At 40.5% G+C, this 144,179-nt stretch overlaps 3 protein-coding genes across 3 annotated transcripts; 1 reads left to right on the plus strand and 2 right to left on the minus strand.

Annotated features, from left to right (window-relative positions):
* Positions 1–2,535: 2,535 nt before the first annotated feature.
* Positions 2,536–57,609, plus strand: SLC2A12 (solute carrier family 2 member 12). The gene is made up of 5 exons (XM_078054706.1): positions 2,536–2,847; positions 20,656–21,987; positions 40,927–41,049; positions 45,857–45,989; positions 55,419–57,609. Exons 1-5 carry the CDS (start codon positions 2,733–2,735, stop codon positions 55,570–55,572), a joined length of 1,857 nt encoding a protein of 618 aa, XP_077910832.1. The 5' UTR covers positions 2,536–2,732; the 3' UTR covers positions 55,573–57,609.
* A 1,732-nt stretch (positions 57,610–59,341) lies between these two features.
* Positions 59,342–92,993, minus strand: TBPL1 (TATA-box binding protein like 1). Its single transcript, XM_036097435.2, has 7 exons — positions 92,689–92,993; positions 66,609–66,787; positions 64,110–64,192; positions 63,882–63,945; positions 62,075–62,178; positions 61,881–61,975; positions 59,342–59,875 (listed from the first exon to the last, which is right to left on the minus strand). The coding sequence occupies exons 2-7, from the start codon at positions 66,741–66,743 to the stop codon at positions 59,796–59,798; spliced, it is 561 nt and encodes a 186-aa protein (XP_035953328.1). The 5' UTR covers positions 66,744–66,787; positions 92,689–92,993; the 3' UTR covers positions 59,342–59,795.
* Positions 92,994–137,728: 44,735 nt separating this feature from the next.
* TCF21 (transcription factor 21) lies at positions 137,729–140,552 on the minus strand. Its single transcript, XM_036097434.2, has 2 exons — positions 139,867–140,552; positions 137,729–138,114 (listed from the first exon to the last, which is right to left on the minus strand). Exons 1-2 carry the CDS (start codon positions 140,314–140,316, stop codon positions 138,025–138,027), a joined length of 540 nt encoding a protein of 179 aa, XP_035953327.1. The 5' UTR covers positions 140,317–140,552; the 3' UTR covers positions 137,729–138,024.
* Between the last annotated feature and the right edge of the window lie 3,627 nt (positions 140,553–144,179).

Genomic DNA, 144,179 nt, shown 5'->3' on the forward strand with positions numbered 1-144,179 from the left:
CATGCCTGGTATTGTGCCAGGAGCTGGGGCTGCAGAGATGGACGAGACACACAGACATGGTGCCTGTCCTCTTGGAGTTTACATTCTAGCAGTGCTAAAGTTGGTTGGACTTCCAGGAATCCATCTGTTAGCCAGCAAATATTTCCTGAGTATTCACTCAGTGCCAGCACTTGGAATGCCATACTGAACCAAACATGCTCCACACTCTCATAGAGCTTACTGTCTAACAGAAAAGCCAAATTTGATCAATCCACACCAATAAATCCACTATAAATTAGAAACATGCAAAATACTATGAAGGAGAAGTACAGGTTACTTCAGGAAATTCAGGCAGAAAACTATTCCCCTGTCGCCTGGGTGAAAAGAATTTCCCCCACTAAAGTTTGCTTAGAGTTAGGAGAGTAAGGTGAGCCCAGAACGGACTGGAAGAGCCATGGCTCATGCCAGGTCGGCAATGGAATGAAGAACAGAATTAGTTATCCCAGGAGGCAATGTAGTCAGTCACACTGTTTGCTCATTCCTTTTGATTTCTTGTTGGTTTATGCCTTAGGAGTCCCAGTATAGTTCAGCTACAGAAATCAAAGTGAGAATGGCCTTTAGCCATACTGAGGAATTCTAGAATTAAGTTTGTCTTCTGTCCCATCCAAGACTACAGCAAACACCCCGACACTTGGATGGTGCCAACAAGCTGCTGGAGAATACACAGGGTCTGGGATCATTAAACGAAGCAATTATAAACGAAGCAATTACACGATCCACCTACTGCAAGAACATGCCCCTCCCCACCCCCCCCCCACCCCCAGTTGCGGTCACTGGCTCTGAGCAGAAAAGGTAGCAGCAAAGAGAACATGGAGAACTGATGAGAGGTGTGTGTGTGTCACAGACAAAAACCGCTGCCCCTACAATCATAACACATTCTGGGAACAAATAAACACTAAAGCATCACCGCACTACACATTCTTCAGTGGGGATGAGCTGATCTGGGGGATTCCGAACTTCTCACCTCTGAACCAGGAGGGAGCTGGGCTATGTTTGGAGAACTTCCCTTTCCAGCACTAGCAGCAGACATACAACAGGTGCACAATCAATACTGGTTGAATTACTACAGGTTTCTTTCCATTTGCTCCCCGATTTCCTGGACGGAGAAGAAAAATTTAGAAATATCTAGTGATGAGCAAAGGAAATATACAAATGATAAGTTCATTTACAGCTGTGTTCTCATCCAGCCAAGAAGTAGAACTAAGTCCTGAGTAGTTCGGCTTCTGCTTACGGCACAAATCTGCCTCTCTGTCTGGGGAAGTGACTAGGACGAAAGGGCATATTTCATGGCATCCTCTTAAAATCAAGAAGGGCTGAAAGGGAAGGAAGCCAAGAAAATCAGAGAGGGACAAGGCTGGGAAATTAGGCTGTAGGAGAGCTACAGCATTAGACTGCCTAGCTTCACAGTCTCAGCCCCTCCACTAACTGTCAAGCTATGAAACTTCAGGCAAGTTACTCAGCCTCCACTGTCTCTTCTGTAATATGGGGACCTGTTCACAAGTGGGTTTTTTTTCCTTGAAAGAATCATCTCAAAAAAAAAAATCATCTGAGTTAAGGTCCTTAGCACAATTTCTGACACATAATAAGTTCTCCATAAATTTTAGTTTTTACTCTTAATAATTTTCTAAAATGATCCCAATTTCCTCTCTAAGATTTTTCACTAAATGTGATTTGCTAACTATATAACTGGAGGTAATATATCACAAGTCCGAAAGACCTTCTGTATAAATATTTCACAAATCAGGGGGAAAAAAATCCTTCTTACTCCCTGATTTTTGCCTCAGCTCTCTGTGGCCGCTAACGCGCACACAATGGGGCATTAGTCTGGTCTCTCTGAATTGGAATTACCCTCCTCCCAAAGCAGGCTATGGTCACACATCACACAACCTGACAGAAGATTCAGGGTTGGTTCCTCTCTTAAAGACAACTACGCTTAGATAAACGGGATTACTTTGCTATAATCTCAGGGTGTAAAAAGTCCAAAGAATCTCTGCAGTCTGGGTCGGTGCGCGCTTGGTCTCTGGCCTGGATTTGTCTGCCAGGCCTTGCAGAGAAAGAGGACAGACCGCATTCACCTAGAGCAAAATCAGGCTGACACAGTAAAGATGTTTTATGCTTTGTTTACATGGTAAGTGTCCCGACTCTTGGAAGAACAGTCGTGCTGAAAAACTGACACACTTTTCCTTCTGGTATGTCTTTGCATGAATTGCTCCCCTCTCTGCAAGAGTAACTGATACCATCTGTGAGCATTCTGGGCCCTTCTCTCTCCTCATTCCCTTTCAAGCTGCATGTTTCTCTTCTCTGCCTCTTTTCAAAGGTGCAGGCACACAAGCTCCCCCTCCCGCACCCCCCCCCCCCAAGCTAATTGCCAAAAACACTAGGTCTGAGCTCTGTCCCCAAGCCTTTTAACCCCTCGCTTCCAGCCCCGCGTCTGAAGGCGAAAACAATCCTGGGAGCCCGGCCCTCCCACTGCCTGTGATAGGCTGCCTGGAATAGCAACAGCCTGTGTCACCGAAAAGGGCAAAGCCTTCGGAAATAGAAACAAAGTTGGTTACAAATCACACTGGGTTGTTTTTTTTTTTTTTTTTCCGCCCTTCTTTAGCAGGCGACCATGGGGAAAGTGACCACTGCTGTCAGAGCGGGCAGCCGGGGCGGCGCGCTGCCGCGGGGGCGCCTGTAACTCCTACGCGACCATGGTACCTGTTGAAAACCGCGAGGGCCCCGGGCTGCTGAGCCCCAAGGGGAGAGCGGCCGAGAGCGAGGGCGGCGGCGCAGCCGGCGGCGGCCAGCATCCTCCCCGGGCCAGAGGTAAAGTGAGGCACGGGCCGGCCGGGGCGGCGAGCTGTACTCGGCTCTCGCTCCTGTGTGTGCGCGCGTGTGTGCGTGTGTGTGGGTGGGTGCGCGCGCGCGTGTGTGTGTGTGTACACGTGAGCGGGCGAGGGGCGTGGAGAGAAGGGGACAGGATCCGGTGGGAGCAGGAATGACAAGGAGCTGTAATGTGAAGATCCAAGTCCCACTACTGGCAGGATGGGTCCATTGATTGTGTTGGCAGAATGTAGAACTCGTTCATTTGGGGACGAGTGACCGGCAAGAGAGTCCCATGTGTAAACATACACACACACACACACTTTTTCATTTATTGTCACAAATGGGCAATCTGTAACAAGTGGACATTTACAACCATGTTTTAAATCAGTATTTTCAGTAGGCTTCAGGAAAGTATTAGTTATGTAATCACGCAACACAACTTTCTTTTTTAAGTTCCCAGCCTCCGTGTGTAATGAATTTGTAAAGAATTCAAGCCTAAAACATCTGCTTGATTTGCTCCTGCTCTCTTTCCAACTGGCCTTTCAAACTGAGGTTCCTTTAATACTTTTTCCTTTCGGTGGTGAAATCTGAAAAAGTTTTAATTCATTTCAGTGATCTTTGTTCTGCCGAATGCTGTTCTTCACTTCCACATTCACAATTCCCACAAACATGGTGCAAGCTTTTGGCCATCCTTTCCTACTCTTTTAGCTGGTTCTCAAAGGAATAGAAACTAATCGTAATAGGAAATTAAATCAAACACAAATAATTCTCTAATTCTCTCTCTCAGCTCTGCTCCCCTTCACCATACCATAGATTCCCAGGCCATAGATTGGAATTTCATGAATAGTCCAGAACACTAAATGATACAAAAGGCATGTACCTTTCACCTTGCGATGGATATATAAAGTTATGTTTGTGTCCTGGGTTTGTCTGATCTTGGACTTGAATCCACAACCCCTCTGTCGGAGGCTTGGATTGGCTCCTAGGCAATGAGAAGCTGTCAGCCTTCCCTTACCCTGCACCCTGCTCAGCTTTTCTCCCGCTTTCCCACTTCTACTCAAGAATGAACGTCTGGGGCCATCCTTCAGGATGGCTGAGTCCCTCTCTTAAGCAGAGCTGCCCCTTCCTCCCAGGTGCTCTCTGGCTCAGTCTCAGAGCAGCCCAGGGAACCTTGTATTTGAGGGTTCATGGAAAGAATCGCAGCGTTCTCTCCGAGTTCTGAAAGAAAGAGCCGCAGAGCTTGCTGAGGTGGCCAAATCAACAAAAGGTTCACTAAACAGTCGGTGATAATGTCACAAAGAAGAAAAGAAACTTTGTCCTGAGGGGGCTCTACAGCAACAATTAAAAATGGACTATTTAATTTTGATACAGCCTTGAAAGCATGGTGTACTCTTAATAGGTTAAATTGTGCAAGTGCACAATTATCCTGAAGTAAGGTCACAAGTATTTGTGTTTGGAAAGATTGAATATACGCACAAAATGCAATTTAAAGTGCAACTGTTTGTGTTCTGAAGAAATGACAAATGGATAAATACTGTAAGTTATTTTTTAAATTTAATTCTAAATGAACCTTTATTATATACAAAAGGAAGCCGAAATTTTCCCTAAAATCTTAAGTGAATAAAACTTTGATCTGTGCTATAGTTTACATTTAGATGAATATAAACATTTTAACATTACTTGTGTAAATTTTCCTAAATTTTCTGAGACATCTCTTGGTACCCAAAGGCAATTATATATATCTACCAAATGCATAGTGCAAGCTCGCTCTTCGTTTTGGGATTATACTTTAGTCTGTTTTATAAAGATGTTGAGGCTTAATGAAATAATGCTTGTCAAATACTTCTTTTGACTTCTTTGTATTTTAAACTTTCATAGTTTCATCCAGGAAATTCAGAGTATTTAAATATGCTCAATAATTATCATTCTATTCCTACATTTGAAGATACAAGTTTTTCTATATTCCTAGATGGGAAAATTAAAGCACAAAGAGGAACAAGTCATACAACCCAGGGGAAGATAATTAAATCATTCGAGATACTGAAAACCAAATCAAAACAAAAATTCCTAAACTTCATGATTGCACCCTCAAATACTTTTATGCACAATAAAAAGTGCTGGCAGATCTTGCTCGGCCATCCCTTCTTCAGCTGGAGAGAATGCTTTGTTGCAATGACTAGAAGCTAATGAACTTAAATTCATTTTCAAGAAGCTATGACTCAAAGTGTATATATTTTCAGTAAATATTTTAGTGTTCACAGACATATTATAATTGACGTCATAGGCAGGGTTGAGCTCAATCCAGGTGCCTGGAGCCGACCACGGTATAGGTGATATTAGAAAAGTACGCCGCTAGAACATCTCACACAAGGGAGAGATGTGTGGTTGGCCCAAGTTCACTCAATGCTGGTGCAAACTGACCGTGGTGTCTCTGGCCTGGGAGGCTGGATGCCTCCTCCTCTATCTCAGGAGATGGGTCTCCTAGGCTCTTCTAATTTCATGTTTCAAATGACTGGCTAAGGGGAGGGTTTCCTTAAGGCCCCCTCTACCCTACCAGCACCCACCCAAATGTTCCGAAACCAAGAACAGTATTCATTGTATGAATGCAGGTTCTCAGCACGGCAGATCCCGCTGCCGAATGTACTGGAACCCAGGTCACTAGGACTGAACTCACTGACCCAGTTGGGAAGACTGGGCTTCATCCCCGCCAAGACCCTTCCCAATCCAAGATGCCACAGCCTGAGACTTAAGAAATGCACACTTGTGATAATCAGATGAGTAGCTAAAGGCAGTTCTCAAACTTGTTTAAATCTGTGAAACTCCTTTTGACAAAGGAAAAGCTGAATAGGTGATCAATATGTAAGAGAAGTCATCGTGGCACCTCTCTAGGGAGAAGAGGGGAGGTAGAGAAAGGAAAAACCTGAGGCAGGTGTCTCCCTGCTCCGTTCCTATCCCTTGTATCCCTGAGCAGACTCCTGGGTGGGGACACAGTAGTAAACCACAAGTCCATCACTGCTCTGCTTACGCAGGCCGCGTTATTGAGGTCAGGGCATTTTTACTATGCTCTTACTGAGTCTTGGAGTCCCAGGGTTAGCCTTGTCAGAGAGCTGAGGAGACTTTTAGAAACAAGCTTATCCCCAGAGAAAAGTAAGTCAGGCCAACCAACCTGACCTCATAACAGAGCCTTGGTTGTGAGAGGAACAGTTCTAACAACGAACCAGTCATTTTGGGAAGACCCAGGGCCTTAGCCATTACCATTTCTCCAGGCTTTCCATATATCAAAGAGTGACTGTGTTTGATTGTGTTTTAAAAACACGCATATTTAATAAATTAATGGCTGATAACAGCAAAAAGTGATGGTATGCAGCTTGATGTTGCCAAGAGAGTGACAGGATTTATAGACATGTGAATCTATGAGGGGCTGTAGACTCTTGTCTGGAGATAAGACTAGATTTAAAGGTAACCACCTCTCTTCACTTCAGTCAGCTTATCTCTATGATTGTGCATTTCACGTCACTTGGAAATCACATCAAAAGTCTAAATTTGAGGCTTTTTGTGACTGTGAGGCTCCTTATATTAGCTTGTAAAACAAACAAACAAACAAACACCCTCAAAATACAATGAATCCACCCTGGAGCCACCTAAGGAAACTCTGATTTACATGTGTAAATTAAAGGTGATTCGGCCAATTTTAAAATGCTGTTTTTAATTGCTGTAGATATGTGGGAATCTATTTTTCATTCAAGAATAGTTAGTTCTTGAATATGGTTTTGTAGGTAGCATTTTCTCAATAGTAGGAATCTAAGTAGTATTTAGCCTAAGGGTGTGAGATGTTCTGAGAGCTCCCAGTGGCCCTCCATTAGTGCGCAATTAGCTCGTGCCTCTAAGCGTTGAAACAATTATTTACTCAGATTGTGTGAGCGAGCACTGGTTGTCTGTGATTCTTTTTTTTTTTTTTAAGATTTTATTTATTTATTTGACAGAGAGAGACACAGCGAGAGAGGGAACACAAGCAGGGAGAATGGGAGAGGGAGAAGCAGGCTTCCCGCTGAGCAGGGAGCCCGATGTGGGGCTTGATCCCAGGACCCTGGGATCATGACCTGAGCCGAAGGCAGACGCTTAACAACTGAGCCACCCAGGTGTCCCTGTCTGTGATTCTTGAATGGAGCAGAGTTGGGGCTCCCTAGTTCAATTTTTCTCATGCACAGTCATCCCCAAAAAGATGAGTTATTGAATAAAATAGGGGATGAAAGCCATGTAAAAAGACACTGAGTTATGGTGGTGAGTAAGGGGGAAAGTTGGAATGGGCTTCTTCCCAAGGGGCTGTTTGACCAAATACCAAATAAGGATAACTTCTAATCCATCTTCCTTCAGAAAGTACCCGATCGCTGTTAAAGGCAAAAGACTGGAAATTGCCCCAGATATTTCCCAGCTGAAACTTTGAGTCAAATATATAATCTTTGTAGTAAATCATAAATTCATAGCGTTCTTTGAAATTTAAGTTTGGTTTGCTTTGGCTCATTGGTATCATTTTACTTCCTATGTCACAGCAGAGTCATTTATGCATTTGCTAAATGGCTCTGCCTCGGTGATATACTTATTTTTCTATACAATTTAGGTAGAAGTAATAATAAGACTAGAATAAATGATCACATCATTTTATTTTTAGTAGCTTTCATTCTTTTTTGAACAATTACTCACTTTATACTGTTCTGCCAAAATATCGGGGAGAAAAATGCAGTCCTTTGTTTGACTTAGAGGAGTATTTTTTTTCTTTGAGTAAATCAAGTGTCATTCACCTTTAAGCTGCTACCTGGTGCTTTCCTTGGAAGTAATTGTTTCTCAGGAACACTCATGACTCAGGTCTGCTGGGCATAGTGAGGCTCTGGGGGCTGTTGGTTACATCCATGTTATTGATTCCAAAACGTTGTGCTCCTGCTAAGTTAGAAACCAGCCCGAAATGGCATCTCAGCCTCAGGTGTGCAAGACTTCTACAGAGAGAAAAGCTGTGATTAAGATCAGTTTGTAAGGTGAGAGAGCATTCCCAAGCTCATGAAATGTTTCAATTCCATTGGGCAACGAAATTGTTGAAATCCCAAGGCAAAATCACAGGAAGAATTTTTCATGATGTAAACCCAATTATGTAGGTACTGCCCAAAACAAAGGAATTCAAGAATTTATGAAAAGGCATAATTGTTATGCTGGAAACAAGGTATCGTTTTACTTCCTGCGCTATCAGGAAGGGAGACTGTTTCAAAGTTTTATTTTCTTGTTACGGGGATTTTACCTCACGGATTCAGACTAAACAAATCTTTGTTGAATGATTATTGTGGGTCAAATGCTTCTATTACTATTATCCCTTCTTATCTTTAAAACAACCCAATGAAGTAATATTATGTCCAGTTCACAGATAAGCAAACTGAGGCTAAGAGAATAACAGCAAACATCACCATGCCCAGTGCAGTTTTCTATCTCATGGATTTTCGTAGCAACTTTATGAAGTAGGTAATGTTATTATCTATATCTTGGGAATGAGGACACAGAGGAACAGAAAGGTTCAGAGACATGTCACAAGCTGGCTGGTAACTGATCAGGCACTCTGATTCCTGACCGTACCTTCACCATTCAGCCCAGGCACTTCCTAGAGAGAAGCGAAGGGACACGCTCCAGGAAGCATGGGTAATGTGGGGCAGAGTCTCAGTATCCTAAGATCCAATCCAGGGTCTTGCCCACTTGACCGATAATACCATCCAGTACTGATGTCTCTACTTCCTGCTCTGTTCTGTGATCTGATCTGGGATTTGGGGTCCCTGTTTCACTAGTTTCAGAACTTTATTGCTTTTTATTTTAGCTGGTTCCCTAATTTTCTATGCAACATGTCTTTGGCTATCAGGTTATACGTTTCTGGATAAAATATATATTCTGGTACCTATCAGAGTTCTGAGCTGACTGCAAGTACCGTGTGCAAGAAATACTGGGCAGCTCATAAGAAGTAGGAACTCCACCTTTCCTCTGTGTTTCCATCAGGGATCACATGCATGTGGGACAAGTAACCACTGTCTTGAGCCATCAAATCCAGATGTAAGCCAGGAAATCTCTCAACGCAGTGCTCACGGTGACCACCCGCACTGTTTATGCAGAGGAACCTGTCACCCAACACAGAGTGCCGGTGCATGGTACATGCTTCATTGTTAAATGGGTAAATGAATTAAGTGTTTGTTCAGCTAAACTAAAGAACATTTTACTTCAGTAATACTTATTGAGCTGGATGCTTCGGAGTGAAAAAAGACATAAGACATTATCCATGGCTACAGATTTTACCAACTCATCAGAAAGATAAGAATCTAAGTAATTACAAGATGATCGTTTAGCCAATGTTGACTCTACTAAGACTGGACCCCGGGTCCAGTGGTGAATAAGAGACATCCCTGCGATGCAGACGCTTATTACCAACTGGTGGAGAAGGACAAGAGATCAGGGAACCCACGATGGAGAAGGTAGCCGGATGAATGATGCTCTGCTAGGGCCCAGGGGTACCTCCACCAGCTTTTAATGGATTCTGGGAGATAGTAGAGCGAAGCTGAGTCAAGAAGGTATAACTGAGGTCAATGTGTTTACAGAGAGCATTATAAGCAGAGAAAATAGCTTGTGTGCCAGTTTTGAGAATGGCGCATTCAGGGATCTACAGATATTTCTGTATGACGAGAGCACAGAGTTCATCCAGGGGCCAGAGGATGGCAAAGGAATCTGAAGATGTAAGCAGGGACCATATCAGGAAACCTTTGTGCTAAGTACCATGAGAGGGAGAATTCTTAGGAAGAGACCATATCAGTTTAGAGAAACCAAGCCAGTCTCTGCAAGTGATCACAGTGCGGACAGAATTAGGGAGCCCTAGAGAGCCTCACCTGCATGTTGAAATCCTGCAGCTTCCTGGGGTCACCATTCTTTTAATATTTCAATAAACAGAGCTCCAGCCCCTATAAGGTTAAATCCACATGCCTCCTTACACTCCACCCGTTTCTGCCCATCCTTAAACACACACTGTGTCCCTTAGGAGTCTTGTGATTCTTCTGATCACTTTTTGTGCCAACTTCCTGTCTCCACTGATTGTTAACTTTCACCTCGTGCAACTAGTCTTTTCTCTTATTCTTGCTCCAATCCATGTGTGGATCACGGCCCTTTTTCCTTCCCATTCTCAAATCCCATTCATACAAGCTGTCTGTGGATCATTACTACGATTGGAAGAGAGCTATTGGGCAATTAAATATCCGATGGGCCCATTCTTAAAAGTCTCCTGTCAAATCCGCCATAGGGAATTTCTTGTAAATCAATTTATATAAAACCCATAGGCTGTGGCCCTGTTGTTTCCTTATGTGGCTCCCCAGCCCCAGCCCCACCCCTCCCCCGCAACTTGACAACCTATCTGGACCTTTTCTTCCATTTCTCCTCTTTCTGGGCATTCTTAGCCATTCTTTCTTTCTTTTTTTTTTTTTTTAAAGATTTTATTCATTTATTTGACAGAGAGAGACCCAGCAAGAGAGGGAACACAAGCAGGGGGAGTGGGAGAGAGAGGAGCAGGCTTCCCGCCGAGCAGGGAGCCCGACGCGGGGCTCGATCCCAGGACCCTGGAACCATGACATGAGCCGAAGGCAGACGCTTAACAACTGAGCCACCCAGGCGCCCGTTAGCCATTCTTTCTTGAACTCTCTTTCTCTTGCTCTCTATGTCTCTCTGTTTCTGTCTGTCTGTCTGTCTCTCTCTCACACACACACACGCACCAAAATTTGTCCTTTGTATTATATGAAACATCTTGGCTTTTTTTCTTCTCTCTCTTTCCCATAGTCCACCTGTATATTATCAACATGCTCCATGCACCTCTCCCTTAACACCCAGGGGACCATCCAGGTATTTATGTTTAGTAAATAAAGTGCCCTTCCTAAGAGTTTTGCATCCACAGGCTTTGCAATATTACTTGTTTCTTCCCATTGTGTTTCCCTAATTTAAAAATTGTAAATGCACTAAGGATGATTCACAGTCATTTTCAAGTATGTAGACTCCTTTAGCAATTCCTTCAACAACTTTAAATCCTCACATCATAGTCTTCGAAGTTTTATATTTTGATTGGAAAATATAGGCTGACGGAAACCTACTGTGCAATCACTGGCACTTTGAATTTTTTAAAAATGTTTTCATCACGTCTGCATACGTTTGAAAGCTTAAAGTACAAATATGTTACTATTTTTTTCCAACATTCACTAATCATTGATGGGATGAGGATCCTTTTTAAAGGTTTTGTTAATTCTCAAATGTCCATAGCTCACCACAGCTTGCACACATTGAGAGCCCCATCCAGGAAACCTCAGAGATCTCTAGGTGAGAGGGCTGCTGGTTTGTTCTGCACATTCACTGCCCGCCCCCCTTAACTGTCTATTTAAAATATCCATAAAAACATGCAAAGAGATGCAAAATCACAAAAGCATGAAAGCCAGATATATTCATCGGTGCGTTAGGATTTAACCCTAAATAAGATGCAAACATAGGCCTAATGCATAAAAGGCAGTGAAATTTTAGCTTTGCACAAACTCCCACGGGACATCCCTAATTGAGAGAATTTTCAGGAGCCGGCTAAAGGGAAGTCATCCCCACGACCCCTGGAGCTGCACTGGCAGAGGGTCACAGTTTTGCTCCACAGTCAGATCTTCCCCGCCATCCTGTTACCGTTACTTCTCTTTCTCTCTCAGGGGCTACAATTTCCAGGATGTCAGCAACTCTGGGCAGGTAGGAAAGACAGCGGCTCGTTGCATTCCGGAACATGAAATCAGTATTAAGAAAGGACAAAGCCCAGATGAGCCACTGGAATGGTGCCTTCCAGAAGTTTTAGTTTGGCAGGTAGTGGTTTTGACAAGCAAAGAACTACGGGCCCCTTTAAATCATGCAGGAATGATATCTCTTATTCCTAGTCAGGGGACCAAAAAATGGAAGCAAAAAAAATTCCTTCCTTCGTCCAATGAAGTCACACCAGAAAAATAACTTCCAGACATCAGAAATTTGGCCAGCAGCTGTAATGCAGTTTTGAATGTTGGTGAGGTCCGGAGCCAACAAGAAAGAATTCTTGAGACATCTTTGGTGCAAAAAGGTGGTTTTATTAAAGCACAGGGACAGGACCCGTGGGCAGAAAGAGGGGCTGCACTGGGTTTGTGAGGGGTGACCGATTATGTACTTGGGTGTTGGGGGATGCAAAGAAAAGGGAGGTTTTCTAAAGAACTTTTGTATGCTGAAGAGGACAAGACACTGGAAGCCTTGCCATTGTCAAGATTATTTTTCCCTCTAGTAAAGCATTAACATGAAAATAGTTGGGAGTTTCCTTCTGGAATTTAGGTTATGGATAAGAACGCATTTTTCTTCTAAATCACTAAGACATTTTGTAAACTGATAGAAGCTCTTGTCTTTTTGGACTGTGATCTCTATTAGTTAACCATTTGGTTTTTGTTTTGTTTTTTTCCTTCTCTTAGTCTTAGGGCAGCCAGGAGTGCCTGAGGAGTGTCACCCAGATCCCACCTGGGGGTGGTGATTGTGGGGTGTCAGCTTGTGCTTTGTCCTCAGCTGGCCTTCCTCTGCCTCATCAGCTGCTCCCCCCAGCCTAGCTACGAGGGATTCCCAACTGCAACTGGTGGCTAGAATGAGGTGTGTCAGACACTGAAAACCCAACAGCTTCGCTAACTCCCTCCTCATTTTCTGCAGAACTAAAATATTCGACACTCACGTCTCAGTCACTCTTGCCAAGATGGACCATGGAACCCACTGGTTCTGGCCAATGAGACGTTAGGGTGAGTCTTCAGCTGGGTCTGAGAATTAAACTGGCAAAGCCAGATTAGAGGAGAAAAGCATCCAAACGTATTTAATGTAGGTTCTACATGACACGGGAGCCTTCGCCAGGAAATAAAGACTATAAGAAAAGGCTAAGCCTGAGTGGTTGTAAACTCGGTTTGATGAAGAGTGGACAGCCATGGAGTAATATGGCAGGTCAAGCTGTATGAGGCAAGGCCTGTGTGTTTGGATCCTTCATGGCCTCTCTGTGTCTTCAGAGATAAGATTGCTCCCTTCCTCTGGGTGTAGGGAAGGCATCTCTCATGTGACGGTTTGTTACCTGCTTCAGGGGAGAAGGGCAGGGGGAAGGTCAGAGGGACCCTCCTGCTTCTGCCATTTTCTCAAACTCCTTCAGATTAAAATACCCAATTAGCCAAGGTATCACGTTTTAGGGGTAGCATATCCTGAAACCCATCATCTTCCACGGTGCTTCTGGAAAGTTCCCTCCCCGATAAAAGGAAAAAGGCCTGCCCCAAGCCTTCTTCCATTGTCACCTGCCTTTGAATTTGGTTGTGAGGGAATTTTATGCCTGGAGCTGCGGCAGCCACCTTGCACATATGGTGACAAATCAGGGACAAAAGCCAACCCTCTGAGGAGTCAGGAACAGAAGGATGGAAAGAGTGTGAATCCTTGGAGATACCAAACTCAACTTGGTCTTCTCGCTAATTAAACAGTAAATGCCACAATATTTTAAACCCTTGTTTTTTAGGTTTTGGTTTCTTACAGTCAAAAATATCATAACTGATCTGGGGGCTGGGTAAAGAGAAGGCAGCAAATCTGGCCATTGGCAAGGCCATTTTAAAAACAAAGGCAAGGGCTGCATTTTAAGATTTCTTTTTAAGGGAACATACATCAGTTGTGGAAAGCATCTGATTTCTGTTCTCTGTAATTTTTGTAAAAGTGGACTCTGAAAAAAGAGACTAGGACGACGTGTGACAGTGGGAATAAATCGAGGTGGAGATGGGGCCGAGGACGGAGGTGCAGACAGACCTGTGTGAAACTGTAATGAATGTGAGGACGCGAAAGCCACAGGCGCAGAATTATGATCTGAAATCTGTGACATGGAGGATAAATGGGAGACGCTGTTCTAGGTGCACATAGAAAGGACAAGACAGAGATAGGAAATGAGATGAATATATATATAGCAAACACATAAATAATTATTACTAAACAAATAGGGGGAAAACCCCAAACACTAGGAGTCTTTTCTCAGTAGAAGAAGTCAAGTAGTAGCAGCGGAATTTGGAAGAAGCAAGCGCCCAGATTCATCCTGGTGAAAGTCCCACACTGAAGGAGGAAAAGAGGGGAGGAAGGAAAGACAAATGAGTGGAAGGAAAGAAAGAAAAGAAGGAAAGTCCTACATGTCATCAGCAGAAGAAGAGAGTTAACAGAGCAAGAACCAGCGAAGGGTGAATAAACCCGTGTAAGCGATGTTCCCTCTGTGTACCTGCCCAGCCCCCGGAAGTCAGAGAAGATTGGTTTCAGGAACGTGTGTCCATACAAGTACTACTGAATCAAACCTGAGATTTGAAAAATGAAAAAGAAAACAAAGTTCCTATCCTTTTGTTTTAGAAAGGTCAAACGCTAGCAGGTGTAGAGGGAGGCCAAATTTTCCACCGGGCTGAGTTTCATTGTATGCTAAAGAGGATTAGGGGGCCGAGGAGGGGGAGAGTGGTTAGATGAAGGCTGGTGCCCAGTATTTACCACTGCAGGGGGCCTCACACGTGGTCTAGGGCCAAGAGGCAGCATCTGGGACCCTTGGCTGCTGGTGGGACAGCACCCCTCAACTCTCATGGGTCTGGGGGAGCTCTCTGGCTGAGCCAGTACTCCTCCTTCACGTGACATCCAGTAGTCTACTGAGCTCTCGCGTCAGGGCCTGTGTGGGTCCCTTAATGGTGACACGTCTACTCTCAAAGAGCTCCCGATCTAAGGCAGGTGACTGGCATAACTAAATATAATCCAGGGTGCTGTGAGGCCACGGAAGGAAAGGCAAGGAGAGAAGAGAGATCAGTGCTAACCAAAGAGAGGTCGTCTGGAAAGGTTTTGTAGAGAAGGGGAGATTCAAACTGTATCTTCAGAGATGACTCAGATTTCCCTAGGCTCTGAAGTTCAGGGAGAGACATGCCATGAGGGGGAACAGCTTGAAGAGAAGCACAAGTCTGGGACAGTGCATGGCATTTTCCAGAAACAGCAAGTGGTGGGGATGGGCTGCTGAAGAGCTGGTGCCTGGAGCCTCCTGGGGGGCCTGCAAACCAGAGTCCCCGATGGGGCTGCTACATACAGTCTGAACGTCTAGAGAATAAGTCTGTGCACGGGGCTGCCATTTCGTAAAGTATAAATATATAAGTGATAATGAAACAATTTATGGTCTCTACAGTGGTGCTATATTAACAAGCTAATAATAGTGCTGAAAGCTTTATAGAAACGCTAATACTGTGCTGCTCAAATGCTGAGCATTTACGTAAATATAAAGTTGTATAGGGGGACTGTTCCATAATACGATGCATTCATTTTCGTCTACTGACAGAACCTTGGGGAGCAGGGGACCAAGGATCCGTATTCTGGAGGGCTGTTATCATTCATTCTTTTATTCAATCACTCAGCAAACATTCATTGAGTATTTACCTTGTGTCAAAGACCAGAGGTGAGAATACAGATATAAAGAAAGCCGAGTTCTTGGCTTTAAGGACTTCTGGTTTAACAGGAGAAAACAAATGGATAAATAAATGAGCACCGTGAAAGATGACAGGTGCCCTAGAAACACATTCTTTGGGCAGGAGGAGCACCAAGGGGTTAAGGGTGAGGCTGCAGAATAAGGCAGAGCAGGGTGGCCGTCCTGGGGGAGGTGGCGCTTGAGATGACTCTTGGAAGATGAGTTGGGATGAAAGATACTCAGGGAGGAGGAGTGGAGAAAGGGGGAGGCCACATCTGCAAGGCCATTTGGGGGCCACTGCAGGTTTTTCTTGAGCAAAACATGAAGTAGGGGGGCTTCTCAATTCCTGAGGCATTCGCACGGGCCAAGCTGTCTAGCCCCCTGGCTGCCAGCCAGAAGGACCTGTGTGCGCACGCTCCGCCGTGTGTTGTAGGATTTAGTGAGCGGGCAAGTGCTCGCTGTGTGTCCATTAGGTACGTAGGCTGTAGTAGGCATATGGGGAAGAAAGGAAAGCAGAGAGCTGGCAGAAACTCAAATATTATGGAAAACTGAGTGTCTCATGTGTGAGCCAGTTACGGCGTGGCTTCTTGTGAGTCACCACGAGCGACAGACAATGCAGCCATTGTGGCCTGGCCGAGCCTGCGGAGGCTCCTGCCCTCTGTGTCCTCTGTGTGGGTCTCAGGGTGTTCACGTGAAGCCCCTTGCTTGCGATTGCATCTCCCATGAGCGGTTTTACTTTCTTACCTTGCTATGGAATCAGCATTGCACCAAAAGGAACACTGCTGGTCTTCTAGCAAAGCAGCAAGACAGAGGGAGGCATGAGCCAAAGGGCCTGCAGTACCAGTTGCAAGTGGTTTCTGTGATGTCTGCAAAAGGCTGAGACGTCTCCGTGGCCCTTTTGGGGAAAAAGAATGTGAAGGAAGGGCCGCTGTGAGGCAAGGCCATGAGCAAAACGGATGGAAATGCTAAATTTCACCAAGAAAGTGAAGTGCAAAGTGTTTGACTTCAGGGCTGGATGTTCTTTGAAAAGGCATTCATCGTAATTCCTCATCCTACCCTCTCCTTTAGCTCAGGCTGCTTCTTCTGGGTCCAGTGAGCTGCCCAAACTCTGCCATCTGTGTTCAGGCAAACATAAACCCCACCTTCCTGCCACTCGCTCTTTCCTCCTGTTCGTGGCCAGATTTCTTGGAAATGTTAGATCTCCTTTCTGGCACCCATAGGATAATGCCTTGCTTTTTTCATCATCAACCAAAAAGTAGACAGAAAAAAAGCCCACTTTTTATGTCTCTCTTCATTTTTTTTTTTTTAAAGATTTTATTTATGTATTTGACAGAGAGAGAGAGATAGCAAGAGCAGGAACACAAGCAGGGGGAGTGGGAGAGGGAGAAGCAGGCTTCCCGCTGAGCAGGGAGCCCAATGTGGGACTCGATCCCAGGACCCTGGGATCATGACCTGAGCCGAAGGCAGACGCTTAACGACTGAGCCACCCAGGCGCCCTCTCTTCATTGTTTTTATATGATAAAATTGCCCCAGGAAATTGTCCGGTGGTAGAAGTCCCACGGTGTCACAGGGCCACAATCCCAGGAGCATTAGGAGCTAACCTTCCACAGGCTGCTGGATTCAAAATCCCAAATGTGCATCGTGAAGACTGTATCGGAACGTCAGCAGTAAAAACTAGCAGTACCGAGATGAGTGAAATTTGTTTTGATCAGTATCCCTTAAAGCACATCACAGGGAAATTAAACCCCTCAAATAAGATACAGATGGTTAAGATCTTGGCCTAATTCTGTGGCATATAACCCATGTTGGTAGGCCCCCCGTGTGGGAATAGGGTCATAGAATGTCTTAGTGCACCTTTTTAAGCTTTTAAAGGCCAACCCCCTAGATAGATGATAGATAGATGGATAGATAGATAGATAGATGATAGATAGATAGATAATTTGATATATAAAATTATTTTAGAACTTGTAATTTTATACAAATAGTTTTTAGTAATTCATAAGGAAATAATTCTATTATATCTCTGACGAATTATACTCTTAGCTGCTGGGTCTCCAGAGGGACATTGACAAACTAGGATGGTTTCCATAACCTTTGCACACATCCCAATTTGTCCATGTCCCGTGATCACTGACAGAAAGAACAAGGCATATGATGCTAAGTCCAGAAAATGGACAAAGGAACTGGATCCCTCTCCTGTCAGGAGCATTTACCACCCCCCCCCAATATAAGAAGCAGGCTTGTGACTTGCCCCACCCCTCACACCCGCTCTTCCTTAACTCACCACCTCAGACTCTGAGCTAAAGGAGAGGGTAGGATGAGGAATTACGATGAATGCCTTTTCAAAGAACATCCAGCCCTGAAGTAGGATGATAGAGCATCAAAGGAAGGGACTCTTGTATCTCAAGGGGTCTTTCTTTTGGTAGGGAAGCCCTATTTCCCACCTAATAAAGGGGGAAAACTAGGAAAGGGAAGGAGAAGGGCAAGGTGGCAAGGACAATCTTCTGCTACTCAAGCAGTTCCGACATCTGTTACGCCATGTCCTTACCTCAGTATCCCCATGCTGCCCAGTATCCCCTCTAAATCCCCTCCTGGGGTGCCTCCCTCAATCTGCCTTATAAGTGTTTCATTCTCCAATGTCACTCATTTCTTTAATCTGAATATCAGAGACCAATTGCCAAAGCACAGAAGCTAATCAATATGTCAAACATAGATAAAATGAATAACGACAGAGATACGAAGTAATACAGTATTCTTATCCAAATGTAAGAATTTGACTTGATTCTCCTTGTGGTAGAGAAATATGTTGCTCTACCACATTTGGGGTGTGTGTGTGTGTATGTGTGTGTGAAATATGAGGATTTTAAGATCACAATGAGGGAAAATATGTGGAAGTTTAGGACATGAATGAACCTCTAAGAGAGTACTTTAAAGTCATTTTGCAAGTAAAAATTAAAGCAGTACATAATAAATGATAGATAATAGAGATATTACTAGAATGTTAAGTTTCTTGGGGGGCAACTATGTAACTACACGTGGTTTCTTTCAATGCTACAGATATGCCTCCCAGTACCTAGGAAAAAGTCTGCCATGTACTGGTACTAAATATTTGTTTTCTGATTAGCTAGATAAATTACTGATTTAATTTCAATTTAATCGTTTATGTCCACATGCTCATAAATTAATTTTATATTATCGTGGATTCTTGCATTTTTATTTGTTTCTCCATTTAAATATTCAGTCCTTTTTAGATTTATTTTTTGAAGTCACCTATGTCCCAGGATCCTGGAGATGTAAAATGCCTTGGATATTTCTGATGGGAAGAGATTCAGACCAACTTTATTTGACCTGCTTCTTTTCCTAGAGCTGAACAGCATTTTTTAACCCCCTGAAATGGCAGGGTTAAATGGCCCTCGCTCAGCCTGTGATAAATGTGTGCCCACACACATTTCTAGTCCATTTTATACACATCTCAGTTCTTTTCTTCTCCATCTCCCTTACTGTTGTCTCCTCTTCTAAATGTTGTCATTCCCTAGGTCCCAGTCCTATTCCTGCTTCTCCTGCTCCTCTGTTTATCTGCCTAAGTGATCTCATTCATTCCCATGATTTTAAATCCCAGATACATGCTGCTGACTCCCAAATACAAATCTCCAGCCTTGACTTAACTCCTAAGCTCCAAATCTGTATATTAGTCTGAATTGACATTTTTAACTGAAAGTCTTATAGATAAAACAATTAAAACATTTCAGTAAATCTAAAACAGAACTTCTGATTTCCACTCCTCCTTTTACCCCCAGTCATAACCAGTTCTCTTCTCAGTCTTCCTTCGGTCAGTATATTGCCTTGAACAATATATAGGCCTGTATACAGGGTATTGAACATTGTAAAATCACCCAACCAATCGCTCAAATCATGGGGCCCTCTTGGGTTCCGACCCACCTCTTTACCTTCTAACTCTAATTCATGAACAAGTGTAGTCATTTTTACCTCCAAATTCCCTTGGATCTGTCTACTTGTCTCAAGGTCTACTCTGAACATCCAAGTCTAAGCTACCATCATCTCTTGTTAACTCTAAGGCAACACACTCCTTTCTGTTATCAGTCTTGCTCCTGGAAGAACCAGTCTGCACCCAACAGGAAGAAACTTGGCATCAGTGCCCCCATACCATTCAGTGTGCATTGCCCCTTTATACTTGAAAAACCATAAAAAGTTATCACTGTGACTTGCAGGACCCTGTTTGAAGTGTCCCCTCTGTCCCTATACAAATTTAGTGGATCCTATTTACCTCTCCAAGCTGCTGTGCCCCACATATGATGTACTGGCTGCCCAACAGTTCCAAAAACATGCTTTCCTGTGTCACGCCTTACAAACTATTGTTTCCTGTGCCTGCAGTGCTCTTCCCTTGGTTAGTTTTTGTTTTGTTTTGTTTCTATTTTTGACAAGTTACAAACATATAATAAGCATCCACATACCTACTTCTGAAAATTAATGACTGCTAACATTTTGCTCTTTTCCCTCAGTTTTTAACATTAAAATAGTAAAACAGTATCAAGTTCCTTTTGTTCTTCTTCCCCCCAAGTTCCATTCCCTTGCCTCCTTACTCAGAGCAAGTAATGGATGTTGTTGGTTCCCTCCCCTGCATCCATTTCTTTCTTCCTTCTTTCTGGTACAATCTTAACTTTGAGACACACACACACACACACACACACACACCCAGTACCCTCTTCTGTTTCAACAAGGGCCAACTGTGGCCGGATGTGGCCAAGGAGACATGAGGGCAGGTTTCCTGGAGGCTGTGCTTCATTTTCTCCCATGTTACACAACTGAAGCCTCTAGCACTTCCTGAGGCTCCTATCCTCTCTACTCTGCCTCAAAGGTTTGCTTTTAGAGAACGGCCTGCAGCAGGACCTGAGGAACCCGGCTGTCTGAATTTCTGATCCAACGCCAAAGCAGGAACGAAACAGTGTTCTTGTTTGTTCAGTCTTCATCATCTGTCATCTGCTTATCTTGCATAGCTGTCTGCTAGTAACTAAAAACATCAGCATCACAAATAGAAGGAAGTGACTTCCTAAATGTCTCCACCCCTCGCCTCCCAAAAATGAAAGAAAAGGATATTTCCTTTTATATCTAATCATTTTTTTGATATATTATTTTACTATATTTAAGTGTGTGGTTATACTCAGTGCTCTGAAAAACTTACTTATACAAGGTTAAGTCTCCATTCAGACATAAAGTTTTGAAAATAACAGCGCAGAACTGACCTCTCTGTCTCTTCTCTCTGCCTGTAGGTTGCGGCATGTTTACTCTCCTGTCATCTGTCACTGCTGCTGTCAGTGGCCTCCTGGTGGGTTATGAACTTGGGCTCATCTCTGGGGCCCTTCTTCAGATAAGAACCTTATTAGCCCTAACCTGCCATGAGCAGGAAATGGTTGTGAGCTCCCTCCTCATTGGCGCCTTGCTGGCCTCCCTCACTGGAGGGGTCCTGATTGACAGGTATGGAAGAAGGGCTGCCATCATCTTGTCATCCTGCCTCCTTGGACTCGGAAGCTTAGTCTTGATACTCAGTTTATCTTATGCGGTTCTCATAGTGGGCCGCATTGCTATAGGGGTTTCCATTTCACTCTCTTCAATTGCCACATGTGTTTACATCGCAGAGATTGCTCCACAACACAGAAGAGGTCTTCTTGTGTCCCTGAATGAGCTGATGATTGTCATCGGCATACTTTTCGCCTACATTTCAAATTATGCATTTGCCAATGTTTCCCATGGCTGGAAATATATGTTTGGCCTTGTTATTCCCTTGGGAGTTTTGCAAGCAATTGCAATGTATTTTCTTCCTCCAAGTCCCCGGTTTCTGGTGATGAAAGGACACGAGGAAGCTGCTAGCAAGGTTCTCAGAAGGTTGAGAGCCATCTCGGATACAACGGAGGAACTCACTGGGATAAAATCTTCCCTGAAAGATGAATATCAGTATAGTTTTTGGGATCTGTTTCGATCAAAGGACAACATGAGGACTCGGATAATGATAGGCCTGACATTGGTATTTTTTGTGCAAGTCACCGGTCAGCCAAACATATTATTCTATGCATCAACTGTTTTGAAGTCTGTTGGCTTCCAAAGCAATGAGGCAGCTAGCCTCGCCTCCACGGGGGTTGGAGTTGTCAAGGTCATCAGCACCATCCCTGCCACTCTTCTTGTAGACCACGTTGGGAGCAAAACCTTCCTCTGTGTTGGCTCCTCTGTGATGGCAGCTTCATTGGTGACCATGGGCATCGTGAATCTCAACATCCCCATGAACTTCACCAATATCTGCAGAAGCCATAGCCCTATCAACCAGTCATTGGATGAGTCTGTGTTTTATGGGCCAGGAAACCTATCAGCCAGTGATGACACTCTTAGAGAGCTCTTTAAGGGGATCACTACCCATAGCAGAAATTCCCTAATGCCCACAAAAAATGATGTGGATAAGAGAGGGGTGACGACCTTACCAAATGCTGGACTGAGCCAAGCTGAATACCAGATAGTCACAGACCCTGCGGACGTCCCAGCTTTCTTGAAATGGCTTTCCTTAGCCAGCTTGCTTGTTTATGTTGCTGCTTTTTCAATTGGTCTAGGACCAAGTAAGTATTTTATTTTTTATTCCTTCCTTCTTTGCCCTTATGAATGTTAACATATTGCTTTTGACCATCAGAGCATCTTATGGCTATGGTACCTTTTACATATAACTACTAGAAGTAAGATGGGGATAATACTGGCCACCTGATGTATCTACTAATGTGGAAAGTATGCTTGGCTCATACCTCCTTTGTGAAATGTGCGGGCCTGGTATTCAACAGAAGGATTAGTTTTCCATTATCTGTCACATGAGGATAATTTAACAGTGATTGATTGGGGATAAACCAGACCTTGAAAGACATGTATTGCCCAAGAGAACATATTGTTTTATGAAAGCAGTTTACTGGGATAACATTTTCTTCCATATCATTCCTGAGTTCTTCATAAATGGAAAAAATCCAAGCATTTAGATTTTCTTAAAGACACGCTAGTGGAGGCATTCAGTAATAATGAAGGACAGGAAATGGTGAGTTGGGAAAGAGGGTGGATTATTCCTTTAAGTACCCTTTGTTTTATCACCAGAGTAACCTCCCTGAGCACTTTACTCATTAAGCAGGAGAATGGGAGTCAAGTTACTCCCATTCAATACAATATAAACAATTTATAGGGAGATAGCTACACGGTTGTCTTATTTTGTATAGCTGGTCTACTGCAGTGATTAAGTTTAAACACTTATCTTGAGCAAACCCTCTAGAGTTTTCTAGAACAGGTTGTTTGTTGCAGTTCCTTGTCTTTCAGCCTCTCACCCAGTCTAAACCTCTCTTAGGGAAGTAAAGTGTAGTCTCTCTACCAGCCTCAACTCCTACACCTCTCTCTCATTCTCTCTCTCTCTCTCAAACCTGTCTCCCCTTCTCCCTTTCTTCCTTCCTCTCTCACACAAAGTCTTGTTTTTCTTGTTGTTGTTGTTTACAAGGATCAAGGACCAAACAAATGTGCTCAAATAAAAGGAAGTAGTGGAGCTTAGGAACACAAGAAGACATAGGTTATGTTGAAGGAGAAGGAATTTCATGGACAAATTTAGGTTTCTGGTGCCAGGAACTGACGGTGTTTCTAGAAAGAAAGTCCCTTTAGGGCTTTCTCTGGTGATCTACTGTTAAGTCATTAACTATTCATTCAGGTGATACATATCAAGTGGCTATTTTTTTTCAATAACAAATAACTATGCTAGATGTTGGGGAAACAGTAACGAACAAGACAGACACTGTCCCTGTCTTCAAGGAGATTATGCCTGAATTGACTGAGCTATATTCCCTGTGTCTGCTTCTTTCTGGTCAGCAACCAGCAGGTTTGGCCTGCTTAATCTCAGTTAATGAATAACTGGATTTGCACATGGCTGATATGGCCTATACTGCAGCTTTGTTTCCTCACCTTGCGTCTACTCCCACTTCTAAGTGAGATCAGTTTCTGGATATTGACTCTTTCAAATTCCAGAATGAGAGAAGGAATCTGACTGACTGCTCTTTGCTATGCAGAGTCATAAATGGTTGTTCAGGGACACCTCTAGGCACATAGTCCAAACTATGGTTGACAAGATTGGCCCTTCCTCTGGCACTAGGAGTAGACAGATTTGCTTATAAGTGACTGAGCATGGGCGGATAAGGTAAATACTATAATACCATCAGCCTCTGATCTCTCTGACTTGTTTCTGAACCCTGGCCCTCCCTGTTAAGACTTAACAATGATAAATATTATTAATGAATAGTTTCCTAGAAACAGGTTTCTACTGTTATTTCAGGATTCAATCATCTTGGGTGTGTACCTGGGAGACATTTGTCTTAGTCAGTTTGGGTTGCTATAATAAATCGCCAAAGACCAGATGGCTTAGACAACAGAGATTTATTTCTCACAGGCTAGAGCCTGGCAAAGTCCAAAATCAAGGTGCTGGCAGACTTGGCTGTTGGTGAGGGCCTCCCTCCTGGTTTGTAGATGGCCACCACTTTCTTAGTGTCTCCTCACAGGGCAGAGGGATGGAGAGAGAGAGAGAACTAGGTAGTTTTATTATGTCTCTTCTCCTAAGGGCACTAATCCCATCATAGGACTCTACCTGATGACCTACCTCCAAATATCACATTGGTAATTAAGAATTCAACGTATGAATTGTAGGGAGGGCACAAACATGCAGTCCAGACAATACTTATGTCTTTACTCTGATACATAAAGCTAATGAAATTTGAGAAAGCATCTTATACTTTTATTTTAAGAAACTCTTTAAAGTCTACCAGAAAGACAAGATACAAGTGAACCTTCTTTTTATATTAATAAGTACAGTCAGTTTTACTCATGTGATAAACATCAGGTGGTATTGTCCTCATTGATTTCCTTTGCCAGCATCTTTTTTTTTCCTATAGATTCATCATAAAACTAAAAATATTTTTTACATCAATTTTTTGATCCAATCTTTTGAAATATCAATAATCAACTAAGAATCTCAGGAAAGTTTAGCAAAAAGAAAAGGATGCTTTCTTTGTTTTAAGTCAGAGAAACTTTCAGGTTAACAGAGATTACAACATGGCGCATATTATATCAGAGACGTTGATCCTAAACTTCCAGAACCCACCTATTCATGGTCAGAGTTTTCCCCAGCTCATACTACCCCTCTCTTTAGTTTTTGGGTGACTTTGAAAAATGCAGCAAATTCTCAGTCACTAGCATATCATTTGATACATTACTGTATTAGAGCAAGAATTTCCCTTTTCAGGAAACTTAGTTTGATTTTGGAAAAAATTATTGGGGGCGCTTGTTATTTGCTTTTTAGGATTCTTTAAATAGTATTCTATACTAATTCTTTTAAAATGTACTTTGGGCTTTAGATTTGACTAATAGTTATTGACACCTATTATGTCAAAGGAAGGCTTTACATACTTTGGAGTATTTCATTTTACCTTCACAACAAGCCTGTGAAGAGAGAGTATTCACCAAATTTTATAAATGGTGGCAGTTTATCTCAGGCTAAGTGACTTTCTCGAATAATTGAAAATACCTCTTGTCTTCTGAAACTCAGTGGTAATGCCTAGTCCAAGACAAGAATAGACAGTCCAGTGTTGGTCTTGTTAATAAATGTTAATTGCTTTAGTTCAGTCTGCCATGAAGATACATTAGAAGTAAGAATGAATGGAAAGAGTGGATCACTGTCCATCACATAAGGCTATTAAATGGGCCAATCTGCATTTTATGCAAGATAGAGACAGTCTCTCTTTTTCTGAAGCTCTGCTTGGTAAGCAAGCATGTCCATTTATGAGACTGAGCTACAGGATAAGAGAGGGAGGATAATGATAAGTTTTGATGTGCCCTTACTTGAATAACTGAACTTGATTAAGATAATGTTTAATGTGTATTTGGTTAGAATTCAAGCTCAGCCATAACAAACACCAAAATAACAGTGGCTGAAATAAGGTAGGAGTTTGTTCCTCTCCCACTTAGCAACTGGGTAGTTCTGGGTGTTGTGGAGGCTTCCAGGGTCAGGTGCCAGAAGCCTATAGATGGTGTCTCCAAATCTCCCTGTTTTTTTTAGAAAAGGGATACAATTAATAGTTATCTCATAGCATTGTGAGGAGTAAGTCAGCTCATAATAAAGTCCTTAAAAACTGGCCCTGAGAAGTGCCATATAAGCACATGTTGAGTAAAACAAACAAGCCTGAAGAACTGGGTATTCACACACAAGACTGGGAGGCATGCAGTCTGACAGAATCCCGAATCTTCCCCTCTAAAGATAACAAGCAGTTATTTCACACCCGTGGTTTGGGGCTGTTGATTCTCCTAGAGTTTTTAGAAGGGATCTGGTCATTGTCCTTGTTTTTCTTGCCAAGAGTCAGTCGTTTATGTCTGTATTGATGTTGTAGTTTTTCTTTGGTAAAGAAAACACATCCTGGGAATTCCAATTCAATCACCAAAATTGTGTTCTAGAGCATTGGTATAAACTGCACAAAGCAGTTAGAGTTTAAAGAAGGTTTTTATTAGAATATTGGTGCTCAGTTCATCATGATGACTATTTAAAAATACTAAGATGTATTTTAAAATTTCATCACCCTTTTCTGGTAGCTAATAGTCCCTTGGGAATAAGTGAAAGGCACAAATTACAGTCAATTAAAGGGAGGCTGGGTATAGAAAGGCCTGGATAATAAGGCAGTGTGAGCAATTCTTTTTTAATTCTTTTTTTTTAAAGATTTTATTTATTATTTATTTGACAGACAGAGACACAGTGAGAGAGGGATCACAAGCAGGGGGAGTGGGAGATGGAGAAGCAGGCTTCCCGCAGAGCAGGGAGCCCAATGGGGGGCTCGATCCCAGGACCCTGGGATCATGACCTGAGCCGAAGGCAGACACTTAACAACTGAGCCACCCAGGTGCCCGGCAGTGTGAAAAATTCTATCAGGGAAGCAGAACCACTGTGAGGAATAGGGGACAAGGAATTTCTTGCAAGGGTTGCACCCCACATAGCTGTGGAAGACACTGAGAAAGCAAAGGTCTGGAAGGGGACGGTGAGAGGAAAAGGAGAAAGTCACTCATCAGGGCCATGACAAAGGGAAGCTGGTGAAGAAGCCTGTGGAAGCCTGTTGCCTCCACATCTGGCTGTCGTCAGAGTCAGCCCTGCAGGTCAGCAGGGCCGGGGGAAGACAAGCCGGACTCCAAGCCAGGACAAACTGGAATCTGTGAGAAGCGACTGGAGCCCGTATCTGTCTCTCACCACATGGACTCTGATGACGCTGGCCACTTTCAGAAAAACAGGTGTCCTTCTCCGTAGAGCCCTGTGTGCCTGGTCTAGTAGTAGGAGAGGCTGAAGGAGGGAACCTGTGCACTGGCTGTTCCCCCAGACCAGCAAGGAGAGGCAGCAGGTCACAGCAACGTGACAAGCTGCAGGGATGTCTAGGACCCAGCACAGGGCTGATGTGTCACTTTGGCCTTCCAAGTCTCCTGCAAATTTATCTTCCAGCCAGCCCTCCCTGAAAAGGACACAGAGGAGGGGACTCTGGGAAACGTAGTTCCAGCTCAGCTAACTGGACACAGTATAGAACCGCCAGAGTAATAAACTCTGGACTCAGAAAGAATAGATGTGAATATGGAAAAAAAATATTCCGGAAGGTCAAGGGCCCTGAATTCTCTCTTCAAATGCTATGATAGGTATTTATTTCTTTTAATTAAAATATTAATTGTTAAAGTGTATGACTAGCTTCCATTCCATCAATTTCTGAAAAGAGATGAGGTCATTAAATTAATGTCTCTTGGCTTTTGTTTCTTTAGCTATAAAACCGAAAAACACTCTTCTGCTAATGCACTGTAAAAGCCTCCACATTTATTTTCTTAGGGGCATTCATGATCTCCCTTGAGCTGATGACTCTCACTTAGTTCTAGTTCTACCGTGTCACACGGCTTCTAGTTCCTTTTCTCCTAATGAGTACTGGATTTTTCCACTTTTATGCTTTACTATCAGCCCAATGCAAGAAGCCCAAATGCTGAATTCTTTTCTCCGTTATGCCAGGGGAATGTCCCATGCTGTCATTCAGTCTGATGCTCTGGGGCCTTTTCTCAATCCAGTCAATGACCAAATGCTCTTGCATTCCCCCTCACAAATGGCTCCTGTATTTATCTTTTCCTTCCTGTTTCTGCCATCCTAGTCTATCCCTTATGAACTCATGCCTAGATTCCTGGAAGACCCTTCCCATGCCCACCCTTCCTCTGTGGGAGGGCACGTTTATTACCATGTTCCTCATGTCAGCATGGCTCACGAATCTTCCATGGCTTCCTACTTTCTACCAAATCAGAGAAGTCAAATATCTTTCAAGATGAAACGACGATGAGAAATGATCTAGCCTAACATATTCCTTTTATAGAAAAGAAAGAAGTCCAAGGGAATGAGGTCACACAGATTTAGGACTAGAACCCCAGGCATCTGGAGCCTCATTCCATTCTCTTTCTACTACTATCTGACCCATCTCTGAGGGAAAGATGGTGTGATTTTCAAGGCCCACCATCATCTTACTCAGCTCTGTCTGGGTGCCTGCACGACTCTGGGGGCACCGTTTACCTTGTAGTTAGTGGTGTTGCGCTTCTTGGCCACCATTCATACACAAGTACATATAGACTCCTCGTGGACTGCATAGTGAGGGACACCCCCTGCCGACGTGCAGTCCTCTCTGTGCCCCTTTATCTCCACTGCTCCACACCCCAGTCAAGGTCAAGAGACACAGGCCCTGGTGGGCCTTCTCCTTCTCCTCTACTCTACCCGAATCCCTCCTATCTTTAAAGCTTAGTGAAAGTCTTAATCTCCTTTATGAATTCACCCTGTTTCTTAGAGGTCTTTATTTGTATGAACTATGAAATATTTCTAGTGTAGAGTAGTTCAGGTCTGGGTAATAAAGAGCCTGAATGTAAAATCAGAAAAGCTGGGTTCTTCCAATTCCAGCTCTTCTGCCTACTGGCTGTGTGATCTTTAAGTTATCTATCGTCTCTGAATCTGTTTCTCATCTATGAATTGTTCATAATAACGCTTGTTCGATCTCACAAGGTATAGGGAGTGTCCCATGAGCTGATGCGCAGGTGAGTGTTTGGGATGCTGTTGCATATGGTGGGAGTGGAAGTCACGGGGGGTGTAATAACACGACTTAGTCCTTAACGATGAAGTGTATTGCTTCTGTATGTTTGTTTTGGTTTACCAAACATACTTATTAGAATAAGCTCTTTGAGGGAAGAAATGGCATCTCATATTTTCTTCCTTCTCTCCCTCCAAGTGAACATTGTATAAGTCTGTTTGAAAACCATGAAGGAATACATTAGTGTTTCTAAGAGGGAGGTTGGGGAAGAAGGAGTTTAAAAATGAGATACAAATATAAGAAAGATCTCGAAGTGTGTTTTTTATGTGTGTCAAGCTGTCCAGGGCAGGCCGAGCACCACGTCAGCTGGAAATGCTAGGCTACCACAGACACTGCTGTCCCTGCTAGTCACCATTGTGAGGCTTTTTGCAGAACAAACTTCACTTGCGCATAGTCCCAAAAATCTCTTTGTGGTTTTGCCTATAATATAAGATGTAGGGAGGTTAGGAGTGCTCAGAAATAGGGCTTTTCTTTGTTAAGTCGTGAAGCGTTATTTCAGACTCAGAGTATCTAAAAGTAGCTCCGGATTTGTCTTGGACACCTCTGCTTTTTCCTTCTGCATGGAGAACAAGGTTCCTTTTGCTAATGAGATGGAGAATCTCATGGTTGAAGGAGGTTTGGGTATGGGAAAAAGAAATGACCCGTCATCTCATGGTTTCTCCAACTTATAATTGCAGTTCCCAGGACTGAGCTGGGTTACATGTAGGTAACAAGGTATGGGTTCAATTTTTTTTAGAAAAGGGAAAGCATGGACTTTGAAGTAGGGCAGCGCCCAGAGTCAAACCTCAACTCTGCCACTTGCCAGCTGTGCAAACTTAGGGAAGTTAGTTAACTTCTCTGTGCCTTATCTTTTATCACTTAGAAATGTGGATACAATTAATAGTTATCTCATAGCATTGTGAGGAGTAAGTCAGCTCATAATAAAGTCCTTAAAAACTGGCCCTGAGAAGTGCCATATAAGCACATGTTGAGTAAAACAAACAAGCCTGAAGAACTGGGTATTCACACACAAGACTGGGAGGCATGCAGTCTGACAGAATCCCGAATCTTCCCCTCTAAAGATAACAAGCAGTTATTTCACACCCGTGGTTTGGGGCTGTTGATTCTCCTAGAGTTTTTAGAAGGGATCTGGTCATTGTCCTTGTTTTTCTTGCCAAGAGTCAGTCGTTTATGTCTGTATTGATGTTGTAGTTTTTCTTTGGTAAAGAAAACACATCCTGGGAATTCCAATTCAATCACCAAAATTGTGTTCTAGAGCATTGGTATAAACTGCACAAAGCAGTTAGAGTTTAAAGAAGGTTTTTATTAGAAGCAAGGTTTTCATATCAGATCTTGAATGCATTGTAAAATTTATTAACCTGATGTGATTTTTGCCCAGGTATTTCATTTAGAGAGTTTATTGCTTGTAACAGATGCAAATCCTTTGCAAAAACGGTGGTATAAAGGGAAAAGTACTTGCTTTTCTAAAGTAAAATTGAAAGCAAGACTAAAACCATTTTTATTAAACCTTCTTAAATACGGGTTGGCTTAGAACAACATTCCTTAATTGTATTAGATCACAACATAGTTTCTCCAGCCAAAAAAAAGTGTTTCTATTTTTAGGTTAAAGCATATGCCCTACATCATTTTACTTTCTGGTCCTCTGTTTTCCTAATTGTAAAATAATAAGGTTGCCCTAGAACCTAAATTCAGGAGGGACCATGAATTTGGTTGGTACAAAGTAATCTCACGTATTTTATTTCATGCATTCAAAAAGTTATTCAAAGGAATCTATAGTCTTCACCAGCTTGCTGAAGGGTCCATGGCCTGAAGGGTTTAGGAGCCTCTGCCCTCCATTTTTCAGTAACTAATACAAAAACTCCTCCATCAAATGAAATCAAGATATAGACTCCATTGCTTTTATTAGAGACCTTTATTAAACATTTAACTTTCCATACCTCATTTTTCACTTTAAAATATGTTCAAAATCTTAATCTTACCCTCCACTGCATTTCTGGGGTGCTCCTGATCATCACTTAGCTCCTTTTAATAGCTGAATATTTGTCCATCATGGTTCAAACTTCAGGGTAGAATCAAAGATTCCTGACATTGTGAGGACACGGAGCCACATGAAGATTTCTCTTCTACTCATGCTTCAAAAGTAAAGCACAGGGGAACCCAAACCCAAGGCATGCAATTACTCTCTTATGAATTCATCTGAGGTGATATTTATATAGAAACCCAGCCCTCCTTAAGTTAGCCACCAAAACGTAGAAAAATGTGTGTGGCTATTCTTTTCACAATAATTAGGACTTTTCAAAATCCAAACATTCCTATGTTCATTAATTAATCAACTTCCTCTTCCATCTCATGACTAGTATCTCTTCAGGAAAGCAGATGGAAGGAATTTGTCCAACGTCACATGTTAAGTTCAGTAATGAGACTGTGACAGTTATTCTTTAACTACCTTTGTATTCACTCATTCAAGCAGAACCTCACACTGCAGGCTGAGTGACAGGTGCCACCAAATCATCTCCCCTGAGCTCTTCTACCAAATAGGCAGGCGTTCCAGCAAGAAAGCAACTTGGGGTGACCAAGAGGTGAGGGGAGGGGGAGAAAGCGGTGGAGATTCATCCATTCACTCACGTATGCAGAGTGTGTGTGTGTGTGTGTGTGTGTGTGTGTATGTGTGTGTGTATTGCTCACCCAGTGCTCAGTGTGGCGATTCGGGGATGGGTGAGCAAGGTCTACAACTTGCCTTCATGGAGCCAGTGGTGGGAACAGGCAAGAAGCAAGAACATGAATACATGTACAATAGTGTCAGGAGGAGAGAAGTGTTCAAATCTAGATGGAGGTAAGAGTGGTAAAGAAACAATGGGAAGGATAAATGAAGGAGCACGTGTGGAGGAGGTCGAATGGTCACAGAAGGCCTTTCTTGGGTCACAGCTTGTATGAAGAAAGCAGAGTGAAGATCTGGGAGTAGGGATGATGGCAGGTGAAGTGGCCTTGAGGGGACACGAACTTGAAGGCACAGTAAGAAAACCTGTTGAGGCCATGGCACAGAGTGCTTGAATTCTGACCAGGCTTTGGTATCTGACTCCCTGGCCTTGAATCCCAGCTCCAGGGTGTAGAACTTTGGGCAAGTCAATTCCTCTCTCAAATTTTCAATTTCCTTATCTAGAAAATGGGGCAGTACTGTCTCCCTCACAGTGTAATTGTGGGGGCAAGTGAGGCAGTCTGTATACGACATTCCTAGTTTGGTGCCTGGTGTGCAGTATGGACTCGATACAGTTAGTTATTAGTGCTAATAAATGTCAGACTGTGGTCTACACATGACATGAACAGTTCTGATAATGCCAACCCTGACATCAGCAGGCATTTTGCTTAAGCCATGTCAGGACACACGGGAAGTGCTCCATGGCCCTAAGTTGAATTATGATCCCATGGTCCTCCTCACCTCCCTCCCACAGATCATTCCAGTTGGGTCAAGACTAAAAAGAATAGATTTGTGCTTTGAAATATAGTTTAATTCTGGATTACCTACAGTCAGGAGATATTCCTAGGAAACCAGACAAGTTTTATAGAAAGTCCTGAGGCATTGGGGAAGGGTGAAAGGTGTGATGTAGCCTGAGAAATACTCAAATGTCCACTCTTCTAAGTTGGTGCAACTAATTTAGACTATATGTCCTATGTACACACAAACTCTGTCTTTTTCACCATTGTTTCCTCCAGCCTAACCTAGGGCCTGGCCCACAACAGGGGCTCAATAAATATTTGTTGGATGAGTCAAAAAATTGTTTCTGGAACTCTCTCAGCTTCTGTGACTAGGGGGAAGCTCTCTCTCTCTCTAGTTTGGAGTTGATGTATCCTGATCCCTCCGGTATGTATCTGAGTCAGTATATAGGGAATTAGAGATGAATGTATGGTGTGGGGAATTCCATGCACATTTGACCAAAAATTGTATCTGAATAAAGCTAGTCAATTGAGGACACAAAGCCATCTCCAATATTTGATGACCTAAGAAGGTTTGTGTTTTAAATTTCCTAAAATTAAGCCATTAAAAAATTTATAGTGTTAAACAAAATATTCATTTCCAGATTTCTATTTTTTTCTTCAAATACAAGACCCAGCCCTTCCCTAGAAAACAAAGATTGAGATGAGCAATATCATGGGATAATTTTTCATACCTTGGTTTAGTAATTAGATGTATTTAAACTTGACTCTTTACCAAAAAGCCTAAAGACAATTCCTTCACAGTTCTCCTAAGAGAAATATGTGAGAATCTGAACCTGGCATTTGGGGTTTGTTTTTGCTTATTTAATTAACATTAGAGTTTATAGAAATATTTCAATGGATTATCTCAGGCTTAACAATCCTATTAAATCCCTCAGATGTAAAAGGGCAGTCCATAGTTGATAACAGTAATAAAAGATCTTTGTAGAAAAATCATACCATAGCCACAAGTAATCACACTCTCAAGAACTGCAAACTGACTAATATTTTAGCCCACTTGCAAGCTAACAAGTTACCCTGTCACAGTTTTATGGATTTTGGAAAACAACATTAAGAGTTCTTGATCAGAGACAAAGGACAATTTATTACCCCCAGCAATAGCAATAGCCAGAATATCAGCACTGCCCCGTTTCCTCAAGCCCCAGTACCCACAGGGCAACATGAAGGGAACCAGATGACACGTGCACACACACTGGGTCATTTTTGAGAAGAGGAGCCCCAGGTATAGGGAACCCAAATCTTTTATAATAGACAGTAAGCCAGCCTGATTTCCTCCGTGGAAGAAGACATTATCTTAATTTACTGGATACAGGAGATACTGTCTCTGTCTTCCAAGACTGTTTGTTATACAAACATCCTTAGAAAAACAGCCAGAACAAAAAAAGTCAGTGCTTTTGCTCCTAAGACATGCAGAACTGCAAGGGATCCATGGAGAATTGTCTGTCAAGTGTCCTAAAAAGGCCACTTTTCGGTTTTAAATAACAAACTAGAATTTTTTTAAGGCTCAAAAACTGTGGAGTCTAACTTTTTGTTTGGTTTAGTTTTATGGAGTTTAGCCAGCTTTTTGGAGGATAGGTATCAGTAGGAAGCATAAGACTCATCTGCCGTAACATTTAAATTTAGATTTCATACCCAAATAACTCTAGCTCTTCAAAAAGAAATTGTTCATGTGATGTTTGCACAGCTAAAGATTTTGAGAATTCCAGGGATGTGAAACAGCAGGTTTTAATTTAGAAGTTTACTTAGCTGCTTTACTCCAAGATATGATGAGTTTAGAACAGAGAAGCTTTTAGACCAGAAGTACATCCAATGTTTCAAAAAAGATTTCGATGTTCCTCATATTTTCTCCTAGACTCTAGGTCTTTAATATTCAGAATCATTGCAGTGAAAGGCATTTTTAGTGATCATCTTTTTTTTTTCCTGCTATTCTTATGGGATAATTACATGCCTTTAGAGAAAAGGCATACTGCATAAATTATTATGCTTTCAATATGAGAGTTTCAGTATCAACTGTAGCCATTAAACAATCATATTCACCCACTTGTTTGTGTTAAGTATAAGTTAAGTGTTAAGTGTATAAGTTTAAGATCTTTCATATTTTTCCTTTTAAATCTTAGGTTTTTTTTATCACCAATATTCCCATCCATACTGTTCCTTTTTTTTCCAATTAATGAAGTTAAAGGCCATTTTGATTGATGAAAGTGATGAGTTATTTGGTCCTCTGATGTTAACCATTAAAATAATGCAAAGTAAATAAAAATTAGTATCTGAATAGTTTTACAGTAAGTTCGCATCCAAGCAAAGGAGGAAAAACTTAAAGACATATGTGCCCTTACCTAATTAAATCCTATTTTCCTCTTTGGAGTCGGATGATGCAGCCGACCAGTACCTAATAGAACCAGTCTAAAAACCGCATTTTTATAGCATGAGCACAACTCAACACAGTGAAATGACACCATCAATTCCGTTACCATGGGCAACTGTTCACATAAAACAACAGTGTTGAACTTTCCTCTCAGTCCTGTGCCCTTGAGAATTGTGAATATCAGACAGTAAAGACATTAAAGACACAGACTAAGGTTTAAACTATCTTAATAAACACAAGCATTCCTTTGTTACTTTATTGTTTTCCAGAACACAATGTTAAGAATTTTTCCAGGGAGCATTTGTAATATTAAAAACTGTAATACCTTTCTGATTAAAGTAAAGCATCAATCATCAAAAAAGTACAACATAACATTACATCTGAAGCATGACATTCCAGTTACAGTTTAAACAAGAAAAGGTTAATTTCTTGGAACTCCTTTTTTTTCCTCCAATTTGAATCCTAGTTCAGTGGTCTGAAAATTGGGATATTCATGCTCCTGGGGGTTCATTTTGCAGAGTACTGCTTCGAGGATACGTCAAAGAAAATCAGTTTCTTGATTTTCCGGAAAAATCTGTTTCCTACAATTTCTTCTTCCTCATCTCCCTAGTGATAATTGTCCTTCCACTTTAAGTGGAAGAAAGCACACCTATTATCCATTAGAAAACTTATTATGATGATACATGTCCCAAATTATAAAAACCTCAGGAGCAGTAATCAAAAAGATAATTGGAAATATTGGTGTAGGTGTGGTATGGAAAAATGATTCTAATGACTAGATAATAATCCTTTCATAGGCCTAGATATTGCCAACAATTTGCTTTCAGCAAAATTAAAGGATGGGGCGCCTGGGTGGCTCAGTTGGTTAGGCGATTGCCTTCGCTCAGGTCATGATCCTGGAGTCCCTGGATTGAGTCCCGCATCGGGCTCCCTGTTCGGCAGGGAGTCTGCTTCTCCCTCTGACCCTCCCCCCTCTCATGTGCTCGCTCTCTCTCATTATCTCTCTCTCAAAATAAATAAATACAATCTTTAAAAAAAAAAAAATTAAAGGATGACCTAACCAAGTGATCAGCTGATATATCATTACAAATTACTTTTTTTGTTAATTCAAAGAACTGAGTGATTCTTGTATTATAAAATTTCTTCAACCCCCCATCTTTTTTCATTATTCTTGAGGACAATAAATTTCATCTAAAGAGTAGAAATATATCCTGTTAGTCTAGAAGTGACATTCACCCACACATACATAATAAAGAAAAAACTCCCTGACTGTTAAGAGAGGTTTCTTTCAATAAATTTCACTTTTCATATCTAATAGTTAATTCTAAAGATTTGTAATATATTTCTATAATTTTGATCCATTTTTTATTAATTATTGTGTTAACAGCTGAGAAAAAAATACCTAAAAATTCTTAGGGGAAATAAAACAACCCTAAAATTTCAGTTTATGGTAATTTTTTCCAGAGCACTTATGATGGAGTGATCAAAAGACTTTTAAGCTTAAAAATGCATTGAAAAAGGATAAAATACTGAGTTCAAGGTGAAAAACAATATAAAATTTACTTTAAGTACCTTATTCCTGTATTTTTTAAATGGATGATGATGAATATCAGATAGGTATGGTATTTCAATTCTACTGGAAATATTTAAAAGCATGAGAAGTGCTCTCTTTTATATGTTAGAGTTTATAATACAATAGAAAGTGCATTCTTTGCTATCATTTAAAGTTACAGCGAGAAGAAAGTTTGATGTTGACTTATAAATGAAAGAAAGTACTTAGTTTTTCAAATTATTTTAAAGGTTACACAGGCAAGAAAGTTTAAAGACCACCGCCAGTAACTTTTTCTTATTCCCAACCAGTACTTGCTCACAAGAGTTTCATTATCAATTCTTGCATTTTTTTAAATTGATGGTTTTTCCATTGTGTTCAATTTTCCCTAAAATGTTTTCAAAAAATCATTTCAGTTAGTGTTGACTAGAAATCATTAAGATAGAAAGATTGGGGAAAATTGAGGCTTTATTTCTTGGTTTTTCTTGAGGCTCTGCTTTTCTTGGTTTATGTAAGTAATACAAGATAATATTCTAGAATAAAATATTTACTTAGAAGAGGCGAGGCATGAGCAAAACTCAGAGAAACTGAGAAAGGGGAATATGAGAAATAAAAATAAAAACAAATAAAAGGGCGCCTGGGTGGCTCACTCGTTAAGCGTCTGCCTTCAGCTCAGGTCATGATCCCAGGGTCCTGGGATCAAGTCCCACATCGGGCTCCCTGTTCGGCGGGAAGCCTGCTTCTCCCTCTCCCACTCCCCCTGCTTGTGTTCCTGCTCTTGCTATCTCTCTCTCTGTCAAATAAATAAATAAAATCTTTAAAAAAACAAAACAAAACAAATAAAAGCTATTGCATCATTGCTGATGTTGGAGAAGGTGGCCCATGGTGGAGTGTCTTTTTTTAAATGAAGCCAGGATTTAAACATCTGGTTGGAAGGAAATGGGCGTATTTCCCTTTCATATTCACATTTAAAGGATCTCTTGGCAGACAGAGAGCTAGGTGTGCCGTGTGCTGTTTGCATAGGCAATAAAAGCCATGGGATTTGGCTTCACTTTGGCAAAGTATGGAACACCGACTAGTCGGCAAATCAAGCTGTTGAGAATTCTGCCTCCAGAGTTGCTGGGAATTCTCTGGCAAGAGTTTAAGACCTCCGTGAATCCGTAAATCTTACAAACCTGGAGCTAGCATGCCAGAAGGGTGAAGAAGAGTTCAAGTCAAGGCAAGGCAAGGGCTTAAGTGACAGCCTCAGTGGCTTATATAGAGGGGGCGAGGATAAACATGGCAGGTTACCTACCCGTGGGAGGGCGAAGTCATCTGCACGGATTGCCCCTGCTAACCAAGCCCATGTCCTCCACGGCACACGGAGACACCTTAACATATTTGTCCTTCACGTCTTTTCATGACACTCTGTGCAACCATAAACATTGTCTGCGGATTTCATCTGGATCAGGCAAGTTCTGACGGGCAGCCTTGGTGATTTAATACCATGTGAAGTACAGGTGCCAATACTTGTGGGTAACTTATGTCCTGGCAAGTCCAAAATTTCCTCTATCCTTGCAGCACAGGGGAGGCCTTAAAGACATGCGCAGACTCGGACATTTCCAGAGGCACGTATTGCTGAGCTCGTCCTGGAATGGTGAGGCCGAAGTGGAAGGGTGGAGGTCAAGGAGGATTGTTTCGGGGCCTGCTACACAGTAGTGGTGGTCCTCACTGGAGAAGAGTTCACTACATCTCTGAATACCCCCTGGATTCCTCACAAGCAAATAGCACAAGTCTATCATCAGGGCAGTGGAGAACGAGCACACCCCAAGAGGCTCCACTTCTTCACTGTGGTGGGTGGCAACAGGTTGAGTTTTGGAGAAATGAGGCCATCTCATTAGAAAAGTCATCAGTGATTTGCAGAGGACTTCCACTTGTCACCGTAAATGTCAACATATGAAATCCCCATGTGATGGTTTCCATCTCTGTGCTCTTGACTTAAGAGCTGAAACAGAGCTGCTCCATTTTTTTCTGCTTTGGACCTTCCTAGCCCCTTTCCAGGGACCATGGAGGCCTGTCAGATTCTGGCATCATCTTGCTCCTAAGACGGCCCTGGGAAGACTCTGATCCTTTCAGTCAGTTTTATCTTGCAGCAAGGACCATCTTCAGAACTTGATTTCACTTTCTGGATTTGAAAATCTGTGATTTTAGGGTGCTGAAATCATTGTTAAAATAATATTCTCCTTATTTTTGACTTGATGGGCTCCTTATTGGGAGGCTGGACCATCCTTGTCAAAACCCTTGTTAAATGCTACAACATCCAGTTGGTCAATATTAGATAAATCAAAGCATCAATTCTTGAATTCTTTCTATTAGATCAAGAAAGAAGTAGAAGCTTTCTGCAACACTACATTATTTTTGGAAACATCAGGTGCAAGATTTGACTGACAAGTTCTCATCAGAGATGGAGGGAAGTCTTTCTTTCTTTTTTGTTTTTTTTTTTTAAAGATTTTATTTATTTTTGAGAGAGAGAGAGTGTACAAGCCGGGGAAGCAGCAGGCAGAGGGAGAGGGAGAAGCAGACTCCCCGCTCAGCAGGGAGCCCGATGCGGGGCTCGATCCCAGGACCCTGCGATCATGACCCAAGCTGAAGGCAGATGCTTAACCGTCTGAGCCACCCAGGCACCCCGGGAAGTCTCTCTTTCAATGTTCAGTTCATTGCTCACTGATTGGTTCAGCTGCCCATGAACCTAGCTCGGTGCTGAATTGAATGCTTGTCTAGGACAGGCTTTCAGTGAGGACTATGGGTCCTTTTAGGCAAGCCTTTGACAGCTCAGACTGAGTGCTTGTATAACTAGTGCTTTGTGAAACAGTCCTGTCTTCTTGTGGGTGATATCCACCACTTTCGGTAACGGCAAGATCAGCACATTCTCATCTGACGCCAACATGGGTCTGATCACCCCAGCAATGATTTTCCAAGATCCCACCAAATAATTCCAAGAGGTGGTTGTGGTGAAAGGTGGGGAAGGGAGGAAGGCGTTTCAGAGGTGATGAAGTGGGATGGAAGTAGATTAAGAAAACTTCTGTGAACTCATCTAGAAAAGAAAGAGTGACCCTTCCCCCACCTCCTCCTCATGGCTGCTAGAGCAAAAGATGATGAGAGATCCCCCACACCACTGTGATAGATACCAATGGCAGAAAGGGGCACAGGGGATTGGTCTGTGGCATAGATTATTTAACTTCAAAAGCATTGGATTTACATAATTTTATCTTGTATTTGTCCAAGGGCAGGTCATTACAAAGACTTCACCAGAACTATACAGCTGTCATTCTACTCAGAGCCAGATCCCCAGTCTCACAACACTCAAATACAAGGTTACCTGAGCACTGCACGGGGCTCATTAAGAGCAAAGTGATCCTACCAAGGATATAATCTGCAAGAATCTAATACAGTTTTTTTTGGCGGGGGTAGGAAGTGGAGGGGAGGGATACAGAATTTTAATTTTGAATTCCCTATCAATTAGAACAATAACAAACATGTTCCTTTGTTACAATTATCTTCCATGCCCTAACGATAACCCTTCATGGATTCACTTGGAAAAAGATAATCAAGAAAAAAGTGTTTCTCCAGCCCTCTGCTATAATTCAATTTATTTTTCTTACTTTAAAACAGCAGATTTACTACGAGCAGATGTTTTCCGTCCAGACCCTGATCTTGTCAGGGGAGGCGAGTTGTTAAATTAGAGGCACAGCTGACTCTCCCGATTCCCACATAGGCCACGCGAGTGGTGGCTGGCACTGGGGCCCTGTCCCCACTGCCTCTGCTGGGCTAGGACCCTGCAGCTGGTCTGTAGGTAACTGTTGTCTTTCCAGCACAAGGTGACTTCGCCAGCAGTGAGCCAGGGCTGGGGCAGCTCCTACGTCCTTCTTTCTTCAGAATCAAACGCTTATGCCCCACATTTACTTATTCATTAACAAATATTTATTGAGCCACCACCAAGAGAGCACCATGATTAACAAGCATGAGTTTCACGGACTCACTACTAGGACTCAGTGCCCCCCCCCCCCCCGCCACTTCTGAGCTCTGTGACCTTGGCAGATGATTAACTCTTGAAGCCTGAGTCTCTTCTATGTAAAGAGGGATAGTAGTAAGTTCCTGTCTTGGAAGATTTGGGGAGGATCATTGGAGGTAAGGTTCATAAGGTGCTCCGCCCCTTGTGAGAATGCGTAGCTATTTTATTGGGCACGCTGGGCTTGATGGGCGGTAAGCAGAAGACAAGTGAGTTCTAATCCCATCAGGCAGGCCCTGTAATGTTCCCTGTCACTCTCAGATAATAAAAAGTGCTCTGATCAGTTTTGGTGCTAACAAGAGTCTCCTTTCAGAAATTCACACATTTCGTCAAGTATAATAATCAAATTTCGGGGCTTGGTTTAATTCAGAGCTGCTGTCCACTCAGCTTGCCCACGGTCAGGAAGAGCGGGTGGGAGCAGGGAGAGTAGCAGGCCTCCTTCCCCCTGTCTTCCTGGCTCCATTTCCTACCCACTCATTAGCTGTGATGTCGGACTTCTCCAAGGGAAGGGCCAGGACCCACAGCAGGGAGAGCCCGGGTCTAGCGCTGAGGCTCTGTGCTTGGCAGAGGTCCAAAGCTGCCTCTCTCATTGCTCCCTGGCAGGTGACCCAGCCACCGCCTGTCCCGCTTGCATTCTCAGGCCTCTGTCATACACCCCTCCTTCTAGGATTATTGTCAGGCTCTGTCAGTATTTCTCCTGAATCCTTTCTCACTTGGCTGGTGATGAGAAGGAAGCGCATTTCTCTCCCCTCCTGCTGAGGAAGGACACAGCCCTGCTCTCCAACCACAAACCACGTAGGCCTGGGGCAGGGGGCAGGGTGCAGAAGGCAGAGGGCAGAGGGCTGGCCCTCAGTTTCAATGGGTTTTTGATAATTTTGCTGCCCCCCCTTCCCTTTCTTCTAGTGCCCTGGCTGCTACTGAGCGAGATTTTTCCTGGTGGAATTAGAGGACGAGCCATGGCTTTAACTTCTAGCATGAACTGGGGCATCAATCTCCTCATCTCTCTGACATTTTTGACTGTGACCGGTAAGGACTCATTGTTTTCCTCTAACACCTTTTGTGCTCTTAGGACAAATGTGAGGGAAGCACACTCACCTAAAGATCATTTTACTGTGGACATGTTCAAAACATTCAAAAGTAAAAAGAAGGTACCTGATGTACCGACCACCCAATTTAATCATTCTTAATTCCTTTTTAACCCCACCTGCTCTTTCCCCAAGTTATTTTGAGTCACATCCCAAACGTGATGCCATTTTGTCTATAAAATTTCTACATGGACCTCTAAAAGATAAGACATTTAAAAACTCTACCTGCAATATCATGATCAAGCCTAAAGATGTTAATAGTAATCCCTTGGTATCAAATATCCAGTCTGTCTTCCCATTCTTCCAATTGTCTGATAATTATTTTTTTATACTTTGCTTGAATCACGATCCAAAAACATAACTCACAGTTGATTGACATGTCTCTTATAATTTGTAGGTTGCATCTTCATTTCTCCCTCTTCCTCCCCATCTTTATATTTTTAATGAAGAAATGGGGTTCTCTGTTTCATAGGGTTTTTCCCATGCTGGGTTTTGCTGATTATAGTCCTATCACATGACCTTCTGTCCTTTGTGTTTCCAGTGAACTGCTATTTAGGTCTAGAGGCTTGAGCAGATTTAGATTTTTTCATTTGTTTGTTTGTAAACTCCTTCACACATGATGGCATACGTCCTGCCACAAAGGTGCATCCTATCTGTCTGTCTCCCACTTTGTCATGTAGGCTTCTGTGAGGATCATCGCCCAGATCCGTTATTTGCATTCCATCATTCCTTCTAAATTTGGATCATAGCTTCTACTTCTCTAAGGAGAAGTTTCTTTTCCTTAGTTATTTGCCTGCCCTGAAGTATGAATCAAAGAAAAAAGGCAAGAGAAATGCTTGAAACTTTCTCTTTATTTTCTAGTTTCCCAAGTAATGAGGTAGTTCCCCAGCACCCTCCAAAATTGACCAATGAGCTCTTTCCTTTCTTTCCTCTTTCCTTCATACATGTATATGATATAAATATTAAATAATACATACAATATATAAATTTGGAAAAGTGGACATATACTCAAAAAGGTATATATCTATAGCACTTCTGAGTCTTATCAACCACTTTTTTTTTTTTTTTTTGAGTACATCTACTTCTGGAAATTAACTTTTGGAGTTATTAATTAAGCATGGTTTGGGTTTTTATATAACATTTTAAATGTTTATGTCCCATATTTTTAGAAACGGACCAAGATTAAATAAAACAAAGGCACTGGTTATTAGCACCAACCATACCTATCCTACTTAGATCACATGCATAGACCTGTGCCTTTTACCTTCACACACACACACACACACACACACACACACACACACACACACCCCTTTATCTGCTCTTTGATGTGGAAAAGAGAAATATAAAAGAAAAAAATGGGGTGAGCACAGCATAATGTATAAACTTGACGAATCACTATGCCGTACACCTGAAACCAACGTAACATTGTGTGTCAACTAGACTTAACATTTTTCTTAATTAAAAAGTAGAAGAAAGAGTGGAAATGATCAGGGGTGGAAAAAGAGGACACAAATCTCTGGGAAGGATGGCTAACATATAGGATGAGCTAATGCACATTCAGAAGTTCTCCTGCACTTAGAACAAATGCTGGGAAAGCATTTTCACTTAAAAATCCTGGAATGAACCTGTAGATGACATTCCATTGGACTAAGCTTGAAATTCGGTACAGGTTTCTCCCACTATTTGAAACTAGAACGTCTCTAGGAAACCTTCCATGAGCCAAGATGGCATGAAGGAGAAAAGCAGCTACACTTCCTGAGGGCAAAAATCCTCTTTGGATTTCTCTCCGCAAAAACCGGTACTAAGTAGGTCTTTCAGAAAAGCAAAGTGGCATAACGCAAACTTGCCCAACGCAGGGAAGTACTTACTTTCAAAATCTGTACTTACTTTCAAAAATCAATTTTCCAAGTAGAAGACGTAACGGTTCCGCTTGGCAGCAAGCCCTTGGACACCAGCCTTTTTCAGTGCAACTTCAGCAGGATCAATAAAAGCAGAGTGTTCCGGGGAAACCAGCTCACTGGGCAGTGGTCATGATGCAGCTGCATTGTGCTCAGCTCTGAGTAAAGTATTTTAAGAGGATTGTTTGGATCTTTTCAGAGCGTTGCCGTGTGTCCATCGTGGGAGGGCACCCGGATGGGCATGGGACCTGTGGTCTGTGCGGAACGGTTGCAAGAGTTCAGGGTGTTTGGCTGCGGCGAGAAGGTGCTCAGGGGAGGCGGGGGGGGGGGGGTACGGTGTGGTGAGGGGGGTGCACACAGATATCTGCACAGCTGTCGGCTGGTGTGCTGTCATGAAGAAGGGATGGAGAGCGGACCCGGAGGGCAATGCAGAACCTCTGAGCTGAAGCTCCCGAAAGGGAGACTTGGACTTCAGAATCAGGGAGGAAGACCTTGGTAAGACGCAGGGCCAGCCCACCACGCAGTGAGAATCTCCGAAGGGGTGAGCTCCCTATTACTGGAAGTACTCAAACAGGACAGAGGACAGGTTTGATGAGGTGACCTTTTGTTTTGTTTTGTTTTTTCACTTTCTGTATCCTGGTTTTCTGTCCCCGAGAGGAAAGGAGGACCATTTCTACAAGCACTTTATTAAGCACTCTTTGGCAAAAGCCTGTGCCCGCAGCAAGAAAAGCACAGAGGGATGGGGCTTTAATTAAAACTGCCAAAAGAGCTGTCGTGCTGTCCCTTCTTCCCTCTTCTCCTCACCTCAGCACAACGGACGGACAGGTGGTTAATATGCTTAGTTCTTTCCACGCTGCATCCACCACACTGCCTCACTACAGAACCGCTCGGTCAGTTCTCCTGACTGACCAGTGGGGACTGGTGGCTGCAGCCGTGAAGGGCTGTGTGCATGGTTTCTGGCTGCGGTCAGTCTGAGCCTGCGTTTGTGAAGAGCCAGCTTCTTCCCCGCTGCTCCCCGCCGGGCTGGACTTCCTGCTCCTGAACCCCTCCGGGCTGGACTGCCCGCTCCCGAGCTGAGCCCCTCCGGGCTGGACTGCCCGCTCCCGAGCTGAGCCCCCCAGGGCTGGACTGCCCGCTCCCGAGCTGAGCCCCTCCGGGCTGGACTGCCCGCTCCCGAGCTGAGCCCCGCTGGGCTGGACTGCCCGCTCCCGAGCTGAGCCCCTCCGGGCTGGACTGCCCGCTCCCGAGCTGAGCCCCCCAGGGCTGGACTGCCCGCTCCCGAGCTGAGCCCCCCAGGGCTGGACTGCCCGCTCCCGAGCTGAGCCCCTCCGGGCTGGACTGCCCGCTCCCGAGCTGAGCCCCTCCGGGCTGGACTGCCCGCTCCCGAGCTGAGCCCCTCCGGGCTGGACTGCCCGCTCCCGAGCTGAGCCCCTCCGGGCTGGACTGCCCGCTCCCGAGCTGAGCCCCCCAGGGCTGGACTGCCCGCTCCCGAGCTGAGCCCCCCAGGGCTGGACTGCCCGCTCCCGAGCTGAGCCCCGCCGGGCTGGACTGCCCGCTCCCGAGCTGAGCCCCTCCGGGCTGGACTGCCCGCTCCCGAGCTGAGCCCCTCCGGGCTGGACTGCCCGCTCCCGAGCTGAGCCCCTCCGGGCTGGACTGCCCGCTCCCGAGCTGAGCCCCGCCGGGCTGGACTGCCCGCTCCCCAGCTGAGCCCCGCCGGGCTGGACTGCCCGCTCCCGAGCTGAGCCCCGCCGGGCTGGACTGCCCGCTGCCCAGCTGAACCCCCCAGGGCTGGACTTCCTGCTCCTGAGCCGCGGGCAGCACAATGCACATGGCAGGCTCCGGTGCATTGGGGGCCATCTCTCGCCACTTCATGTGCCTTGACCTGGGTCAGGAACTGCGAAAGGACTGTCCCTTTGGCTAGAAGTGGCCCTACGCTGGCCGGCGAGATCCAGCAGTGCCTGAGGGTGTGGCTTCTTGATGATGACTCTTAGCAAGCGAAAGCCTTTCCAGAGAACTGTTAGCACTTTTTTTCTCTGAATCCAGGAGGAAGCATTACAAACACGCTGCCCACTACTAAAAGGAAATATGGCCAACATGAAATGATTTATTTGAATAATCAGGGTAAAGAAGGGTGAGCTCATTTCAAGAAAAGTGCATCTGTGTCAGTGTCTTTAAAAATGTCCACCAAATAGGGGCGCCTGGGTGGCTCAGTCGTTAAGCGTCTGCCCTTGGCTCAGGTCCATGATCCCAGGGTCCTGGGATCGAGCCCCGCGTCGGGCTCCCCGCTCAGCGGGAAGCCTGCCTCTCCCACTCCCCCTGCTTGTGTTCCCTCTCTCTCACTGTGTCTCTGTCAAATAAATAAATAAAATCTTAAAAAAAAAAAAAAAAAGTCCACCAAATAGAAACCAAACTGCTACAGCCATGACTCCCGAGGGGGGCCCTGTGAGGATGAGGAACCAGAGGAAATATTTTACCTTCTGCTTTCTATGCTTCTGTGTCATTTAAGGTCGTTTTATTTTTATTTTATTTTATTTTATTTTACTTTATTTTGCAATGAGGATGTATATTACCATTTTGAAAAAAGAAAGCATGCTCATGAAGAAGATGGCATTGGGTTTACATTGTGATAGTCACAAGGCTTTAACAGAGAAAGCTGAGGTAGTCTGTAAAAAGGAAACTTACAGAGGTTGGCTATATTTTTAATTTGTGGTTGCCATTTCCCAGGATCCTACCAGCATGTTTGAAAATACACACGTTTTTATATATGCCCCAAGAATCAGCTGTCCACACAATGGGGTCAAAGCAACACAAAACACATTTTTAATCGGTCTCTTTTGTCCTTTGTAGATCTCATTGGCTTGCCGTGGGTGTGCTTTATATATACAATCATGAGCCTGGCATCCCTGGTTTTTGTTGTTGTGTTTATACCCGAGACAAAGGGATGCTCTTTGGAACAAATATCAGTGGAGCTGGCAAAAGCGTAAGTATTATGTGCACGCTGTCCCAACAATGCTCTGGTCAAAAAACTGCAGTTTTATAATTCAACCGAATAATGATCCAATATCTGAAATTATTTCAGGATATTCCCTTTGGCGTGAAACTGTATCTCAAAACATAATTTCAGTTTTTATGCCATGTGATGAACCTTGGTGACTAAGCTAAGGAATTAGAACAACCAGTGCTTTCTAACAGGTGAATCTTGCAAAGCTTTTTTCAGTAATGTTCAAAGAACCCCTCTCATCTCTCTGGGTCCCCTGCGCAGGAGGGCTTTTTTGTTTGGGGTTTCAGGTAAGTCTTGGAATGTCATGCTCAGCCTGTGCCAGAACCATGGGCCTCCTTCCTCTCTCACCGTGTAGGTCGTCCTTAAGCCCTAACCACCTATGAAGGCTCAGATGATCAGGAACACCCTTGGGTTTAAATGACTGCCATTATTCCAAATATGGCATAATCAAAATGAGTTTCAGAAAGATAAAGAGTTTCTTCTGTGGATAGCAGCTAGAAAGTTGGTTAAATACATTTCACGGAGAGAGATTGTTTAAGCAGCTTAATTTTGATGTGGGCTGTAGAAAACTCTTTCCTTTTGGTAACAGAACTCAGAGCTCTACGTGCTGATGAACTGCGGGGAAGGAGGTGATGCGCAGGGGCCCGGAATGAAGTGGAATTTGTTCTTCTTCCTAAGATTAATTCATTATACTTGAACATGTAGGGATACTTGTTCTTGCATTTTAATGGGAGGGTGCTCCTTATTTACAGTTTGTGAATTTCTTCTAAAAACACTTTCAATGGGCCAGAGAGAAATGATTGCTGTAGGAACTATGGGCGCAGTGATTCTTCGGCGTTTATCTGAAGGAAGAATAAACCTGTGAGGTGATTTGATGGTCGCTATATGTGGACATATTTATTTATACTAGGATTTGGAAAACTCCCACTTTGTATTTTATACACTTAGAAGTGGTTTGCATTTTTTAAATATTTCACTTTAGCAAGCAGAAAGACTTTTCTCTTAATTCAAACTGTGAGTTAAATATCAAGTTGTAGGGTTAATTTTTAATATAGATAAGGCCCTGTTTTTTAAAAATACAATGAAAATGAAAATCATTCATTTATGAGGAAGCATAATTGTCAGGAAGGTGACTGGACCCTTGGCCTGATCAGCACATTGCCTGGCTCTATGCAAGTTAAAGCCAACTGACTTGGTTTCTCGGAAAGCACAGAATCTGAACAAGACTATTAATTACTGATACATGATTCAAATAACTAAGAGCCTCAGACCTTGGTAACTCCATGCATTCATCTGGAGACTTGATTCAGATCAGGGCCTTTTCCAGGACTAAGATGCCAGGACACTAAAGACTTCCAAATCTGCTGTCCAGTCGTCATTTCTCATTCTGCCCTACTATGCGTGTTTCCCATCAGCTGCCTGTTTAGGTGTGACACACCATCCCCACACGTCGTGGTTTAAAATACACGACTTCCCATTTCCCAGGATGCTTTGGTTTGCCTAGGTGGTGCTCCTGCTCATTCCGCCTGGGCGCCCTCATGGGTCTAAATCAGCAGGAGGGTCAGTCAGTCTGGACGGTGTAAGAGAGCCTCACCCGCGTGGATGAGAGTGGGTGCTGACTCGGTGGGGCACTTCTGTTGTTCTCCACGGGGTCTCGGCCTCCAGCAGGCTAACATGGCTTCCTCACATGGCAGACTCTAGGCAACATTCCAAGGCTGTGGAAGCAGGAGCTATAAGGCCCTGTGAAGTGTATGTTCTAGAAGTCACACTGCAGTACATCCATTACTTTCCGATACCCTACAAGTCCCGAGGTCAGCCCAGCATCAAGGGGTGTAGAAATGGACTTACTCTCTTGATGGGATGAAGGACACAATTTTTTTTTTTTTTTTTTTTAGTCACATTTAATCTACCATCCCTACTCTTTCTTGAAATTCTCTTTTAGCTCCCATGAAACAATTTTCTTTCCTGGAATCCCTCCTACCTCACTGGCACTTATCCCTTTATCTTTCCTTGTATTCCTACATTCTAATTACCATTGAAGATTTAGCCCAACATCCTTATACCTTAAAAGACAATGCAAATCCTCATCTGTGAAGTCCTGCATAAACTTAGCCCTGGAGAGCATTTCTTTCTCCTGGATTTTTAATATTTTCTAGTCCCATTTTCTTCTTTACTGCCTTAGCTGAGACTCTACTGGTTTCACCTCCTTAACTAAGTTACAACATTTTGGTTTCCAGGAATGGTCTCTGCCCATTATCCTTCCTATGGAACAATATTAATATTAATATTAATTAATATTAAGCTATACAGTGTCTAGCTTAATATTGATTCCTAGCAGATGATCAAAAAGTATTCAGTGCTCAATTTGATAACTTGTGAATGAGGCCAATGCTGAATTCATTGTGTGTGGGGGGGATTAGATCATGGATAATGGTGTAAAGCACAACACACTTTGATCCGTGGGTCATAGGATGTGATTTAATCTACAGTCTAATACAGCCTTTGCAAGGGGAGGAGGAAGAGATATGTGGGCAGGTAAGTGAGACATTCTGGCTTTTCCACACCACTCCCTTCCCCACCACTTCAGATGTTATCTATTCAACTCTTTTTTGACCATCTATTAGGCACCAGGCACTGTATTAGGAAAGAACTGAGGATATATTGGGGCGTCTGGGTGGCTCAGTCGGTTAAGTGGCTGCCTTCGGCTCAGGTCATGATCCCAGGGTCCTGGGATCGAGCCCCACATCGGGCTCCCTGCTCGGCGGGAAGCCTGCTTCTCCCTCTCTTACTCCCCCAGCTTGTGTTCCCTCTCTCGCTGTGTCTCTCTCTGTCAAATAAATAAATAAAATCTTTAAAAAAAAAAAAAAGAACTGAGGATATAGGCGACAAGGAGTCCCTAGCCTCTTTCCTTCAGGAGGCGGGCAAGAAAACAGACCACTGCAAATATTTATCGTTGTTGGCAAGCACAAAGGAAAATCACATATATTGGAGGATGTCATTTATAAAATAATCCTGAAAGAGATAATACCAAAGCAGAATCCTCAAGGAATGATCTGGGCAAAGAGGAGTATGTGGGAGTCAGAGGATAATCACACGCAGAGGCCAGTATACTCACTGGTGGGGTCTGAAGAGGATGGGTTCTGGGTTGGGGATTGAGAGATGAGTCCAGAGTGCAGGGTAGAGAGCAGTCAGGAAGGGTCTCGTCCGTCTTCATAAAGAATTTGGATTTTATGCTGAAGGCAGTGGGGTACATTTAAAACAATAGGGCAGGGGGGAAAAGTTACCCAATTTTTAAAGGAGGACTCTGGCAAAATATAGAGATTGGAAGGGGGGCTGCTGAATGAGGGAGACCAAAGGGAGTTTGCTGAAGAAATTGTATGGAAAACTATGGAGCTGAATGGCGTGCAGAGATGGAATGAAAAGACTCGGAGCTGGATTGGAAAAGATGGTTGAGGAGAAAGAGAAAATTGGGATCTTTCTCGAGCCTAGAGAACTAACCCCATATACAATGGGGACAACCACCGAAGTAAGATGAGGAGGAGAAAGAGCAGGTTTGGGAGGCCGGAGTCTGGTGGGGGTTCAGGGGCCACACTGAGTTCAGGTCGTGCATACTGACTGTGAGGTGCCTATGGGACATGTGAGTGGAAGGGAGAAAAGACCAGTGTACGTTGGAAGCTGGTCCTCAGCACATCCGTGAGTGCCTATGTAAGCCGGGGCAGATCCACGTTTTGTGGAGCCTAAGCTTTTGAGGGCCCTGTTTAAGAAAAAAAAATGCAAATTATGAATACAAAATTAGATGTGACTACGTGGGTCTTGGAAGAGGCTGTGAAGTGAGGGGCCCCGGGCTGCAGTGTCATTAGTCTTATGGTAGGTCCTCCTTGTGCACATGCACTTTTTAACTACCTGTTTATTAGCTGGGGGAGTGAAATTCCTTTAAAAATAAAGGGTTGTTAAAATTCTTGTGAACAACACTAACTACAAAGTTGAGGCAGGGAGAAAGCAATTATGAGTGAGCTGAACGAAAAGAACGACCTACTCTATTATCACCCCGATCACGTTCTTTTTCAAAAAGTCTAACTTGAAACTGGAATGAATGTTTCGGAATTAAGGTTAAGAAACTTTTAGATCTATTTTTCCTATGGGGCTGTAGGAATGTATCAAACTGCAAACCAAGTAAAAATTTGAGGACAAAACTTAAGAAAAGCCAATCATTCTATCTAGTAGAGCCCCGGAATAAGACCTTCCCTAGCAACCTATGATTTGGCTATCTAAAACGCAACAAAACTTACTCATTCAGAAATGGGGTGGGGAAAGAATCTGTCTAAATTAGTAACTTTGAATTATGAAATGTTTTTGAAAGAAACACATTTCTGTTACTTTTGAGTCATGCAGTTATTCAAATTTAAATCCAAACCTCTAGTCATAAACTGCAAAGGAAGGGAAATCCAAAAGCCCAAATACTGGCAACCCTAGACGGGTGCTGGGTGTTGAAGAACAAGAGCAGATACGAGGTCTGATGCAGAGAATTATAAAAGATGAGGGCGCAGAATAATCCTGCAGGTGAAACTCCCAACAGCAGTGAAGGTACCTACTAAGGTGTGTGTTGTGAGGCAGAGAGGAAACAGTTGTTTTTGGAAAACTGACTGACTCCTATTTCTGTAGTACTATAGGATATAAATATATATATATATATATATTTTAGATTTTATTTATTTATTTGAGAGAGAGCGAGTGAGCACAAGCAGGGGGAGGTGGCAGAGGGTGAAGGAGGAGAAGCAGGCTCCCCACAGAGCCGGGCGATGAGGGGCTCCATCCCAGGACCCTGGGATCATGACCTGAGCTGAAGGCAGACACTTAACAACTGAGCCACCCAGACGCCCAGCAAAGGCTTTTATTTATTTTTTATTTTTTTAAAAGATTTTATTTATTTATTTGACAAGACAGAGACACAGCAAGAGAGGGAACACAAGCAGAGGGGGTGGGAGAGGGAGAAGCAGGCTTCCCGCGGAGCAGGGAGCCCGAAGCAGGGCTCTATCCCAGGACCCTGGGACCATGACCTGAGCCGAAGGCAGACGCTTAACCGACTGAGCCACCCTGGTGCCCCCAAAGGCTTTTAAAGTGGAAATGTAAGTAGCCTGAATTGTGTTAGCTGGCTAAAGTATGTATGGAGTAGGTATGTTAAACAAGGTTCCCTGGAGGGAAATGTCAGAGACAAAAATAAAAAGGAAGATAAAATACGTAATGGTATTGAGAAGTTATCCAACTAGCTAAGTACATGCGGGGCCTGCGGAAAGCCCAAGGGAGCTTGCTGGGACACAGAAGCTGAAGTGAGCTCAGAGACTGTGTTAAGGGAGTCTTCACAAATTTAGGAGTTAATGAAAAGAGTGAGTCCAATTTTGTCACCAGGGGAAGAGAGAGTCCTGACTTGCATATCCCAATGACTTTCTAAGGAGGAAGAAAGGAAACGACTTCTAATGTGAAATTAACTTCTAAGGTGATACTACATGTAGCTTAACATTTTCCTTTCTCATGTTTGGCGTTCGGTTCTTTTACTTCCATTTCTGCAAGCCCGAGAAAACAACCTTCTTCCAAGGTTGTTAAGTTTCTTATAAAATAAACAGTGACTCAGCTGAGAGGTCAGAGAAGATTTCAGCAATAATGTAATTTGAAAGGATTTTATTTTGAACTTCTGCCCTGCCAGTGACAAACTCAAAATGGGGTGTTGGCCATATTTGCTATTTCAGCTGTGACTTTTATGCTTTTTCTTATTTTTGGAAATATTTTAGTTCTGAGACTTAGGTTAGTTTTTACTTCTAGTAATTTATTGTACGTGGTCATTCCTTCCTTCCTTCATCCAAACTCACTTGTTCGAGAAATATTTACTGAGCATCTAGGAGTATGTGCCAGGCACCCACTGTTCAAGGTGCTATAGCCACATCACTCAGCGAGCAAAAATGCCCCGGGAATTAAGACATGCCGATAAGATAGGGAGTGATTACGAGGCTACTTCTGATCGGGTGATCTGAGAAGGTTATTCTGAGAGGTAACACTTAGGATAAAATCTGGGTGACAATAAGGAGCCAACAAAGACAGGGCAAAGGAGAAGTGGAGCAGAGAGAACAGCTAGCACAAAGGCTAATCCGAAACACACCTGACCTGTTCCAGGAACAGCAAGGCCAGGAGGCTGAAATCTGTGAGATTTAGTTAGAAAGTTGGTAGAGACTAGCGTGCAGAGCCCTGCAGGCCAGCAAGTTTGGATTTCATTCTTTTTTTTTTTTTTTTTTTTAAGATTTTTACTTATTTGAGAGAGAGAGCACTAGCAGGGTGTGGGGGGGGGGGGGTGTAGCAAAGGGAGGGCAGAGGGAGGAGCAGACAACCTCCTGAGCAGGCAGCCTGGATCATGACCTGAGCGGAAAGTAGATGCTTAACCTTAACCGACTGAGCCACCAGGTGCCCCTTGGATTTCATTCTAAGTGCAATGGGAAGCTACTAAAATGTTTTAGCAGGGAGTGACGTGAGCTGATTTACATTTTGAGGTGTCCCAAGTGAGCCTCTGCAGTCACACAGCTGAACATGGCTGAGAAGGCACCTAAGCGCAGTGTTGGGTTTTTCTCACTTTAAATCGTGATCCTTGGGGTCGCCTGGCTGGCTCAGTCGGTTAAGCATCTGCCTTCAGCTCAGGTCATGATCCCAGGGTCCTGGGATGGAGTGGGCTCCCTGCTCAGCAGGGAGTCTGCTTCTCCCTCTTCCTCTGCTCCCCCCCCCCGTGCTTGTGCACGCGTGCTCTCTCTCTCATCTCAAATAAATAAATAAAAAAAAATCATGATCGTTGACCTCAAGTGGCCTTCAGTGCTGCCTGGCAGTCACATATGTCCCAGGCCTATTAACTGCTTATCTCCTAGACGACTGCTCCATTCCACCTTCTCTCTCTGGAAACCTCCCCACCTCCTTAGCCCTGTTCACTCCCACTGATGACCTTGTCTCTGACTTCACCGAGGAAGTAGACACAATCAGAAGGGAACTTCCATAACCTTACACACCAACCCACACATTAGTGTTTGTATCTAAATACACCATCATCCTTCTGGGTTCTGTTAGTTACATCATTCCTATGTGAGGCCAACCACTTCATGCTCTTCCCCATCCCTTTTCCAGGACATTCTCCAACAGTTTTCTCTGCTCAGCCCGGCATCATGCACATTTTACCTCTCTACTGGATCTCGACTTCTCACCAGCATGGAAATCGTGTGATTCTCCCCCCCCGCCCCCCATCTTAAAAAAAAAGGAAATGGTCTTGATTCCATTTTCCCCTTTAGCTTGTGCTGTTTCTCTGCTACCGTTTATAGCAAAGTTCTGGAATATTCATTGTCATCAATTCCTCTTTCTCCATTCTCTCATGAACCTGCTCCAATGAGACTTTTATGGCTATAACCCTAGTGAAATTGCTCTAACATCCCAGTGACCTCTACATTGCTAAACCCAGTGGTCAGTCTCATTCCTCATCTTAATGGCTAGTGTGGTAATCATCCCCAGAATTGGACTGAGGTGAGCATGACCTCCTTCCTGAAATACTTGTTTCTCTGCCTTCGGGGACCCACCTCCTGGTTGTCTCCTGTCAGTCACTCCTTCAGCATCCTCTGCTGGTTCCATCTTATCTTCCCACTATTTTAAAGTTTTTGTGCCCTAAGGTTTAGTTCTTAGACCACTTCTCTATCAGCCTCACTGGCTTATTGATCTCAGATAAAGTTATTCAATGAATGAATGAATTGGATATATGAGTAAGGCAATGAAGTAGTTAGGATGACACTTAAATTTTTAGCCTGAGAAATTGCATGGATGGTAAGATAGGGCAGCCAGAAAGAGAACTAGGTTTCAGGGATGGAGAGATGTTTTAGATATATTCATTTTGAGATGATCATTAGGAAACACTTATTTTCACTTGTCTTCTGGAATATCACACTTCCCTGCTTTTCCTCCTATCTCATTAGTCACTCCTTGGTCTCCTTTGCTTCTTCCTTCCCCTCCTCTACACCTTTAAATACAGTAGGGCCCAGGACTCAATCCTTAGATCTGTATCTATATTCACTTCTTAAGATCTATCCCAAAGGCATTATAAGCCATAAAATGAGGACTCCCAAATGTATAGCTCCAGGGTTTGGCCCTTTTACCTGACTTTCAAATTTCCAAATCTGCTTACTTAACATCTTTGGTTGGAATGTCTAATAGGCATCTCTAGCTTAACATGACCTACACAGAACTCTTAATTCTCAGTCCCACTCACCCAAATGCACACACATTCCTCCGCAAACCTTCTGCCTGGGGGTTGTGGGGAGGGGCTCCTCAGGCCAGACGCTTAGGATTCATCCATGATAATCCCTACACCTCACATCTGTACTAAATCTTGTTAAATCTGTTAACAAAACACACCATGAACCTGACCCTTTCAACTAGTGCCATGCTCAGTCCCAACCACCATCTTTTCCTTGGACTAGACTAACCTCTACACTGGTCTTCCAGCCCCTGCACCCTCCAGTCTATCCTCGATACAGCAGTTGATCTTTTAAAGATGTCATTCCTCAACTCAAAATCCTGTGGTTCAAATTACACAAATCTAAGCTCATCTCGTCGTTCATGTGTTAGCCATGATCTGACTTTTCTGGAAACAGTGCTTCCAGTTCTTCACAGGGTTTCCTCCTTATCAGTTTCTGATCAAATGTCACCTCTTTAGAGTGGTGCCAGCAGTATGATAGCCACCTCCCACCCGACTGTTTTCATTCTTCTTTCCTCTCCATTTTTCTCATTAGCACTTTTAATAATTGAAATTATATGCTTATATACTTGTCTCCTTTATTAAAAGGTAAGGTCCTTGAAAGCATAAGTCTATACTCTAGTAACTGATTAAATGACAGGAAAAGATCTTTGAAAGAGGTTCAAAGGTGGCCTTACTTTGTTTTTAAAAAACGTAAAATCCTAGGGCATATTTTTATGCTGATGGAAATAATCCATAGAATTTATTAATGCAGGAGCAAGCGGATAATGCAGAAGGCAGACTACACAGACATAAATATAGGCATATTGGTAGAGTTTGAGAAGAGGAGAAAAATAAAATAGGATCTGAGACATTATCTCCATTAGTTCTATCCTTGGACTCTGCAGGTAGGAATGCCTTGATTTTTCTGGGAAGTCACCCTCCCCACCTTACCCTTTGAGTGAGAATGACCAAAGTTTGGTGGTACACTGAATTTCATGATACATCAAGGCTTTGCAATAAAAATGTCTTTTTGGCTTAGTTAAAACATTAAAGCCCCAGGGTGATTTAAAAAAATAATAGCCTGTACCTTTTTTTTTTTTTTTCCAAGTACTATAAACTAACAGTGACATTTTCATTAGTGCCTCTTTCTCTTTCAGGAACTATGTGAAAAACAACATTTGTTTTATGAGTCATCATCAAGAGGAATTAGTGCCAAAACCGCTTCAAAAAAGAAAACCCCAAGAGCAGCTCTTGGAGTGTAAAAAGCTGTGTGGTAGGGGTCAACCAAGGCAGCTTTCTCCAGAGACCTAATGGCCTCAAACCTTAGAAATGTTGATAAAGTAGAAGAACAATTCGAAGGGTGTCTTTGTACCAACACATATTGGCCACTCCCATGTTTTCTCCTTAGTGTTGCTGAGCTAGTTTTAGAGACACCCTGAAATTATAAAGACCACCTTTAACCTCCACCTCTCGAAAGGTAAATGAGGTACAAGATCCCATGATCCCTTTCTTACTCTGCGTAGGATACCAGGTGAAACACATACTGGCTGGTTCAGTACTTTGCACCTTTTTCACAGAGCAACCTTTGAAAAACTATGAACTAGTAATGCGATCAACTTTTGCCTTAAGGTATGTATGCACAGAGGCCGGTTGCAGCTTTATGATTCAGACACTGAAGTGGCCTGAACATGAGCTTATGGTTTTTTGCCCACTACAACAGTACTTGCACTGGGCCTTCTGTAAAAAAGAACCAGGACACAACGTGGGTAATTGCGCCTCTGTTCTAGATTAGGAGAGGATCCTGGCTAGGATTTCAGTGATAATTCCTAACTGTAGTTCAACAGGTACAAAGATTATGCAGCTGCTTTTATGAATTATGAACTACAGTGTAATGCCCTTTTATGAATTTTATGTATAAAATATTAAAAGAAACAATTCTGCAATAGTTGAGAAAAGTAAACATTTTTCCATCCATTTAAAAAAATACGACTAGAAAGGACAATTTCAAAATGCTGGGACCATTTTTATTTAGTAGTACCTGTTAGTAAAACCTTAGAAAAGGAGTCAGGCCATTAGGTTATTAATCCAAATCTCTAATCAATTAGGTGTGAGTTATTAAGTCAAGCTTATAAAACTCTCTCCTTGGAAGGCTTTCATGATGACTTAATAGCGATCCATAGCTTCCTGCAATTCTTTGCACTCCTCAGGACTGTCACTACCTCAGGTTATGGCATGCGGGCTAGCACTGATGCTTTCAGATGACTGCAGATGTAGTGAGTGACATTCAGGCATCAGGACAATTCCCTCACCATGTTCTTCTCTAGGATGAAATGGAGGTCACCAACTGTACCAGAAACTTGGGTTTTTCCCACACAACAATGAATTGCTCCCTTCTGTATTTCTCCAGTTGAATATTAGGACTCGGTGAGGTATTTTACAGATTTGGATATGATGACAGAAAATCTGCAATAAAGAATCTCGATCTACTTAAGTAGTGACCCATTAAATTACTATTATAAGCTATGGGAGACACACAAAAACTTAAGAGCATGAACAACCTAACTTGAAAAAGAATAAAACATTATGATTGGCCTAAAGAAAAGAGAATCCTAAGAGCCGAAACCCTCTGTTATTTAGACTGGAATTTTCCTATTGGCCCCTAACAAACTGTCCCAGTTTGGTGTAAGGGTATATGATCTAGGAATTCCCCTATAACAAAATGGAAAGACTATAAATCTATGTAAGTAATAGTGAAACTGTATTAGCAGAGACTCAGGAGAATGGCTGAAAGTCCTGATTCTGAAATGTATTACATAAAGATTGGCAGGGGAAAGTTACAAGGAAGGGAGACTTGAGATCTTCTACCACAGCACATTTCCTATGCAAGTTAGAGCATGTTTTTTGTTTTATTTTGGAAGGAGAAGGAAAAGTGTGTTCTGTAGAGGATCAGTTTAAGAAATTTATTATGAATCCTCAGTGGAATTATATGTGGAGCTGATTTTTAAAAAATCAAGACAGGTAATCAATACGATTTTTTTTCTTTGTCAAGCATCACAGATTGTAAGATATTTAACAAAATTGTTACATGTTTCCTTCAAAGTTCAAACACTGTCTATCTACATTAGCAATTTCTTGTTTTAGCCATTCATCATAAATGGGTAGGAAATTGTTCATAAACTTAGGAGGTTTATCACTAGTGATTTCAACTTCAGTATCTTAAACCCGCTTGTATTTTTCTATTATCCTGAGTCTGTAACTAAATAATTCTGTCTTCAAACCAATTTTTACCCAATACACCCCTAACCAGAGCTTTTTGATTTTCAAAAATAAAAAAAGGGGGAATACTTATTATTTGTATGTATATATTCACAGTTTTTATTTATAAAAAAATTTACAGCACTTGTGAAGAGCCAGCAGAAGACATCAGACACGCTCATTCTTACCAGCTTCATTAAGTTTAGTGGGTTATCCATGACACTTTGCCAGGTGATGCTCACACAGCAGCCCTGAAACCTGACCTGGTTAGATTGTCTTTCTTCCTCTTTTCCGAGAAAGCATTTTGATGAGCTACTGATCTACCTACTTTTCAAGTCACTTGAATACTGAAAATACTACAACATCTGGATCTGCACCTTGGCCATATAATCATGTTTTCCGCCTTTTCTATATTTCTTTTTTTTTTTTTGGTGAACATTTACAAAACAGGTCCCTTATTACTGTTGATTAAAGCTAAGTGGAAAATCTCAATTTTTAAAAATAGTCTCCCAGAACCTGTGACTTCTTCACCGAATTGTATCCTCTATATTTTATGAGGTTTACCCTATACTGCTGGATCTTAAAATGAAGCAAATAAACACAATGTAAAAGAAAAAAAAAAAAGAGAGAGAATAAGAGAAGTTTGAAAATAACAATTAAGTCTTTCACAAGAAAGAAAATATAAAAGCCAGCCTTTGCCCCCCGATTTAAGAGTGAGAGGCACAGTAGGGGAAGGCATCGAGAGAAAAGAAGATAAAAATAAATATAAAATAATGTATGTTGTTCAGTGCAGTATGTAAGCTAGGTTTGGAAGACTTTATAATATGATAAGGAAAATGAACTAGAACACGGAGGACAAGACATTGCAATTTTTCATGAAACTTTCAAAACATTTTGAAAATTCAGGTTTTCATGTTGGAATATTGTCTCTATTAAGTTACTACTAAGAGGCTAACTGGACTCTCCACTCAGCTTTATTTCTAAGTGAAATCACTGTTGGTTCTACTAAACTCCTAATCCCAAGTGGGAGAGCACCGGTGCAGCCTGGTCGTGTACCACCCCCAGGGCTCTGGGTGAGCCGGAAGGGCCAAGGTTTCACAAATGCATATTGATTGTAACTTTAAGAGGAGCAATCCCTAATACTGAACAGTCACTCTTCAGCTCCATTAAATAAGACACAGCAAGGGGAAAGACGTATCTTGCAAAATGGCTTTCAAGTTCAAGTTGAACTATATTATAATTATACTGTGGCACAGAGGCAGCTTGTGGGCACTTCTTGTTAAAACAGCACAATGTATCAACTTCTGACAAGACTCTGAGTATAGCCTTCAGCAGCGACCTAAGATTACTACTCTCCTACAACTAGAGGGGAGTCTTACCAGAGTAACAAAAGCACATGAGGTACAAACCCATCACAGCTTCTTTCTCATACCTATCTTGTAGGTGAGGGGTTTCGCTTTTTAAAACTACACTTTCGTAACTTGTAAAAGATATTTAACATTTTCTATCATATTAAATTATCAACATAAAACATTATGCTTAATCTATAAAGTTCTACTCCGGTTCGCTCCCTAGAGTTTATATACATACTTTTACTTCTAATCTGCAAGAAAAAATTCCTATTTGATATTTGGTAACAGAGCAGTAAAAGATACTATACACATGTGGCATATATATATTTACAAAATACACTTCAAAAAGAAGCCAACACACTTTAGCAAAAGTCTAAGCTTGCATAGATTAAAAAGAAAAAAGAATTATGAATACAATTTTTGTTAAAATAGAAAATGGGGAATAAAAGTTACAGAATGGATATGAAGAGAGATCTTTTCCAAACTTTTATTTGTGCACATTCAATTGAAAAAGATAACTTTTACAGGTTCTTTGGTGCCCATATTCAGCATACAAAAATGTAAAAGACTATTCACAAATAAAACACATTAGCTCAAACTGGGAAGAAATAATGACAATAACGAAACAATTTAAGGTAGTGCACACTGTGACAGCTCTGCTTACGGGGACATGAGAATTACTGCGAAAATAAATAGAATGTCCTTTTGTAAAAGCAGCAATGTCATGTCTTGTAAACTTCCTTTTTATATTACAGCAAGGTTTGAAATAAAATCCAAAGGGCCTGGAGCTTACACTGTAGCCGTGAATGAATAAAAGAGTCTATTTCCTCAATTACTGTTGGTCCAGTTTTCCTTTTGTTTTGAGTCCAATGTGCAGCAGGTTTTAAAAGGTGCTCAGTTAGGGATTCTAACCAATTACGTGACGAATTATAAAATTTCTTTCCTGCTTTCAAACACAAATGGGTAAATCTGTTCCACAGCGGTAGCAACAGCCTTTACGTTGGGCCCTGTAACAAGCACAACGGAGAAAGGCCTCGTGAGACGAGCACTAGGAACGTGCATTTCCCGGCACTGAAAACATTCACATGGTTTAGACTACCGGATTAATTGTTTAAAAAAAAGATCTACACTTTACATAATTATACAGTCATAATAAAACCAAGAGAGTAAAATCTTTTCTGAACAATTCAAGGAAATGTGAAACACAAAATGCTATTATTCACCTTGGTTTAGGGCAGCGTGAAGACAGTACATATAAAAATCACGTCTAACAGCGCTGTTGGATGCTGATTAAAGGAAGAAGTGATAAACGGGACTAGACATTTTGGTCACTATCCTTTTGGTCACTGTAGCCTGGCTTTTGGTTAGGCTACCGCTGATGCTCACAGGAGTACTGAGGAACCCAGTAAAGTAAAACAAAGCTGCTTCCAAAGTACTGGGAAACCGGAGAGCGGTTATTAACTAAGTGGTCTAAAAACCCCTCACAGATTTACAAGTACTCACTACCTGCCACATGTTTAATATTAATCTGGCCATTCATCCTCACAGCTTACTCAGTAAATAGGGAAACACACATGCGGGAAGGGGGTGACAGTATATGTGAATTAATCCATATAATGCTTGGAATAACTTTTTAAAAGTGTAATCTCCATTTAAATAGCTAAAAAGAAACATAAAAAGAGACAATGAAAATATTTTCATAAAACTTATTTTGAACAAAATTCAAAATTCTTAATTCTTTTGAAAGATGCTGAAAACGTACATATTGTACCCACTGTGAACTCTCTGAAGGTCCTGACCACATGTTATCTGGGTCTGCTCCTTCCTGATTACCCTCCCCTCCCCCACACAGGACAGTGCTTTGCCTATGGGAACCACTCAGTATCTGTTCACTGAATTGTTAACATTTCATAGGATGTTCCAGATGTAAATATATAATGCATACTAATTAACCCAATTATCCTCAGCTTGTTATTATGTTGTTTAATTATCTATTAACTCAGTAAATACAGATTTTACCTATGCATCGTAAACTCTATACTTAGTAGGGACCTATCGATCAATAGACTTTGGGGCTTCTCAGAAGTCTGGGCTCCAAAATGTAGAAAGAGATAGTTGAAAGAAGGGAACAAATGGGACTGTTCCCCATCCCTCCACTTTAAGATTCAGGCATGACGCTGGCAGTAGGCTTTAAAAGTCTCCAAGGAAGACGTGAAAACCCACAGGATGAGTCAAAACTAAGTTTACTTGTTGAGAGTCTAAAGGTGTCAATAATGTGTATTTTCCTCTAAGGACTGAAGGAATACAAAGAAAAATTCAAGAACACCAAAGAAATTCTCCTGAATTCAATTTAGCTGAAGGTTGGGCCTGACTCCCAAGTGATATTTCTGTACCATTTATAAATACACTACCTTTAAAGCCATCCTGTGCGCTAAAGTTCTCAATGCCTAGTTGCTTGAAACCACCCCTTCTAAATACTTACGACTCAAAAGATACAGAACAAAATACACAGAAGACATGACAGAGAGGTACCAATGATATTTGCCTATTTTACTTATATAAAACCTCTTCTCCATGAAGTTTATAAAATGGGTTTCTCTTTGAATATTTTAAATGCAAGACATCATAAATTAAAGAAATATCATACTATGAAAATATATACTAGAATATTCTTAACAGGTCCAAACTGGAAACTATCCAAATGCTTATGGACAGTATACTATACAGCAATAAGAATGACTGATCTATAACTACATGGAATAATATGGATGAATCTCACACTAAGATAATAATGAGTGAAAGAAGACAGATACAAAATAGCATATATAAGATTTTAAAATAGTATATAAAAGTAGAGAAAACTAAACTACAGTGTTAAAAGTCAGGATACTGTTTCCCCTTGAGGAGTAGAAGTGACTAACAGGGACAAATGAGACATTATTTCCAGTTCGATATAGGCACCTCATTCAAACCATAATTGACCATAAGCTTGGTTTCAATATCATAAAATACCTGTTACTGTGATACTTCCTGTTGAAAAAATCTGTAATGTAGCTCTTAGAGATTTTATCCGATAGCACACAGCAGGATGAAGTTCAGGTTCGTAACTATACCAAAAAAAAAAAAAATCACAATTAATATAAATATTTACAGGTTGACAAGTAATTACAAATTTGGTAAGTTGTCTTGATTCTTCAAACACCTACCTGGCATGAGGTCTATTGTTCTTTGTGAATTCTGGCAAACGGATTTCAAATGGCATGTTACACACTGCCAAAACGTTAACGACCTTAAAATCTGTAAATATTACCTGTAGGAAAGAAGTACAACTCAATGAATTGTTTTGAAACAAAAAAATTACTCATCAGAAAAAAAAAAAGACAACTGCTCATCAGTTTTCTTTTTTGCGGGGGTAAGCTGAAAAAATTGTGTTTTTAACTGGGATTTTTCTCAACACCTCCAATGTTATGCTAAGACAAGAAGCAGGCTGAAAAGTAACTTCAGCCACTCCTACCAATAACTTGAATGGCTGTATCTTATTATGCTTTGAAATGTTCCCAGTAAAACCACAATTCTGGATTAACTGTTCTCCAGCTGACTACTTGCACAAGGCAGATGATGAAAGTCACAAAACTGTCCAAAGCGGCACCACCATCAGTCAAGACTCTCAATATTGCCACTTTCCTCAAGCACCAACCCTCCCCCTACCCACCAGCACTTCCGTGCCTTTCTAGCACCTTCCACCTCAGGGAAGACTGAAGAGGTCAGAAAGAAACTCAACTTTCCACCACTGCTCATTCAAATTCCATACAGCCTGGATCCACCTCTTTGGGGACCACAGCTCATCTTTATCTTTCTTTCATTTACTCATCATTTGCAAGTGATGTAACAAATCCATAATATGTACTAATTTTACTCAAATTTATGCCTCCATAAAATTATATTTGATAAAACCTGCCAGTGACAGTCACTTTACATGTGAGAGCCCGCCAACCAGTGTGTACTTTTTGTGGACCAAACCACGGATTTGACACAGCAAGCCAATCTTACAAATGTCCCTTTTTATACAACATGCATTTTGTTTTGGATTTATGTCATTTTTAATACATCTGATTGATTTTACAGAATGCAGCCTTTTCTCAGTCCTTATACACTGGTGTATAGTTGGTATTAGTTAGTCATGTGAATTCTTTTCAACTTACAACACAGTGTAGTTATTCCTAAAGCACAGATTACATAAGTTCGGCGTATTTTAAATAATCACAATTCCCTGTTATAATAGTAATGTTCTCGCTAACAGTAATATGTAGGAACACTGTTTACTCTTAGCCATTAAATGCATAGATCTGTGGAAGTTCCATTCTAGTTCTTTTTTCTTCTTTATAATTTATGTGATAGCTATCTATAAATAAAAACAAATACACTTTAACTTTTTAAACATATGGCCCTACTCTCTACTCATCATCCCGACATACCACTCTTGAGATGATCAAAAACAAGATTTTTTTGGTGAGAAGTGAACAGCCTAAAAGAGTTGAAAAGACAGTTCACTTGTAAGGCAACAAATCTCTCGGTGAGCAAGGGGTTAGTGAAAATGCCAAGATCCTTTACAAGTACTCACATGAGTAAGAGTTCGCTACTAAATTTTTGTACTGAAGGACAATAAGAAAAAGGCCAATCATGAGAAGAGTATCTGTGTGATTTCTTTTTTTCCCTTAAAGATTTTATTTAGTTATTTGAGAGAGAGAGAGAGAGGGAGAGCGAGACCATGCACAAGCAGGGGGAGTGGCAGAGGGAGACGGAGAAGCAGGCCCCCCTTGAGCAGGGAGCCCCGAGGCAGGGCTCAATCCTAGGACCCTGAGATCATGACCTGAGCTGAAGTCAGACATTTAACTGACTGAGCCACCCAGGCACCCCTCTGTGTGATTTCTTTAGTCTATCAAATTAAAAAGTTTAACTTTATAAATTAAATCCCATAATATTTGTAGTTTGGATGTTTTTTGAAAATGTTACCTGAAAACCTAGTTTCTGCAGACTGCGGGCTAAACGTCTGGCACCAAATTTAGCTTCTTCTTCGCTATGGTTTTAAGGAAAGAAAAGATGATCAGTTACACAGGAAATGAATTTTATACTGACAAACATGACAAACTGTACACATGATTTTGTTTTAAGTCTAGGAAAATGTCCTTTCCACAAAGGAAAAATTTAAAAATTCAAGTAAAAAATTCAAGTAAAATTTACCTTGTTGCTCCAGTGCAAATAATTTTTCCTGAGGACCAAATTGTAGCTGTAATTCTAGGTTTTCTAAGCTTCATTAATACTTTCTGCAAAAGAACAAAATAAAACAAAAACGTGGTTATATATTAAGTGTTAATTTTCACTTATGATTCTGCTCCATGTGGCCATTTTATTTTTTTATTTTTTAAAGATTTTATTTATTTATTTGACAGAGAGAGAGACAGCGAGAGAGGGAACACAAGCAGGGGGAGTGGGAGAGGGAAAAGCAGGCTTCCCGCGGAGCAGGGAGCCCGATGCGGGGCTCGATCCCAGGACCCTGGGATCATGACCTGAGCCGAAGGCAGACGCTTAACGACTGAGCCACCCAGGCGCCCCGATGTGGCCATTTTAATAAAAGTGTAACTACTACTCGACGCTTACCCAAGACTGAAATAAATAACTGTTCTCCAAATCATCCATTCTGAAATCAAGTACCATACTGAACACAAAGAACATATTAATTCAAAAGGACATTTAATTAATTATAAATACAAGGTCTGTATAAATGTCTTACTATATACTTGAAATCAATGTGCTCTAAGCATGCAAACTTTTCAACTCTCATTCCACCCTAGTCACGTAACTGGAATTTGCAATTTGCATGGATCCTTAAAGATGCCAAACTTATTAAAACCTCAGGAGTTTTGCAGTAATTGTTACTATTTCATCTGGAATATTCTTCCCTCAATATTCTCACTTTCATTCTCTCACCAGATGTCAGAGAGAGAGGCCTTCCCTGACCACTCCACCAAAGCACCCATCTCCGCATTGCTCCCCACCTCCTACCCTGCTTTATTCTGCTTCATGGTACTCATTATATTGTATCTTACAATTGAGATGCCTACTACATATTCAAGTTCAATATATAAATCTTGAGTGCAGGACAAATGTTGGACCTGGAGATGTAATTTTAGATTCCTTAGATATGAAAGGCATTTAAGGCTGTGGGTTTGAATGAAATTATCTACACAGTGAGCATAAATCAGTCAAGGACTAAGATCCAAGAGAACAATGTGAATTTAAATTTTCATTGCAATTTTTCATTTATGGAAAATATTATATGCCCATTATGTATAAGAGATAAATGTTTACTGAATACTATAACATATAAATGAATCGGACATTTCTCCTTAAAACTTCTGTTACTTTTGGAGTTTCACCCTTTCTCTGTCATATGTCCTATTATCAAACTAGAAAGCTATTAAGTCTGGAAGGATAAAATTTAACAAAGAGCCAAATTAAACTTGAACCAAAAGATATTATAAAATTTCATACACAAGGGGTTGAGAAACACTGAGTTTATTCTGCATTTAACTGTCTTTCACCACCACCTTATCCATCAATTCAGCTTCTTCAATTAACCTTCTATGAAAAATGACTTCCCTGTCACATGGCATGCTAAGTTCCAAAGCAGTATTAGGCATTTTACTCTCTAACCGTCTTAGCAGATATCTTTTTCCTTTATTTAGGTGACGATGGCATTACTGATGAACTTGAAAATCTTTAATTGTGGGTCACTGCAATTTTTAATTGAATTTAATTCATCTTAACTTAGTTTCTAGTACTAAGAGCTAATGATAATTTACTGAGATATACTGGCACCTAATTTTTAGAGCTAGAGCCTTCATATACATTCATAATTTTCATGATAAATGTATAAGATATATATTTCAATATCATTTGGTTTATAAAAGCCAGTGAACACACATTGTCATTTGTAATGTTAATCTCATTAAGGTTAAAAGCAAGTTATCAATACTTTTATTTTAAATATTATAGGTCTAACAAAAACTAAAATTTATAGTGTCTGGGTTAGGATATGAGCCATATTATTTTCAGCAATTTGTTACTAAAGAATACCAACTATTTTGGCTAAATAAAGAGGGGTATTAAAATATACTACAAAAGTCACAACATATATATTAGGGCATCATTCGTATCATACATCATTCATGTAACTATATATTTTTAAAGATTTATTTAAAAAAGAGAACGTGAGAGAGTGGATGGAGGGCTAGAGGGAAAGAGGAACTTAAGCAGTCTCCGCGTTGAGAGCACAGCCTGACACAGGGCTCGATCTCACGACCTGAGCCCAGGACCTGAGCCAAAACCAAGAGTCTGACACTTAACCGACTGTGCCACCCAGAAGCCCCTAAAAAATTATATTTGAATAGTATACGCCACATATAAATGTCCCCTTCTTCATTTAAAAGAAATTGAGAGAACAATACAATTCTAGTAGCCTGTGAATTCTTTGCTAAGACCTCGAGACAGGGAACATCCAAAAGCTGACACTTCACAGGAGGAGGGGCCGCTTCTACAAGGCTCAATGTTGTACTCAGTACAACTGGCACGTGGTAAGGTACTCATAAACTATCTGTATAGAGAGTATGTTTTAGAATATGATTCACAGCACTACAAAATTAGTCTGCATAGCACACATACCAAAATTAAGATACTTACTCCAACATCACGCTTATAAATTACATTTGCTCCCTCCAAAGCAATCTTCCTTAAGTTCAAATGGCATCTTGTTCTAAAAACACAGACTACATTTGTAATTAGAATGTCCAATGCAACATCACTGTCTGCATCCATTGGGGTAGTTTAAAAACTTAGCTTCCCACCACGAAGATCACATCCTGAGAAATAAAACAAAATAAAGTAATTAAATATTCTGTTATTTTTCACAAATAGTCCTAAAAATTAAAATACAAGAAAGGAATTACATTATTTATTTTTTAAATGTTATTCAAACCAAATCATGTCCCTTCTGTTGCCCATTAAAAAAGTCACTTTCAAAAAGATAACAAACATATCATATAAAATCTTTCAAAATCTGGGCCTAACTTGTATTCCTTACAATTAATAAGGAACTTTCACATGCCAGGAGCCTACCAGACTCATCTCCTGCTACTTGCCTTAACAACCACTATGTTTCAGATGTATCACAGTTATAGCAATTCTCCAAATATACCAAGTTCAAGGGCTGGACTTCGTGGTCCCAATGTCCAATCATTACTATAACCCACCTCATACAACTTGCCAGGGCTAAAAAAAAAAAAAAAAAAAAGATGACCTATTTTTCCTCTATTTTAGGTACCTGGCTTACTTGTTTAAAGAAGGATAAATATTAATTATATTAGTTAACAGATTTTTCTCATTTACTAGTCATTCATTCATTCTTTACTTATCAAATTATCTTCCATACACTGAAGACACCAGAGAAAAAAATGAGTAAGACAAAATCTTTTGTCTTCAAGGAGCTCTGTAAAAAGCACAACACCATTTTTGTCAAGATCACAGTCTTCCAGAATATACCTTTCAAAACTATGATATGAGCATTTCTATAAACAAACAAAAATGAGCCCTAGTTTTTACTAAGCGTATGACCCGTATCCAGCTAAAAAATTCTCTTTGACTAGGTTTCTACTTTTATTTATTTATTTATTTGAGAGCGGGGGAGGAGCAGAGAGAGAGAGAGAAAGAGTCTCAAGCAGACTCTGTGTTCAGCACGGCCCGTGTGGGGCTTGATCTCACAATCCTGAGATCATGACCTGAGCCAAAACCAAGAGTCCAAAGCTCAACTGACTGAGCCACCCAGGTATCCCTAGGTTTCCGCTTCTTAAAAAACAAGTAACAGGAATTCAGCTTACCTAACCCACAAAGAGAAAACCAGAAAACACTAATATTACTATTATAATGACCTTTAAAGATTCCTTGAAGCTGCAAAATGAAAAACTAGTATTCCTTATAAGGATTCAAATTATTATATGATTAAAACAATGAAGATGCCAAGAGTCCCAATAAAGAAAATGCAAGCTTGTTTTCCTGTCTTGTAGTATTTGATAGAACACAAGTCAGACCACGCCTTCCAGCACCAGTCTGGGATGATGGCGCATTCAGCTCTGTGTACCACATGTATCTTAGCTTCATCAGGTTTTCTCACATTTATATTCCCTTCAATCTGTTTATCTTCTTGTTTTGTCGTTTTTTGTGTATATCTGAGCAACCTCAAACAATTTTTATGTACAAGGAGTGGAGCAGGGGTAGCAGTGGATAGCTATATATGTAGACAGATTAATAAAGAGGACAGAGACAGTTATCAATACTGATCTTAAACAGTGGGATCAATATCTGACTCACCACTTAACCAGTTATGAGAACCTGACAAGTTATGCAATCTTTCTGGGCCTCAGTCTTCTCATTTGTGACATGAAAGACAGTGCCCTACCAGAAAGTGTAGGGATTATAGAAAAGGTATAAGAAGTACCTAGCGCATGTATCTGGTAACAATAACACAAAAATGACAGTTAATATAGATCAAATAAGTTTAAATCAGCAGGCAGAGCAGAGATACCTTAGTATCATTTTCCATGATTATATTATAAACCAGATATTGAGCCACCTAGACCTCACTGGGTTTCCTATGTTCCTATAAAAACTGTGCAATAACTGTGAAGTAAAGAAGCTCTTAGTTGCTTACCTCAACATCCATTCTATCCTTCCTTCACAATGAACAGAACCCAATGGAATCTAGCTGGGTACACTGTGGGAGAAATCAAATACTCTACGTACTTTCAAGGCTCCCTGGTAACAGACATAGCCAAGAGGCCACATGGCCCTGTCATGGTTAATGAAATGTAAAATAAAATAAATGGTTTTGTGTCTTTTGGGAAGAAAAGACTGCTTAGAGTGACCAAACTAAGCCAGCAAAGACCCCTTTGCCTTTCCACCCTTCTTCACTTTTATTGCCTGGAGTTTGGATGTAAGAGTTAGAGCTCAAGTAGCCATTTGGGATCATGAGACTATGTGATAAGGATAGTAGAACAGGAAGACAGAAGATGCCTGAATCCCCGATACAGTGAAACTCCTTATTATCTCTGCACTTCCTAATTCCAGACTTGATGAACGTGAGAGAAAAATCAATTTCCATATCAGGCCTGAACATGTTGGATTTTTGTTATATGCTGCCAAACCTAATCCTAATGGATACACATCCCATGAGATAGGCTACAGAAAGCACTACTTAAGGAGAAACTATGAAGAAACTATGTCAAATTTACTGTTTCACACAGATTTTTTTTTTTTACATCAAACAGGTTAAAACAAATTAAGGGAAGAATACAAGGGCAATATATAGGGTAAAAAATAAGTCAAGAGAGTAGGTGTAAAGCAAATCTTGGTGAATGCAAAGAAGCCTTGAAATTAATACAAAATAGGTGATTGTGTCTGTACTTTAGCAACTTAAATTCTAAAAATGAGGTCACAGGCCTAGTTCATCTTAAATGTTCATATTTTACATAAATATAATCTGGCAAGCAGCCTCAGAAAATACTATTGCTCTCATAGGTTTTCAATCAAGGATATAATATGAAGTCAGTACTTAAAAAAGAGACATCCTACATGAAAGACTCCACATTTTTGAAGCATTACAAACAAATAAAAAAAAAAAAACCACTTGCAATTAATTTATCTATCTTGTAAAATAAGGGAGTAGTGCTGGATATTAACAAAGATTCACCCCACAGCTATCATCATACTGAATGTTGAAAAGCTCAAAGCTTTTCCTCTGAGATCAGGAACGAATCAAGGATGCCTACTCTCACCACTTTTATTCAACATAGTATTGGAAATCTTAGCCAGAACAATTAGGCAAGAAAAAGAAAATGCATCCAAATTGGAAAGGAAAAAAGTAAAACTGTCACTTTTTGTGGATGACATGATTTTAAATACAGAAAACCCTAAAGACTCCACCAAAACAGCTATAACATAAATGGATTCAGTAAAGTTGCAAGATACAAAATCAATATATAAAATCTGTTCTGTTTCTATACATTAGCAACAACTATCAGAAAGAGAAATTTTAAAAACTCACTTTACAATTGCATCAAAAAGAATAAAATACCCAGGAATAAATTTAAACAAGGAGGTGAAAGACCTATACACTGAAAACTGTAAGACACTGATGAAAGAAACTGAAAAATAAACAAATAAATGGATATACCATACTCATGGATTGAAAGAATTAATATTAAAATGTCCATACCACCACAAAACAATCTACAGATTCAATGCAATCTCTATCAAAATTCCAATGGTATTTTTCACAGAAACAGAACAAACAATTCTAAAACTTGTATGGAACCATAAAAGCAATCTTGAGAAAGAACAAAGCTGGACTCTGATTTCAAGCTATATTACAAAGCTATAGTAATCAAAACAGTGTGGCATTAGCATAAAAACAGGCACAGAGATCACTAAAACAGAATAGAGCTCAGAAATAAAACCCATGCATATACAGTCCACTGATTTATGAAAAAGGAGGTGAAAATATACAGTGGGGAAAAGACAGTCTCTTTCAATAAGTGGTGTAGAGGAAAACTGGACAGCCACATTCAAAAGAATAAAACTACACTATCTTATACCATACACAAAAATTAACTCAAAACGGATTAGAGACTTAAATGTAAAACCTGGAAATATAAAACTAGAAGAAAATAGGTGGTAAAGTTCCTTGATATCAGTCTTTGCATTGAATTTTTGGATCTAACTTTATTTTTTTAAAAAGATTATTTATTTATTTATTTATTTGAGAGAGAGGGAGAGAGAGAGAACCCACGAGTGGGGGAAGGGTCAGAGGGAGAGGGAGAAGCAGACTCCCGCTGAGCAAGGAGCCTGACCCGGGGCTCGATCCCAGGACCCCAAGATCATGACCTGAGCCAAAGTCAAACACTTAACCAACTGAGCCACCCAGGTGCCCCTGATTTTTGGATCTAACTTTAAAAGCCAAGGCAACAAAAGCAAAAACAAACAAGTGGGAGATAGATTAACCTAAAAAGCTTCTGCATAGCAAACAAAATGAAAAGGCAACCTACTGAATGGGAGAAAACAGTTGCAAATCATATACCGGATAAGAGGTAAATATCCAAAAAATATAAAGAACTCCTATAACTCAATAGTAAAAAACAATAATCTGATTAAAAAATGGGTAGAGGAACTGAAGAGACATTTTTCCAAAAAAGACATACTGATGGTCAACAGGCACATGAAAAGATACTCAATGTCACTAGTTATCAGGGAAATGCCAATCAAAACCACAATGGGCTATCACTGCATATGTGTTAGAAAGGTTGTTAACAGAAAGACAAAAAATAACAAATGTTGGTGAGGATGTGGAGAAAATGGAACCTTTGTGCACTGTTCGTTGGAATGTAAATTGGTGCAGCTGCTATGGAAAACAGTATGGAGGTTCCTCAAAAAATTAAAAATAGAAATAACATATGATCCAGCAATTCTGCTTTCGGATATTCATCTGAAGAAAAGGAAAACGTCAAATCGAAAAGATATATGCACCCCTATGTTCATCACAGTATTATTTACAACAGCCAAGATATGGAAACAACCTAGTGTCCATCAATGAGTGAATGGATAAAAAAGATGTGGAATATGTATATATACAACGGAATACTTCTCAGCCATAAAAAAGAATGAAATTTTGCCATTTGCTACAACATGGATGTACCTTGAAGGTATTATGCTATGTGAAATTAATCAAACAAAAATTTTACTTATATGTGGAATCTAAAAAACAAAACAAATAAGCAACAACAAAAGCAGAGACTAAAAAATACAGAGAAGAAACTGATTATTGTCAGAGGGGAAGGTGGGTGTGGGGATGGGTGACATACAAAGGGGTTAAGAGGTACAAAGTTTTAGTTATAAAATAAATAATTCACTGGGGTTAAAAGTACAGCACAGGGAATATCAGTCAATAATACTGCAGTAACTTTGTATGGTGACAGACAGTAACTACATTTATCGTCATAAGCACTTTTTAATGCATATAAATGGGGAATTACTAAGTTGTACACCTCAAACTAATATAATATTGTATATGTCAACTATACTTCAATTAAAGAAAAGGTTAAAAACAAGAAAGAAATACCTATTGGAAAATAAGAAGCTTGGAAACAAATGACTTAAGCATTTGATCCAAGAAATCAAGTAAATAATAACCATAAATATATAAGGAAGAAAATAATAAAAGTAGAAATAGTAAAACTAAAAAAAGCAAACATGGTAGAAATAAAAATTCATCTCAAATTTTAAGATTCCAATAGTTTTTTTCATGAGTATTAACAAATAATTTTCTTCTAGTTTTTTGTACAGTGTAGTAAAACAACATATATATAAAATTACTATAAGAAAAATAAAATTAATTCTATTTTGATTTCAATATAATTATCAATAACTTTCTCACCGCCCATGGTTTAATGAGGTGTTTTGTCCTGTGTCTCAAGTAAATGCCTATGAGTTGTCCAATATTTTCTTGTAATAAAAAGCAAAGTTCAAAACTGCACCCGTCCTAACTTCAGGAAATGTCATATTTCTAGCTTTTTATTAAATGCATTATAATTGTGGTCAAAAGTACAAACTTCCAGTTATAAAATAAATAAATCCTGGGGATATAATGTACAGCCTGGTGACTAGAGTTAATACTACTGTTTCCTATATTTGAAAGCTGATAAGAGAGATTTTAAAAGTTCTCATCACAAGAAAAAGAATTTGTAACTATGTGTGGTGATGGATGTTAATGACATAGTGTGGTGATTATTTTGTAACTCATACATATATTGAATCATTAAGCTGTATACCTGAAACATAATGTTACATGTCAATTGTATATCCATAAAAAATTTTAAATAGTCTTAGAAAAAAATGCATCATAGAAGTTGAAGCAGCTTCTTCCTCACTCAATGATTTTAGGGATAAGAACAAATTGTGTTTTAGGTTCTCTGACTTTCTAGCGGTATTCAAAAACATTACTTGAGCAACCATCACAAACTGCAACCTTAAAGCATTGCTTGGAAAACACCGCCACCTCCTGGCTCTTAAGACAAAGTGCATCAAAGACTACAGGTATACCTTGCAGATATTGTGGGTTTGGTTCCAGACCACCATAATAAAGTGAGTAACTCAATAAAGCAAATCAAATGAATTTTTTGGTTTCTCAGTGCATATAAAAGTTGTGTTTGCCCTATACTGTAGTCTATTAAGTGTACAATAGCATTATGTCTAAAAAAAATCAATGTATATACTTTATTTCTTTATTGCGAAAAAAAAGCTAACCATCATTTGAGCTTTTAGCAAGTCAATCTTTTTCCTGGTGGAGGGTCTTGCCTTGATGTTGATGGCTGCTGACTGATCAGGTGGTGGCTGTGGAAGGTTGGAGGCTGTGGCAATTTCTCAGAGTAAGACAATAATAAAATTTGCCAGATGGATTGGATCTTCCTTTTACGAACAGTTTCTCTATAGCATGTGATACTGTTTGATAGCATTGGGCCACTGTTAGAACTTCTTTTAAAATTGAGGGTCAATCCTCTCAATCTACTAAACCTACTACTTTATCAACTAAGCGTATGTAATATTCTAAATCCTTTGTTGTTGCTTCAACAATCTTCACAGCATCTTCACTGGGAGTAGACTGCATCTCAAGAAAACGTTTTTGCTCATCTGTAAGAAGCAACTCCTCATCCACTCAAGTTTGATCATGAGATTGCAGCAATTCAGTCACATCTTCAGGCTGTACTTCTAATTCTCATTCTCTTGCTTTTTCTACCACATCTGCAGTCACTTCCTCCACTGAAGTCCTGAGCCCCTTAAAGTCATCCATGAGGGTTGAAATCCATGAGGGTTGAAATCAGCATCTTCCAAACTCCTGTTAATGTGGATACTTTGATCTCTTCCCACGAATCACAAATGTTCTTAATGGCATCTAGAATGGTGAATCCTTTCCAGAAGGTTTTCAATTTCCTTTGCCCAGATCTACCAGAGGAATCACTATCTGTGGCAGCTATAACCTTATGGAAATGTATTTCTTAAACAGTAAGACCTGAAAGTTGAAATGACTCCTTGATCCATGGACTGCAGAATGGCTGTTGTGTTAGCAGGCATGAAAATAGCATTAATTTCGTTGTACATGGCCATCAGAGCTCTTGGGTGACCATGTGCATTGTCAATGAGCAGTTAATATTTTGAAAGGAATCTTTCTGATTCCTCAACAGTGGGCTTAAAATATTCAGTAAACCACATTGTAAACAGATGTGCTGTCATCCAAGTTTTGTTGTTACATTTACAGAGCACAGGCAGAGTAGCTTTAGCCTAATTCTTAAGGGCTCTAGGATAACTGTTATGGTAAATGAGCACTGGCTTCAACTGAAAGTCACCAGCTGCATTAGCCCCTAACAAAAGAGCCTATTCTTTGAAGCCAGGCATGGACTTCTCTCTAGCTATGAAAGCCTTGGATGGCATTTTCTTCAATCTAAAGCTGTTTGTCTATATTTCAAATCTGTTGTTTAATGCAGCCAGCTTCATGAATGATCCAAGCCGGATCTTCTGGAGAACTTGCTGCAGCTTCTACATCCGCACCTGCTGCTTCACCCTGCACTTTTCTGTTATGGAGACGGCTTCTTCCCTTAAACCTCATGAACCAACCTCTGTGAGCTTCAAACTTTCTTCTGCAGCTTCCTCACCTCTCCAGCCTTCACAGAATTGAAGAGAGTTAGGGCCTTGCTCTGAATTAGGCTTTGGCTGAAGGGAATCTGGTGGCTGGTTTGATCTTCTATCCAGACCACTCAAATTTTCTCCTTATCAGCAAGAAAGCACACATTCGTGTGTTTACTGGAATAGTACTCTTAATTTCCTTCAAGAACTTTTCCTTTGCATCCACAACCTGGCTACCTGGCACAAGAGACCTAACTTTTGGCCTATCCCAGCTTTTGACATGCCTTTCTCACTAAGCATAATCATATCTGGCTTTTGATTTAAAGTGAGAGCTGTGTAATTCTTCCCTTCACTTGAACACTTAAAGGTCACTGTAGGATTATGAACTGGCCTAATTTCAATATTGTTGTGTCTCAGGGTATAGGGGGGCCTGAGGAGAGAGACAGGGGAATAACCAGTTGGTGGAACAGTCAGACACACACAATATTTCTTGATAAAGCTTGCCATCTTACATGGGTACATTTTGTGGTGCCCCAAAACAATTATAGAGTAACATCCAAGATCACTGATCACCATAACAAATATAGTAATAATGAATAAGTCTAAAATACTGAGAGACTTTTCAAAGTGTTGGAAAGATGGTGCCAATAGATTTGCTTGGTGTGGGACTGTCACAAACCTTCCACTTGCCAAAAACTCAGAATCTGTGAAGTGCAATAAAACCAGTTATGTCTGTACTACATTTTATATTTTCCACGCCAGGAAAGATATTTAAACTGAAAGGCTACAATAAACACTGTCATCAAAACAAGGCAAACCCCTAAAATCCAGTAAAAAGCCAAAAGAACAAAACCAAATAAACCTGAGAATACAGAAAAGTAGAATCTAGCTACTTTAAGTGTATTCAAGTTGCATCTGAGGATACTGAGGGAGGGGTCTCCAACGCTTTAACCACAAAATTACCATCCATGATTTGAGAAATGGCAGAAGTAGGGGAAGACAGAATATAGAGCAATTTGCAAACAACACGAACCCTCATGGTCTCCTGGAAATTGTTCTTTTCTACAAGTGAGGCATGTCATCCAAGTAATCTCCTATTCTTTAAGAAGCTCTCAAAATAGCACATTAGGAAACAGACATTTTGTGCCCAGTTTCTAACAGATTACTTGACAGTCTCTCAACACATGCCTGTGACCAAACTAACGTTTTTGCCTTCTAAAAAGACGGTGTTCTTTCACATCTGTTTAATAGTACAGGAGATAGCTTACTTCTTAATTTTGTCTTCTGGAAACTGGTGGTATCACTGCACCTCCCAAGGTGCTTTTAAGGATTAAATACAGTTATCTATGTCCAGTACATTGCATACAGCAGGCGTTCATTATATGGTAGCTATTACTGTTTGATGGATTAACAGGTAGTTGAATTTTATTATCAAATAGTATTATTTAATGAACTGATGCAAAGCCTGAGAACAGTAACATTAACAGATGGAGAAAATGGATATCACAACATGTTAGGCAGGGGTCAGCAAACTATGGCCAATGGGCCAGTGGCTATTTTGTAAAAAAAGTTTTATTGAAACATGCCATGTTCAAGTATTTACCTAATGGCTATGTGACACAGCTAAGCAGTTATGACGAAGACCAAATGACCCACAAGACTAAAACAGTTACTGTCAGGTCCTTTAAAAAAAAGCTTCTCAATTCCTGGGCTAGCCCAATGAGGCAATATCAATAAAATAAAATGTAACACTGACAAATTTTAAAGCCCACATTTTTACTAAGATGAGCAAAACATCTGTTTGTCATGGTCCTTGACTGAATCCCGGCTTGAACAAACCAGCTGTAAGAAATATTTGGGGGCAATCAGTATGTATCTGAGTGATAGATGATATTGGGGAATTACTGTTCATTTTGTTACATGGAATGATAGAGTGGTTATGGAGACAAATATGCTTGTTTTTTAGAGATGCATACTAAAATATTCAGGGAGGCATGTCATGTGTATAATTTACATTAAAATACAAGCATTTTTCATTGTCTGAACTGAGTAACAATTAGATTTGGATAAGGTTTCAGATGATTCCCTAGATGTTGGCATCTTGCCACAGGAATCAAACAAATTGGGACAATCTACTCTGAGATACAGAATAGATTTGAATAGTAGACATAATTGTATTTTAGGATCAAAAAATGTCATGTTACTATTTCATTTCTTAATTGTTAAAGAGTAACAATAATTTAAAGAATTGTTTAGGGATATATGTTAACATATATTAAATCATTTAATTGTTAACAATTTAACAATTTAACAATTGTTAAAATTGTTAACAATTGTTAAAACTAGGGGATATATGGGTACTTGTTATACTATTTTCCCTACAATTCTGTCTGAAAATTTCCATAATAATTTTAAAGGGTATTTAAGAAAAAGACTTTACTTCATACTAGGCCATACTAAGGCAACATGAAATTGTAATTACTTAAAAGACAAACAAACAAAAGCTAGGTTAGATAGGAGTGCCCAGAGCAAAGACGTAATAGTCTTTTTTGTGACTGAAACCTCTAGAATGTCCTAATATTATCATTTAAAGAGGGCAATGACAACAGATATCCAGAGGAAAGTAGGATTATGAAATATAAAAATAATTGTGTGAGGAAAGTCTCAGGACATTTAGCAGAGGAAAGAAAAGATAGCAGTTGTTCTCGAATATCTGAATAAAAAGGAAAATGATAGAACCAGTTAAAGTCACATGGAAGCAAATCTCACAAAGCCACACCAATAAACAAGTACCTACAGAGCAGTAGGCTCCACAGAAGAGAAGTCTCAAAAAAAGAGGCAGCGGGGCTAGAGAATTAACCAACAGTTAGGGATGTTACAGAATGAGTCTTCCATTCAGTGGAAGAGGAGACTAGATGGTTTCTAAGATCCCATCTAATTCTAAAATCCCAGATTCTAACATCTTAGATGCAGACATGCTATAGACAAACTTAGGAATTATATACTAAATTTTGATTTTAATTCAAGAGCTTTTATGTTAATTTAGTTAAATTAGTTAATTTAGTTAAATTAACATCCCAATTCTCAACATCCCATTTTCCCTTCCACATGCATTTGTGTTCAAAGGGGCAGTAAAGGAAGACAGTTGTTAGCAGCACTAAGGGGCAAAAGTATAGGCACACGACCAAAACTGCAACCCTTTCGCTTGTGTGGCAGCAAGGAGGACATTTTCGTGCATGGCACAAGAGCTTAGACTTTAGGGGCCCATCCTTAGGGTTGGCATTTTTGTGTTTCAGCTACAGGAAACAAACTTTACTAACAGTAGGCCTGGCCTCAAAAACTCTTGTACTTTCCAAAGGAAAGGATTATATATTATGCCACCCATATTATATAAAACATTTAACAAATACTTAAGTATAAAGTAAAAGTATTTGATATACAAAACCATTATCACATTAAGTTAAACAGAAAGTTAAAGCATCTTCATTACTTTTGCCTCCACCTACTACCTATGACTCATCTAAATACCAAGTCTGAAGAGTAGTAAGCAGGGAGCATTCATGTAAATAACTTGCATCAAAATGAACCGTTACAATTTTTTAAATCCATATAAACTAAAAAAAATACTGTTTTTTTTAATGAAAATTAATTAACAACAACAACAACAATAACTGGGGGTTTGTCAGCAACTATCTATTTAAAAAAACAGTAAGGAAAAAATTTTATGCCTCAGTCAATAAAAATATTTGTAATGGTGCCTAAAAGGTAGTGGAGCAAAATTTAAATGATGCTGATTTTCTGAATGAGTGCTTAGTAAAAGATAAGTCAATGGTTTACACTCTTGTGAAAAAGTTCCAGTTAAGAAAATATTTTGCGATTTAAAAATTCATAATCTGGGGCGCCTGGGTGGTACAGTCGATAAATGGTCCAACTCTTGGTTTCAGCTCAGGTCGTGATCTCAGGATTCTGAGATCAAGCCCCGAGTTGGGCTCCACACTCAGTTCAGAGTCTGCTTGAGATTCTCTCTCCCTCTCCCTCTGTCCCTCCCACTCAGGTTTGCTTTCAGTCTCTAAAATATATAAATATATCTTTAAAAAAGTACATAATCCAATATCCGTCTCATATTAATGTTTAAACAGTAGCCTACTTAAGAATTTCACTATTTCATTATGTACTAAAACCTACCTATAAAGTAAGAAAACCTGGATCCTTATAGAACCTATGTGACAGTGGGCTAGCTCTGAACTGTTCCTACACTTATTTGTAAATAGTGCACACCATTTACTCATCACGATTGTTTTGAGGAACTAATGAGCACCTCACAAATCATAATATGCTCAATTAAAGTAATGTCATATTAGTCAATGCTAACATTAACTAATGTATTATTGTGGATAAGAATAGAAATAGTACAATTTACTGAATACAACTTGAAATTTGGGGAATCAAACTCAAAAAGATGAGAAATCAGGTGTACCAATTCCTTATTAAGAGCAAAATTTATTTTGGATACGTTTCTTTTTTTTTTTTTAATATTTATTTATTTGAGAGAGAAAGAGGGTGCACACGAGCATGTGGAGGGGTAGAGGGAGAGAATCCAAGCAGACTCCCCACTGAGCATGGAGCCCTATGCAGGGCTCGATCTCAGGATCCATGAGATCATGACCTGAGCCGTAATCAAGAGTCGGACGCTTAACTGACTGAGCCACCCAGGCACCCACTGGACAGATTTCTTAGTATTTCAAATAAATGGTTTTAATATATGATTTTTAAGGAAGATATAATCTTCTGATTACATAAAAAATACTCAAAAACAAGTCATTCATAGTTCTACCACAGTGATAATTACTAAGTTTTTTTTTCGCTATGCTCATATAGGCACATGTTTCTAGGCTGCTGAATCCTTCTATTTATCTGCATATTAAACAAGATTGAGATCACATGTATATGCAGTCATGTCTACTCAACAAAATATTTTGTCAAGTCTTTGACAATCTGAGATATGAGAGAAAGCAAAATTGAATTAACTGGTGAGGGTGAACCTCTTAAATACTAATGAGGGTGAGCTTGTAAAATATTACTCCTCATATTTACTCTGTTAACTGTCTCAGATCCTTTGTTCATTTTCCTTCTGAGATTCCTTACTAATCTATGCAAGCTCTTATATGTTGAAGAATATTAACCCTTTTGCCTGCTTATACTATTCCTTCTGCTAAAGTTCTTCACCTGGCTCACTCCTATTTGTTCTATAGCTCAGCATCACTTTCATTCAACCAATTCCCTAACAATGAATTGGATATCTAAGCAGTTGGCCTCCTGCTAGGGGACAGGGCTCCAGCATGAACAAGACCTGGTAGAGGGAATAGCAGGTGTTCTCAGCTCTGAAGTGAGTTGAGAGTTATGAACTATTCATACATGAAGAAGGGCTGGCATGGCTAGAGTAGAAAGAGTGGCACAAGACTGGGCTGCAAATGCAGGGAGGGGTCAAATCATGCCTTCTAGGCTATATTAAGGATTTTCGCATTCACATTTTCACAATGGGGAACTAAAAGAGAAGCAAGAAATGACATGAAGTATTTGCTTTTTAAAAATATATCACTGGCACTTCTGTAATGGGAGAATGGACTGGATGATAAGAATGGTCAGGAAACTCAGTCAGGGTCTAGTGGAGCAGTCCTGGTGAGAGAGGACAGCAGTGGAGACCAGGGTGGATGAAGATGGAAAGAAGCAGACAGAAGAGTGACATTTTTGGGAGATGAGGGAACAGAGTTTTGTGGCTGATATGGGGAAGAGGAAATGGGAGATGGAAGATGACTCCAGGTTTGTGGCCTAAGATACTATTTACTGAGACAGAAACACTGGAGGGAGAGCATGTTGCAGAGGAGATGGGAAAAGAAGGAGGGGTAAGGATTCTGTTGGAGAAATGTTGAATTGAACGACCTGTGAGACATCCAAAGGAAGGTCCAGAGCAGACAATCAGATAAGAGTCCATCACTCAGGACAGGTCAGTCTAGATTAGAGGTGAAAACCTGAAAACCCTAGTATAGAAGGTAATTAAAACCATGATGGGTAGGGGTGCCTGGGTGGCTCAGTTGGTTAAGCGTCTGCCTTAGGCTCAGGTCATGATCCGAGGGTCCTGGGATCGAGCCCCACATCGGGCTCCCTGCTCAGCGGGAAGCCTGCTTTTCCCTCTCCCACTCCCCCTGCTTGTGTTCCCTCTTTTGCTGTGTCTCTCTCTGTCAAATAAATAAATAAAATCTTAAAAAAATTAAAAAACCATGATGGGTAAAATAAGAAATCAAAGGAACTAAGACATCTGATCCCTAACACTGAGCCAGGGTATCCCTACTCCTGAGTCCCATTACCATGTTGCTACGCAAACCACTATCACAGCATTTTCCCACACTATAGTTAAATTTCCTATTTATTTATATTTCCCTGGTAGACAATAGACTCCTCAGACACATGATCAAATCTTACTTATTTTTGTACCCAAGCCTTAGCATAGTTCCCGAGACACCAAACACATTCAATAAAATGTCTGCAAGAGCTTAACTGTTAGCTTGAGATCAAAAAGCAGTATACACACACACACACACACACACACACACACACACACACAAAAGTATAAGAGCTTAGACTCTGCAGTAGATCATTTAGGTTAAATCCAGACTCTACCATTTACCAGTAGTGTGGTGTTGGGTAAGTTATTTAATGCCTCTGTGCCTCAATGTCCTGATCTATAAAAAAGGCAGGTAACAGTACCTATCACAGAGTGTTGCAAAAGTTGACATTTCATGCAAAACACTTAGTACAGTACTTGTACACGGTAAGCATTCATATTTAGCTATCCTCATTGCTACAATTATAATCTCCTTGCTTCCTCTTCCATGAATAGAGAAATGTTCAAAAATGGAAAGGATTTCCAATTATTTGTTGTGGTCCTTAAGCTCTGGAACACAAAAACAGATCATGTTCCTTCAAGTCTAAAAGCAAGGGGGTAAAAATAAGGAATATAATTTTGATGTATCTAGTAAGTGAAATTAGTATTTAAAAAAATAAATTTAGCAGTGATTTTTTTTTTTTAAAATCCCCAATAATAATGGAATCATTTCAAACCAAGTGTTGATTGTGGGGGGTTTGGGGCAGGGGGAGCAGGATTAGGGGAGAAAGGGAATAGGAAGAGAGAGGGGAAAAGAATCTGAACAAGTCTCTTACATATTACAAAATGTGTATTTTGCTAACTTTTATTTAGCTGGGTACTGGCAAACACAGGTAGACAGAAGAGTGACATTTAGAAATTAAATTGTAACACAACTGTTTATCATGTTCATTTCTAAGTGAAATTTATTACGTTCATTTCATTTCACTTGTAAGGCATCAATTTTCTCCAGCAGGTCTTATATGTCTATATTTTCCCATATTATGGGCTATCATTTCAAAAACTAGTAAGTTTATCACTTTATAGAGAATCTTGATATTTGTCCTAACTTACCCACAAGTAGCTACAATTTCTGAGACTAATCAAGCCATTACCTGATAATAAGATAATAAAAGCGCATACTTTTAAAAAGATTATTATTTTCTTTGTAAGTGTACATGTGAACTCACTAGGTGGCTAACAAACCAAACAAGCCCTCTTTCAGCTTCTGTCTGGTTGGTGTCAGGCTTGGCAGGCATAAAGCTCAAACTTCTCTGTATTCTGATTTTTATTCAGGAGTGGAATACAGGGTTCAAACTCAAATGCTGACAGCTCATCAAGAATTTAATCAAGAGAAAGCACGGCAAGGTGAAAACACAACATGTGAAATTTTCTATTTTGACAGTTTCCTTTCAACTGCTTTTACAGGTTTACCCTTCATATAAACTGTGTGCTCTAGTGTAGACAACCTGTTTAAGGTCTATGTTGTGCATGACTGCCATTTTAAGAAAAGGAAGGTAGAATTATGAAGTAAGTTAGCTGTGGGAAAATAGTATACAGACTTCAAACTTTTCTAGGTAAAAAATAGTTTTTACTACTTAGTAAAAAAGTAACACACTTTAAAAAAAGCAAACAGGATTAGAGAATTAATCTTTCCACATGTAAGCACCATTAAGAATTCCTTATTTTTCTCAGAGCTGTCAGGTTTTTAATAATTGGGGGCCGTGTCACTGAAAAACAGTCAGTATGGAGAACGGAGCTAAAGAGTAGAAGAAAGCCGTAACATTTTTTAAACTGGAAATTAAGGTCTGTGAGAGAAGTCTAAAAATATTTTAAAATAGCACAAGAGTAAGCTGCATAATTAGATAACATACAAGTAAAAGAAAGGATTCTTACACAGAACATAAGAGTGATAACGAAGTTTTCTGACTGGAACACTAGTTCTTAACTATTAAGAAAAAGATAAAATAAACACCATGAAAAGCCTCAACCCCCAGAGATATTGATTAACTAACCTTTGTAGAGCCCTAATTTTTTAAAACGTTTCTAAGTTGTTCCTAATGGGCAGCCAGTTGGGAGCCACTGGGCTGAAACGCCACAATAGGTCATCAAAATAATGGAATTTCCCTTTCAGCAGGTCCTTAAAATGGGCTCTATTCTCATATCAGGCCTGTTTATCATTAGAGAACATCAAGACTTCTGCACTCTGTTTACCATGCATTGTTTCCTCAACTTGATTCACGCATGAAACCTTCACAATCTACCTTGTCCTCAGCATGGTATGAGATGTTTACGAAGTTCACTGCTGAATCTGATGTCACAGCTGGAACTCCCTCCTACTTGACCTCTCCAGAAAATAAAACACCGGGCACTCTTGATTCTCAAAATTCTCCCTTACCACCCCCTATTTTCTGGCTTCTGAGACACCTTTCCTATGTTCTCCTGTCATCTCAAATACTTCTTTCTGCTCCTTAAATTGGAAGTACTTAACTGAAATCCATGACAGTCCCTGAAAAGCTCAACAATAGGTTCCAGAGGTGAGGAACTCCTTGAAATTGTATACACACAAATTTGGATGCATACCTGAGGCTTTTTTTTTTTTTTTTCATATTCTCAATGAGTTTAAGATCCCCGAAGGTTATAAACCACTGCCATAAATCCTTTTTTTCTTTAAGCTTTCCAGGCTTCAATTGCTATCTATGAGTTTATGGCTCCTACATCAATCCTAACCTATCAGAGATCTGAATCCATATTCCTAACTGGCTGTTTGGCATATTCATTAAATTAAACCAACATATCCAAAATTAATCAGTCCCCTCAGAAATACTTGTGGTCTCCTTAATTCTTAATTTCAGTCAATGGAGCCACCCTCCAACACTCACACACCTAAATCGGATTTCAGAATAATCCTTCAGCTCTTCTTTTTCTCTTTACCCAGTTAAATTTTCATCTAGCTTCTTTTCTGCCTCCAAAGCATCGGCATTTTATTTTAGGCTTTCTCATGTCTTTATGGCGACTGCCTTCTAACGGAACTCTGCCTGCAGTCCCCACAGTCTAGTCCATCTACCAAATAAGCTACCAGAATTATCTTCCTAATTGTGCCACACCCCTGCTTAAAGAAAAGTCTCTTGGCTCTCTTGCATGGACAAAATAGAATCTAGCTTGCTTGGCTTGGAACGCAGTGAGCTCTACGTCTCCAATTTACCTTTTGTAACCTAATCTTCCACTTCCAACACACCTTAACAATCTCAACTTTTTACCATTTCTCCTGCAATAGCAGATCTTTTCCTAATTTTGTATTTGCCCAGGATGCCCTTTCCTCCCTGCTTCAACAGACTCGTTCGTACTTGTAATTGGATTCACTGAATATGCAACTGATGTGAACCAAGCACCGTGGCTAGACACCGGGCATACAGCTCAGAACAAAATGGTCAGGTAAGGTATGCTCACGGCAGCTGTAGAATCTGACAACAAACAGACATGCAATTAAAACAATGAGAGAATGTGATCTAGGTTATGAAGGAAATAAGATGACACGAAAGAAACTCTAGGGGGAATGGTGCAGGCAGGCTTCTTAACTTCCTCAGAGAAGACAAATTATTAAAATGAGATCTTTTGCGGGATAAGGAACCAGTCATGAAACACTGAGAGAGGGACTCCGAGCAGAGGGTGCTGCAAAGGTACTGTCCGTACCATAACTGTGTGCTAGACTGTGGGCACCGCACTCCTTGAAGAGAACTGTTCAGTACAAATGTGTGTCCTTAGAATTTGGTTTAGCTGGCACTTGGTCATTGACTCAATAAAGAGTTGCTAAATTTAATGAATAAGGACAATTAAAAGAGAGAATTATGGGGCTGGGGAATAAGTAGGAAGGGTAGACATTTTTCACGATTACAAATAAGAATCTTAGTAGCCCCAGACCACTCAAGTTCTCTAGCAGCATCCTATTATTTCCTTTTTTAACTGGCTGGTATGTTCTGCTTAGTGTTCCTACACCTAACAAGTTGTTATTGGTCATTAGTTTAGACCCCCAAATCCTGAAAGGTAATTGTGTTTCAGGAGCTCTTACAAATACAGAAACATGTTTCTGACCTAAGGAAAGAATTGTTTTAATTAAAACACACATACAGATCCTCAGCACTTTTGATGTACATATTCCCTCCCCTTTCTCCTAAGAGTTACATTCTCCATTTTAACCCCAAGGGTCTTTACACATCCATATCCTAAATTCATTCCATGATAGCTGGTTAGAGACTAGCTAACAGGTCAGTTACTTTCAGCACACATCAATCATCCAACTGAATGGGTATGATGATAAAGCCATCGTTCCTTTCTTTAGGAAATGAGAGTGAGGATATAACAAAAGACAAATTAAGAATGTAACTTCAGACATTTGAAACTCTTCCAATTTAACAGGCCCCAAGCAAAAAGCCTAGGAAGAGTAAATTAAAAGGCACATGTTCTTAATGGACACACAAATTGAATAATTATCCAAGCAGTACTGTAATATGCACTAAAGCAGAATTTTCAAGACCACTGATCAGCTAAAGGTTTTCTCTGCTATACTAACATAAAGCTTTACATTAGCAATATGCTGAGAAGATGATGATAAAAGTGTTATTCCCATGGCTTTTTATCAGTTACAAACTGTTGAGCTGTGTCACATACTTTAGGTCCCCCATCACTACCAAAAAAGGAGTAGAGAACTGCGTTAAGAAATCTAGTGTACCTTTGAGATTAGCATACCAAGTTCATGCTGAGGAAGGTCTAATGAACTGGTGACTTTGCCTTCAGCTTGGTTGTGCCTGCCACATCTACCCTCACCTGCCACCAGCGGAGCTCCTGGGATATGGTCAATCCACCATGAGCAGTTAAAGGATGCTTGTTACAGCGTCACTAGGTTACACATGCATACAATAACTGGAGATAGTCAAGAAGCTCACTTTAGCCATAAGCTGGTAAGAAAAAAAAAAAAAAGGCTTTGTTGCTAAACAAAAGTATGTGGAAAATTAAAAAGAATGGGGTGGTTCTTGTTCCACAAAAGCTTCAGGTTTCATGAATCTTAGCTGAGGTTCAAACAATGATGGGTTCTGTAAATGTTGACCATAGTCAAAAACAAAATTCCCATCTTCATATTTATACTTTTGGATTACACATTAGCTTTGTCTTTATATCTCAAGGACAGCAACACCTGTCCCTAAGAAAGTGTGGTGGAAAGAACATAAGGAAACATTAACAATGTGTTAGTCAAACCTTTATTTCAAAACAGGCTTTTATTCTGGGCAATATGGACACCATGGAGACCTGTTTTTGTAAAAATTTCCCACTTCAGTCCTTAGAATATCTAAAATTAAAGGATATATGTAAATGTGTATGTATATATCAATATATCTATATCTATATAGATATCAGTGAATTAGCCATGACCATTTCTTTGCTTATCTCAGTATTTTTCAGATTCAGAATCCATGATGGCTATGGGAATAAAGTTAACAATACTTTATCAATAGTAAATCAATCTGGCCAACGTAGTGATTACTCAACTAAATCAGCAATATCAACTAGACTTCATTCTCTTTAAACAGGAAAACAAAAGCCACATCTCCAAATACAAGCATACTGGCCAATTTTCTTAGTGGGGAAAGGTATAAAAACCAATTAAAACCAACAAAAACAGCACAACATGGAAGAAAGAGTTGTAAAACTCTACTCCTGTACAATTAAAGCAAAACATATTTTTAATAGTATGTTTTATATAAACTTCTGTAATACACATTTTATAAAAATATTATTTCAGCTAAAAACCAAGAGCTGGATATTAGCCAAAAAGGGAAAGAACAGTTTGCAATTCATTGTATAAATGAAAAGGCAGAAACATTTATTTTCTGTCAGCAGTTTCAAGTGTCCATATAACTAAACTAAAACATTTGGACTTAACTTTAAAAAGCGAACCATTTCAATAACAGCCTAAACAAAGCCACAATTATCAAGTTATTCCCCTGATTAGGTAAGCCTCAGTATATGGTGTCAGCCTTACCATAAACAAATAATTTTCCAATCGTATGCAGTCACTCTTGAGCCACCTGAATTACTGGAGCAGAGCAGCAGTTTCAGCTACTTCTAAAATTACAAGAAAGCTACTATGTACAACATTTATAGTGACACAGAAAACTCAAGTTAAATGGCTTGACAAAGACACCAACAAGTTTCGAGTTTACCACCATTTCAGGTTATACAAGCAAAAATAGTGTCCTCTAAAGAAAGACGAATTCTGCTAAATGAAACCATTGGGGTCTATTCCTTTTATTCAGAAGCACCATACAGCAAAACAAGTGGTCAAGTCCACAGGGTAATAGCATTTCAATAGCTGCAACGTGGTGCCAGACCAGGCTTTGTTGGCCTTCCTTTTCCAAGAAACAGAGATGTCTCTTTTTACTTAGTCCATCTGCCGTAAGTGATAACCAGATGCCTGTGTGATAATTCAAAATTAAAACAAAGTACTTCCCTCCCCCCAAAACCTAACAGCAGAGATGAATCCAACAGTCAGTGATCGCAAATCAAGAATTCCAGTGCTTTAATAGAAAGTCCCCAGAAGGAAGAAACAAAGCATACAGCCAGTTCACCTTTAATGTGCTGCCTAGTAAGGCTGCTAGGAGCATCAGCTACTAGTTTTTCAGCTCACTATGCTGAGCATTGTTCTGGCGCTTTACACTTAGCTCTCACAGCAACCCCCACAGGCTAGTACTAATATTAACCCCCTACTGTGGTTGAGGAAACTGGGGAATCCAGGCAGTGAAATAACTTGCTCAAGGCCACATCACCAAGAAGCAGAAAACCACTGTGCTGAACACAGACAACCTGTATCCAGAGTCCATGCCCTTAAGCGTTGTATCAACCCTAATCCCAAGAAAGCATAACTGATTTTGATCAAAAATGTTCTGCCTCACAATGAAAATACCTGTAATTTATCAGCAAAAGGAGGTTAGCACCTGATTCTTTGGAATTATTTAAACAATAAAAAATTTTCGACTTAAAATACTAAGAGTCATCCACACATGTCCTGAGAAAACTCAACATCCACTCTGATTTGCAATACTCTTGACTGATGAATGAATCCTGTGTGGTCAAAGTCGCCAGCCAAACTTTTGTGCTGCATTTTTTTGGTGAAATTTTAAACAGTTTCATTATTGATTCTTGCATGAAGGCCGATCTGAACTGTCCCAAAATTTACATTACTGTATTTTTTAACATTTAATGGGATCCCTAGCAGCATGTCTCCCATACAAAACAAGCCACTTAAACCAAACCTTGAATTTTATCACCAGTCACAAGATAAAACCAGATGAATATAATTTCTGATACAACCTGTTTCTTTTTCATTAATGACATACTTCTGGAATCTTGGTTTTTCCACAACTACACACACACACACACACACACACACACACACACACACACTCCATCTCCCTACTTAATAAAAGGCTGTATCACAATACAAAAGTCAAATTTGCATACGTGGCCTGGAAAGACCTCAAACACACACATACTTTCTCCTTTTTGAAACTGCTCAAGGTGGTATTCTTGGGACAAGAGGAAAGATTGCATCTACTCAAGGCAGTAAATCATTATTTTTATCATTTGAATTGGTTTAAAAAAAAAAAAAAGGCCCTAATCATGTACGAGAAATTTTTGCTGCTTATAACTTGTAGCCAGCATAAAAAAGTTGAAATTGTAGGCAACAAGAATTAGATTACTAATTAGATTAGATATCTGAAAGATTCCCCTCATCTACCAGACAACTCCCTGAAGTGGAAGAATAAATATGTATATATCCTTTTATTAAAATGTTAATCTTCAAATATGAACACACATGCATGACATTAATATACAATAGGATAGCAACTCATGGTCCCGATCCTCGAGAAACTTCTAATTTAGCAGGCATGATGAAATCTGTACACCAACAGCACCAAAGTAACAAAGGATTTAAAATTCACATTTGTGATGTAATGTATGGTGACTAACATAACGTAATAAAATAAAATTAAAAAAAGATAAAATCCACATCTGTGTGTCGTGTTTTGGTATTCATGTACAGCATTTCTCTGCTATCTACAAGTGCACAAAAAGCACCTGAAAAGAAACACCTTTCATCCAGCTGTACATACCTGACGTGGCATCAGGCATATAAAAGGTGCAACAAATATAAATACAAATTTCAGGAAATCCTTGTTTTTTAATTTAAATGTCACAACACAGCTATATTTTCAAAGCACTACAGGTTTTCGGTTAGAGACACTGTGAAAATACTCTACTATAAATTCTTCTAAAGTCAATTTAAATTTTATTTTTCAAAGCAATAGTAATTTCATCACATGGTCGATGATGCAACAGAAGGAAATCAATCACCAGATTATTACAGACATCCTTCACCTAAAAACAACACTGACACCCACTCAACTAGATTATACAATATTTATTTTAAATGATGTGCCACATCCATAAGAAATAACACTCTAAAAATATTCAGTTGCATATTGCACATGTATTTGTTCTACTTTAGAGCAAATTCTGCACATTCTATATATGTATATAGTAGGTCCCCTTCATCTGTGGGGGATATGTTCCAAGACCCCAGTGGATGCCGAAACTATGTAATACCAAACCCTATACATAGTACGTTTTCCCCTATACATACATAATTATGACAAAGTTTAATTTATAAATTAGGCACAGTAAGAGATTAACAACAATAATAAAACAGAACAATTATAACAATATACTGCAATAAAAGTTACGTGAATGTGGTCTTTCTCAAAATATCTTCATGTACTGTACTCACCCTTCTTTTTGTGATAATGTGAGATGATAAAATGTCTGTGTGTTGAGATGAAGTGAGATGAACGATGTAGGCACTGTGACCTAGTGTTAAGCTACTATTAACATTCTGAGGATCATTTGCTTCCAGACCATGGTTCACCAGGGGTAACTGAAACCATGGGAAGCAAAACCACAGATAAACAGGGAACTACCATACATCCACAAAAATTTCGAGACAAAAATTTTCCACATAAAGAAAAATATGTGGAAATCACTTCAGTTGTTCCCTCAAATTTGGCAAAATCTAATTTCAGTCAAATATTCAGATGCAAAAATAATCAGAAAAGACTAATGTTAAGAAAAGTGTTTTAGAATAAGAATTATGAAAATCTTAGGTTCAATTAAAAGCATGCAGTAAAATCTACAATACTCTCTTACCTTTAAAAAAGTGACTATGTCTACAGTTATAATACTGCCACGTGAACTTCTAAAACACCTTTAATTCTGAAAAGTTACAATATTTCATACACGCCTTATTTCAATACAGTCTTTTGAGTCTCGGCATGAGGCTCCTCACCTGTTGTATTGCACAAATAGAATGAATACAGACATGTGACATGACCACTCCAATTCTCCAAATAAAGGGGAGGGATACAGAAGGAAAATACAACAAAGTAACATTAATGAAAAAGATGTATAGGCCAACCCCATATGTTGAAAACTCCATAAGAAACAAATAATACATATAGCACAAAAAATCATTTTGACATGATTAAATAAGGAGAGGAACTAAAACACCACCCAACACCGGGAACGTTGTCGTAGAGAGCAGGGAACGCAGAAATTGGGACTGTTACTAAAGGTGGAAGCTAGGGCCTGACCCCCACTCTAACACAGAAGGGACAGAGGTAAACACAAACAGGTCTAGGTGAAGTATGATGGCAACCCTGAGATTGAGGAAATTCACTAAGTCTCATAGGCACTATGAAAATCTTGGGACTCAACATCCAACAGCCTCAAGTGTGGTCATCCCCCAGGATATCCTTCACAGAAGAACAGCTTTATGAAAAGATTAAACAACAGTCCTTGATTCATTCACCTAAAGGTGACAATACTGTGTTTTTCCTCTGAGGAGTCCTAAAATGCAATTTTAAGTTTCCCAATGTATATACTTCCCATTAAAGGAAACTGCCCACCTCTTTGCACATCCGTGAACTTCCTTTAACAAGAGACACTGAACCTCAATTCATCTCAATTCCATGAAAATGCCTGAGTTAAAAACTCTATTCTGGCACCAGTCAACCAATCAAGAGCACTTAGTAGCAGATCATTACAGTTTCTGATTTTGATGGCAGAGAGTATGAAAAGAGGGGGCTGGGGATAAGGATGACACATTTTGTTTTAAGACAAGCCAGGCTTAACAAAAAAAAAAAAAAAAAAAAAGCGGGAGACAAACAGAGGCTGTGGTTGACATAATTGCCTCTCTGACTTATCAGTTTTATTTTCATCTTTAATCCTCGATTTTATATAAAGAGCTTTATTCTCACTGGACACAAAAATGATATTCTCTAGTAGGTATATGTAGCCTTTTCAGTATGCCACAGGGAAACCTCATTTACTGACCTGGAATGATTTGGGAAAGTATAAAACCATTAAATAGTGATGTAAAGCATAAAAAGGTAATATAAGCTGATAAATATGTAACTGGACATTATCAGATTGTGAATAATTCTTCAGAACAGATATCAATAAAAGTCCCTTCTCCATTCGAATGAACTGCCATTTTCTGAAACTTTAACAGACAGCAGATTATGCTCCAATAGCTAAGTCTTTTCCTTACATTTATCTTTTTCAATTTTCTCAGGGATTCTGTAATTGGTTCTTCACACAAAAATCAAACCAAGCCTGTTTCCTTTTTCTTTTTTTTTCCTTGAACCAATTTTACGGCACTGTTCTTAACCCTAAATACACAAGCCCACGCTGGTTAACTGCCAGTGTCGCTTTGGAACTGCAGGTGACAGATGCAGCCAGAGAGCTCACAGATGTGGACTGGCTGCAGTGTGAGTCTTATTGCAATGAGCACACTGACAGAGCCCGCAGATGCACATCTCTGCAGAAGGAGTCTTAAAAACCGTCATTCCCAATTAAATTTACTTTTAGGGCTCTTACTGGCTAACATTAAGCGCTTATCCCAATTCCTATCCTTGCTTACCCCAACCCACAATTCATTTTATCTTCCTTAGTTCCAGACTCTTCATCAAACCTAACTTGGTTAATAGCAATAATAATAATAAAGCGGGGCTGTTGGCATTGCCAGCACCAGGAACCGCGAAGGTGCTATTTGGGAGCCTTCCCGCCGCGGCAGAGGCCGCTGGAAGTTTTCTGGTTAGCAATGGACCCCTAGCATCTTTGCAGGATCCTTCTTTCTCTGGGTGAGAGCTTCACAGAGACGGATGGGGAATCACCCTTCTCCTGTCTTTCCTAGGGATGGCTAACACGAAAAATAAAATACCTCTTTTCTTATGCTACACCCTGCTCGATAACGCTCGCAGGCAGGGACGCCCCGCCCCCACGCCGTTATCCCTGATGAGCTCCCCAAATATCACCCTGTCCTCCTAAGAAGTGGACCCTCCCTCGGCCCCCGGACCAATTGCCCCCACCTTAGTTCCTCTCCTCGGGTCGTCCGCCCCCACACCTCCCACCCACAGCACGGCCCGGCTCTCACACACCACCCCCGGCACTCAGGCCGCCCAGTCGCCCGCGCTCCCCATCGCCCAGGGTCGCCTACGGGGTTACCGTGGGAAGAGGGGGCGGCGGCAGAGAACGCGGCGGCAGCGCTGCTGCCGGTTACGTCGGACGCGAAGGATAAGCTGGAGGACAAGGATGATGATGAGGCGGGCGCGCTCCCCAGTCTCCATGGAACTCCCGCCCCGGCCCGTTGCTAGGAGCCCCCGAGGCTCGGGCTCCGTCTTTCGTGCTTTGTTGTTCCGGGTACTGGGCGGCCGCTTCTTCCCCGCGACAATAAATAGACCAGGCGCGGGGGGAGCATAGAGACAGAGCGCGGAGGCTAGAGCGCCGCCGGACAGGGTGCCCCTGGGTTCCTCACTAGCCAGTCATTTCCGGCTCTCACTGCTCCCGTCACTTTCCCCCCGCCCCTTTCCCCACTTTCCCTTCCTCCTTCCTCGTCCCGTGAGGCAGGCCCCTCCCGCTCCTGGGCTTGGCGACGTCCGGCTATTGGGGGCAGGGACAGCAATTGGGCTGGATGTATTTTGCTTGAGGACCGTCTAAAAAGATTTAGAAAAAAACTGCGTGACCTTTATACATTTTTAGCTGATATCTAAACTTAAGTACGTAATTCCTGGCATACAGTATAATATAAAAGGACTTTAAATTTTTTTGTCAAAACCATAGAACCTTCTCGTTAGCTCATTCAACTTAAAGGTCCACTGTTTAATTAGCAAAACTAGTTCTCAACAACTAAATTTATTTTCTAAGACATTTTCTGTCTGAAAAAGTCCTCTTTCGCTTTTTCAGTTAAACGCGTTAATTTACGACGCGATAAAGCTTTCATTAAGGAATTCTAATTCTAGTCCTAAAATACAGCGACAGGGGATGATAGCGGATGGATGGATGGATAGATAGATGGATAGATAGAAAGATAGGGCAGGGAGATTAGGTCATACTTCTGTCGCCTCTCCCTTCGCTATTCCTTACTCAACTTGGGTTTGTGGCCAGGGCTCCGCTTTGGAGCCCAAGCACTTCAGTGGCTTTTTCGCGGTGTAGCCAGATCCAGGAAGGATGGACGGGGGAAGAGGGCTGCTGCAGGCTAGGGCTGGGGCGCCGGGCAGAGCGGTGGCTCAGGCCAACGGGCGTAGGAGGGCGCTCACTCGCAAGCTGGGCGCCTGGGGACTGAGACCCTTCCACGACTCTGCGCTCAAGTAGCCCTGGAATGATCCGGGGACCCCGGGAGGCGCACACTCGCCAGTTTGAACGGCCGCGCTGGGGCCCGATGAGCCCTCGGGGGGTGGCCTGAGAGACGCTACCGGCAGGAGCGAGACTCGAGTAACGGCCTGGGGAGCGCCAGGCAGTGCAGAACCCTGAGACGCCCCCGGAGCCCTACTCTCAGGCAGGCACGGGCCTCTGTTCCCGAGCTCAGTTGCTGTAGTCAGAAGCCTCTGACCCTGGATGAGGCCAATGGACAGCTCTGATTTAATAAAAGGCAACAAGGCAGAATCATGGGTACCTGGCCTCTGATTGGTGTGACTCCTGGATGAAAAATGATAAAGCCACTGTCCTTTTGGGAGAAAAGATGAAAGCTGACTTCAGAGGATTTGGGAGTATGCAACCATTTGAGTATTTTATTATTTATTGGGTCTCCAAGAATGCCTCTTGATCTTTTGCTTCCCGCTCTGTTCAGAAAAATATCTGAGCATTTAAAAGCCCTGTAGATTTATGGAATTTCCATTTTGTTTCAATTTCTGTACTAACATTTTCAAATAATATTAAATAACTAGCTTGTGTTAGGTGTAAGTGAAGAAAATAAACAAGAAGCTTGATTGGAAAGATGTCTGTATGTTAGTGAGGAGATGACTTTTAGGAGGTAACATCAGCTGTTAACTGAAAGGGATGGGAGTGGAAGGGATGTTCATAGAGTGTTACCGGCAGAGGGAACAAGATGCTAAGAGTTTGCTATGCTGGAGCATTAGAGTGGATGGGACATCCTGATCAAATCGAGGGAAAGAATGACATGAGATGAAATTGGAGAGAGACTAAGGCCTTACACCTCATGCCTTGTAGACATAGAAAGGAGATTGGATTTTCTTCCAAGTGCTAGGGGAAGTGAAGTGTTTTAAGCTGTAGCATAATATGGTCTGATTTACCAAGGGAATAACAAGGGAAAGGCCCTAATCCAGTGATTAGTGTCACTGCTGAAAAGTCAATTTTCCTGCACTTGTGACCAATTTTAAGGTCTTTATGAGGCAACTTTCTTTCAGCGGACTAGCAAGATACCTGGTATAAAGCATGTCAATTGTTTTGGAATCCCTTTTGTCACACGATTTTTGTCAACGATTTGTCTCACTACAACAGTTCCACATTCTGGAAATGGATTTTGATTTTTCTGCAAGCATCATTCTCCATAGACCTATTGAATGTCTATACACTATCACATTAGCCCATACACCATTCCTCTGCCCAAGGAATTCACTTCATGATGAAAGAAGTAAGACAATGAGGTAGAGTCTGTGAGCTTCCTTGGTCTTAGAATATGCTCCATTATTTAGGTGCCAGGTAAGATTATAATATTATTCATTATTCAGGTGCTAGGTAAGGTTAGAATATACAGTATATGTTCCAAACCAAGACTCCCCATTTACACATAAATTGATACCGAGGCTGGGAAAATAGTGAGATTTATCTGTTAGATCAGTACTACTTAAAATGTGGCATATGGACCAAAGCCAGTTTGCAAACTGCAGTGAAATCAGCAATGAAGTAAGTATAGAAATTGAGAGGAGCATTTCAAAACTTCTAGTAATTTGACATTAATATGGAATCCAAGCATGCAGTTTTATATTTATGAAAGCATTTGCCTGCAGTGGGTTGCTAAGTAAAAACAACCAAACAGCGATTCTTCACAACAGATAGCTATGCCTACTAAGGCTATTGGCTACTTATTGCTCCCTTAGTGCTATGAGAGAGACAAACTGGTTCAGTAGAGCCATTCTGAAAGAGACGGGCAATGGTAGGGTGCTACTTATATAGCTGTTAAGAGGAGTCCTTTCTGCCAGGGGTTTAGTTATCCTATATTGATCATGATCGGATAATATCTACGCTGCCAATTGAAACAACTAAATTTTCTGCCCCCCATAAGGTTCATATACTAACCAGGAATGCAGAGACCCAGCAGAGCAATGGAGTCAGGGATGTCTCATTCCTCAGGACTCTTCTCAGATATCTTCTCCTGCGCCCCCTTACCAATTGAAAAAGGTAATTTCTCCCATTATACCAGTTGAATGGTGCACAAGTTAGGGGACAGAGTCTGAAGCTGTAACCTGGCTTTACAATCCCGCCTGTTTCTCTCCCTATCATCGGATAGAGTTTGTGGCAAAGACAATGAACTAAGATGCAAGGTGATTGGCAGAGTTGCTAGGCCAGTTTCCAAGAGATAGAAACAAGAAGGGCAAAGTCCCTATTCAAAGCTTACTGTCTCAATGAGATTTCTGATAACAACCTAATGGATTTCCCCCCAAATGACATTGACTGACAGCCAAGTAAATTTTAAGGGATTGCCAGAAAGCCTTCGTCCTTGCAAAAGGCCTCTACCGGTGTGCTTGTCAAAGACAACATCCCAGTCTCGGTATCAGCAGGAAGATGAATTCAGTTACGAGAGCGGTCCCAGGAAATTCCTTCTCACTACTTCTGCAAGGCAGGGTCTTTGAGGATAATAGATAAAGGAAATCTTGACACTTTGAGTGGCTGACCAAAGATCTCAATTCTCTGCTGGAGAAGAGAAGCCTTCTTACCCTTATTCTTGTCCAACAGGATACGGTATATGCTCAACCATTGCACAGTGAGTCTCCTTTTTGCCCTTTCTCATTAGTTTTTGTTATCCTGTTCCCCACCTCCTCTATTATATATTTGTGCATTGGGGAAAAATGCATTATTTATCATTTAGCTAGATCAGGACCTTATCAAGATTGACTACACTCAAAGATCCTGAATTTGGGCTGGATGTGACTTTGAGTTTTCGCCTCCCACTGCATAGGGATTAAGCACATTTTCAATTGCATAAGGTATAGTTGCTTTATGTTAAGAGAAACTATAGATATGTAAAAACCAGTGTGTATGTGTGTGTGTGTGTGTGTGTGTGTATTTGTGTGTACACATACGTGCACTGAACAGTCAAAGGATATCATGTAGGAAACATTTATCATTTTGTCAGCCCAGAACGCCTCTCTTCCTTTAGGAAGAGTACTCTTACCTCTTATTTGGGGAGCTATGTTTCCTCTTTACCTTCCTCCAATCCAATGTGCATCCAAATGGGAGTTGCAGTAGTGATAATGATTGGCAGAGAGGCAGGTTTCTGAGCTAAGCTGGGGCAACTGTATTGAAATTGAGTTATTGCTCCCAGTTCCAAATTCACTTTATGTCTACTCTGTGAAGATGGATCTTAATCCTTTAAATATTCTTGTTTGCTAGCTATCAGAATGTTAAGTTTTATCAGTAGAAAAGGCTGGAGAGACGTTGAAGTAGGAAAGGGCTTTGCTTCCTGCTTCCAGTGTACCTCCCTGACAGGCTCTGGAAGCATGGAAGGCTTCCCTAGAATCTACTTCCTATAGCACAGGTGGCTCCCCTATGGCCACTCAGGGGTCTGAAGGACAGTCAGTGGTAAAGGAAAATCTTCCAAGGGGGCATAATTAGAACAGTATATTTGTTTGTGCACCATGTCTAGAGTGAGGGGTGACCAGAATGGGCAATTGCTAATGGTTTTTCTAGACGTACAGGGATTTGTAAGGAATAAGATTGGAAGATTGGTGACAAGGAAGTGTGGGGAAGAGATATATAGATGAATTTCTCTAAGTGGGCACAAACTGTGATGATATCTGTGTCCCATTTCGATGCACAGTAAAGGTATCCATTGCAGAGGAGACTGCTAATAATCAGGTGGACAAAATGGCACTATCTGTGGATGTCAGCCAGCCTCTTACCCAGCCATCCAGGGCTTGCTCAATGGGCCCTTGAACAAAATGGCCATCCTAGTAAGGATGCAAGCTATGCATGTGCTCAACAATCTGGACATCTCCTTAACCAAGGCTTATCTTGGCACTACTGTTAAGTGCCTAATTTGCCAAGAGCAGAAAACAACATTGAGTTCTTGATATGACCCCCTTTCCCAGGGTATGACCCAGCTGTCTCATGGCAAATTGATTATACTGGACCTCTTCCATCACTGAGGGGGCAAAGATTCATCCTTATTGGAATAATCACATATTCTGAAAAATGGATTTGCCTTTACTCCTTTAATGTTTCTGCCAGCAATACTATCTGTGAATTCGCCAAATGGTTTATCTGCCCGCAGTGCGTCCCACACAACACTGCATCTAATCAGGGAATTCATTTCACAGCAAAGAAAGTGCAGCAATGGGGCCATGTCTATGAAATTAACAGATCTTACCACATTGGCCATCACTTGGAAGCAGCTGGCTTAACTGAACAGTGAAATGACTTACTGAAGACTCAGCTGTAGCCTTCTTGGGAGGCAACACCCTGGAAAAATGACATTCTGTCTTTCAGGATATATTTTGAATCGGAGACCATTACATGGTACCCTCTCTTACATAGCCAGAATAAATTTGAATCAAGGTATGGCAGTAGGAGTGACTCTTCTCACAATTTCACCTAATAAACCACTCAGAATTTTTCTTCCCTTATCTGGAAACTTTGCTGCTGGTGTAGAGAATTTAGTCCCCAAGGGGAGAATGCTTCTTTCATGAGACGCATCAGTGGTTCTGCTAAATCGGAGGATGAGACTACCACCTGGCCGTTTGGGGTTCCTTATGCCCCTGCAACAAAAAAAAAAAAAAAAAAAAAAAAAAACAGGAGGTAATTTACCAGCTGGAGTGATTTTTTTTACTACCAAATATTTACTGCATAAATATCATATAAATGTATAAAGAAACCATTAAGACATTTATTTATATAAATATACAGAAAAGTCCCACACAAATTAGAGCAATTTTGAACTCTCTCTTACTTTTAACTAAATTAGCAAGAAGTAAAATCCCTACCCAAAGCTGTAAATATTTAGTGAAATGATATACTTTTTTTTTTTTTAATGTAGGCTCCACCCAATGCAGGGCCCAAACTCATGACCCTGAGATCAAGACCTGAGCTGAGATCAAGAGTTGGATGCTGACCGACTGAGCCACCCAGGCGCCCTTGAAATGATATATTTAAAGAGTGACACTGTTTGGGAAATTGGCTTACTTACACACAGTGGAGATAAGAAAGACAGTCTAGAACCCAGAAGATTCTTTGGGGATCCTCTTAGTACTTAATATTACATCTAATATGAAGGTTAATGAAAATTTATAGCAACCAAAAATAAACGGTAGGGTGTTTGAGGACTCAGATCTTTTGGAATTGAAGATTTGGAATTTGAAGCCAATAATCCCAACCAGCTGAGGTTCCAGCTGATTGTAGGAGAAATACAAGATGGGTAGAGGAAGATGAAAGCTGTAGATACTAATCATGACCTTGTGAACAATTGCAGAAATGAGAACTGCAGTATCTTTGCATGTTTTCTCTTGGCTTATTATATCTATGTGTTTATTTGTATTTACCAATTATTTTCTTCCTTTATCTCCTTCCTATTTCTACTTCATATTCAAGTTGTTGGAAGTTGTATTAGTTTCCTAGGTCTGCCACAAATCTGATGGCTTAAAACAACAGAAAGTTGTTCTCTTACAGTTCTGGAAGACAGAATTCCAAAATTAAGGTGTTGGCAGTGTTGATTTCTTTTGGAGGCTCTAAGGGAGAATGTGTTCCATGTCTTTCTCCTAGTTTCTGGTGGCATCCTGGTAACACTTGGCACTCGTTGGCCTGTGAATGCATCACTCCAATCTCTGCTTCCATCTTCATATTGTCTTCTCTGTGTATGTCTGTGTCTCAAATTCCCTTCTTCTCACTCTTATAAGGATACCAGGCATTGGATTTAGGGCCCACTATAAATCCAGGATGACCTCATCTCAAGATCCTTAATTTAATTACCTCTGCAAAGACCTTATTTCCAAACAAGGGCACATTCACAGGTACTGGGCACCAGAACTTAGACATATCTTCTGAGGCCATAATGCAACTCACTATAGAAGTTAACTTTACAATTGTTCTTTTTAAAATTATTTATTTTTTTTAAAGATTTTATTTATTTATTTGATACAGAGAGAGAGAGGGGGGAAAAGAGAGAACGCACAAGCAGGGGGAGGGGCAGAGGGAAAAGCAGGCTCCCCACTAAGCAGGGAGCCTGAGGTGGGCTCAATCCCAGGATACAGGGCTGGCTCGATCCCAGGACCCTGGGATCATGACCTGAGCCGAAGGCAGACGCTTAATCGACTGAGCCACCCAGGCACCCCTACAAAATTGTCTTTAAGTAACAGAATATTCAGTGGAACGGTGACTGAATTTGAGGATTAATATACCCAGCAATGGATACAATGAATCTGAAGACTCTTGTGTCTCCTCATTTGGGGAAAAGATGAGAATTTCACTTCTAAGAAGGATAGCAGTGTCTGATTACATGGAAATACAGCATCGCTTTGTTGTAGAGAGGTGTCTCTGGAAGCTCCGCAGTCAGGCGGTCTCCTGTTTGTGCATGTGGGCTCCTACAGAGTCAGCAGCTTCTCTAGCGTGGGCCTCCAACAACACATGTAGCTTCCCCTCCTGCAGCTCACCCCCAAAACCTGCTCCCTAGTGTGAGCCTTGGTAGGAGAGCCATCTCCCTGTGACCTGCTACCCCCAGAGTTAGAAGGGGGATTTCCTGTGAATTCTGTCTGCAACGTATCATAGTAAATTTCAGTGAGTCCTGGCCATGCCCTCTCCACCAAGGTCTGGAGCTCAGTGGTATCGGGGTGGGTGGGGCGGTGTGTGCACAAGGCTGTTCCTTGGCACTCCATCTCAGCCCCAGGAGTAGTGCCTGCTTCTTAAATACACAGTTTCTATATTCTTTCCAGTTTTCTTTGTTTAATGCTAGCTAACCCCTTCATACTCCAATTTCCTGTTATAGTTAAAAATTCTTTATATTATACTGTCTCTGCTCAAAAGACTGCGCAGTTTACCTCTCCTGATTGGACTCACCGCCCCACTTTCCTGGCTCCTGTGATTGGTGAGGTAAAGAAAGGGTATGTGACCAAGCCAGGCCAAAGAGTGTCCTACTCCAGGATTTATTGAGGTGCAGCTGGGAAAAAGAACATTTTCCTTTTCTAGTAGTAAAACTGGGAAGGTGTGGACTGAGGGCAACAGACTCACATATCCTCTTCTGTAAGAAGGAAGACGATGTTCGCTAGCAGTTAACAAAGCTGACATAGGAAGAGAAGCAGAGACAGAAGATGGAAGAAATAAGATGGAAAGGCTCAACAGTTTAAAGAAGTCGATCCTCCTCAAATGTATCTATAAATGTAACATATCCCTATCAATAGCTAATGCTAATTTTTAATAAAATTCATCAAATTCTAAATTTCATCTGAAAAAGAAAATACAAGAGCATGACATAGATAGCGTTGCAAAAAATATATATATATACTAAACTGACAGATCTAAAAACACATTAAAAAGCAACAATAATTAATATAGTATAGAACTGGGGCAGGGATGGACAGAAAATGAGTGGAAAAGAACAGAAAACAGAAATCCATGTATTTAAAGGAACCTATTAAATGATAAAGGTGCATTTCAATTCTGTTGAAAAAGGGTAATCAATCAATAAATGGAAGACAGTTGGCTATCCACTGAAAAAAGTATATATACAGTCAGATCTTTATTCCATAATAAAAATACATTCCACATGGATTAAAGAGCTCCACTGTCTCCAATTTTAGCCCCCTTTTGGAGGAGTTCTTATGACATTTGTCAAATGTATGAGTTTCAAAAACCCTCAGCTCTGTTAGGTTTTATCATCAAATCTCTATCCATATAGTTTATTTATAAATAACTATGTAACCTTTTTTTCTACACAAATAACACACGAATATGTTTCCTTTGTAGAAATTCAGACAACACAAACATACACACACAAATGGACTTTCTTCTGTTCCCCCCTCCTGCCATCTCATCCCCCACCTCAGATTTAACACTATCGTGTGACACCTACTTTATATGATTCAGAAACTCTCCTCTGTTCTGGTATTCTGGTGGCACCTCAGAGTCATTTTTTGTGCGCTATGGATTACATTTTATGTTTATATTTCTTCTGTTAATAGAATTGAATCTTGAAAAGCTAGAGATGTTTGTATTTTTAGGCCACCTACTTGAAACAAAAGTTCATTTGGTCATTTAATCCATAATTCAATTCACAACTAAGATAAATAGCATTGTTTTGAAATACATAAAATTAGTTCGAAAATGCATCTCGCCCTCTCGTGGTGGGAAAGTTACCTACTTAATTTTTACTCTAGAAATTTTATCCTGCACACTTAACAACTCATTAAATTGGGGGGAGCAGGGTGGAGGTTGATGTGGGGAAAGTATCCTTAGATTTGTTTTGTTTGAAAGAAGTTACAGTATGATCGGTTTTAGATCTTGTTGGGTTGTTAAATAAGATTAATAAAAGACTGCTATTTTATAAAGAGAATAAAAAATAGAGTGTATAAATTCCCATCTAGAAGACAAAAATTAAATAATAAAACAAATAAACAATTAAACAAGTATAAAGAAAGTTAAGAGAGAAAAAAGACATAGAAAAAGTGGAATGGGGAGCCTGGGGGGCTCTGTCCATTAAGCTTGTCCGTTAAGCTTCTGCTTTCGGCTCAGGTCATGATCTCAGGGTCCTGAGATGGGGCTCAGCATTGGGCTCCCTCTGCAGCTCCCCCTGCTTGTGCTCGCTCTCTCACATACTCTCTCTCTCAAATAAAAAAATAAAATCTTAAAAAAAAAGAAAAAGTGAAACAAAAAGAAAGCATAAAGATAGTGGTAATAAGTTATAAATTTCTACTAACCATAACACACGTAAATAGGTTAAACTCAGATGTAAAAAATGCCAGAAAAATATAACAGTAGATTAAAAATAATTCAACTATATTCTGTGTATAAATATGTTGAGTTCAAAAACAGAGTTTGTTCCAGTGGATTAAAAAAAATAAACAAAAAGAAAACATAAGATCTCCAAAGATGTTTTTATATTTAAAGAGTAAAAATTATGAAAATTAGAAATGAAAAAGATTCCAGAGGGTGGGGGGATGGGGTAATTGGGTGATGGGCATTAGGAGGGTACATGATGTGATGAGCACTAGGTGTTATACGCAACTGATGAATTACTGAACTCTATATCAGAAACTAATGATGTACTATATGTTGGCTAATTGAATTTAAATAAAAAAAATTCCAGGAAAATACTAATCATAAAAAACTAGTAGCTATATTAATATCAGCAAAATAAAAGTAAAAATTAGTAGATAAAAGTTTAAAATTTGACCAATTTATATCAGAGTAGATATGCCAATAAATCTCTGAGTTATTAATAGGTAAAGCAGATAAAAATTAGTAGAGATTAATATAATTAATATGATTTTTATTTGCTTTAAAGAAGAAAGCCTGAAAATTCATGAGCTAAATATCCAACTTAAGAAGTTAGAGAAAGAAAAGCAGAAGAAAGTCCAAGAAAATAGAAAAAACACATGATAAAGACAGAAATTAATGAAATAGAAAACACAAAGAAAATACAGAGGATTCTACTGATTTTTAAAAAGGATAATAAAGTAGACAACCCTTGTATGAGTCTGACAAAGGAAAACAAGAGATAAAGCTTAAATAAAAACAATTAGAGGGGCGCCTGGGTGGCTCAGTTGTTAAGCGTCTGCCTCTGGCTCAGGTCATGATCCCAGGGTTCTGGGGTCGAGCCCCGCATTGGGCTCCCTGCTCAGTGGGAAGCCTGCCTCTCCCTCTCCCACTCCTCCTGCTTGTGTTCCCTCTCTCGCTGTCTCTCACTCCCTGTCAAAATAAATCTTAAAAGAAAAAATAAAAAAAATAAAAACAATTAGAAATGAAAAACGGAATCTCAGCCTCAGATAAAGACCAAAAAGATAAAAAGAGAACACTACGAGCAACCTTATGCCAATAAGTTTGGACATTTTGAAGAAATGAGCAATTTCCCTAAATAACAGCAAAAATGACTCAGGAAGAAAGGAATAGAACTCTGGATTCTGGTAATTGACCAATTCTCTTACAGAAAACTACTAAAAATTCTGGAAGAAAAATCTAGAAGCTTTTCTTTAAAAAAAAAAGATTTTATTTATTTGACACAGCAAGAGAGACAGTGAGAGAGGGAACACAAGCAGGGGGAGTGGGAGAGGGAGAAGCAGGCTTCCCACTTAGCAGGGAGCCTGATGCGGGGCTCCATCCCAGGACTCTGGGATCACGACCTGAGCCAAAGGCGGACGCTTAATGACTGAGCCACCCAGGGCCCCTAGAAGCCTTTCTTAAAAGCAAATACTGAAAAGAGAATAAGAAGGCCAAAATTAAGAACAAAGGAAGAACTGAGAAAGGTAAATGATCATTAGAAGGTGTTCTTGCTTAGTGAGCATTGGCCAGTCCTGAGAACTGGGACTTGTATTTTGATGTCCTTACTGAGTGAAGAGCACAGCAATAGCCCAGTGATTGCACTAAGTGGGAAGTTGAATAGGAGTTCTTCCTGGCACCAGAGTGAGACACAAAAGAGCTAGATGCTGAGGGTAAGAATGTACGTGAAGTAGACAAGTCCTCTCATGGGAACTTCAAACTTTGAACTTATATTAAGATGATTTCAGACTGATAGGTTTCCCTAGATGTCTAGCGGAAACACAGACCTCTTTGTAAGAAGGTAAATTTCTATTAGGTTTCAAATTATTCTTAGAAATAGGTTTTTTTTTCTTTCTTTTTAAAGATTTTATTTATTTATTTGCGAGAGAGAGAGAGCACAAGCACGGGGAACGGCAGAGGGAGAGGAAGAAGCAGGCTCTCTGCTGAGCAGGGAGCCAGATGCTGGGCTCGATCCCAGGACCCTGGAATCATGATCTGCGCCAAAGGCAGATGCTTAACCGACTGAGCCGCCCAGGCGACCCCCTATAAATAGGTTTTCAAGTACTGTTCCCAGCACATATATAGTTCAACTTACACAGGCACTTAGAGAAAGAAGACAATGTGAGCAAGAACCAAAAGAAACAAGAGATAACAGAAATAGAGCCATAAATATTTAATATTTGAATTTAGAAGGTTATCAAATAGGTAATAAAATAACTATGTTTACTATTTAATAAAATAAAAGATAAATTTGAAATATCTGTAGGAAAAAATTACATAGCAGATTTGAAAAAGGTCGAGATGAAATTGCTAGAACCAAAATGATATCATAACTGAAATTAAAAACTTGATTGATGGTTTTAACAACAGAGCAAACACAGCTGAAAGGGGAATTGGTGAACTAGAAGATAAATTAGACAAAATATTTTAAAAATGAAATAGAGACAAAAAGAAAGTACAGAAGAAAAGGTATTGACATAAATTATGGGGAGAAATGATTAACATATATTTAATCAGAATCCAGGAAGTAGAGGAGAGAGAAAATAGGCAAAGGTAATATCTGAAGAGATAATGACTGATATATATGTGATTAATAAAAATTACAGATATTTGCTTACTTGAGATTAACTGAGAAAAAGAGAAAGTACAAACAGTTACTATCAGGAATATGAAAGGGGACATCATCACAGATGCTGCAGACATTAAAAAATGATCAGAGGATATTATAAATATTTATATAGATATAGCAATGGATTTGATAATATAGAAGATAAGGACAGATTCTTAGGAAAACATATTTTGCCACACCTAAGAACTTAAATTAACAGCCCAAATTTTTCCACAAAGAAAATTTCAGGCCCAGATGGCTTTTGTGGACACCAAATATTCTGGTATCAAGCATTCAAAGAAGAAAAGCAGTTCCAACCTTATATAAAATGTTCCAAAGAATAGAAAAATAGGAAATAGTTGTAGATTTATTTATGAAACTAGAATGACTTGTTACCAAAACATGACAAAGAGAGTGTGAGATATGAAAGTACTGGTCATTTTAATCATTAGGCAAAATTCTTGAACAAAACAATTCAGAAATGATAGTCTTCTCAATAAATGGTGCTGGAATTATTTGGTCACCAAATGGGGGAAAAAAAAGAACGCCAATCCATTTCTTGAAGCATATATAAAAAATTACTTCAAAATGGATGCTACACCTAAAGGTAAAGCCTAAAACTATGAAACTTCTTGAAGAAAACATAAGGGAAAACTTGATGACCTCAAATTAGGCAAATATTTCTTATACATGACATTAAAAGAATACCTATTAAGGCACTAATACATTGGATTTCATCAAAATTAAAAACTTCTACTGGTTTTTTTTTTTTTAAAGATTTATTTATTTATTTTAGAGGCAGAGGGAGAAGAAGAACGAATTTCAAGCAGACTCCCCGCTGAGAGTGGAGCCTGAGAAGAGTGGATTTCACAACCCTGAGATCATGATCCTGAGTCATGACCTGAGCTGAAATCAGGAGTTGGAGGCTTAACCAAGTGAGTCACCCAGGTGTCCCACAAACTTCTACTCTTCAAAAAACATGTGAAGAGAATGAAAAGGTAAGCTATAGACTTGGAGAAAATACTTGCAAATCATGTATCTTATAAAAACTCTAAAATATTATAAAAAGAAAATTATAACAAAAGAAGTCAATAAAACACAGAGCAAAAGACTTTGACACTTCATCAAAGAAAATATACAGGTAGCAAATAAACATATGTAAAGATGTTCAACATCATTAGTCATTAGAGCAATGCAAATAAGCCACAATGAGATATCACTACACAGCTATTAAAATAACTAAAATTAAAAAAAAAACCTGATCATACCAAGTGTTAACAAGGATGCAAAGGAAATATATCTCTTATACACTACTGATGGAAATGTAAAATAGTAATTCATGCAAAGACTTGTACACAAATGTTCATGGCAACTGTGTTTTTAATAACCCAAAACAAGAAGCAATGCAAATATCCAGTAACAGGTGAATGGGTAAACAAATGGTGGTATCTTCATAGAATGGAGACGGAAGAAATACCAGAATTTCTAATAAGAAGTAAAAAGGAACAAATTATTGCTACAGGCAATAACAACATTGATGAATCTCAAAATAATTATGCTGAATAAAAAAAAAAAAAAGATGTCAGCAAAATGAGTACATACTGTATTATTCCATCTGCAGAACATTCCAGAAATGCAAACTACTATATAGTGACAGAAAGCATATCAGTGGTTCCCTGAGGATGCAGGAGAGGTGTGAGAGGAAGAGATTATAAAAAGGGGCATGAGGAAACTTTTTGAAGTGACAAAAATGTTCATTATCTTGATTGTGGTGATGGTTTTTTGAGTGTAAGTATATCTCAAAACTTATAAAATTATACACTTAAAATATATGCAGTTTATTATATGTCAATTTTACTTCAATAGAGGGCTTAACCTACTAGCCAAAATGGAAAAAGGGAAATATGCCATGACCAAGTGAGTTTATCCCAGGAATGCAAGGTTACTTTCATATGTGAAAGTAAGTAAATAGAGGCACCTGTGTGGCTTAGTTGGTTAAACATCTGACTCTTGATCTCAGCTCAGGTCTTGATCTCAGGGTTGTGAGTTCAAGCCCCATGTTGGGCTCCACCCTGGGTATGGAGCCTACTCGGAAAAAAAAAAAAAAATTAAGTAAATACAATCCACTAAATGAATAAAGTAGAAAATCAGATGAATATTTCAATAGGAAAAAAAGGATCTGATGAATTTCAATATGCATTTATGATTTAAAATGTAACTTTTATAAGGTCGGGAATAAAAGCAAATTTCCTTAAACTGATAAGAAGTATCTACAAATAATAACAATAACTTTATTGCAGATATCATACCTAATGGTGAAACACCAAATACTTTCTCTTTAAGAGTGGGACTCAGACAAGGACAGTTGCTGTTAAACTTTTGTTTTGTTTCAACCAGCTCTCTGCTGGAATACTAGCCAGGTGAGTATGGCAAGAAAAACAAATCAAAGATACAAGGATTTTAAAAAAACAGAATGGTTATTTCTAGCAGATGAAATGGTTATATAAAAAGCACATTTAGAATAAAAATGGAGTTTGGCAAGGTTGCTAAATACAAAATAAAAATATAAAAATTAGTTGCATTTCTATAAATCAGCTAACAACCAGGAACCAGAAGCCACTCTAACTACTTTAAACAGAAAGAAATTGAATAGATGAAATTAGAGGAATATGAAATCATTGGAAGAGTTGAGTTTCCAAATATGAACCTCAGAACAGCACAGAATGATCCTCCAAAGAAAACCACAAGAACTAAGCTAGAGAATCAGGTGACTGCATTCAGTAGCATACCACCAATGCCACAATTCAGGAATCTGAAATCAGAAAGCCACTTCCCAACTGCCTCTCAACCCAATGCCTGCGAGGGGCGACTGGATTCTAGAACATGGCTACAGGCAAACTCCATACCTCGGTGCCCTTGCCTCCTCGCCAAAAACTGATGAAGGGACAGAAAGGTGACTTCTGCCTTACTTTTGTCTCCCAAATTGCCTGTAAGTGTTTATGATTGGTGGGAACGAATTCACAAAGATAAAACTAGCTTCAAGGAGATTCTGCAAGATGTAGATTTTAGCTTTCCAGACTCTGCTCCAAGTGCCAGTGACAACATAAGCAGTGTCACTAGAAAAGAGCAGGAATGAAAACTGAGGATCACCCATATGCACTTTGACTAGCAACAAAGAGTTGCAAGAATGTAATAAAAATGCATAGTATTTATAGGATCTACAAAACAAACAAAGCATTTATGAGTACTTATAGTAAGATATGCAAGACCTTTATGTAAAAATTACGCTATTTATTAAATTCAAGAACACTTACACAAATGCAGAGATATACCATTTTTACAGGTAGGAAAACTCAATATCTAAAAGAAGTAATTTCTTCCTAAATTGGTCTATAGATTCAATAGAATTCCAAACTAGATCCCCAGAAGATTTTTAGAGGAATTTCACAAAATCCTGAAGAATGAGGTTGGGAGAAAAAGGTGAGACTTGCCCTATCCCTTAGCATAATTTATTATAAAGCTATATGATTAAATGATGAATTATTGGTGCAGGATTAGATCAACTGACTTGTGAAACAGAGTAAGGGGCCAAAGGCAGACTCATATAGGGAAACATGATATGTATCAGAGGTCATGTTGTAATTCCAATGGGGAAAGAATGGACTAATCAATTATCAGTGTTAGGAAAATGGGTTATAAAATAGGACCCTTATTTCACACCATACAGGAAAATCAATTCCAGCACAATTAAGGACTTAAATGTGAAGGGCAAAGTTTCAAAACTGTAAAAAGAAAACATGGAAGAATAAATCTATGATCTCAGGATTGGGAAATGTTTCTCAAACAAAATACAAAAAGCCATAATGATAAAGCAGTTTGAGTTTAGAACATTAAAATGAATGTCCTCACTCCATGAAAAAACAAGGACAAGAAGAGGAGAACTTCTGTAAATCAGTAAGAAAAAGTCAGACAACCCAGTTGAAAAATGGGTGAAAGACATGAAGAGCATTTCACAGAAGAAACATGATAATATGAATAAAAATATGAGTCAAACATAAGGAAAGATGCTCAATCTCATCTTGTTAGTACTTATCAGGATAACTCTTGTACTGAGATATGTGCACAAAAATATTCAAAGCCACATTGCTAATAGCTTAAGTGGTAAAAAAAAATTCCAAATGTCTCCTGAAAATAGAACAGATAAATTGTGGTGTGTTTATACAAGGGAATATTATATAGCCGTTAAAATGAATAAACTAAAGCTAGAAACAACCACAGGGTTCAATCAATTCAATATTGAGTGTTATGAACGAGTTGCAAAGATTACATAGAGTATGACACCAGCTCAAAGATGGGCAAAATTAAACAAACTTAAAAAGCTCTTTGAAGCAAGCCTTTCAAAAAAACTAATAAAGACATTTCTTTTTATAAGTAAGGGTACTATAAACAAAAAATCCAGGAGATGTTTACCTTATTGGGAGGAATACAGGATAGCTGAAAAGTCAAACTTGGAACATTTTAATGTCTTTTGTGTTTATATTATTTGTCAAGCCTGGACTAGCAGCATATTCATTAAAGCAGAACTAAAATGACGATGCCTCTTATCACCATAATTTTCTTCTCTTTGTTCTAGAAGTTCTAGCCAATAAAATGAGATAAGAAAAAGAAATAATTATAGTAAAGGCAGAGTAAAATGATTTTTATTTGCACATGATGGTGTTATCTGGAAACCCCAATAAAATCAATTTAAAAATCCACCCAAACTAATAAAACTTTAGTGAAGAGATCAGTTCCTGCAATATCTGCCATTTGTTGGTATCTGCAATGTGCCAGAAACTCTGCTTGACACTGTACATTCATTGTCTCAATTAACCCTCACAAGCAACCCTCTGGGGTAAGTTAGTATCCCTTCGAAGACGAGGACAAGGGTTGGGTTGAGTAACTTACTCAAGTGGCAGGACGATTCAAAGCATGGTCTAATTCCAAAGCTTGTGCTCTGAAACACTTTGCTATATTGTCTCCAAATAAATCCTGAAAGTGAGATACTTTCTCTATAACAGAAATAACCAGTGATCAGGACATTTGTTCAAGGAAGAATACTTGGATACTTTTAATGGCAAGCATTATCAAACTAGAATAGTAAATATCTTACCTAAAAGTGCATATACTTCAGACAGACCAAATATATAATGCAATATGATCAAGACTTTCTGTCCTGAACAATGCCGCAGAACGTGTCTTAAATTCTTCTGTCCTCCCCTTTTTAGACAGCATGCAGATTGCTATCTTTCTGTTAACTTTCTTTTTTCTTCAGAAGAGTTACAATAATATTACTGATCAGTTAATGATTATCCTCTCTGAAACTGTGCCTTGATTGGCTTGGGGTGGTTTTGTATTTCTCCTCTTGGCAGCAGTTAGAGTTACTTCCATTAGCAATGATTTTTTTTCCCTAACTTTCCTCTGAGATGGAAGTTTTATATATAAGGATTGATTTTAGGATATTTTCTAGGGTGTGGAAATTAAATACTTACAACTAATGTTTTCTAGCTCATTTATAAAACTTCCATCAGAATCTTAATTAATTCCTTTTGTCCTGTAGACTCTCAAACTCTCAGAGATGTTTGCTGAGCTGGTTGCTTTCATATCTTCTGCATTTGAAAAGGCTGGGAACACCCTCACCTCGTGCCTTCCCTCACCTGTTCCCCCATCAGGTGCAAGCTTGTTCAGCTTGCCCCTGAAGACTCTGTCCCACCATCCCCTTCTCACAATCTTAGATTCAAGTTCAGTTTCCAAGTCAGCCTTGGAATCATTAATTAGAGCTAGAAGGGACTTTGGAGATCAGTTTGGTTTTATAAATAAGGAAACAAAGGCCCACAACACTATTTTTTCCTACTCATTTCCTCCAGAACATGGTTTGTATCAGTTGATTTCTTCTGAAAACCAATACCCATTCAGTAACAATGAGGATCTCTGTTGTGAAAATACAGAACTGGAAATGAGAAACAAGGCTGCCACCCCGTGGTGTGAACATAGAGGAGGGATTTATACAGAGAATTGTGAGAACTGAGGAAATTATGCATGGTGAATTCTCATTAACTAGAACAGTAATGACCAACTTTTGTAATTGTCATTGTGATTCATTTAGTGAGATTTACAAGAACGTGAAATTCTCTTTAGGTGACATCCTGAAGTCCCGGGAAGATATAATTGACTGATCTATGTTTACAGACTAAGAGATCTATGGAAGAAATATATATATATATGTTTATCTTAAAAGTAGGTCTAGATAGGCACAATTTTATTTTATAAAACTGAATTAAGTAAAACAATATGCTATAGATTATTAAATTCTTAAAATTCTCTTTGTCCCTACCTTTTTCCACAATCAGATACTTTTGGCATTATAGTCATGTTATATAAATGAGATGATTTAATGAAATAGAATTTAAAGAAATCTAAGTGAAGCGAATACTGAAATGTGAAATATTTAAATGAATTTGCTTTCAGTAGTTATATAAGTGTTGCTCTAGTTTGAGCATCACAGAAATGGGCACTGAGATCTATTTTGGGCTAACCATAGAAGAGGAAGCCTAAGGAGACTCATTAGTTGAGTTGCACAGAGGTCCCCTCGGTCGATGTAATGCTTTCAGCAAGCAGACACAGGGTAAGAAACGAGGCCATGAAACATCAGTTTGCCAAAAATATTTACTATATCAGCAATTATCTTCATCCTAGACAATTGCAAATTGCTTGAGTCAAGTATGCATGGGTCTGCCCTGTCTCACCTGGAATTAATGAGAATGGACAAGGGGTGCCATATCAGTAACTCCAGAGAAATGGGCTGCTCACCGTAACACAGCCTAACATTCTTAAAGGAGCCGAATAATCTCAAGGCAGTAATTTCTTTTATTAATTGAATGTAGCTAAAAAATATATTAGCCCCATTTTATATTTTTAAAACTTAAAAGTCAGGAATGTTTGAAATAAATCCTATTTGGGTTCAAATCGTACTGCCCCCGCTTAGGTGATAACTATTTAACCTTTCCAGCCTTTAGTTTCTCATCTGGAAAATGGGGCTGGTCATACTTACCCCCTGGACTGTAGCAAGGGTTAGGCAGGAAAAGGCATGTGCAGGACTTAGCGCCAAGCCTAACACCCAGTGCTCCATAAACATTAGGCTGCTGGTATCGCCCAGCAGTGGAGATGTGGGTACAACCAGACTCTAAGTGTGCTCACAACGAAACTATCAAATTTCATAGAGAAAACCATAACTTCTATTGCATTTTTTAGGCATTCAAAGGAAAGATGTGTCAGACAAAAAAAACACAAAAAAACAAAAAAAAACTGATTACCAGCAGGTTTTCTCAAAGTCAGGGCATTGCATTTTCAGCCTGATGCCTGGAATTTCTTGGCTCATCAAAAAATAATAATAATAATAATAATTAGTCTCTTGGTGAGAAATTCAGGCTGAGGTAGTGAAAAGAGTGCTGATTTTTTAATCAGATGGTCCCAGGTTCATATTTTTAGATCCATCACTTACCAGCTATGTGTTCTTGGACTTCAGTTTCCCATATGTTAAAATAGAAAGAATAAAACCATGTACTTACATATGGCTTATTGTTTAATAGAGTGGCTATTATAGCATCCTACATCAGGAGATAATGTATGTAAGCATCTATTCTAGAACAAGTCTCAATAATTTTTGTTGTTGTTCCCTTGGGATTCTTTGATGATGGTGATGGTAATAGAGAAATCCTGAGATTTAAGTACTTGGGAAGTTGATTTACAAATCCGTTTTGTTTGATGAATAGGAAAATAAAAACCGGAAGAGAACGGTTTGGGCAGTGTTCCAGTTATTCAGTGTTGCCTCTCAGCCCCAAATGCACTGTTTTGCAGCCGGATTTGATCCACAGTTTTCTCCTTGAAGCTGCCACAATGCTACACTTCGTCAGTAGAGGGCGCTGGAGGGACATTGCAGGAGGAAGGGGCTCCTTTTTCAAATTCACTTACTGTGCTCCTTCCGAGCAGGGTCCTTTGAGGGGCCGGCTTCTGCAGGCCAGGCTCCTACAGAGCTGTGGCAGCGAGCAGTGTCCGGTGGCCAACACAACACACGGCCTCCCCGTGGGGGGACCTGTACCCAGTACCTCCTCGGATGGCTTTACAATGACTTGCGAGGTGTGGCATCTCTTGTGCATGGCTTTCCCTTGCAGAATGCCCAAAGGGCAAATTCCCAGTGAATCCCAGCCATGGTTCCCAGGTTGCCAGCCTCTGTTGGCCCCCACCCCGGAAGACTGTTCTCTGCACTCCAGTCCAACAGAATTCCTTGCTTGCCAGTCTGTGCTCCAGCCAACTACTGACCAACTCTGGCCCAGAACAGCTAGGGGTTTTCTCTGTCCAGGGGACTTCCCCAATAAGGCCCGAATCTTAGCCTTGGGAGGAGGGGGCCTCTTTTCCAAGTTTACTCCCTTTGAGGGTATACTTTCTTAGCCCCAGTTCTTCTTTCTAGTTAATCCTCTGCGGTAGTTAATTTTTTATTTTTCCCATTTTTGCTTTTTTGTAGCTAACTTTTTATTTTTTATTTTTATTGTTTTATGTTAGGCATAAAATTTATTTCTAATTTTTTAGAATGTTATAATTAACATACTTCTTTTTTTTAATTTTATTTTATTATGTTATGTTAATCACCATACATGGAACACTACATCAAAAAGCTAACTTTTTAAATTAAACCTTCATTGTTCAGATTACTATATGGTTTCTAATTGGACACCGACTATAAAAGTGGGTCCTTTATCCAACCTCAGTGAAAACTCAATTAACTCTATTCCACCACAGAAGTAACTGTCTTGTGACAAAACTTCCTCTGCCCCTCCCCTCAGATCTTCCTGTAAAGTTCTGAATATAGAATGGAGATTTTTGTTTCCTTATGTTAATCACGTCCCTTTTGTCAGTTCATCTTTGGCTCAAGACATATAAATTTCATTAAAAGGTCAAATCAATATTGATGGGAACCTGCAAATATTAGGCCTCTCCCAGTTACTACTTAATTTAATTAGGTGGATGTATACTGTTCTAGAATCCACCTTACTCACACTGTAGCTAAATCTTCAAACTGAGGCAATTGGGAAAGGCTTCATGGAGTTGGTGGCATTTGAGTTGGATGTTGAAGGAAGGATAGGATTTCACAAAACATTGAAATATAGCCACAGTCATGGGAATATTTCAAGCATAAGGAAAAAGATGCAGAGGCATACCTGTTTACTGGGAACAAATTCATTGGATAGGGAAGAAGCAGGAATAGAGTTGAGAAGAAGGTAGAGTCAGATTGTGGAGGGCCTTGAATGCTAGGCAAAGAAGCATGGAGAGATACTATATTTTCATGTAGGTTTAGCTTCAGTGTAGAATAAGTTGAATTGGAAAGTGATCCTAAGACCTAATCAAGGACACTAACGAGAAAACTAGTATAGTAACCAAGATATGAAGCCAACTGGACCCATAATAATGGAACAAGAGAGAGTGGGGAAAATGGAAAGGAAGGAATGGAGGTATACAATCTATGTAAAGGAAGATTGCATTAGAGACTGAATGGGTGGATATAAGAGAGGAAATCTTGATGATTCTAGGTGTCCAGTTTATGTGTGGCACAGAAGCAGGGGATCATGGGAAGACAGAGTTTGTGTTAATTTCCTAACCTCGCTGGAATATACTGTGAGAAATGGAAAGTCCCTGTAATAAATATAACTGGTATGCTGATGTAATTCAAACACTTAATTCACTTATTTATTCATCCATTCTCCTGCCTTTTTAAAAAGTGTTCAGTGGGGGAATTTCTTCTTATTCCCCTGAATGAAAATTTGGCAAGTCCTCTCACTTTTGTGCTCATTCTTAGGTAGGAGACAGTGCTAAGTGTCATGGAGTCTCAATCCAGTAATTAGAATATCCAACCCAAGATGTTAATAGAAATGCTGGACTATATTATGTGTTAAGACTCAAACCGCCAGCACAGGCCACCCTGGGGCTGCAAGTGACAAAGGGGCATAGAGTTGACCTCATCTCAGTTTTTCCTCCTTTTTTATTTCTTCCTCTACCCTCAACCCTCCCAGTTTCCCACCTTGAAAAGTTGAAACAGGAAGGAGTTGTTCCAGAGACTCATAAGGGACAAGGAAAGCTCTCGCAAGAACAGGGCATCATTATAATCTGACTCCATGTGGTCTGGATCTGGCAGACATCTAGAGCCAACCTTTCTCTTATGGGCACTGTCCTTTTTTCCAGATGGATGCATCTCCACTTTTGGAGGCCACTTGAGGCTCTATGTGTGGATTTTAACTTACTGCTTGGGTCCCTTTACCCCTTCAGGTTGTGTGCTTAGACTGGGTCCATTGTGCCCTCATGCCTATTCTCTCTCTCCTGTGGGGGACAAGCTCGGGGTATATAGATCCTAGCACAGTATCCCTCTCCTGGCTTCACCAAAGAAGAAGCCAACCCTCCTGCACCCCCTCAAGCAGAAATAAAGCACTGAGCTATCTGGGTAGCCCTGGGGAACCTCCCCCACCCCATAAGATAGTTGGCTCCTTCTTTTCCTCTTGGGATTGGGATGGGATTGGGCTCACAGCTTAGTCTCATACCTCACACCGTATCTTCTGCCAACTCTCCCCACACTTTCCTGTCCCTTTTATATTCTTGATTTGGTTGAGAGATTTGAGGGTCATGAAGTCAATTTTTCTAGACAATTCTCTTTATAAATTCTTCATAAGGGAACCCTATCATGAATCTTAGCATTGATTTTATTGGACTGTCTCAGTAGAAACTTTAATTTAAATAATCTCTCACATAATACTAATCCCAATGGTACTTATTTTTTCCTGAATTTCTTTTATAAAGAATAAATTAAGGGGAGCCTGGGTGACTCAGTTGGTTAAGCATCCAACTCTTGATTTCAGCTCAGGTCGTGATCTCAGGGTCATGAGATCAAGCCCCACATTGGGCTCCATGCTCAGCGGGGAGTCTGCTTGAGATTCTCTCTCTCCCTCTTCCTCTGCCCCTCCCCCTGGTCTTTCTGTCTCTAAAATAAATGAATAAATCTTTAAAAAAGAAGAAATTAAGTCAATGCTGTAATTTTTATATCAACATTTATATAAATACATTTACATATATATTTATAGATTTGGTATATTAGTTTCCAATTGCTGTTGTAACAAATTAACATAAATTCAGTGGCTTAAAACAACCATAACTTATCTTATAGTCTGGGAGGTCAGAAGTTTGAAATTGGTTTCACTGGGCTAAAATCAATGTGTCAGCTGGGCTGCATGTCTTCTGGCAGCTCTAGGGAAGAATCCATTTTCTTGTCTTTGCCAGCTTTTAAAGCTGCCAGCATTTTGGCTCATGGCCCCTCTCTTTCTTCAACGCCAGCAACAGCAGTTGATTCTTTCTCATGCTGTACCACTCTGCCACCGACCCTTTTGCCTCCCTCTTCCACGTTTAACTACCCCATGATTGCACTGGGTTCACCCAAATAATGCAGGATAATCCTCCTATCTTAAAGTCAGCTGCAACTGATCAGCAAGCTTAATTCTATCTTCAGACTTAATTCTCTTTTGGCATGTATACCAGTCAAGTTTCAACCAGAGAAGCAGAACTAGTAGGAGATATATATTAAGAGATTTATTGCAAGGAATTGGTTTATGCAATTGTGGGGGCTGATTAGACAAGTCAGGGAGGGCAGCTGGACATCTTGGGCATGGGCTGAAATTGCTGTCCACAGGTGGAATTTCTTTTTCTTCAAGGAAGGCTCAACTCTGCTTTTAAGACCTTTCAAATGATTGAATGAGGCTCATACAAATTATGCAAGACAATCACTCTTACTTAAAGTCAAATTTAATTGATTATGGACTTTTGGTTTAATAATTGGGACTACAGCCTATGTAAGTTGACATGTCAACTAGACCATTACTGTTCATTCTGTCAGTTCGGCATCCATACACACCTCTATAAATGATACTTATGCTCCAAATAAAGGCAACAACAAAGTCACACTTCCACCTGACATCACACATCCTGCATACAACCAAAACACACTAACCCTTTCTCCAGAAGAGGATGCAAAGTGCTTGGGTGATGCCCACTCTTCTCTTTGACATACTGTAACTTAAAAGATGTGATACAAAATTAATTTCATGAATACAACTTATGTTATATGATAAGGGGATAAGAGAGAGAAGAAAACAAAAATAATTGGTTAAAATGCATACAAACATATTTCATGACAAAACGAGGAAGAAATACTCATAACTATTACAGACCTAATTTCTGCAGCTAGTTACATGTCTTAGTTGGTACTTATAGCTATCTTCTTCCACTACACATTCCCTATTCCCTTTACCCAAAACAAACACCTCATTGATTTTGGTTCTTTACCTGGCAGGGTGATCCAAACTTTCATTCCTAAAGGGTCTGGGCCATTAGTAATCCTGGCTGAATTGGATTGTTGTAGTTTTTCATTTACTTTAGTACAGGGTGTGATGCTTAATTTTATGTGTCAATTTGACTGGACCATGGGGTGCTCAGATCCTTGGTTAATCATTATTTCTGGATGTGTCTGTGAAGGTGTTTCCAAATGAGATTAGCATTTGAATTGGTAGACTGAGTGAAACAGATTACCCTCCCAGATGTGGGTTCACACCATCCAGTCCATTGAGGGCAATGGTTAGAAGAAAACGGCAGAAGAAAGGAGAATTTACTCTCTCTGCCTGACTGTTTGAAATGAGATGTGGGTCTTCTCCTGTCCTCAAATTTAGACTTACACCATTAGGTCCCCTGGTTCTCAAACCTTTGGATTTGGACTAGAACTTATACCATTGGCTGTCCTGGTTTTCAGGACTTTGGACTCAGATTGGAATATCACTGGCTTTCCTGGGTCTGCAGCTTGCAGATGACAGATTGTGAGATATCCTAGCCTCCCCTAATTTTATATAAGCTAATTCCTTACAATATCTATCTATCTATCATCTATCTATCTATCTATCTATCTATCTATCTATCTATCTATCATCTATCTTATCTATCTATCTATCTATCTATCTATCTATCTATCTATCTATCTATATTATTGATTCTATTCTCTTAAGAACCCTGACTAGCACAGGGCAAGATAGGTCAACCCTCACTTTTCAAGGATTCAGTATTTGCAAATTCACCTATACTAAAATTTATTTATAATCCCAAAGCAATACTTTCAGGCTTTTGTGTTCATTTGCCAAATGCACAAAGAAAAATTTGAATCATCACTGGGCTTACAATTTCTTTGTTAATCAGGTCAAATCACCCCAGCAAATACAGTAACCACTTTTTTTGCCTGTTCTTTCAGAGTCATGGGGACCCCAAAGTAGCTGAATGGCAGTCTCAGCTTCCAGCTCGGTAGAATAATTTTTGTGTCTCCTGGTAGAACCATTCCTCCCTTTGGGACTAAGAGTTCTAGACCTGCAGAATGTAAGGTCATATAGACAAGTAGCAAAAAAAAATTTTTTTTTTAATTTATTTGACAGAGAGACACAGCGAGAGAGGGAACACAAGCAGGGGGAGTGGGAGAGGGAGAAGCAGGCTTCCCGCCGAGCAGGGAGCCCGAGGCAGGGCTCGATCCCAGGACCCTGGGACCATGACCCGAGCCGAAGGCAGATGCTTAACAACTGAGCCACCCAGGTGCCCCGACAAGTAGCAAAAATTTTGATAGTGAACCACTAGGGATAATAGTGAGTAGAGCATTCCTATTTCCACCCTTTGATTCTTGGACCTGAGAATCCTGGCTATGGGAGGCACAGCATGTATTAGATGCTGAATTAGAGCATATGCAGCCTCTTGGAGGACATTGTCCCAGCTTGGCAAGATGTTGCCACTTAGTTAGGGCCTTTCTTCAAAAGGCTATTCTACCATTCTGAGAAGCTAGCTGGTTCAGGATAGTGGGGTACATGGTAAGCCCAGTGATTTCCATGAATATGGCCCATTGCTGCCTTTATTTGCTATGAAGTGAGTTCCTTGATTGGAAGCAATGCTGTGTGGAATCCCAACAGTGGATAAAGGCTTTATTCCATAAGTATACTCTTGGGCACAGACTGAATCTGCTGTCCACAGGTGGAATTTCTTCTTTATCAGGAAAATCTCAACTCTGATTTTAAGGGCTTTCAACTGATTGACTCAGGCCCACCCAGACTATCCAGACAATCTCTCTTACTTGAAGTTAACTGATTATGGACTTCAATCACATCTACAAAAGACCTTCATACCAACATCTAGATTAATGATTGAATAACTAGGGACTTTAAACTAGCCAAATTGGCATGTCAAAAAGATCATCACACCATGTGACATGACATATTCACAGGTTCTAGGGATTAGAAGGTGGTCATCTTCAGGAGGTCATTATTCTGCTTACTAAATATGGATAATACAAGGCAGGATAAAAAAGAAAAACAAGTGAGAGAAGAGAATATGACAAAGGGGTAATGGGAATGAAAAAAAACTAAGATGAATCCTTTGGTGGAGTCAGTACATCAAATTGGCTACATGACTCTGAATATTTGCTATGATTTCTCTACTGATGATTTGTCTATGATCTTTCAAGCATCTGTGCAAAGGGAGACATATTATCTCAGTCACAGTATTAAGAAGAGAAACAAACCAGTTGACGGGAGAAGTACAACCATGCCTGGTATTCTGGAACATTAGTGAAATTGGTGAGCATAATCTTTTAGGTTCTCAACAACACCCTTGAAATGGAAGCAGTAGCAGATGATACAACTCCATTTTATATAATACTTAGTATGTAACCAGCACAGTTGAGTAAATGGAGCTTACCCACAGATAATTTGAAGTGGCCCACAACCAGCTCTCTACTGCTTCACTGTATGACCAGGGGCAAGTTTTAGGGTATTTGACAGTTGGGATGGATTGTACAGGCTTCTGGCTATTCTTTATATTTGTTAATTATCATAACTGAAATTTACATAGAGTATACTACTTCATGTTGTACTTTAAGTTAAAAAAATTGCTTTAACAGTCAGCTGAGCTGGGGCAAAAAGAATACATTGTTATACATAAGAAGTTGGATATAGATATATTACTAAAAAGAAACCACCTCACTTTGTCATACAAGTAAGGCAGGAGACAGTTCAAAAACAGGTCCAAGTATATGTGGGAATTGTGTATATGATAAAGTTGACATTTCAAATTAATTGGCAAAGAATGAATTATTTAATAAGTTATTTTGGGACAAATTACTATTCACTTGGAAAAAATAAGTTAAATCACTTATTTATAATAAACAGAAATAAATTCCAAGGTTAACCAAGATTTTAGAAAATTTTAATAGAAGGAACACTTTAGAACCTGTTGAAGTTCTATATCCTTACTTAATTTCTGTCTGGTTGTTCTACCAAATGTTGAATGAGGGGTGTTGAACTCTCTAACTATAATTGTGGATTTGTTTCTTTCTCCTTTCAGTTCCATTAATTTCTGCTTCACATGTTTTTCACCTATGTTGATTGGTGCATACACATTTAATATTGTTATATTTTCCTGGTGGACAGACTATTTTATAACTATATTAATATCCCTCTCTGTCTCTGTAATTTCCTTTACTCTGAAATCTATTTTTTATGATATTGATATAGTCACTCCTCCTTTTTTGGATTGTTTGAGTGATATGTCTTTTTCCATCCTTTTACTTTCAAATTACCTATATTGTTATACTTGAAGAGAATTCATGTAGACAGCATATAGTTTGGCCATCCACTCTGGCAATCTCTGTCTTTAATTTATATATTTAGATCAGTTATATTCAATGTAATTATTGATATGTTGGGCTTATGTCTGCCATTTTGTTTTTATTTATCTCTGTTTTTGTTTCTGTTCTTATTCCTCCTGCATTATTGTGGGTTATTTGAATGTTTTTAGAATTCCATTTTGTGATCTATACTGTTTTTCAGTGCATTTCTTTGTATATTTTTATCAGTGGTTTCCATAGGCATTACCTTGCATATATATATATGATGTATCACATTCTACTGGTGTCATTATTTAATTGGTTTGAAAGATGTATAGAAATCTTACCTCTCTTTATGTTCTTGCACCCTCTCCCATTTGTAATATAATTGTCATAAATATTTCCTCTACATACATTTAGAACCACATCTGACAGTGTTACAGTAATTTTTGCTTCAATTGTCTATCACAATTTAGAAATCTCAAGAAGAGACTGAAAGTCTATTGAGTTTTACCCATATTTTTCCTTGCCTTGCTCTTTCTTCCTTCTTGATGTTCCAGAGTTTCTTCTTACATAATTTTCTTTCTATTTAGGAACTTCCATTAGCCATTTTTTTTTTTTAAAGGCTAGTCTGTTGACGACAAATTGCCATAGCTTTCTTTCATCTGAGATAGTCTTGATTTTCCCTTCATTCCTGAAAAAGTTGTTATGGGTATAGGATTCTGCCTTGACAATTCTTACTTTAGGAACCTAAAGAATATTATTTCACTTCTTATCAATCCCCATTGTTTCTGGATGAGAAATTCACTGTCCTTTTAATTGCTAAGGTATTATTTTTCTCTGATTGCTTTCAAGGTATCTTTTTTTCAGTCTAAAGATTTCAGAAATTTAATTATGTTACATCTTAGCCTGGATTTCTTTGGGTTTGTTCTGCTTGGGGTTCACTCACCTTCTTGAATCTGTAGGTTTATGTCTTTGCCAAATTTAGGAACTTTCAATATATCTTTGAGTGTTTTTTTCATTCCTGTTCTCTTTTCCTCTCTTTCCAGGACTCTGATGATACAAATGTCAGGGTGTTTTTGTTTTGTTTTGTTTTGTTTTTAATAATCCAATAGGATGCTGCAGACCTAATAACTTTTTTCAGTATATTTTTTTCTCTTTTGTTCAGGTTGAGTAATTTCTATTGTCCTATCTTCCAGCTCACTGATTCTTTCCTCTGTGCCCTCCATTCTGCCATTGAGCTCATCCACTGAGCTTTTTATTTTGGTTATTATATTTTTCAGTTCTAAAATTTTCATTTAGTTCTTTATATCTTCTTTCTCCCCCTTCTCCTCTGCCTTTTCTCCTCCTCCCCCTCCTGCTCCTCCTTCCTGGCTAAGACTTTCTATTTCTTTGTTGATGTTTGTATCTTGTCATTTGTTTTATCAGGCTTGTAAATGTTCACTGAAGCATTTTTATCATAGCTGCTTTAAAATATTTGTTGGATAATTCTAATATCTTTGTCATCTCAGTATTGGCATCTATTAATTGTCATTTTTTTAAAAAAAAAAGACTTTTTATTTTTTAAGAGCAATTTTAAGTCCACAGCAAAACTGAGACAAAAGTACAGAGATTTCCCTATACCCTCTTCCCCCCGACATGCATAACCTCCCCCATTATCAACACCCCACACCAAAGTGGTACATTTGTTATAATTGATGAACCTATATCAATCCATCATTATTATTCAACGTCCATAGTTTACAATAAGGCTCACTCTTGATGTCACACATGATAAGGGTTAGGACAAATGTATAATGACATGTGTTGGCCATTATAGTATCATGCACAGTATTTTCACGGCCCTAAAAATCCTCTGTGCTCTGCCTATTCATTCCTCCACCTCCCACACCGCCTCCTGGCAACCACTGATCTTTTTACTGTCTCCATAATTTTGCCTTTTCCAAAAAAGTCTTGACTTTCCACTAGACCTTCTCTAATACCACCTCAGCAGAGAGGGGAAGGGTCATTCCCCTTACTGACACATGGGGATGGAAGTCCAGTTTCCTCACATGGCCTTCACTGACACTGTAGGGGGTGGGGGTTGTTCCATGTTTTTCCTTCATCTTATGTTCACTTTATATAAAATGTCCAGAGTTTTTAATTGTACTTAGTAGTCAGAATAGAGAAAAGTATATCCGCTTCAGCTTCCTGGAAGCAGAAGTCCTCAGCAAAAGTTTAAAAAATTTGATAACATTGAAAACAGTCAAGGATGTGAGGCAATTGGTACTGGGATTATGAACTTCTTAAAGGTTGGTGAGAGTAATTTGATAGTAGCTATCCAAAAATTTTAACAAGATCAACAATCCTACTTGTAAGAATCTATTCTACATAACTACTAACATGAGTACATAAATAATAAAGATGCTTATCTTAGCATTGCTTGTAAAAGTGAAAATAATTAGAAACAATTCATCAACAAATAGAGAAATGGTTAAAAATATTATGGTATGCAAAAAAAAAAGAAATTTTATGCAGTCACGACTTTTTATAAAGTAAGCTGCAAAAAATATGTATAGCATGTTCTCATTTCTCATACAAAAATTGTTGAGTGGCCTTTTCCTGATGCTTAGAATTGGCAACTAAGGCTATAAGCTATGGATAAAGGGACATCAAGTATCCTATTCTATAGGGACACCCTCCAAGGAAACTCAAACATTTGTGGGCTAACATCTCTATTAGAGCTTACAAACAATTGGGCAGATTAGCCCTCTCACCTCCAATCATTATCCCAGCACATCACCCACCCCTTTCCTTCAACCTCATTTATCACCCCAGTGCTTCTTACAGTCCTATAAACAAAAGACCTGGGGATAGTGATAGAGTAGGGAAAAGTCTTTGGAGTCAGATACTGTTGGCTTAGGTGGGAACTCTGCTTATTTTCCACTGGTTCCCATGGAAAGAGGAAGGGCGCTGCTTATCCCCCTCCACAAATCAGGTAAAGGAGGGAGAGTCAAGGTAATTGTTTACAGACCTTAAGAATACCTTAAAAACTATGACACTGACATTTGGTTCCCCAAAGGAGTTTTTGGGATTTTAGCTTAAGCAGCTGAGTCATCAATCTGCCTATGTAATTATGTGAAGAGGGGAAAGCAGACCTGGAGACAGATGGCAGACAGCTGAGAGCTGATCACAGGGCAAGGGGACACCAATGGCAAGAAGGCAGGAGCTGAAGGCATGGCTAGCAAGCTGTGGTGTTTGGCTTTATGAATTCCTAGGAGCATGATCCCATATGGGTCATTTTCAACGTTGAAATCTCTGGAGACTGGTAGGGCGCATGGGAGCTGGGTTGAAGTGGTGGTGGGCTTTTCTCTCAAGGCAGTCAGAGTGGTGTTCTCTGGCCCCCTTGAGCCAGAGGAGCCTTTAGCTCCTCTCACCTTCCTGCTCAGTTGGCAGCTGTGGCTCTTCTGCTGGAACCAAAATCAGCTGCTTTGGAACAGCTGACCTTCTCTCTTCCCATGGGTTTCTGCCTCTCTTCTGCTAATCCTGGGGCGGTTTCCTGGTGTTCTTTTCACACTAACTGTAGGAAATCTCCTATTTCTTTTTTTTTTTAATTTTTTTATTGTTATGTTAATCCCCATACATTACATCATTAGTTTTAGATATAGTGTTCCATGATTCATTGTTTGTGCATAACACCCAGTGCTCCATGCAGAACGTGCCCTCCTCAATACCCATCACCAGGCTAACCCATCCTCCCACCCCCCTCCCCTCTAGAACCCTCAGTTTGTTTTTCAGAGTCCATCGTCTCTCATGGTTCTTCTCCCCCTCCGAGGAAATCTCCTATTTCTGATGTCTTGCTCTTAAAAAAGTTCTGTCACAGCCCAGCAATTTACTCTCCTGGGATACTGTTCCTTTAGCACTCAGTGACTGGTTCAGAGGATAGCAGGGCCCAGTTTCTCACTCTCCGTGGAACAAGTATCCTCTTCAATATCCGCCCCTTGCTGCACAGTTAAGCCTACTCCACTCCACTCCTCACTCAAGGTGATATTTTTCATTCACCTTCACTGTTCTCCCTTTACTCTAGATTACTTTGGGGACCTGCATCTTTTAATTCCGATTTTAAACAGAGCTCAAATTATTTCTCACAGGACTTCTGAGCTCTGTGCAAAACAAGGGATACAACCTGGCATCTATGCTACATGTCCCTCAATAGTTCATAACAGTAAAGTTAATCGTGAAACAAATGTAACCAGACCATATGGGGGATCTCTGGGGGGGTGGTGGTGTCTAATTCCAGCTGACCACATAACTCAACAGCTACCCCAACCCAAATGCTATAAAGGGAAGTAACTTGGTTTTCAGAGCAATCCTTGAACAATTCTGGGGACAGAAACTCTACCATCTCTCACTCTTTCTCTGTCTTTCTCTCCCTCTCCCTCCCTCTCTCCCTCCCTCCCTCCCTCTATCCTTCCCCTGACTTCTGTAAAAGCCATATAAGTAGATTAGTAAAGTTACCAAGATTTGGAGAAAAAGCAATGAGTTGTTTTTGACAAAAATATAGATATAATATTCAGGGCTCATAAGGGTTCTTTGTAATGCACCTTCTTATACATTGTTGGTGAGATTTTGAATGAGTATAGACTTTCTGCAAAGCAATTTTGCACTCTTTATTAAAAAAATCACTTCTAGAAATCTGTCCTAAGGAATAATCTGAAAAGAAATGAAAGATGTAAGGATGTGTAAAGATCGTCACTGTAGTATTATTTATCATAAGAGAAATTGGAAACAACCTAAATGTATGAAAATAAGTTACAGTTTTTGCATGAAATAGAGTATTACCCTATCTTTAAAAATCATGTTTCCAAAAGATATTTGTATGATATGCCAAAAAGCTTAGTATTGAGACAAAAAGTAGAATAAAAACTGTATATACAATATTAACCTAATTGTTTTATGTTTATCAATCTCTCTGGAAGTAAATCTTTTCTTTCCAAATGCTTTGAAATAATCAAAGATTATTTTTTTATGAGAAAAAAGGTTAATTAACAAAATCTATTTTAATTTGGCAACAATCTGTTTTGGAGGTTTGTGGTTCAGGGGTAAAAGCCTTTCCTAGGAGACATACAAGATAGAATTTTTTGGGGAAGATTCTTAGGAAAGGAATAGAAAGACAAGAATTTGGAAACCAGTTTACTCTTTTCCTCGATAGCTGTACAGTTTTAATATTTTTAGTTTTTCATGTTATCCTTGAGTCCTGCCCAAGATCAAATATTATTATTTTTTTAAGTTGTATGTTGATCCAAGGGTGTGATAGTGTGAATTAGTGTCAGAGAGAGAGAAACTCACTAATCTTAACCCATTATTCTTTTTTATCTGCTCAAGGGTTTGACCTCTCTATATGAGCAAGGGAAAAAACATTTAAATTTAAAATTTAGTCTGAATAGTCACCTAGAAATTGCTGGTCTGGTATAAAATAAATAGCAATTTGGCAATTTTTTGAAGAACCTAAAATTAGTCACATTCTTTGGCTCAGAATTCTACTTCTGGAAGAGGCAGACCAAGATCCAAGATGCGCATCATGGCCTAGAATGAAACAATACAAAGTCAACCATCATCTAATTACCTGAAAATCATGGAATGGTTAGCTCAACTGTGGATGGGATAAACAAAATATAAAAAAAATTAAATCTTCTGTAAGTTTAGTAAATCTTCAGAGATTGCCATACCTTTGGGCCATCCTCTTCTTCTTAGCCCCATTTTGCTTATCCAGCCTCAGACCAGGGTCAGAATGATAACTAAATAGATGTGAACACATAATTGTTTTTGAATGTTCTCTGAATAGTATGTAACTTGTGGGAAAGGAAATCATTCTAATGAGAGAGATTCTTAGAAGAAATCTCATGCCCTTTACTGATAGTCAGGACAAGCAGAGGTTTCAAAACTAGTCATGTACTAATAATGTCTGGGATTTTCTATAACATACAGTTGAGACTGGGTGGGCCTTTAACTGGCAAAATATCAGCAGTCTGGCTCAAAATCACAGGAACTTTTCTCTGGAGTCATGACTTTTTTTTCTTTTTTAATGCTGGAAGGAACTTTAGAAATCTCACCACTGGTGAAGAAACCAAGGCACAGAGAGATTAAATGATTAGGTTGGGGTCAGAGCAACTTAGTGGCTGAGCCTCCTATTTATGAAGCTTTGAAAATACCACTTCTTAGAACCTGTATTCTAATAAGTTAGAATATACCTGATAAAAAATATTGAGAAAGATAGTGGAATTCAGTATCACATAATTTGTGAGTTGATTTATAAGATTCAAAGAGAAGGAAAAGCAAAAGACAGATTTGAAGACAAAAATATTTGGGAAATTTATAAATTGTTTGAGGAGAAGGCCCCTGAGATGATGCAGAAAGCTTGGCAGGTGGGGAATAAAAAGTTAAGCTCAGCTATCATGGGGCCTGGCTGACTCTAAAGATCTATATCATTCATAGTTTTGGTATTGATTTTCCAGTAACGAAGATAAGTTTCTGCTAATGCACCCATCATATCCTGAATTTTTTTTTTTTTTTTTTTGCTTTGAACCAAGAGTATTTATTTGGAAAATGGCTTCCTATATCAGTGTAGTACAATGATGGCCCATCTTATATAGCCCATCTCCAAATGGCCTGAGATCCAATTTTAGCTGTAGGAAAATAAAGGCCTCCAGGACAACCACCTTGGATGCAGAAAGGGGCCTTTTGAAATCACTTCCCCAGATATTTGCCCACTACTGGGAGATTGGTTAGTGTAGGGTAGATGCAGCTGGAAGTACTCTAGGTTGACCTAACTTCATGAATGACAGGCTGAGTGCCTGTAGCCTGGTGGTTAGAGTATGTCAGGGGAAGCCAGCATTTATCAGTAGCCTACCCTTCCAGAAACTGGCACAGTTGGTGCTTTTCAGAATACAAGACTGCCTTGCTCTTCTAGATCCTTGAAGAGAAGAGATTCTGTAACTACTGAAGAGGAAGACCCAAGCTGGAGATGAGGAAGGTGTCATCTTATCTATTTCCAGGGTGTAACATAGGATCCTGGACACTCATTGATGATGCATGGAATGCAATGAGCTGCTGTATATCATCATTCTAAGATACATTATTTTTCACATTTTCACATTTCTAAAATTGGGATGCGTCTTAACATGTGTCTGTTTGTTTGAATTTTCTATATTGTTGGTATTATCTATGCTGAGTTCAATTGCCATTAAAAATGCTTTAAAAAGTTTAAACTCTGAGCATCAGAAAACAAATTTATTTTGTCATATAAATAGTAAATATAAATATTATTTTCTTATACACCAAAAGACATGAAAATAGAAAAGTAATTTGTAGGAACAAAAAGAACAGTCATTGGAGAAATACCATCATCCTTTATTTTCTTACAAGCAACATCCAAGTGCCTTACAGAACTTAAGAAATGAAGTACACCATGAGCAGATGACCCTGTTACATTTTTGCATTTTTGTTACTGAGATACATGCAAGGTATTGCCTATCACATGCTGTATTAGTTTCCTGTGGCTGCTATAACAATGACCACATACTTAGTGCCTTGGCACAAGAGAAACTTATTTTTTCTTAGTTGGTGGCCAGAAGCTCAACATCAGTTTCACTGGGTTGAAATCAAGGTGGGCCCTTCTTAGAAGTTTTGGGTTCTAGAATCTGGAGATTCTAGAAGACAATCCATTCCTTGCCTCTTCCAGCCTCTGGTGGCTACATCACTCTGATCTCTACCTCTGTCTTCACATCACCTTTCCTCTTCCCTGCATCAAATCTTCCTCTCCCATTCTTTTAAAAGGACACTGGTAATGGCATTGAAGGCCCACATAAACAATCAAGGATAATCTCTCAATCTCAATATCCTTAATTTAATCTGCAAAGATCCTATTCCAAATAAGGTAACATTTACAGTTTTCAGGGATTAGAATTTGAGGTCTTTGGGACCACCATTCAGCCCACTACACATACCAAGCAATGTAACTAGAGTCAGAAAAAAAAAAAAAAACCCAAAACTTTTAAGAATAAGTAAAAGAAAGGTTGGTGTGATTAATTAATGGTGATATTTTCTTTATGTTTCCTTCTGACAAAATCATAAAATCACTGAAACTTGAAGAACTGGTATCAGCGGCTTGGAAGAAAATCTCAGTGACAACAGAGAACTCTTCTAAGGAATGTTCATAATGGCCCAGAGAACACAATTGGGTAGCAAATCACTTAGATATTGGCAATTCAAAGTGGGAAGTGATTTAGAAGGCCTAGACTCTGAACATGAAGAAGTTTTAGGAAAACTTTAATATGACAGATTAATTATAAAAATGGTCCCAAATCTCTACACTTTGCTCATCCACACTCTATGCAATGTGACTTTGCAGCTTCTCCCATCAAGAGATAGAATCTATTTCCCTATCCCTCAAATCTAGGCTGTCCTGTGACTGGCATTAGCCAACAGAACACAGCTGAAGTGACATTATCTAGGTCCAAGAGGCCTTGTTTCTGTTCCCTCCCCAGTCACCATGAGAACAAGTACAAACTGGCCTACTGGGTGATGAGCGACATGTGGTTCAGTCACTCTCATCACTCCAGCCAATAAAATAGCCCGCCACCCACCAGACCTGTGAGTGAGGCCATCCCTAACCAGCTAGCTCTCCGATAAATTGCCATCTAACCACAGATAAATGAGCAAGTTCAGTGAGCACAGCAGGGTCCTGCCCAGAGCAGCAGAACTGCTCAAGTGAACTGCAGACTCTGAGCAATAATAAATGCTTATTGTTTTAAGCCACTGGGTTCTGGCATGGTTTATTATAAGATAAAAACTAACACATCATGGGTAGAAAATCACCAGATTTTTATGACAGAATGAATAAATATTTTGGAATGAATTAGACTCTGAATGTAAAAACATATTTTTGGAATATTTTAATGAACTTATTTTGGTTATAATTTTCTGTTTTTGGTATCCTTAATGGTGACGTAGGATAAAAATATACTTACTAAGAGGTCTAAAAGAGATCTTTAAATAAGTATAAAATAAAAATTTGAATTGAAAAAAAGCGTAATGTCATGATTTTATTGGAGGTATTTCTTTTTTAGGGTTATAACTATCCTTGATTTCTTTTATCTTGGGGACTCTCCTATGTTCAAGGCAGAAGAAGCCCATTTCAGTTTAAACACAATAATTCTATGCTCAACTTTCTGCCACTTATCTACTATATAACTTCTGGTGATTTTCTTCCCCTCTTTGAGTTTCAGTTGCCCTATATGAGAAGTGAGGATGATAATACCTCCTGGTTAGGGTTGTTTTGAAGATAAAATATGATAATGCATGTGAATGTGTTCTGTGTAATGCAAATGGATGAAAAATATTAAGGAAGCTGAATCTATGCTAATTAGCATATTTCTAAATATGTCCAATAATAACATTTTATTGGCTAAAGAGTGATGGTGATTTTTTGAATATAATTTTTCTATTCCATAAAGTAGATCATTTGGGTTATGTGAATACATCTTTTTTTTGCTGTGGTTATTCCCACTCTTTCCTGCAACATAGATACAATATGATCTGTGAACATGACTTTTACCCCATCACATGTTGCTTACTGTTGGTGTAGTAGAATAAAACCAGGTGGTCCATATGCAGACATCCCAGCCCTAATTGCATTAGATTACATTTGTAGCAAGCAGATTTGAGATCCTTGTCTCACCTAGAGCCTCCCTCTCAAAAAATCTGCCTTAGTCAATAGCCAACCTATCCATCCATCCCCAGCCAACCGTAGCTGATGGGGCAAGAGGCATACAACTGACCTGGGGAATTTAATCAGAGCTTCTTAGAACAAGTTCGTAGTGGTCCCGGTCGTGAGAATTCAAATTAAGACATGCTGAGATTGAAATTTTGGAGAGTGGAGTCTAACTGAATGTACATATAGAACTGGGGTCACAGTCAGTAACCTAACAGACCAACCACATACGAAAGAGAAAGTTCAGGAGGAGTAGAAAGCAAGTCAGCACAGAAAATCAGAGGAGAAAATGCAGAACACTGGCAGAAAAAGCAGAGCTAAGGTCCCAGAGAGAAAGAGAGGGTGTTTCACTCCAGACTTTCAGTTTCCCAGTAGATTTCCCTACTGTTTATTTTCTGCCTGGAGATGTCAGCCAGATTCCTTGGACTATCTTTACAATGCCTCATTCCCCTTTTTATTTGAGCCAGTTTGGAGGGATTTTTGTTCCTTGTAACCAAATGACCCCTGCTGGTTTGAAAAATTCCCCTGGGTTTAGAGATGGCTTGGATTTTTTTTTAGTCCTTGGCAGGGGGAAAAAACAAAGGCTGTTAAGAAAAAAAAAAAATGGTGGAAGAAGGAGTCATTGAGTGGGTGACAGATGCCTGAAAGAGATTAGGGAGCAACAGAAGGTGGTGGTATTCACATAAAGTACGGAAGAAGAAAAAGGATTCTAATGAGATTCATTAGTGAAAGACCCCAGGAACTAACCAGAATAGTTTAGATGTGATGACTCCCCAGTGATGGTAAGAATGTTGAAGGGAGACCCACAGTGTTTTGAAAGACACGATACTTAATAAAGACCCTTTTCTGGACTTCAGTGCTAAAAAAAAAAGAATCCATATGTGATAAGAAGCAATGTTTCAGGTTAATTCCCCTTTGATGGACTTGATGGTGATTTTTTTCATTGTAGATTTATTTTTATTATAGAGTAAGTTTCATATCTAAATTCTAAAATTAAGATTAGACAATATATTTGAACGTGGTTATAGCAATGCAACAGGAACTTAACGAGCAGACAGAGGCATCTCTAACAAGCTTATTATTATTATTATTATTTAAAGATTTTACTCATTCATTTGACAGAGAGAGAGCACAAGCAGGGGCAGTGGCAGGCAGAAGAAGAGGGAGAAGCAGGCTTCCAGCTGAGCAGGGAGCCCGATGTGGGGCTCGATCCCAGGACCCTGGGATCATGACCTGAGCCAAAGGCTCAACCGACTGAGCCACCCAGGAGCCCTCTAACAAGCTTGTTATTAAGCTTTTGCGTTCATTCCTCTTCAATTGAACACTTGCTATGTGTCTGTCACTGTGCCAGGTGCTGGGGAAACCAAGGAGAACCATCTGGACGCTGTTGTCCCTGCCCTCACGGAGCTAGAGTAGAGAGACACAACTAGATAATAGAGAAATGAAAGAAAATAAGAATTACCTGTTATTGATAAAGTGATAAGTGCCAAAAAACAGAACTTCGAGCAGGATCCACTGCAGATAAGGTGGTGAGGTCTTAATAAGAAAGACGAGACCTGAATGTAATGTGTTTTAAACACTTTCAAGATAACCTGAGCAATTAGATTATCACAAGAATTTAATATTGTTTCCTATTGGCTAGATAACTATTTAGGATAAATGCATATCATTCTTTGAGGCACTTTTATAACTTAGTGATGAGAAGAAAGGGGGAAGAGAGGAGGAAAACCAACATTAATTGGTGTCTGACATGTACTAGACATAATGTCCCCAAAGAAGCCATTATTATACTCACTTAACAGGTGGATAAACCAAGGTCTGAATGGTCAAGTATTCAAAAGCTCCTTCCATTACACTATACACTAGATGTAGATCTAACTGCATCTGCAAAAGGCAACAGACTACTTCCTTATCACCAACTGGATTAATTTTAAAATAAGGTCCTGTGAACATTTTATTCTTATAAAGTGTCTTATATTATTTCTACTATTTAAAGCACCTTTTAAGCTAATGATTCTGACCTAAGGGCCGGATAAATTCATAACTAATAATGTCATCTTCTATTGGGAAGGTAAAAAGCAGATTTCATCTGAGTGTGGGGAGAAGGCAGTTGAAACATCCCACCTCCAGATGATGCCACCCAGTCCCATCATATCTGCTCGCTTTGTGCTTTTCTCAAATACGCACCGACGTCAACCTAAGAGTTGAGTTTCGATTTAAGCACTGCAACAGCCTCACTGTCCATTTCTTCCCTCGAGCTTCCTTCTTCATAGCCTCAGAGAGTCAATGATTCAAATTCAATCTTTTTTTATTTAAGTTTTTTAAAATTATATTATGTTAATCACCATACATTACATCATTAGTTTTTGATGTAGTGTTCCATGATTCATTGTTTGCTTATAACACCCAGTGCTCCATGCAGTACGTGCCCTCTTTAATACCTATCACCAGGCTAACCCATCCCCTTGATCCAACATTTATGGAGGTGTTGGGCACTACGCTGGGTTCTGGGGACAAGGATGATGATGTCGCTCTGAGAAGTCTGGTCTCCGAAGTTCTAAACGCCAGTTCCCTCCGCCCTTTCCACCTTTTCCTCCTCCCTCTGCCCAGGGAGGGGATTTTAAGCCTGGTCCCCCGGGGTGGATAATCCTTCTGTGAACCGGCAGGAGGGTGGACGTGCGGAGCCGGCCCAGACCTAAAGATCAAAGTCACGTCGACCCCAGCCTCCCGGAGGAAGCCAGCGGAGCCCTCAACAATGCAGCTGGCAGCACGCGAGCTTCCAGGGTCACAGTCAGCATTTGGAGGGAAGGATGCAAAGCTAGGAAAGAAGTTCGGCAAGCCATTTGCGTGGGGCGGGCGCCTCCCCTCCGCGGTTGTGCGGAGTCGTAACCCTAGAACCTTCCCCGGGTGGCGTCTGCGCGCGGGGCGGTTCGCACATGGACCGGGCAGTCTCGAGGGCTGTGCCGGGAAAAGGCCGCGGACCCACGAGGCTGTGTAGGCTAGGGCTCGGAGCTCGGAGCCTCCTTTCTTCTCCTCCCGTCTACTTCCATCAACTCTTGGGAGTAGAAAAGCCGCCAACGAAAACCTGTCATTCCCTACTCCGCCTTTGGGCTCGGGTCCCTGCCCTGCCCGCCAGCCGCACCCGGCGCTCACCCTGCGCTCACCACCACCCCGGAGCCCCTGCACCCCAACCCAGCCGACTTCCCACGGGCCCGACGCACAGGGCCCCAGCCCAGAGCCCACCCACCTACTCCTACTGGAGTGAAAGGGAGATCTTTGCTGGGACCCTCTGCGCAACCGTCGAGTCGCAGGGGGCGTGATTCCCGGGTGCCCATTTTTTTCTTCCCTTTAGGGGTCGCAAAGGAGCCAACAGCAGTAGGGCCCTAATCCATCCAGGTCTGTAACTCATCATCTGATGACTGAAATCTGTCTCAGGGGCACAAGATGAGCGCACAAACTTAGATACACGAGGGCCACACAAATCTTTTATTTTCTGAGGACGAGTGATTTGATTTCCCGACTGGCATTTAAGCATTAGGAATACACTGCGTGCCATCTTGGGGTGAATAGAAAAGTAAATGAAACTGAGGCCCAGAATATGCAGCTTCTTAAAAAATTTCCCAAATATTTTCTTTCTCTCTCTGCATTTACTTCTTTTGTTTTTCTGAGACAGATCCCCAAACCATGATTCTCAAAGTGTGGTTCCTGGACCAGCCACATTGGGAAATTGTTAGAAACTCTGGGACCCCACCCCAGACCTCTTGAATCTGGAACTGGGGTAGGGGATGAAGCCCGATCATGGACTTCCACCAGCCACCTAGGCAATTCTGGATGTCACACACTGCAGAAGCCCTGACTTCAAAGTCTCCTTGGTCAGTATTTCCCACTGATCACCAAATATAACCAGAGGTAACAGATCTCCTTTACCACTTTTCTTTTTAGAAAGACGTCTCCAATTTGACAGTAGAAAAACCTGATAGAAGCACAACGAATTGCTTGTAAGAAGTCATACAAGCAATCAGAAAGAGAGAGAGAGAGAGAGAGAGAGAGAGAGAAGGGGGACTTCCCCAGCTACAGGCCAGTTTTAGTATCTGTCTACTCCTCCTGAGGACTGGAAGACATGTTTATCTTCCAAGCTTCTACAATCTGTTTTGGTTGTTCTCCTGGTTCTTTCTGAAAGCACCTTCTAAGATAGTTTTCATAATGAAGAGGCCACAGACAGGACACGCCCTACCCCTCACTCCTATCTGACAAGCAGCAAAGGAGGTCCCCATTCAGTCCCCAGCTGCCATTTGCCTCCTTTTCAAATCAAGGTACACCAGGTACCTGGACGGGACAAGGGTAAGATGGCTGTCCCAGGACAACAGACACTGGAAAGTAGGGCATGGTGGGTGGGGGAGAGCTAGGGATCTGGCTGGCCTAAGAGAAGGGCCCATGGGGAAGAAGTGTTTAGACTGTGGATGAGTGTATCAAAGTGTTTGGGCGGTCACATTGCCACATTCCTGGGGCTGGTGGTAGCCAAAACCCAGTCGTTCCCATAGTGTTGCCTGCTCCTTTCAGTGAGCAACCGTGGGACCCCAAGGACATCCTTGCCTCTTGGCTGAGGCCCCTGTTGTCAGGCCTTCCTGACAGCAAGACCCCAGTGTAGCCCTTCTGTTTGCTGATCTCAGGCCCTGTCTTTGCTCTCTGAATTCTGGGTTCTCGATTGTCAGGATAGTCACATTGGTAGAAAACTCTAGACAAATTTGGAGAACACTGGGGAGAGGTAAAGGTGTGAGAGAGAGGGAGAGGGAAAGAGAGAGAGAGGGAGAAATTGTAACCTTCAGCATTGCATCAAAGAAAGAAAGGTGTTTTGTTCGGGCCATAGAAGACTATCACCTGTGCACTATGAACACACACCCTTTGAGCTTCCTGAGACACTTTCAGGTCAGGGCAAGCATAGACAGCTCACATCTAGCTACTTTGTGAAAATAACTGATATTTGCACTGATCTTTTCTTTTATAAAGTGATTACACAAATATAATCTCATGTGTGTCCCACTGAGGTTTTGTGAGGCAAAAGAGGAAAAGTATGAGTATTATTATTTTAACACTTTAACCCCATTTTCAGAGATGAGAAAACTGAGGATCCAAGCCCTTTCAGGGAAGACCTAGAGGCAGAACTTGGGCTTAACTCACATGTTCCCTATTCATAGCCACATGCCTCATGCTGAGAGCAAAGACTTCAAATTATAGGAAGGAGGCATAGGACTTTTTTTTTTTAAGTCCATTTGCAGTTTGGGGTCCACAGAATGCGCAAGCAGCAATTTGTTCTCTGTGGGCCACCTGAGTTGGGTGCTCAGAATTTTGAGCATTTGGTTTATAAGAACATGAGTGAGAGCTTGGAAATTTTGCTGAATGTGAAATGCAAACAGCTGAATCACTCTGGGACTCATCTCTGACTTGCATTCTGAATCTTGGAGCCGGGGACACTGGCCCTGTGGTTGAAGTGACGGAACACAGGAATTTGGGGAAGGTGGAGGTGGTCAGAGCTTGAAATGCGCTCCTAAAGGTCAAGTCGGGGCTGGGAGAGTCGTAGGAAAGCCAGACACCCCAAGATGTCCTCTGATGTGCAAATGACAAGCAGGCGGATTAGGAGTGAGCAAAGTTCCCAGCCCTCCGAGGGCAGAGAATTGCACTTGGTAATGTGGTAGCCTTCACCGGCAGAGAACGGCCCACACAGCGGTTCACCTGTCGGGACCAGGGTCGCTCGCTCCTTCCCAGAAGGCCAGGCCCAGGGTTCCACCCCCTAAGCAGCCTTGGGGTTGGTTGGAGGTGCAGGAGATGGACGGAGGGAGTTCTTACTCCAGGTACCAAATTGAGCCGAGAAAAAGAGAAAAAAAAAAAAAAATCGAAAAGAAAGAGCAAATGAAGCGGAAGTTTCAAGGCCCTCTGCTAGGAATAACAGTATAAATAACCGAAGACGTCTTGTAAACACTGCGGTCATAACCCCGAACATTAAACAGCCCCGGTGGCATCTGGCGCATCGGCCGCTGCGGGCTGCGCTGGGGCAGCGAGTGAACCGGGTTCCAGGCTCCTCGGCCTCGCCTCTCTGTTTATCTCAACTTAATCTTCCCCAAGGAGCTGTTCCGTAGCATGGAAGATGTTTAAATTAAAACCCAGTCCGCCGGAAGTCGTGGCCGGGAGCTGAGGCGCTGGCTAACTGTAACCCATAGGCAGGCATGAGCGGTGTTAGAAGTAATTCGTTAATTACTAAGAAGAAATAAATAATGTATGTTGCAGCACTTCCTAAAGGTTATGGAATTTACACTTTTCATAGCTCCCGTTATTTCTTCACAGTTTCGCATTATGGGTTGTTTGGGTTCATGTCTGCGCCTAGAAAGCTAAAAAACGTGGAATTTACCTTCCTGGTCCTGTCATCAATTATACCGTAGAATACTTGAAAATCGGATTTTCCTTTTGGTGTGTTTTTCCCTTGAATCGTGTAACTGTTACTAACTGTTATCCTGCTCCCCCTTTTTTGGTTCACGATTACATTATTTATAATTGTCTTAAGAGTAACCTGCAAACCTGAGACCAGAGTTTCTTTTTGAGATTTCAGTAGAAAATGTGACCTGCACTTTCGCAGTGGAAATTGTGTTTAATCTTTTCCATCCCTAGAAGTTTGGATTGAGGTTCAAAAGAATCACTTTTATTTTCAAGGTTCCCCATAGTCCCCCGCTTTCAAATCTAGATCTTTTTTTTTTTTTTTTTTTTGGTAAAAATCACACCACTGTCAGGGCTTTTAGCAATATAAAGAAAGATTTATTTTCGAAAGTAGCAAAACTTGTTTGAAAAAAATATATATCTTTAAGTGAATTACTTTATAAATGTGACTGTCAAAGTCAGCTATTCTATGATCTACATTTTACAACATATTGTACAAAAGATACACACTGATAGGCTCTTATTATCTATTTATATATTTATAATTACATATTGCACTTGGACCAGCAAGGCTCGAAGAGTCATTCACGGTAGAAGTTAATAAAGTTAAATAGATGGGAATCTTTGTAAGTACAATTGATCTCCTCGGGTTTGGAAACGAATCTCCTCGTCGCTGTAAAGTGTTCTCGCGGGGGGGCGGGGGGACAGGGAGAGGAGCGTTGCGAGAGGGAAGCAGAGACAGAGAGCAGGGAGGGCAGGGGTCGCCTTCCCGGGGCCCGCTCCCCCCGGGAGCGCGCCTTTCCCAGACTCGCACCTCCAAGGTCAGGACGCTGTGGTTCCACATAAGCGGCTCGCGGTCACCACTTCTTTCAGGTCACTCTCGGGTTTCCCCGCCACCATAAAGGGCCACGTCTGCAGGAGAGAAGAGGGTGGAGGAGGTAAGCGGCCTTGGAGGAGGGGTGGGGTGGGCTCGGAGCCTGAGACCAAAGGAGAGGGCGAGGTGGGGGCAGGCAGTGAGTTGGAGAGAGGCGTTATCTCTGCAATTTGCTCGGTGTTCCAGTGCGCCCCGTGGCTGGATAAAGAAAAAGCGTTGGCGCCAAGTCACAGCTCGGGGTGGTAGAGCAAAGGGGGTTCATCCTCAGTTGTAAGAGAAACCCAAAGAGGAGGCCCTTGGAAAGACCAAAGTGGCTGGGGCAGCTGCCGGGGTAAGCCTAAGCAGGGAAGCCGAGAAGGACCTAGTGCCTAGTGGACCCCGGGTTCAAGGCGAAGTGGCCCTCGGGCCCCTCTTCTGAGGCCCTGGCCAGGTTTCCCGGCCCCCTCGCTTTCCACCCCGTCTGTTTTTCTACTGCCAGCTTCCATTTCCTCCGTCACAAAGCGGGCTTTGGACCACAGTTTCTAAATTAATCGCTGGCTCTTAAGGGGTGGGGGAGATAATGCTAATAAAAGAATATACAGGCATATTTTATTTAAGATCATCTTCCTACTGGGCTGAGCGATCATCGCCTTTTCCCTTCCCCGAGGTGTTTTATAATAAAGCTCACTTAAGTTTCCTTATTCAAAGATGAACACAGCAGCAACTGTAAGTGAAGTGATTACTTTCATTTTAGTTCCAGATTTCGAAAAACTATTTACTCATCTTTTTTTAGAAAAAGAATAAACTTTTAATGAGAGGGAAAAATATTTACCAGGGTAAAATGTGGTTTTGCACCCCCTCCCCCCAATTCCTGAAATCAATTCAGTGAGAAGACAATTCAAAGCTTCCAACCTCTCCCACTAGTGCTGTCCGATAAGACGACTTTTAAGAGGAAAACCTCTCATTCTTATCATATATAAACAAAGGTGCTAGTAAGTTGTGGTCCTTGTTTTTCTTTAGAGCCTGGAAGTCTTAAAATGAAATAAAATAAAAAAGGAATTAAACTGTACTTCTTATATAGCAAAATGCATTTGAGAGAAATTAGCCTCAATGAGCATTAGGGGTTTTTTGGTAACATGTTTTTAAATCTTCAACGAGAGTGGCCTATTTTAATATTATTTATTATATTTTAATATCACTTATTACACTAATATTTGTGAGAATTTACTGATTAAGCTGATATTTGTTAGAACTTCTGGGATTTATAAATGTTAATCTACCTATAAGAGAAGCGCCGAATATTTACGTAGTTGGGGACTTACATGACAATTACGGGGCCATGAATTTGTCTGTATCTAATGGTCCTAAATATACTTGGGAAAGAAACAGAATTGGGTGTTTTTATGTACAAAAATGAGAAGGGGAAAATCAAGGTTCTCCTTCAGCTAAAAGAAGAATACAGGGATTCACAAAATGCCTTCTAGGCGCGCAGCATCTGGCCGGTGTTCCCTGTGCCACACCAGCCCTGACGGCGCTGGCGCGGGTTCGGGGATCCCTCCTCTTTGCCAGCTCAATACACTTGCAAACTCTTAATTGGGCTGCCACGTCAAGCACTCGCATAAATCATCCCCGCTCCGGCAGCTTGCAGGGCAGAGAGCGAGGGCGGTGTGGGATCTCCTGCAAAGGTCCCCAGAGGCGCGCCGGGCTGGTGGCGGCCGAGGTGCGCGCACAGCCACCCCGCAGACGCGGCTGCGGGCGCTCTGGCGGGGGCGATCGGGTCGCCGCAGCGGCATCGGCATCGGCGGACTTACCAGGTTGACCGGGTGAATGTAACCGTTCTCGTACTTGTCGTTAGCCAGGATCTGCCTCAAGTGCGCGATGTAGCTGGACGCCAGCCTGAGCGTGTCCAGCTTGGAGAGCTTGGTGTCCGGGGGCACCCAGGGCAGGGTGGTCTTGAGCCTGGAGAAGGCCTTGCTCAGCACCCGCATCCGGGCCCGCTCGCGCGCGTTGGCCGCGTTGCGCTGGACCTGCTTCCCCTCCTGGCTGACGCCGCTCAAGGGGCTCTTCTTGGTGGGCGCCTTCCTCCTCTTGCCCAGGCCTCCGCGGCCCTTCTGGGGAGACCCCGCCTCGCAGTTGGAGCTCTCCTCGGTGCTCTCGTTGGAAGTCACAAACTCTTTGCTCGAGTCCATTTTCAGCCCGTCACAGTCCAGCATCTCCACTTCTTGAAGATCCTCCACATCGCTGAGCGAGCCGGTGGACATGTTTGGGGGAGAGGATGGGGGGGGGGGGATGAGAGAAAGAGAGAGAGAGAGAGAGAGCGAGCGCGAGCGAGCCCCAAACCAGTGGGCCCCCGGGTGTGGAGTATGAAGCAGCCACCTCGGGTTGGGAATTGGAGTTGGGGTCTGGTTGAGTCTCACTCCCCTTTCCCCTTCGCAGAGTTGTGAGAAGGAACCCAGAGGGCTTCTGCGGGGAGGAACCCGGCTCTGTTTCCCCACCCCCGGAGTCGTGGCCGCAGAGGAGTGTGAGAGAGCGCTGAGGAATTTGGTGGACACTAGGAATTTATCTGGGGAATAGAGAGGCGGATCCTTGTAGCCCAGGGGAGGGGCCTGCGAGGCCCCAGCAGACTCTTAGACCCCTTTCACAACCAGAGGGAAACTCTTATGCACAGACCCTGATTTCCAACTTGCAATGTAAATCAACTCAACTGCAACACGCAAATACCAGCCACCTTCTTCCACTTTAGCCAAGGAGAGCGCCCCACCCACAGCCCCTCTCCAGGGCCATCTCCTAAGGCCTGCTTTCCCTCTTAAGAGGTCGTAGCTGGTTGTTACTGAGGACTTTAGAAAAATGACCAGATCCTTTTGCTCTATCTGGGCCTTCCAAACACAAATCTCACAAGCATCCCCCTGTCCCCTCTTCCCCGCAATTAAAACACCAATTAAAATCCAGACAGCAGTCAACTCCTGCCTGCCAACACCCCTAAGACTCTGGCTTTACCAAGATATCTTCCCACCTTAACCGGGGTAAATTAACAAAACAAGTGCTTCACTGAATCTTTAGAGTGATGCAGAGAAAGTACCAAAACATCCATCTGCACCTGGTCACTTTAAAGCTATGATGGAACTGCCTGTGTGCACACAAACATACTTGACGATCGCACACCCAGGACGACACACACAGTTTAGTGGCAGTGGGGGTGGTGAGATAGAGTCCCATGAGTGTGTGGAAAGCATTTTGTTAATTGATAATCTTTTCTTTTCTTTCTTTCTTTCTTTTTTTTTTTTTAAAGATTTTATTTATTTATTTGACAGAGAGAGACACAGTGAGAGAGGGAACACAAGCAGGGGGAGAGGGAGAGGGAGAAGCAGGCTTCCCGCCGAGCAGGGAGCCTGATCCGGGGCTCGATCCTAGGACTCTGGGATCACGACCCGAACCCAAGACAGACGCTTAACGACTGAGCCACCCAGGTGCCCCGATAATCTTTTCTTGACAAAATTAAAACTTTCCCCTAAAATTCTTTCTAGAAATGCATTTAATAATGTCTTAAGAATCTTAGCGGCTCTCAGATACTATCTTGCCTGGGACTTGTTTTCACCCTCCCAGTGCCTTGGCCTCCTCCTTAGGGCCTCTTTGCTACCCAGGTTCCCCACCTGAAACTGGTATTACAGAACACTGAGCAGTATTATCCCTTTGGACAAAGGTTTTTTTGTTTTGTTTTGTTTTGATTTTTGTTTTTTCATTTCTCTAACTCCAGCCTGGACCCTCTTTCCTGGAGAAGAAGAAAATCTGGAGAGTAAGTAGAAAAGCAAAGGGAACCAGAAACCAAGAGATTGCATAAAATCGATGAAATAAAACTGGAGAGACGGAACGCATGAATCTCTCTTACTGATTCTTCTCCAGGTTTTCTTCCCTTGCAATTAGGCATCGAAGACAAGGGGCTGGAGCAACGTGTAAGAGCAGCTTCTTAGCTTTTGGCTCATGGTCCGTACCCCTCTCCTACATTCAGATATCATATCTCTAATCCTGGCTCAGCTGGGAATTCACTAACCTCTAACGTTTTGTTTTGTTAGCAGGGTCTTGTTTGCTTTCCCCCATGCTGTAAACTAAACAGATTGTCAGCAAATCAGTCTTTATTAATGAATTAGTGAGAACCCCTCCCCATAATATCTTTGCCCAGGATCCAAAATTTGTTAATCACCAGTGTAGAGATTTATGAGCTCTCTTATTTTCTGTTGTTTGTGCAGGTGGAGATTTAAATGACCATATCCACCACCAAGATTTATTGTGAGAGTGATTGATGTTATAAACCAGGAACAGGACTCTTCCCACAGCAGGGATGACAGAAATATCAAGTTGAAGTTGCCTTTGTCCGCCTGCACAACTGACCCAGTACTACAACACAGAAAAAGTATAATAATTTAATCTGAGCTCCAAGACAGCATGAAGAGAACACCCAGCAGGCCTGTGAAACATTTCCCCACTGATTCCCAAACTAGTTTCTTTGATTTTCCCTCCCTTTTCTTGCTCTTAGGAAGACATGAAAGTTATTTTTAGGCTAAAAGAAATATGTGAAAGTAGGCATCGGCCAGCACTTTGTGAAATGGGTGTTTGTGCAGCTACTGAGATATGTGCAAACTAATCACTATTTATTTATTATTTATTTATTTATTTATTTATTTATTTATTTATTTATTGGGGCTCTGGAGTGGAATCATAGTTAAGAATCAGAACTATGGCCTTACCACATACCAAGCTATTAAGCTGTATAGATTTTGCTTCTCTAAGCACTCTCTTTTGCGGGGGCGGGGGGGGGGAGAGGATCTGGTTTTCTGCCACACCTCAGTTGGTAGGCTGCTCAGGCTGTTTGGGAGACAGCAACAATCATAGAAATAAGGACCGCTGAAAAGATTTCTGCTATTTTTTCAAGGTCCGAAACTTAAGAAGAGCAATTTCTGGAAGAGAGCAGAACTAGCTTCATGCCACAAATTGATTTATGTGCCTAGCAATTATTGTTTTTTTAGATAAATGAGAATTAAGTCCACTTATCTTGGGGTGATACACTGGGTTGATAATGAACTTTGGGGTGTTTGTGAACACTCTCCAAGGGATGGGTACCAGTTTGGGATGTGAAGATGTGAAGAAGGCTGTTATTTAGGTATCTTGATGTGAAGTCTTAAAGAAAGTACATTAATATAAATAATACTTTTTTCTTTCCTCTTGACATTTTGTGTCTATCCCTGCTAATAAACACGAAGGGACAAATGGGTGGGAGAAATGCCTTATTGGATTCTACTAAGAAAACCAGTTAGGCTGTAACTTAAGCTGTGCCAAATTCTCCCCAAATATAAACTATATTCTGTGAGAAGAGAGGCACTTTTTGAGAAGCTGTATTAACTCTTTCGATAACAAGAGAAATATTTTGAACATTACTGTTTCAAAACGCCAACTAGAAAGCTCATGGTTTGAAAGCACGAGGTAGTTACTAAAAGCTCTTGCCTTACTTTTAAGACAGAGTTTATGCCCCAGAGACATCTGGCCAATTTGCTGCACACTTCTAACGATTTGTTTTGCAAGAAAGACTATCTTTGAAAGATTTCAGTGCTAAGGAAAATCTATCTCCAAAGGTTGTAAAATGAAGATTAGGTGTGGAATGTGTCCTTGAACTTAAATCCTGGTTTATCAACTGATAAATTTTCAGGAAGTTCAAATTTGATTCAGTTGTGCTTGGATAAAATAATTTGCTTCCTTTTTTTATGAGAAGGAAAACATCACAGGCTTCTTTCTAACTGACTTCATATGCCATCACATTCTTTTTCCCAGGGGAGGGGGGAATTATGTCTTCAAATTAAAAATTTAGTTCTTTTCTCATACTCTCCATTTTTTGGCCAGGAAGCACACAGGCTGGCAAATTGACGAAACTGCCAATTCTGTTTTTTCCCCTTCACTTCTAATGAACACCTCCTGTTGTGTTATTCTCTTTACTTAATGGTGACCATCACTTCAACAATGTCTGGACTTTCTGCGCAAATCAGTGCTTCTTTCTCCATTCAACAAAATTGTTACTGTACCCTTTGCTGCTAATTGAGTGTTTTCCATCTCCTGCTCATAAGCCTATTGAAATCTG

The sequence above is a fragment of the Halichoerus grypus genome, chromosome 9 (genome assembly GCF_964656455.1).
Source record: "Halichoerus grypus chromosome 9, mHalGry1.hap1.1, whole genome shotgun sequence".
Lineage (NCBI taxonomy): Eukaryota > Metazoa > Chordata > Mammalia > Carnivora > Phocidae > Halichoerus > Halichoerus grypus.

What these genes read in the sequence shown, in the direction of transcription:
- SLC2A12 (XM_078054706.1), top strand. Translation starts at nt 2,733, where the DNA reads ATGGTACCTGTTGAAAACCGCGAGGGCCCCGGGCTGCTGAGCCCCAAG. An exon ending in TTCAATTGGTCTAGGACCAA is followed by an intron (nt 21,988 to 40,926) that starts GTAAGTATTTTA and finishes CCTTTCTTCTAG; the next exon opens with TGCCCTGGCTGCTACTGAGC. An exon ending in GACATTTTTGACTGTGACCG is followed by an intron (nt 41,050 to 45,856) that starts GTAAGGACTCAT and finishes TGTCCTTTGTAG; the next exon opens with ATCTCATTGGCTTGCCGTGG.
- TBPL1 (XM_036097435.2), bottom strand. Translation starts at nt 66,743, where the DNA reads ATGGATGCAGACAGTGATGTTGCATTGGACATTCTAATTACAAATGTA. An exon ending in TTTATAAGCGTGATGTTGGA is followed by an intron (nt 64,193 to 66,608) that starts GTAAGTATCTTA and finishes GTTCTTTTGCAG; the next exon opens with AAAGTATTAATGAAGCTTAG. An exon ending in ATTTGCACTGGAGCAACAAG is followed by an intron (nt 63,946 to 64,109) that starts GTAAATTTTACT and finishes TTAAAACCATAG; the next exon opens with CGAAGAAGAAGCTAAATTTG.
- TCF21 (XM_036097434.2), bottom strand. Translation starts at nt 140,316, where the DNA reads ATGTCCACCGGCTCGCTCAGCGATGTGGAGGATCTTCAAGAAGTGGAG. An exon ending in ACATTCACCCGGTCAACCTG is followed by an intron (nt 138,115 to 139,866) that starts GTAAGTCCGCCG and finishes TCTCTCCTGCAG; the next exon opens with ACGTGGCCCTTTATGGTGGC.